Below are 106099 nucleotides of genomic sequence, written 5' to 3' on the forward strand. Positions count from 1 at the left end.
CCGCCGCCGTGCGCCGGGCCCTCAGTCACGCTCGCGCCGCTGGTTCCGTGCTCCTGCAGCGGCGGCAGCGGTGGCGGTGAAAAGACACTCTCGGCGGCGACAGGGAGCAGGAGAAGGAGGGGGCGCCACCGCCTCCGCTCCAATGAGGGGCGGAGAGGAAGCGGGGCGGGGGCGGGGCAGGCGCCGGGGGAGCACGGCCTCCCTAGCGAGGCCGGCACGTCAGTGCGCACGCGCGGGCAATTTCAAACCCTCACTACACACCGCCGCCTTGGTTACCGCGCCTGCGTACTGGGTGCACTTCTGTGCGGGTGGGGAGAGCTGTGCATCGGAAGGATACGCGACTGGGAGGAGCAGAAGGGCCGGCGGCAGTGGTGCTGTGGACCTTTGTAGTCTAGATTTAGCTGCGGTGAAAAGGTATCAGGGAGCCAGTGCGCTGCCTTTGGCCCGGCTGCGTCTGTCGGTCCTATCTGGGATCTCTGGTCTGGCCGAGACTTGAAGACTTGCGCGCTGTGATACGGTTCCCTTTCATGCGCCAGGCCAGGCTGCGCAGGCGCAGAAGCCAGAAGCTGCTACCGCTAGGTGGAAGTTTCCACGCAGTCGGGTGGGGATCTCGGATGCAGCCCGGGGCCGTGCCCTCCGCCAGTTCGCGTTACGTAAGGGCTCGGCCAGCTTCTCCGCGCTGCACCCACTGCTCCAGGAAAAGACAAAAATGACCCAAGTACCCTCCCGTCCCATCATTAGGGTTCCGTGTGTAGCCAGGCACGCTACAGTCACTCGTGTCCTCGCCCATCCACGTGCTCCCCAGCGTCTTCCCGGAGGAGACGGTCCTACGTGCTACGGCCTGGGCGGCACTGCGCCAGAGCAGGACCCGGGGGTGGCCTGGCAGTACCCTTCTTTTTGGGTCACCCTACTGGTTTTGTTTCCTTTTTGTTAAATGGTTTTGTGTGCATTACCCGAAATTCAGATTTCCAACTAGGCTCACTGGTGCGACTTCCAGAGTTAAACTTGGCAGTGCTGCCCATCAGAGAAACAGCTCGTGTACATAGGAGTGAGGCCTCGTGGCTTCGATTTTTTCAAGCTGGCACAGTGTTGGCAGGACTTTAATTAGAGAATCACCCAGCTGTCTGCTGTTTGAGATCCCAGTGTCCAGAGGATGCTGTGAGAGCCTGGTTTGACAATGGTATTATTTGGAAGGCAAGGCTAACCACACATTCTGTGAAGTCCAAAACAAACGCCAGAGTTCATATAAACCTGGACATGCCATGAAAGCCCAGAGAGTATGAAGGAACACCGTCGTCCCCACCCAACTCCCGAACCACATAGTGATCCCGCCCTTTCTGGCTAGAGCCCAATGAATGCACTCTCTGGCAACCAACTTCAAGAAACCAGAGCCAGTTCCCTAAAACTGTTTGCCTAGCTCCACAGCGCCGCAGCACGGGGCACCATTGCGCTTAAACATAACCTAAGTAAGGTCTTCTTAACAGCGCTGTATTTTAAATGCTCTCTTCCCCGTCTCTCCCCTGCCTCTGCCAGGTGAGTACATGTGCTAAGCGCTTGACACTTCAAACATGGTACCGACATGAAAGACCCTGTGTTGCATACAATGGTTTTTCAGCAAATGGTGTTAATATTTTAAAAAATGAATGTTTTGGTTCATATGTTTTTCAGTACTTATATATTGTACATGTAAAAATTATAACAAGGATTAGAATGTGTGCATTAAATAAACTACAGAAACTCACACAAAGTTCAGTCATTATTCTAGAACTCTGCTTCCATTGACTCAGGCCCTAATCCTAGTAGTCATACCAGGCTCCCCTCTCTCCATTACCTACACATCGTCTTGGCTCCACCTGCAAGAAACAGCCAAAACCCAACAGCTGTCCCCTTCATTCCCCCACTTACACCCTCTTCAAGCCACCACTTTTCCTAGCCTATTTTAAAACAGTGCCTCCTAGCTAGTTTCCCACATTCCATCCTTGCCCATTTTTGGCATTTTCTCAAAACAGCAGCTTGAGTGATACTTTTTTTAAAAGGTGTTACTCTAAAAATTCAGATTATTTCACTCTTGTGCAAACCTCTCCAGTGGCTTTCTTTCTTACTCAGCCTTACTATGACCTGCAAGTCCCTACCTTGTCTGGTCCTCCTTCTTCCACCCACCTCCTTTCCCAGCTCTTTCCCTAACCCAGGCAACATCAGCCACAGCACAGCTGATACACTCCCTCCCCAGAGTCTTCGCACTTACTGTCCCATGCTTGGGATACTCCTCCCTGAGACATCCACATGTCCCCCCGCCCACTGCCTCCACATCTCAGGTTTTGGTGAGGATTTCCAAGTGACTGTATTTAAACTACAAACCTAACTCTCAACACTCTCTACTTCCCTTCCTTGCTATATTCTTCTGTTAGCATTTATCTCCATTAGTTTCCTGGGGCCCTATGACAATATACCACAAATTGGGTGGCTTAAAACAACAGAAATTCACAGTTCTAGAGGCTAAAAATCTGAAATTGAGTTATTGGCAGGGCCACGCTGTCTCTAAGGGCTATAGAGGAGAATCTGTTCCTGCTTTCTCTTAGCTTCTGGTGTTGGGGCAATCCTTGGCATTCCTTGGTTTACAGGTTCATCACTCCAATCTCCATTCTCTGCCTCCTCCATCAGTGCATGCAATTCTCCCTGTGCCTGCATCTCCTCCTCTTGTATGAGAACACCAGTCATATTGGATTAGGACTCCCTAGTGGCCTCACCTTAACTCAACTACATCTGCAAAGTCCCTATTTCTAAATGAGGTTACATTCTGCCCTGGCTGGTGTGGCTCAGTGGATTGAGTGCAGGCCTGCAAACCAAAGGGTCACTCTGCTTGATTCTGTCAGGGCACATGCCTGGGTTGTTGGCCAGGTCAGGTCCCCAGGAGGGGGCGCGTGAGAGGCAACCACACATTGATATTTCTCTCCCTCTCTTTCTCCCTCCCTTCCCCTCTGTCTAAAATTAAATATTTAAAAAATCTTTAAAAATAGGGAGTAAAGGATAGAAAACTATACTTGAACAATGATTAAAATAAAATTTTAAAAAATCTTTAAATAAATGAGGTTACATTCTACTGGTACCCAAGTTGAGTACTCAACCATATCTTTTTAGAAAACACAATTCAACCCTTTTACACCATCTAATATAAATTTTATTTATCTTTTCTATCATCTGTGTCATCTCACTCCATTAGAATGTAAGCTCCAAAGCAAAGAATTTTTATTTGTCCTTTTCCTTGCTGTGGGTCAGCCTGAGGATGCATCCTCAGTGAACACTGGTAGAGTGACAAAGGGTCTGCTGGCTGATCCAGTGGGAATAAAAACAGGCACTTGCCTTGCCAGCTTCCAGATCTACTGCATGGATTGTCATTGTTTACATCTTTTCAACATTTTAAGCTTTTTTGCCTATGGTCTCATGTTCCATCTTTGCTGTTTGCCTGTAGCTGATCTTAGTTTGATTCATGAGCCACCAGTCAACTTCTTATAATTAGATCCAGCATTTTGTTATTTGTATATTTGGCCATAAATCTTTCTATGTAGATTAGAAGTGATATATTTCTTAACATACATCAAGAAGCACTACTGAGAGTAAAATTCAGTCCCTGAGACTCTAGGCAGGGGAGGTCTTTCTCATTGCTTACCTAGTTTCACAGATAAGCTCAGTGTAGGGTAAGTGGAGGCAGTCTGGCTTCCTCGCCCAGGTGTCTGGGTAACTAAGGGAAGCAGTGTTCCCATAGCCTTGAATGGGCCTGATAACCAGTGTCCTCATAGCCTTGAAACTGGGCCCAATAAACTGTTCCCATAACATGAAGCAGGCTCGCATGCACAGAATTACACTATGTTATATAATTTTCTGGCTGGGAGCCAACTTTGTTTGCTTCTACTGCTTTAAGCAGGTAGGAACTCCCTGCTGGGTGCCACCACCTGTGCCACGCTGGGGAGCAAGGGCCACAACTTGTGCCATGCGGAGACACGCAGGGCGGCACTCGGCTTGCGGCACGCGTCGCTCGCCCACCCCTGAAAAAAGGCATGTCAGACATCCCAATGGCTCTGCGAATATTCTTCCATCTGCCCAAATACCATGAACCTGTCAGGCCTTGAACGGGTGCATCACACCCAGCATTTCCCATTTTGGGCCCAAACCTACTCCTCTCTCTCCTGATATTACAGGAGGGGTAAGAGTAGAGATTACATTATGGTTTTAATGGTTTGTTCTCACAAAAAAAAAATGGTTTCCAAAGTGCAACCTGCCATGGATGGCCTGCACCAGAATTAGATATGCTGGTTAGTTAAAATGCAGATATCTGGGGCTCCCCTGATTTACAGGCGAACACACAACTCCATCCCACACCCGGCTGTCAGAACTCAGACTTGTGGCCCCACCCAATGAGGGAAGCTAGCAAATGTAGCTGAGTTGAGAGCTCAGACAGAAAGGAAATGGGTCTGACTAACACAGCACTGACTCTGCCGCAAAATGTTTTGGAGGTAAAATCATCAGGGCCCCGTAATTGATTCCACGTGGAGGAAGGGGTGAATCCTGAGAGCATCCAGGTTTCCACCAAAGAGCTTAGAGCAGCATACCCTGAATAGTCAACACAAGAGCCACTGCCTTAGCAAAGAAGACGGTAGGTGTATTTTAAAATCACCATAGAACACTTAGAATTTACTGCCTGTTTTACTGTGTGACCTGCACTCCATTTATAGGAGAAATGCTTCCATATATATATTTGCGAAGCTTACTATGCCTTAGCAGATGGAATTGTGGAGGGCATGGTTGAAGGTAGGGATCTTATTTACATAGATACAATGGTTTCATATAAATGAATATATACCTATGATGCAAGAAGACATTGTGAAACAGGAAAATTCTCATTTTTCAGTTCTCATTCTTATCTAGTGAAGACCCCTTCACCTCATGATTTTCCCTTGCACCCTAATGTTAACCTTTACAACAAGAAGCACTTACTGTTTACACACCAGCTCCTCAGCTGGCACTGCCATCCCAGACACCGCCTGCAGCTGGAGACATCCCTGGGCTGCTGTACCCACTCCCACTGTGGTCATTAGCAGGCATTTCAAACCTGGTTGCCAGAGCCCAAGGTGTTAAGTAAGCTATGGCTCTGTATAGGGAAGCAGATCTAGGTAAACAAACTGTGCCTGTCTGTCTCATGGAGTTTGCTAAAGTTTCCGTCTGTTGTAGGATTTGAATCAGGGCACATAGCCCATTCCCAAACTTAAATCTGTTTCTTTGGTTAAGAACAGAGACTTCAGAGCCAGTTTACGTTGCAATCACTCTGTCATTTCCTGACTGTGAGGTCTTGGGCAAGCTGATTAACCTCAGAGGCCTCAGTTTTCTTTTTTGTAGAAGGGGGATAATAGTTCTAATTTATGCTTAGCACTGAGTGAAGACCTGAGGGGCTTACTGCAGTGACCGGCACACACCACGAGTCCTACAGGTGTGTTTCTGATATTATTTCTCTGAGGTTCTTAATGAAGCTAAAATTCTCTTTGTATCTTTTGTCTCCTGCTTATCTCCTCCTCTAATTAGGAGGAGACACAGTGAGGGCACTGCTCCCTTCCTCCTGCTCTTGGTCAGGCTCCAGCTCCCATGTTGATGAAATTGAATTATCTTACTGCTCCCCAGGTCTAATGAGCTGATCAATTTTTCTATTTCTCTAACTATTCCCTACTCTCAGCTGAACCTCCCTGGGAGTGTCTTGCTCTGATGAGCACACCAGAACATGGAGAGGAGGCTGGAGGCATCTCTAGTTCTTATCTTGCTGAGCCATCACTCAAGTCATAAGCTTCTTTCTGTACCTGACATTTGACAACCAGAGACAAGAGCACACTCAAGATCCATACATATGTGTGTCTTTCATCACAGGCCAGGACTAGAGGTGAAAAACTGGAGGGTTCTGAGCCCATCAGACAAGGTGGAATTTACATTCTCAAACAGATCATTAGTGTGCTATGTGAAAGGTAACTAGGCAGGGGAAGAAGGGAGGCAGGAAGCCAGTTTGGGCCCAGGGCCATTCATAGGAAGAGACACAAGCACTGGTATGAGGGCGGGAAGAGGGTGAGGGTTGAGGGGGACCATGAGGCAGGTTCAGCCTGGAGTTTGAAGGTAGAGTCATCAGGATCAAATGAGGAGTGAGACAAAGGGAAGAAAAGGGGGTTCGTCCCAGGTTGGTGGCCTGAGAGACTGAAGGAAGTCTTCCTTTCCTCAGGTTGGAGCATGCTGGGGGGAGCGGGAAACAGTCCCTTTTGGAAACATTCGGTTTGAGACGTCCCTTCACATCCTGGAGAGATACCCAGGAGGCAGTTGGATGCACAAGTCCAGTGTTTGGAAGGCGAGTTGGTCTGGAAAGGCATGTCTGGAAGTGAACACTTTCCTGCTGGCAAGTAACCTACAGCTCTGGGTGAGCTCACCCAGTGGGCAGGGGGACAGCTAGAGCAGAGGAACAGGGGTGGGTGGGACCAGGACCAGGACCAGGAGGCTTGTCATTTGTGAATTAACTGCACAGCAATTTAAACGTGTTTAAATTTCTGAGTGGATTTAAGATGTGTGTTGTTATTTTTCAAGGCTCTATTCAATAAAATATTTGGGTAATTACTGCATTTGGGAAGCTGGCTCAAATCCACTGAGGCCTAAAAATAGTTAGTTTACAGACCTGTAGATTCTTTTCTCATGACAGCAAAGCCTACAAGTCCCAGTCAGGCAGCCTGGGAGGAGCAGGCCCCTTTAGAGGTGCCAACGGAGGCTGAACACAGAGACTCACTGGCAGAGACCTTTCCAGCGAATTCTGTGCAGCCAGAAAAACAGATGTAGGCGATGTCTGGGCTGCCACTAGTCCACCAATTGGTTATTTGTGGAGAAAAAGTGCTCATCATAATGTCGCCTTCCCTCAGAATCGAAAACCATGAAGGGACGATGGTTGGAGGTCCCTATCCTGTAAGGCAGCCACAGCAGAAACAAGATGGTGAGTGGGAAAAGCACAGGGCGACACCCCTGAAAATGCATGTGTGATTGAAGGAGTCCATTGCTGAGTTTCAATCTAGTAAATGATGCTACAGTGCTTCCTAACAGATCACACTAGTTGTGAAAAAAAGCATGGCTTTCACCACCAGCAAAGAAATCATGACAAGTACCAACGTTTAAGAAAAAAATACAGGAGAGGATGTTTTCAATTGTTGTTCTCCGTTTACTTACTTTCTTGAAGGGGAGGAGTGCTTAATTTCAGCCATTAAAGGCCTTAGTGCAGCTTAGAGAATATGGTCTCCATGGAGTTTGGGGGCCTAGCTTCTGATTTGGACTCCGGTTGACAACGACATTTTAAGAGTTTGTCACCCGAAGGGGGCAGGCTAGGTGGACAGATTCCCCTACACAAAGGGACTGAAGAAGGTCTGCTCCCGCCTGGGAGCTTTCCGGGCTACATTCACCTGTCCTCGCACATACGCTTTGGAGGTGGATGATGCCTGACGGTGGTGATGGAAAGAGTTTCAGGTCACCGGGATGGAAGCAGGACACCTATCTCTGTCCACCCCAAGGAGCAAAAGACAAATCCTTCAGAGCAGGCGCTAAACATTCTGGGTAAAGAAAGCCTGTGTGACTGACAACATGCACGATGGATGGGGTGTGAGCCACCTCACAGGGAAGCGAAGTGTGTGTTTGCCACCAATCATTCAGAAGTCACAGAGTCTCTAAGGGATAGAAAGAGTGGAGAAGACACACCTTTGGCACACACAGTTATTTGCATTGTGCCAAGGTTGTGTTGTTCATTTTGGGTGTCTGGCCACTGTAGGCTTACACACATGTGTTCCTGCAAAAGTGGCCCCCTACTGGGGTCAGGGAGAGTGCCAGCCCTGTCCATTCTTATATGACAGGGCTCAGCAAAGGCCTGGCTGAGAGCTGTGTCCTATATACAGTGTCATCTGAATAAAAGAATCGACATTCAAGATCTTCCCAGCCCGACCTCAATCTCCAGACTATCCTTACTTCCAACCGTTCATTGTTTGCTGAAGCCCCGACCTCAGATCTCTTTGCTTATGGCCCCGGAGCAAGCCACTGGCTTTCCTGTCTCTGACCTTTGGTTCAGAATTCACCAATTTTCTGGAAAGTTTTCCCAACATAGTCTTTGCCTCTCCCAATGTAGCACAAACCTTCCAGACCCAGGACCAATGAAAATCTTTGTAAAGCTTTCTTGGCCATGTCAACCTAAAGTGATAAAATTAGGAGGTAGTGTTAATATATGCAGAAACCAAAACTCTACCTCTGTATGGAAGGCAAGGAAAAAGCAAAGAAAGAGGGTGGCCACTCCATTCTGGGAACTAATGGACTTTATTAAAGGAAACTTACATACAAGGCACGTCTTGGATAGCTGCAAGGTGAAGTAGTTTCCCACGCCACTTGGCAGTTACCAGAGAATTACATCGAGGAAAGGGACAGTCATGGATACTAGTACCTGAATGCTACCAGGGGCAGGAATTACTTTACCTTCTCGTCTAGGTCAGGATAACAGCCTGTTTCAGGAACTGGCACACAGCAGGAGACAGTGCAGAGGCACTGATTTATGTCAGAAGGAACATCAGTTATGATCTCACAGTCTCTAAGGTGGCATTGTGGAAAGCAACCTTCTTTTTGCCTGGGTCTAGCTCCCAAGACAGACAGCAGTCATGTCATGGGACAGATCTTCTTCCACAGATAGAGATTTAGTCAGTGCAAAAATTGTCATATTGATTCTGAAAATGAGTGATGGGCTGCTCTCATTGTCTGGAATTAGGTAACTCTTTCTCTGCTTAAAATTTCATTAACTCAGTGTCCCAACTGGACTGCAGGCTGTAGCATAGCAGGAGTCTTACCCTTCTGAGCCCTTGACTGGCCCCTGCCCCCTGCCTGCAGGCAGGAGGCGCTCCATACCAGTGGGTGCCGCTTGCATTTGCCTGCCTGCTTCTCTGCTCCTTTGTCATCCACCAGGCAGGGCTGGGGAGGGTGGTCCTGGCACTGCAACAGGCAACCCCAGAATCAAGGGAGAATAAACGTGCCTAATAACAATTGGTACAGATCTTTAAAAGAATTATAGAAGCCCCAAACTAACATGAGACAGACACTGTTCACTTCTAAATGCTCCAGACAGCAAAAGGAAGAATCTGGGGCAGACACACATTTGAATCTGTAATATTTAAAGAATAACCACTCCATTCCAAGGGTGCCAGACTCTGAACCAGCTAACCTTCCAGGTGACCTCAACTTCGGGAACTAGAGAGAGAGCAAGAGAGAAAGGTTTTTCACACTGGTTTGAAAATGTAAGTACTTATTAAGTAAAAATTAAAAGATTGAAATGAGTCACTTAATTATATTAGTCATGTACTATTTATGAATTCAATATAATTGCTGACATCTGAGTGCCAAAACCTACAAAGAAAATGTCACTTAGAGTAAAAGAAGGTATTCAATTTATTTTGTCTTCATCTTTGGCTCAATCAAGTATTTCTAAAATTCATTTTCATTTCTTTTCAAATAGAGCATATGCTCTCTTATTAGATCACTACACTTTATCATAAAGTAAGAGAAAGTGATCTTGGCTCAGGCTTTTTATTTCTTATTTCTCCCAAAAGAAGCCAGCTCTTTTCAGGGCAACGTACTAGCATATTTTAGAGACACGGATCATAGTACGTTTTATACAGGACACACAGCTGCGGTGGGAGGGGTGGATCTTTGACTTTGTTCTTTTACCATGAATTTCTAAAAACGAGTTTGTGAAATTTGAAGTGTCATAGGACATATATGCATAAATGCTATAGTTTTATTATTTGCTAATAAAGGCTTAATTAGTGACAGACACATCTCTATTTCATGTCTAAACAATAAAACGACAAAGACAAATCATGGATGTGTTTCTCACATTATTTCGGGATGAGATAGAAAGTTTTGTTTCAAGAGCTTCTTATTTGCAAAGTAACTAAAGTGAACAGAGCATGCTGTGGAGGCAAAGGCATTTCCAGAATTCGAAATATTAAAATAGCTGTGAACCATCATTGGCAATACTGGCACATTATTTATAATTTGCTAGTTAAAGTTTTTAAAAACTAGACAAGTTTAAATTCAAATTGATACCACTTAAGACCCAGTCCCCTCATGTCTAACACATGACATATAAGTTCATGGGGGAAAATTTATGGTAAATGTAAGCCCAACACTGGAAAAATACCTCCTATATCCATGAATTTATTGAATGAGAGAATAATTTGAGGGACAAACATGTATACTGTTTTCACCTGGTAGATCATGAACAAAGGTTCAATGGGTTAGTATAATATTTTGAGAATAATGAACCAAAGTAAAGAGAACTATTCTTAGAACTTTTTGTCTGTGAGTCATGCTTAAAATTTCCTCGCCCATTTCTGAATATTAATTTTATATCCTGCTACTTTGCCCAATTCATTTATCACCTCTAGTAGTTTTTGGAGTCCTTGGGGTTTTCTATGTACAATATCATGTCATCTGCAAATAATGACAGTTTTATGTCTTCCTTTTAAATTTGGATACCTTTTATTTCTTCTTCTTGTCTGATGGCTGTGACTAGTATTTCCAGTACTATGACAAATAAGATTGGTAAAAGCAGATATCCCTGTCTTGTTTCTTGTCTTAAGGGAAACACTTGTAGTTTTTGCCTATTGAGCATGATGTTGGATATGGGTTTGTCACATATGGCCTTTATCATGTTGTGGTGTGATCTGTCTATTCCCACTTTGTTGAGAGTTTTTATCATCAGTGGATCCTGGATTTTATTAAATGCTTTTTCTGCATCTATTGATAGGACCATATAATTTTGATCTTTCATTTTGTTTATGTGACGTATCACATTTATTGCTTTGTGAATATTGTACCAACCTTGCAACCTGGGAATAAATCCCACTTGATCATGGTATATGACTGTTTTAAATGTATTCCTGGATCTGATTTGCCAATATTTTGTTGAGGATTTTAACATTGATGTTCATTAGGGGTATTGTCCTATAGTTTTCTTTTTTTGTAATGTTTCATATGGTTTTGGAATTAGGATAATGTTGGCCTCATAAAAAGATCTTGGAAGTTTTCCCTGCTCTTGAATTTTTTGGAATAGTTTGAGAAGGATGGGTATTAGTTCTTCTTTGTGAGTTTGGTAAAATTTGTCTGTGAAGCCATTCATTCCAGGACTTTTGTTTGTTGGAAATTTTTGATTAACACTTCGGTCTCCTTAGTTGTAATTGATCTACTCTGGTTTTCTACTTTTTCTTCATTAAGTTTTGGAAGATTGCATATTTCTGGGAATTTATCAATTTCTCCCAGGTTGTCCAATTTGTTAATATATGGTTATTCATAGTATTGTCTTACAATCCTTTGCATTTCTGTGGTGTCAGCTGTTACTTCTGCTCTTTCATTTCGGATTTTATTAATTGGGCCCTCTATCTTTTTTTCTTGATGAGTCTGGTTAGAGGTTTATCAAATCTTGTTTATCTTTTTGAAGAGCCACCTCTTGGTTTAATTGATATTTTGTATTTTTTTAGTCTCCATGTCATTTATTCCCACTTTGATATTTATTATTTTCTTCTTTCTACTTACTGTGGGTTTTTCTTTTTCTAGTTCATTTTGGGGTAGAGTTAGCTGTGGTATATTTACACAATGGAATACTGTGTGGCTGTAAAAAACAAGGAACTCTTACCTTTTGCCATAGCATGGATTGTCCTGGAGATTATGACACTAAGTGAAATAAGCCAGTCAAAGAAAGACAAATACCATATGATATCACATATATGTGGAATCTAATAAATAAAGTAAATTGACGAATAAAATAGAGACAAAGGCATGGAATATACAACAGGCTGACAGCTGTCAGAGGGGAGGGGGAGGAGGGACTGGATGAAAGAAGGTGAAAGGATTAGTCAAAGAACATACCTGCATGGCTCATGGACACAGACACAGTGTGGAGATGGCTGGAGTGAAGAGGGTGTGAGGACTGGGTGAAGGGAGACAAAGGATGGGGAAGTGGGGGCATTTCTAATAGTGTCACCAATAAAAATGCAGGTTAAAAAATAAACAAAAATAAATTATAGCCTTGCTGGGTAGCATAAAAAACAAATTTCTTTACCCAATCAAATATGCATATTTATTTCCACCATCTGCTTTTATAATTTACATTTAAATGTAATGCATTTTGGCCCTGGCTGGTGTGGCTCAGTGAATTGAGTGCTAACCTGTGAACTGTGAGGTCGCTGGTTCAATTCCCAGTCAGGGCACCTGCCTGGGTTGTGGGCCAGGTCCCTGGTTAGGGGCATGCACAAGGCAGCCAACTGATGTTTCTCAATGTTTCTCTCTCACATGGATGTTTCTCTCACTCTTTCTCCCTCCCTTCCCCTCTCTCTGGAAATAAATAAAATCCTTAAAAAAAATGTAATGCATTTTAATTAAACTTTGTATAAAATGTGAGTTAGAAAATCTAATTTATATTTTCAAATAATTGGTTATTTGGTCCAATATATTATTTTTCTAATTATTGAGATTATGACATACTAAATTCTTACAAACACTTGAATGTATTTCTAAAGTTTATAAGGCTGATATCCTGGACCAGAAAAATACCCTTTCAATTAATAGATTTTAAATTGGTGTGTTTATTGTCTGTATTACATATAATAAGAATTAATGTGAGTCTTCCTAAATGAAAAGAATGGCCTCTTCATTTATTCTAGAATTTTATGTCTCAAAGTAAAGAGTTATTAGTGACTTACCAGTGATTCTGCACATTCTTTTAAAGTTTATTGCTAGTATCTTTATCTTTTATTATAAATATTTACATGATTTTTATTTTATTTTGTTATTATTATTATTATTATTTTGCAGAGAGAGGTTTTATTTTTACTCTCCCAAGACAGGGAAAGGACTAGGTGCCAAGAAATGCACCAGCCCTGAGGGGTAAGGCTTTTGAGTTTTTATTGGATCAGAAAGGGGGACGGGTTATAGCTGGGTAGTCATGGCAATTAGTTGCAAATCAGGGTTTTCGGGCTGATAATGCAGGCTTCAGTTTGTTTTGCCCTTATCTTTGGGTTCTGGGTCCAGGTGCTCCAGTTTGGTATGTCCTGTTTGTGTAAGTTTTAGAACACCTGTACGGGGAATGCTTTTAGTAATCTTCCCAGTCCTGAGAATAGAGGCTCAGAGAAACAAAACTAATTATGCCTAACAGACTTAAGGAAAGAGAGCTAGGTAGCACTGGTAAAGAGGGCCTGAAAGGGGCTTATTTTCATGATTTTTTTAACTCAACTGGATATTGCTGCTTTGTCAGACAGATATTGATTTCTGTATATTAGATTGCGAACCAACCATTCAATTAAAGTAGTTTTAATAAGTTGACTCCCTTGAGTTTTCAGGTAGACCATCAAATTGCCAGTAAAGACAGATGTTTATTGTCTCCTACTTTGCAGGAAGTAGCTCCTGTTTCTCTCATCTTCTTTCACTATCTAAAATTTTCACATCAATGATGAATGGTACCAGTAATTGTGGGCATTTTCTTTTTCTTGATTTTAATGTGAGTGCCCATAGTTTTTCATTGCTAAATATACTTTAATGCAGGTTGGCAATAGGTTATTATATTATTAAGAAAATGACATTCTATTCCAGTTTTAGAAGCTTTTTTTAAAATTCAGAAGTGAATATTATCAAACACTTTTTTGTGGGTTTAATCTCCAAAATGTATAAATAACTTACATGACTTGACACCAGGAAGACAAACAACATGATTAAAAATGGGCAAACGATCTGAATAGATACTTCTCCAAAGAGGACATACAGAGGGCCCATAGACATAGGAAAAAATGCTCAGCATCACTAGCCATTAGAAAGGTGCAAATTGAAACCACAATGAGATACCACTTCACACATGTCAGAATGGCCATCGTTAATAAATCAACAAATGACAAATGCTGGCAAGGATGTGGAGCAAAGGGGACTCTAGTGCACTGTTGGTGGCAATGCAGACTGGTACAGCCACTGTGGAAAACATTTTTTAAAAAGTTTTAAAAAGTTAAATTGCAACTGCCTTTTGACCTAGCAATTACACTACTGGATATATACCCCAAGAATCTTAAAATACCAATTCAGAAGAATTTATGCACTCCCATGTTCATAGCAGCATTATTTACAATAGCCAAGTGTTGGAAACAGCCCAAGTATCCATCAGTAGATGAGTGAATTAAAAATCTGTGGTACATTTACACAATGGAATACTATGCAACAGGAGGAAAGAAGAAATTCCTACCATTTTACAACAGAATAGATGGAAGTGGAGATTATTAATGTGAAGTGAAATAAGCAAGTTGGCAAAAGGCAAATACAGTATCACCTCACTTATAGCTAGAACCTAATGAACAAAATAAACTAATAAGAAAAATAGAACCAGAGACAGGGAAACATGGAACAAACTGGTAGCTGTAGGAAGGGAGGAGGGCAGGGGAAATGGTAGAAGGAAGGGGAAGGGGTTAGTCAAAGAACATGTATGAATGACCCATGGACATGGAAAACAGAGAAGGGATTGACTACAGGCAAGAGGGGTAAGCTGGGTGTAAGAGAAGAAAAAGGAGAAAAATTGGAACAACTGTAATAGAATAAACAATAAAAATAAAGTAGAAAATAAATACAGAATAGCTTCATTTATATTAAATCATTCTTACATTTCAGTAATAAAATATATTCAGACATGGTGGGTTATCACTGAAACAGACTACTAGATAATACCTGAATGTTGTATAGAAGTGCTTGAATCTGTGAGACTCTCATATAGTTCAAATAGTGACACTTTTTTCTTAAAGATTTTATGGTGATGATTTGTAAAATCTGAGTGCAGCAACATTATTGAAGACAGAATTTTGAAAACTTAAGATTTCAAGAGCTCTCTTCTGGTTTTCTATTCTTATCACATCCATTTCAGTTATGTGCATCTTTCTAGCAAAGCATTGGTGTTTTCTAGTTTATACATATAGCATAAAATTGTCTATCAATTTCTTTTCTACCAATTTTTTTTGTATTTCTAAATTGTTTTTCCCTGTTTTTAAGCACTGTTGCTTGGTAACTGATGATTCATTAAAGTTATATATTGATTCTGAATTGTACGATCTAACAATACAAAATGACCTCCTGTTCTTTCAATTCTTTTTGTCTTGGATGTGAGACAGAATTCTTTCATAACAACCAAGCCACTATTAGTGCTATTAACATAAGGGACTTCCAGGAATTAGGGCTTATAGTTGTGGGAGGAGCAAGGGAGTAGAGGTCTGTAAGTAGAGGTAGAAGATCAGAGAAACACTCACCAGCTCTCCTGAAGCATCAGAGGAGGTAGACAAAAAGGGAGCAGCTCTAGCCTCTGAACTGGGACCACAAAGGGTGAACCTATGGCAGGGTCTAGATGAACTTCTGCCTCAAGGAAAATGCTGTCCCTGATTAATGACTACCTATGCAAGCTCACAACCAAGTGTCTGTGGTGGCCCAGGGATATAGTTGGTCAATAGGGCCAACAGTCATGAAGATGAGTTAGATCCAGAGCAAGAGAGAGTAAAGAGAAACAAGGGTTGACCAGTTGCTTCTGCATTTGTCTGTTATTACATCTGACCACAGTAACCTTCTAAGATCAGTGATTTGTACTTTTAAGGTTAATGTTTTCCACCTTCCAAATTTTGTGCATTTCTTCTTTGCTCAGCTCTAACCAGAACCACACAGAGGAGGGGATTCTAGAAATTGTAGTTCATAGCCTTCACCAAATTCATACAACTTAAGCCAACATATTACATTATATTTTGTCTAGTATTAATTTGTAATTGCTATTTTTATTTTTATATATTTTCCCAATATTTCTTAGGGCATACTTTGATACTTGTTTAATAGTTTTTATGATTTTAAAATAGTAAGTTCTCTAGATAACCACTATATGAATAGTAGAAGAATGTGTAACCAACATGTAAATATAGGAGAAATAAAATGATGCAAGTATCCAATTAATTCATAAGTTATGAAAAGAGAAAAAAAGGAAAACAACAAGCAAATAATAAGATGGTAGTTATAAATGCAACTATATCAGTAATTACATTAAATATAAATGGTCCAAATATTTCATGAAAAAGATTAATACTATTAGTCAAAGCTGTTAAAATCCAATGGAAATAACCTCGTGGCATAATGGCAGCCCATCTGACTCCAAAAAATCCAATGATGTGTAAGACTTCTGGTCAAGATGGAGATGTAAGTAAATATGGCTCGCCTCCTTACACAACCACATCACAATTACATGTAAACTAGACTACAACCATCACTCAGAACCATCAGAAATTGAGTTGAATGGAAGTCTAACAACTATGAAATTAAAGAAACCACATCTACCCAGAGTGGTAGGAAGGGTAGAGACATAGAGACATGAAATGAGCTGATTCCACATACATATGCAGTGGATAAAAATTCAGAAGGGATATCTCGAGAGTGAGGAGTGTCAGCCCCACACCAGGCCCCCAAGCCCAGGGTTCCAGTGCCAGGAAGATAAGTCCCCATAACTTCTGTCTGCAAATCCAGTAGGAAATGAGTTGGTGGAAGAAACTTCTGAAGTCCCAAGAAGTTTCTGATTTTGACACCATTTCACTGTCAGAATCAGATTCCTCCTCATCTAGCTCTGTTTTCTTTGTCCAAATGAACTTGAGAGAATCCCTGACAAGCCTCCAGGTTACAAAGGTGTGCACACCAATAGATATACCACTGTGTTGCAAAGATTTCAACCTTTCACCCACTTTTTCCCAAACATCAATGAAAAGCTTTCTGCCCTTTAGATAAATTACAACCCATGTTTACCTTCCTTCTCTTTTTTTTAAAGAAAAAGCTTCCTTTTCTTTATTTTTAATTGGCCAAAACAAATCACCTGATTACTTTTTTCAAGGCAAATCGTTTGTTCCCCCAAACTTGAGAATTAAATTACCATTTACCCAATTATAGGCGGTCGAGAAGAGAGAAACAACCTAGAAAAGAAAGACCTACTTCCCTGAAAATTCAACGCATCCACGACATGCCCGAGAAAGAGTACGGGGTCGTTGGCCCTTACCTGGGCTGTTAGCGCACAAATCCACCCGAAGTTGATGCATTGTCCATAGCGACGGCTCGTAGCCGCTGGTTCCAAGTGGTCTCGAACGGGGTCCCACCTCTGTGGTCCCGAATCGCTGCCCCACGTTGGGTGCCAGCTGTTGCATGTGGGTCACCGGCCAGCAGTGACCACGGAACGCTGCGGATGGCTCGCTGAAAAACACGCGAGAAACAAAACACACATGCACAGAGACAGACTAGTTTCTGTGGGGAAGTAGGGACAGAAATGGCCACCCCCCCTAGTGGGGAGGGCCCTGATTTACCGTCCATACATGCTTTTATTGGGCTCATTTTGCATAATAATTCAGGTAAAGTACAGTACTTATCAGGGGGAAGTAAGGAACTACAGAAAACAAGGAACTCTGCTGGTCTATTGAGTCAGGGTCAAAGAGCTGTAAGACTTTGAGGAACAAACTAACTTCCTCCTTGGACCCCTCTCATTCAACTGAGAGCATTCTAAACAAAGAAGGTTTCACAGTAATTTACATATTCTTTCTTAGGCCTGATCACCCAGGGAATCCGCCCCTTTTCAGCACAGAGCTATACCACCCTGTCATTGTTTCAGGCTTAGCACGGGAACTAAGGCAATAAGGAGATTTTCTCCCAGATGATGAGAACTCAGGCAATGTCAAAGCCGAGGAGCGAGGGTCCGTCACCCTCTTTTGCTGCAGCCCCCAAAGTCCTTCTTTTGGGGGGCCTCCCAAAGTGATCGTGCCTGCCTTAGGTCGTTTCCCCCTGTGGGGAATCTTACCCGTCTTTGCCTAACCGACCAAGCTTTTTGGGGTTCAGTTATGAATAAAGCAGCAGAAGCAGCATTCCTGCCAGGGAGACAAGCCCTTGTCTCCTTGCTGGCTTACGGTTCCAAGGGCGTTCCCTTAGCCTTAGCCTACTCGGGGGTTTCAGCTTCTGATACCAGTCAGGGTGGTTCCCAACAAAAGGATACACTAATTGAAAATAAAGAACAATTTACAGGGAATCAACAGTAGAGTGGATGTAGCTGAGAATCAGATCAAGATTTGGAACATAAGGGAGCAAAAAACAACCAATGGAATAACAAGAAGGAAAAAGAATCCCCCCGGCCCCCCCCCCAAAAAAAACAAGGATAGTATATATGGAGTTTCTGGGATAACTTCAAGTGTTCTGACACTCACATCCTAAGAGTGCCAGAAGAAGAGAAAGAGCAAGAAATTAGCAATCTATTAAGAAGAAAAACAATGAAAGAAAACTTCCCTAATTTGGTCAAGGAAATAAACCTGCAAGTCCAGGAAGCATAAAGTCCCAAACAAGAGGCATGCAAAGAGGCCCACTCCAAGACACATTATAATTAAAATGCCTAAGTTTAAAGATAAAGAGAGACACTTTTTTCCCCCTAGATTTTATTTACTTACTTTTTAGAGAGAGAGAAGGCAAGGAGAGAGGGAGAGAAACATTGATATGTAAGGGATATGTTGATTGGTTGCCTCTTGCATGCCCCCAAATGGGGACCTGGCCCACAACCTAGGCATGTGCCCTAACTGGAAATTGAACCAGCTACCTTTCAGTTCACAGGCTGGCACTCAGCCCACTGAACCACACCAGCCAGGGCAAAAGAGAGAACCTTAAAAGCTGCAAGACAAAAGAAGTTATTTACCTACAGGTAAGTTTCTGTAGGACCATCAACTGATTTCTCAAAAGAAACTTTGCAGGTTAGAAGAGATGGGCAAGAAATATTAAAAATCCTGAAAAGCGGATACCTACAGCCAGAGTTGCTCTATGCAGCAAAACTATCATTTAGAATTGAGGGGCAGATAACGATCTTCCCAGATAAGAAAAAACTAAAAGAGTTCATCATTACCAAACCATTATTATATGAAATGTTAACAGGATTTATTGAAGAAAAAGATCAAAACTATGAACAATAACATGGAAATAAATACATATCTATCAACAACTGAATCTAAAAAACAAACTAAGCAAACAGAAGAAAGGAGACAGAATCATGGATACAGAGTGCATTTTGGTGGTTGTCAGATGGGAGGGTGGTATGGGGAAATGGGTGAAGAGGTGAAGGGATTAAGAAGTACAAATCAGTAGTTACAGAATAGCCATGGGGGTGTAAAGTACAGTATAAGAAATGTAGTAGCCAAAGAACTTATACGCACGACCTATGGGCATGAACAATGGTGCGGAGATTGCCTGAGGGAGTGGGAGGTGCTGGGTGGAGATGGGCAAAAGCGGAAAAATTAGGACAACTGTAATAGCATAATCAATAAAATATAATTTAAAAATAAATAAAATCCAATTATGTGCTGTTTACAAGAGACAGCCTTTAGTTCAGGACACAGAAAGGTTGAATGTAAAAGGATGGAAAACCAAATTTGTATGTTACATAAGCTTTATCCAGGCATAAGTTACGGTGCTATGCACTATGAATTCAATGTTAATTGATCAACAATATATATTAAACAATGTCTTTAATAAACAATTAATTAATAATAAAGTTATGCATTGATTGGCTGATAAAAATGTAGTGACCAGAAGCTCATAGGAACCTAACTGCATTTCCTTTAGGGACAATGGTTCACTATTCACTAATTTTGGTGTTTGTGGAAGCTTTATAGAATATCATGAATATGAGTAAGAAAACTGACTGGATATAATGTCATAGAAATATGATGCGTATCATGCCATAGAGGGGGTCGTAGCCTTTCCACAGCATTCCCTGTCCATCCAGATTCCCAGGCTCGATCTTTGGAGCCCAAGGTGAAGAGATTCACACATTTACCTTTTTATCTCTTATTTGTTTGTCCTGATTGTCAATAGGCTTGGGCACATGGCAGCTCTCTAATTTATGCTTTGTTTAATTTTGTTTTTATAATCTACAATTGTCCCAAAGCCCAGGTTAGGCCCAAGGACATCTTTTGGCCTGTGCATTGTTTTGATACTTTTTAATTAGTTGTTCACATTTAAAAATCCAAAGGTTTCATACAAAATTTTGAGAGGATCAGGCATATAATTCTCTCTCACAACGCCTTGTGACCAGTCTCCCAGTATTTTGCCTTGTAAGTCTCTGAGCATCCACACAAATCAGTAGTGGACATCCACAAATGAGTGCAGATCTGTCCATCTGGTCATTCTATCTGGACAAAGTAGACAAGCAAACGAACTGCCTAATGTTCTGCACTTTGAGGAGATCTCCCTCCAGCCCAGTCTTCCTGGGACTTTCTGATTGGGTTGACACACTGAAACTGTTCTGGTTGGTTCCTCCATGTGGTGGAGAAACAACCATAAGGCAGGCAGGAGGGCTTTTACTCCCTAGTCAACCACACATAAGGAACTCCATAAAGAAAAGGAGACAATGCAGCAGGGACAAATGTCAGAGTCTGAAACACATGCTTATGCAACTTACGTGTGCCTCCTGTACCTGCTGGAGGCCAAGTATGTGGATGTAACATCCATCTGCTGACAAAATGCTGCTGTGCTCACCCAAAACTTCTTGGTCAGATAGCACCTAGTTCTGTTATGGAAAGTCTGGTCTCATGGACATTGATACTGTGGTCAGAAGTTTGGTATTTTTCAGGGCCAAGTAACAATCAAAATACTTTTATTCAAAATGGAAAAATATTGCTCTGCAGAAGAGAGGGCTTTACTGCAAAATTCTGGCTCTGTGCTACGGTTCTATTGTTGGGGCTTGCCAGAGATGCCACTCGAAGTATCATTTGATCTGCTCTGTCACAAGGCTCAAGTGACAGTGCAATTTGCATTGCAACCTACACTTGCTACAGAATCTTCTTTTGCTCTGAAACCCCACTGAAAACTGGTAGCCTTTCAGGTTATTCAGTAAATAGGTTGGAGAAGCACACTCAAATATGATCAATGTTGTCTCCAAAATCAGGAAGCCCCCTAAGTGTGGAACATCTTTTTATTTGTGGATGGAACAACACACAGCAACTTTTCTTTATCCTGGAAAAGAATATTCTGACATGTTCCAGACCACTAGATTCTCAGGAAGTTTATTCAGGTTGTGGTCCCATGAGTTGCCCTGTCATTTATCTCTCGTCCTCTGGCTGTCATGGGTCTTAGTAAGGCATGTATTATGGACTGAGTTGTGTTTGTCTTCCCACCCCAATTTCTGTATTGATGCTCTTACCCCCAATATGACTATATTTGGAGAGAGGGCCTCTAAAGATGTCATTAAGGGTGAGTAAGGTCATAAGGTGGGACCCTAATCCTATAGGACTAGTGTCCTTGTAAGAAGGGGAGGAGATATTAAAACTCTCTCCATGCAGTGCACAAAGAAAAGGCCGTATGAGGACACAGAAAGAAGGCAGCCAGCTACAAACCAGGAAAAGAAGTCTTGCCAGAAATGAACACTGCTGGCATTTTAAACTTGAACTTCTAACCTCTAAAACTGTGAAAAAATAAATTTCTGTTGTTTAACCCACCTAGTGTGGTATTTAGTTATGGCAGCACGAGCTAAGACAGCATCTAAGGTACTTGTTACCCCCTAATCATCAGATTCAATCTGAATAATACCAGGAATGTAGAGGGTCAGTGTAATATTTTGTAGGATATCAAAATAATCCAGTTCTCCACAGACTGAATTATGGCAGAGAAGAAAGGTACACGTAACTCGGAGGCAAGGTTCTGAAGGAATACGTTGGCCTTGACAAAGGAGAGCAGACTTGTTTGGGTGCTTACAAGTTAGAAAAGGAAGGAAGGAAGGGATGGAGGGGGGAGGGAGGGAAGGAGGGAAGGGAGGGAACATATTTGTTAGATTAATAGCTACATATTAAATGATCAAATGCCAGGATATATGTTGATATATTCCAGTAAAGATACCACATCTGGAAGAGCAGCTGCTACTGGAGTCACCATGTAGTTAAATGTATGGTGTCCATAGTTCCATTTCCTTCCGAGCAGGCCCAAGAAGTAAGTTACACAGTAATGCAATACTCTTTTGAGTTACCCCAAAAGGATAACCTGTTCAAAGCTTACTATAGAAATATTATAAAGTTACCTCTGCTGAATTTTTCAAGTCTTTGATGATCATACTAATTTCTCCAATCCACTCAGAGACATGGTATTTTGTGTGTTGGCTTATTGTCCTAGAGGAAGTGAAAAGTTCAAGGTACTTTCACTTGTTGCTTCCTACTATCAAAGCACAAGAGACCCAATGTGCCGAGTGTTTCAGTGTGTATTCCAATCACTACTGTCAGGCACTGGAAAAATAACAACAAAGTGGGTCCATGAGCCAACTGGACCCACTCTGGGATTTGGACTACACCCCATTTATTATTTGACCAACTTAATTCTTTACTTTGGTGAAACTTGGTGGCATCATTTTCACAAATTAGCATCAATTCAGAGTCAGTGTCTGGTAACTTGCCAAAATCTAAGATTTGCCCCTTCTCCACTGCATTTCCAGCCTACTAAATGGATACTGGTCCTTTTGGGGAAGGGTTCGGGGGTGATTTACAGAATGTGCTTGTAGCAAAGTATCAGAGTCTCCAGTTGTGCAATTATTTGTTTAATGATGGTACTCCCGTGGATATCCCTGGTTGGGTGATTCTCCTGGGAAGCTCTCCTCTGAGTAGTGGAAACATTTCAGGGCACTTCCATCTTAAACAGATAGCTTCTAAGGCCACCATGGAAGGGAAGAAAAAGAAGTGCATGTGCAAGTTTGTGATATGGCACAAGCCAGTACAGTTCACATCATTTCTTCCCATATTACATTGGCCTAAAGTAATCATGTGGCCATATGCAACAGGTTAGGAAATGTAGTTTCCAGATTCCAGGAGGAAAGTGAAGCAGTTTAATAAAGTTATGGCATTTCTCTGCCACCATCCACCCTCTAGTCACCAAATTGCTTTATCCACCCCCCTCCCCACATAATACAACTTGCTTACCCTCTTCCCAAGTGGGAGAACTCAAACGCATATCCAGTTGTTGTGTGGAAATCAGCCCAGGATCTCTGCATGGTTCAGGCCTCTCCATGAAAACAGCAGCTGTTCTGTTTGGTCTGGTCTTCTGTTATCTGACAGATAAGATCTGCCACCCCACTTTCCTGATCTCCAAAATACAGCAGTGGATCAGGACAGGAGACCTGCATGAAACTCTCCCATTTGGAGAAAGGAAGAACAAAAGTCTCATAGTCATCACTGGCCCATACGTGTACTTTACTCTTGCAGGACAGGTATGATGATATTTCCCTGCTCTGGATGCTGGGGAAACTCTGATTAGACCCTGCATTCACTCTCTGGGATCCTGTGGGCAAGCCCCCAGATTTCACCCTCTGGGGGCTCCTCCTTGCTCATTATTATCCACAGTCACACAACAGTGAACTTCGCATAGTGAGTTCTTGTTGGAACAGTACAGTTTTGGAAGCTCACGTCCTGTTTAGGAAACATTTGAGGACTCAAAGATTGTTTTGAAGGCCCAAACAATCAAAGAATATTTTGATCCAGACTCATGGTATTCTCCGTAGCACAGTCATCTCAGAAACTTAGACTTCTGATCTGTTTGCCTGCAGTCAGTTCCATGTACAAATAACCACATCCCAAGACCTTTCTCGGACATCATTTTGGAATTGCCAATGTTTCCTTGCTTCCTCACCCCTATGATTCTTTCTCAACATAATGGGAGCCTCTTTGAGGACACTGGGCTTGAGTGAAAAGTCTACCCACTTACACATTTACATGAGACATTTTCTTTTACTCAGAAAGTTCACCAGAACTTTGTCAGCTCAAATTCTTTATATTGCCCATATTTTACTGTTTGGAGACTAGAAGCAGTTACCTTATTACAACCCCACAAGGCCCTGAATTGTTGAACTCTCTATTACCTTTCATTTTCTGCTTACGAAACAGCCAATTATTTTTTGAGTTCATCTCTTCCTTGTTCTGCCTTTCCAAACAGAGCCAATTCCAGTTAAGACAAATTTCTAACACTCCATTTTCCAATGACCCCCCCTATGAGCACATGGTCATGAGGTCTGCGTTCCAAGTCTTCTCTGTAGGTGACTGTTTTGCCACAAGGTTTCTCACAGCATAACACAGATGTCCAGCCATCCAGCATCACGCTATGTTTCTTACCCACATTTTGCAAAGCTGCTGAGAAAATAGCCACACTTTATTTTTTGCCACAGCACCAACTGACTGCAAGGTACCAATTTCCATGGTATTAAACAAATCATTCTCATTGTTGCAAATGACCCCCATGTTTCAGTGGCTCAACAAAATATATGTTTATTTCTCATCCACCCAATGTTTAATGAGGATTTTCCAGTTAGCACAGTCTCTCAGGCAGTGAGTCAGAGATCCTGGAGACACCTTCCAATTTGGAATGCTTCACCCTCCAACATGTGGCTCCAGATTTGCCATAGAAGAGACAAGGAATGAGGTGTGCAAGATATTTATTTTAATGGGCTAGCCTGAAAGTGTCATATCAATACATCACATCTGTCCACATTTCAGCAGAATTAGTTTTATGAACACACCCAAGTACCAGGAATTGGTTAAACCATTATCCTTGGTGCCCAGAAAGATAATTAAATGGTTGACAATAGTTATAATTGTTTCTGCCAAAAGACCAATCTGAAATGTCACTTGATGTCTTTGCAGAATCCGGTATTTCCCCCTCCACTTATATGTGTCTTATACATAATTTTCATCACAGTACCCCCCCCCCCCACATTGCATTAAAAATTATTGTACTGACTTAGGTAAACATAAGTTTACATAAGTAAACACCTAGGTACATGATTGCTGGATTTTATGGTAAGAGTATGTTTAGTTTGTCAGAAACTGCCAAACTTTTCTTCCAAAAATAGCTGCACCATTTTGCATTCCCAGGAGCAATGAAGAGAATTCCTTCTGCTTCACATTCTCACCAGCATTTAATATGATCAGTGTTTTGAATTTTGACCCTTCTAATAGGTGCACCATGATATATCAGTGTTGCTTTAGTTTGCAGTTCCCTGACGATGTATGACATTGAGCATTCTTTTAAATGCTTGTCGCTCAGTTGGGTTGCCCCCTCCCCCCACCCCCTAAGCCTAATAGAGATATTTCCAATTCAAAGCAGAAAGAATTGGCTTATCGCTATGAGCCAATATTTCTAGACTGCTGGACCAAATATTTCTAGACTGATGGGCCAAACATTCCCTTAACATGTTTTCAAAAGTAATAGGGAACAACACTAATGCCAAGTAACATTTCCTTTTTTAGATGCTTTCAAATTAGCACAATCAGAACTAAAAACAATAGGGAGTGATTAATGCCCCCCACCCCCCACCCCAGGGAGACTTTGAGACCAGATTCTGTCACTTTGCATTGGGGCGAAGCACCCAATCCAGACTCTTGAATACTGTGCAAAGAGCTAGACACTAATTAATTTGAGATACTTCCACAATCCTGCCTCCCACGTGTATATTTTAGACTAGACAGGCTAGATTCTAAGAGAGAAAGGAAATTGTTATCTCATTGAGAGAAACGGCTTGTTTTAATTCAATGAAACTGAAGTGAAATTCATTGCCTGCACTACACTAGACTGCTCTGTCTCCATGATTGTGTAAGCCAATTCCTTGTAATGAATGTGTGTGTGTGTGTGTGTGTGTGTGTGTACCCCCTAATATATTAGATTGGATAACCTCCAATCCTAATATCCGATTGGCTATATGTATCCTGTTGGATTGGCTCTGTTTCTCTGGAGAATCCTTTTTACCAAACTGCAAATGAGGTCCTGCTTCCCGCCACCACCCTCAAGGCAAAAATTCCAGAGGCAAAGTTTCAGTGATAAAGGAAAGGAGTCTATTCAAAAGCATTGCAATTTAGGAATGGCAGCTTTCCACGTGCATTTAATCACTTAAGCTTATCAATTAAGGCTAAACACTTTTAACTCTTTAGTTAACAGCTTTAATCACTTAAACCTATCAATTAAGGCTGAACTCTTAACACCTGAGTTCTCCCATCTCCTTGTTAGTTTTGTCTTATTTCTGTAGGGTCCATTTACAAACTAAAACAACAAAAGACACAAAAGATACACAATTTTGGAAGAATGGCAGGCTTTTGCCTCAGAGGTCGTCCCCTATAGAACAATAACCCCAAGAAGAATAACCCTGCCACCTTCTGCCAGGCCAGCCTGACCCTAGGCGGCACCCAGAGTTTCTCCCCATCCAAAACACTGTCTGTTGGGAAACGCAGGCAGCTGCGGCTCGATCATCCAGGCATCCTCGAGGAAGAAGAGCTTGAGAGCCAGAGAGAGCCAGCGCCCGCCCACCTGCTGGAGAGCTCTCCTTCTATTTCAAATTGTCTTGCCCATATTCCATGTGCTCTGGAGGTATTCAGCTTCTCCGCCAATCCCATCCTAGAGCGTTGCCTCGGCAACCCCCCCCCCCCATGGCCCCTCCTAATTCTCCCCAGTGATCTGATCAGATCTCTCTGTATCACCCTGACAAAACCAGAAGGGGAATCACACAAGATTGTAAACACCAGGAGGTAGGGATCACGGGGCCACTGTAGATTTATTCTGCTACAGTAACACACCTTATTAAGTTATTAAATCTTGTACTTATATATAGAAAATTGTCACTTTGAGACCACAAGACAAGAAGGCGCTCATAGACTTAAAAAAGAATCGAAAGTCTTTGCAGTACACTGAGCTCCGTGCAGACAGCACCGGAGCAAGTGTGAACTGTGTGGGCACCGGGCAACTGTGCTGGGTAAGAAAAAGTAGTTAAACGTGGACAAAGGAGGTTCTAAGAAGCCAAGATGCTAAATGTCCTCACATGCTTTCTTTGTGCAGACTTGCCAGGAGGAGCACAAGGAGAAGCAGCTGTGTGCTTCCGTCAGCTTCTCAGCGTTTCCTAAGAAGTGCTCAGACAGGTGGAAGACCATGTCTGCTAAAGAGAAAGGAAAATGTGGAGACATGGCAAAGGCAGATAAGACCCATTATGAAAACAAAATGAAAACTTATATCTCTCCTAAAAGGGAGACAAAAGAGAAGTTCAAGGATCCCAATGCACCCAAGAGGCTGTGGGACCTTCCCCTTCAAAGGACAGAAGCTGGGACCACAAACCAGGCTCCCAAGCACAGAGCGCCAGTGCCAGGATCGGCAGACCACCTAGTACCCAGCAATGAAAGGCCACGTGGTTTGTCTCTGCTGGGCAGAGATGAGACCCACTGGAGATAAAGTCACTATTTTTTTCTTTTTCCTTCTTAATTCTTAAAGGGGCCAAAGCACAGGTTTTGTTCACAACCAATCACCTTGGGCCCAAGTGACGGGAGGGAGGCGTGGACTGCAGGGTGCAAGGAGAGCCTAGAGTGGGAGACACTAGGGAGAGAAATGGGGGAGCAGCTGTGGGCTTTTCTGTGCTGAGATGTACCTCGATTCTGCAACAGCCCTCATTCTTGAGAAGAGCAAGCCCCTCCCGGGAGAAAAGCAATTACCTTACCCTGTGGGATACTACTCTCTCCAACCTTTGCAATCCTGCTCTCCCCACCCTATATCTTTTTTCTTTCTTTCTGTTTTTTTTCTGGGTTTTATTTTATTTTATTTTATTTTATTTCTTTCTTTTCTCCCATCTTGAACCTTAATCCCTGCACAGGTGACAGCAACATATGCAGATTCAGGGAGTGTCAGAGATGGGCTGTAGGGTGCAGCCACACCATACACTTTCCCAGGAGATGGATTGGCTCTTGCCCGTGATGGGAGAGTCATAGAAACACCTCCCTCAAGCAGATTCAAAATCTAGGCTCTGGAGACCCCACCCATTAGCTTTCTGGGGGCCCCACCCTATGTAGTACAGGGAAAAAAATGCTGGGCAAACTCAGACTAGTGCCTTGGAGGCAGGACAACACACCTACCATCTTCTTTGAAGTCTGGAAGTCACCTGCCACAGGAGATCCAGAAGTCCCAACCACCCTCCCCGCACCCCACACCCCGGGATTCTGCCAGAAGCCCTCTCAGAAACAGCTGGGTCTGCAGCCAGTGTAAAATTGACAACCAGCCAGCAGGCAGAGACAGGCAAAGGCAGATTCTGTGGTGACAGGGGATGTTTTCTCACACACCTCTGGGCCCAATACTGATAAAACCCAGCTTGGCAGAGCTGCTGGGCCCACTATGGGTGCAGCCAAGCTGGGAGGAATCAGCCACAAACTGTGGATCACTTGTAGCTTTGAATAGGCTGCCGAGGGCTGGACGTGGACAGCATCTGACATTGTATTACAACAGCCTCAGACAACATCAGAGCCATATCCAAAGGGAGAGCACAGCAAGCAAGCACTAAACTCTGCTGAGATGAATTCCACCTTGTTCTTTTTCATTATTTTTGTTATTTTTTTCTTTTTCATAGTCTTTTTATTAGTTTTTCTTTTTCTTCTATTTTTATTACTTTCTTTTTTCTTTCATATCTCTTATTTTACTCTTACCATTTGATTACCTACCCCTAACCAGAAAAGACCCCAAATAGCCTCGGCAATCTTGAGAAAGAAAAACAAAGTTGGAGGGATCACAAAACCTGATATCAGACTATACTGCAAGGCCACTGTAATCAAAACAGTCTGGCACTGGCATAAGAACAGACACTGATCAATGGAACAGAACAGAGAGCCCAGAAATAAACCCATGTCTTTATGGTCAATTAATATTTGACAAAGGGGGCAAGAGCATGCAATGGAGTAAAGACAGTTTCTTCAATAATGGTGCTAGGAGAACTGGACTGGTACATGTAAAAAAATGAAACTAGATCACCATATGATACCATACACAAGAATAAACTCAAAGTGGATAAAAAACAAATGTAAATTGTGATACCATGAAAAACCTGGCAGAAAATATAGACAGAAAAATTTCAGATATCTTGCATAGCAATATTTTTGCCAATATATCTCCTAGGGAAAGGGAAACAAAGGAAAATCTAAACAAATGTGACTACATCAAATTAAAAAACTTCTTCACATCTAAAGAAACTTGTCAAAGTGAAAAGGAAACTGATTGTATGGGAGAATATATTTGTCAATGATACATCAGACAAGGGTTTAATCTCCAAAATATATAAAGAACTCATAGGACTTGACACCAGGAAGACAAATAATCCAATTAAAAATGGGCAAAGGACCTGAATAGACACTTCTCCAAGGAGGACATACAGATGACCCATAGATTTATGAAAAAATGTTCAACACCACTAGCCATCAGAAGATGCAAATTAAAACCACAATGAGTTATTATTTCATACCTGCCAAAGTGGCTATCATTAATAAATCAACAAACAACAAATGCTGGTGAGGATATGGAGAAAAGAGAACCTTAGTGTACTATTTGTGGGAATGCAGACTGGTACAGCCACTGTGGAAAACAGTATGGAATTTCCTCAAAAAACTAAAGATGGAACTGCTTTTTGACCCAGCAATTCCACTGCTGGGAATATAGCCTAAGAATCTTAAAACACCAATTCAAAAGGACCTATGTACCCCAGTGTTCACAGAAGCATTATTTAGAATAGCGAAGAGTTGGAAACAGCCTAAGTGACCATTAGTAGATGAATGAATTAAAAAACTGTGGTACATTTATACAATGGAATTCTGCACAGCAGAAAGAAAGAAGGGATTCCTACATTTTGTGACAGCATGGATGGAACTAGAGACTATTATGCTAAGTGAAATAAGCCAGTTGGTGAAAGGCAAATACCATATGATCTCACTTATAAGAGGAATCTAATGAACAAAATAAACTAATGAGCAAAATAGAACCAGAGGCATAGGATCACAGAACAGACTGACAGCTCTAAGATTCTCCCCTCTTACAGACTGAATGGAAGAAGGTGAAGGAATTAGTCAAAGAACATAAATGAAGGACCCATGGACATGGATGACAGTGAGGGGACCAATTATGGAAGTGGGGAGAGGACTGGATGGGGTGGGGGTGGGCAAAGGAGGAAAAAGTGAGACAACCATAATAGCATAAACAATAAAATAAAACTTTTTAAAAATTTGTGAAAACTTGATTCAAATGGGTTTTTTAAAGCTGAAAATCCTCTCTCTGACTCCCAACAGTAACTGCAAATCTCAGAACACAGGTGGCAGGCATGCCTCAGAGGTGGCTTTGATCCACAGTAACCCTGTCCCCTCCAGCCTGGCCAGGGGAGGGAGGCAGCCATTGGAGATGGTTTCCCCACATGAGCTGGCCCGTCAGGTATCCAGCCTCTCTGGCATTTCTCTTCTTGGAGCTGTAATGTCGAGGGATCCTTCCAACATGACAGGGGGTTCTAGAGATGGAATCAGTGGGAGAGAGTTGTCCAAACTGCAGTGCTTTAGAACCCAAAGCAGAAATCCCCTTGGGTGCAACAGAGATGGAAGTGGCTGGAGGAGTCTGAGGAAGGATGCATTGCGATGACGCCTGTGTATGCTGCCCATGGACAAGGGGACATGGAAGTGGAGGTGGTTTCTGCATCTCCAAGAGGCCCAACAGGGCCTGGAGTACACTGGTCAGTCTCTGAAGAGGTGTGGGCAGGGTTTGATCACCACAATGGCCTGGGGCAGAGGTTCAGACACCACTGGGGTTCCTAATCTTTGAACTGGGCCTTGTGTTTATTTTTGCCACGTTTCCCTATCAGCCCTCATTTTAGTGGTTGTTTCTTGCCTGTCATTGCACCTAGACAAGGAGTATTTCATCTGCCTTCTGCCCCAGCTCCTCTGACTGTGCTCGGCACACACAAAGTGCTCAGTAAATAGTGTTGGTTGCACTTCTGGCCCTGGAGAAGGGAGCACAGAGGCACAGTAAGCTTTCCTTCTTGTTGGATTTCAGCTTTGGCCAAGACAGTGGTGGGTGTGATTTTCCCTCAGGTAGAGGCAAAATGAGCAGACAGCACACAGTAGGTGACTGATGTCCTGGTCATGCCCAGTACCCTCTCTGAAGAGGAGCCTGTGATGCAGGTGCTTTGGGTGAGAGACAGGTAAAAGGTAAGGTGAGCAGCTCCTGCCAGGAAGAGGGCCAAATGCTGTTAGGTCAAGCAGGGAGAAGCCCAGGGTTCTGGGTCAGTAATGGAAAGGGACTGGCAGGCTCGTGGAAAATCACTTGGGGTTAAAACAAACAAGGCAGCTGGCGACTGTAAGAAGATGACAACTCATGGAACACCAGCTGACTTTGCCCCCTTGGTGCTAAGCCATGCTCTCTCTGTCCTGTGCCTTGTGCAACATTAAAGTGTAACCACAGGTTGAGGTTAGAAAGAAGGCCCCAGCAGGCAACAGAGAACCTGCACAGAAGCCTGGGGACATTGAAAGGGGGAAGGAGATGCTCTCTGGACCTTGGCAAAGGGGGCAGGGTGAGGGTCAGATGAACCAGGAGAACATAATGGGAAAGGGCTTTTGGCCACAGTAGAGTAACTTTGGCAGAGAAGGCCAGGTGTGGGGAAGAAGCAGGCTCATAGCAGCCTGCAGGCTCTGAGGGTGGCCCAGAAGAAAGCAGGGCTATGGGCAGGGTGGCCAGGGTCTCTATTTGTTGTGTAAAGGGCTGTTGGCTGGGTGCCTGGATGTAGCTGGTGTCCCCAGATTTACCGTCTGTACCGTCCGTCTGTACCACGGATGGCTATGGATGAGCACAGCAAGCCAGTGGCCATGGGTCCTGACCAGATAGAAAGGCTTGACCCAGGGTCCCTGAGAAAGGTTGCAGCCTCCAGCAGCAAGAGGGTCATTTCCCTGAGGGATAGCCTCTTGCCTGGGACTGGGAGTCACTGCCAGGGTCCCACGTTGTATCCTAGCTGAGATCTGATCACAGAGCAGAGGAGTGGCACATGTTTCAGAAGGGGAAAACAGACAGTGGGCCCTCCCCAAGGGCATAGAAGGAGGCAGGAGGGACCAGAAACCATTGAATCAGCTTAAGAGACAGGTTCTTAAGTCATGATTTATTTGTCAATCTCAGATTTCATCACAGCACAGCCCAAGGATACCCCCATCTCTTCCTTGGTGAAGCTTGTCAGAACTGAGTCAGCTCTTTGAGAATGAGGTCCAGTAACAGAGTGCAGAGGCAAACATTGGTGGGGTGCTGGTGGGGGTGGGGGTGCTGGTGGGGGTGGGGTGGCAAACTGGCCCAGGCAGGGGCTTTGACTTCTAGCAGCTGCTTCTGCCCGAGAAGGCCCCTGAGGGGACAGCCCCACAGGTCACTTTGTGCACCCACCAATTTGCTTCCAAGTAGTCAGGGTCCCAAGACCATTATGGGTCTGAAAACACAGAGGCCAGTCGTGTTTGGCAATACAGACCCGAATGACATTTAACCAAAGGAAGTCGCAGGCATAACACTTGTCCAGACTGCTTTCTTAAAAGCCACCCTGTCCCCCCAGGATCCAGTTCAGGATCCAGGCCCTCCGGGGACCTTGCCCCTCCCAGGCTTTCAACAAGGCTTGGAGCTTTTCTGCTGTGGTTTTGTTAGAGTTAGAAGCAAAGCAGGAATCTTTATTTTTTTAATTTAACAAGTGCGATTTGAGCCCTAAGCCCCAGATCCTCTTCCGGGTCTGTGGGTGGACTGGGGAGGACAGACCAGAGGGGGCTGCTGCTCTCCGACAGCCCAGAGCCCGGGGAAGCACTGTCCTGTGGGGTGCAGCGTGAGCCCAGAAGACTACGCCGTGTTCACCGCTAATCCTTGGCAGCCAGCCTCGCGGGCACTGATCAAACGGGTGACGGGAACCTCCGAGGCTAAAGTCAACTGATTACGACAGAGGCTAGCATGCTGTTCAGGCAATAACTTAGGAACATGCCCGAGTTTCGTGGCCATAAGATTTCTGTCTGTAGGAGGACTTGCCTGCAGAAAGTGGAAAGAACAGTTAACTCTCTGCGTGTTGAATGATGTAGTCTCCTGGCTGCTCTCATTTAGTTTTTATGTTAGTGAATCAATGTTCTATGTAAATAAGTAGCATGTAACTATTTACTATCTGAACAATGTAATGTATCAACAACAAGCCTCCTGGTTTTGTTGAATAAATGCCTGACAGCCTCATACACTGCCATCTTCATAGCACATTCTGGAAATGCTGTTCCGGTGGGCCAGAGTGATTTTGTGAGGAATTCTAAGGCATACAGTAGAAAATAAAAGAGAAACCTCTGTGGCTTGGAAAAGATACATCTTTATAGGGTGAGGCCATTTTTGGACTAGCTTTTTTAAAGTGAAAAATTAGGCTTAAAATTTCATTAATGAAGATTGTGTTATTAGTTTTTTCTCGTCAAACCAGTTTTCCTTGTGTCTGCAGAAACTCCACTGTGTGGAAACCTGTAGTTTTTAAACTATTTGAAATAAATGTAACAATATTTAATGCAGGGAAGTAAATAGCTTATGACCTGTGAGTATAAATGGGACGATGTTCGTATTTGGGGGACTAGCAATTGGAGAATGAATGTCTATAGACTTCAACATTCAAGGTGGGAGAGCTGCGAGAAAAGCGGACTGATGTAGAGACCCTGGGAACTGTTGTGTTACATAAACCATTAAATGTGTTATCATTTCTTGACCAGCCGCAAGTCTCTAGAAGAGCAGGACAGCCGTGCAGTAATAATTCCTGTGTGTGCATTCCATTCTCTGCAGTGCCAAGCCTTTGAAAAAGGAAAGATTTTTATTTATCCAAATTGAAAATTTATTTTCTTTTTTAAATACAGCACTTTAAGTCTAAATTATGTCTGGCCTGCCAACTTAAATGGGAATCTCTTATGGCATTATGGTCTCTATTTAGTGTTGTGATAAAATGTTTCCAAATCCCCGAATAACACATTTGTAGCTCAGTATGCCATGGGAGAAACACTGCTGAGCTTTGACAGTGAAGGAAAGCTTTCACTAACTGTAAGTGCAGAAAACATGAATGCTAGGAATATAATTTCTAAAATTTGCAATGGTGCACTTACTTGTTAAATTCACACTGTGAGTGGTCTTCAAAGAACAAGCCAAAAGTTAAATTCAAGCATTGTTTATAGTTAAAATTTCCCAAGTTCCAGCAGAAATTGACATAAAGTTACAAACTAGAGTTAAGAGATTAAGAAAATGTTATGGTGTTCTTGTGTATAAGTCGTAGACCAACAGTGTTTGCTGTTGATGATCAAACGGTGGTAAAAATGCAAGAGCATGCATTATTTGGCCTTTAATTAGCATTTAATATTTGACAATTCAATAAAAAGAAGAAAAGAGAAAAACTAAGGAAAAAGAGAAAGGTGGGAAGGAAGGAGGAGAGAGAAAGGGAAAGAGGAAGAAAAGAAGGGAAGGGAATTGCCACTTTCCCAAAGGGTCTTGTGTGTTACACTCCTGCCGGTGACGTATGTGTGACTGTTTCAGTTGCTTCACATCCTCACCAACACTTGGGTTTTGTAACTGGAACCATTCCATCACATGCGTGATGCTATGCTTATGGCTTTACTTTGCATTTTCCTAGTGACTAAAGATGGCAAACATCTTTTCATGTGCTTATTTGCCACAGGTATGCCTTTAGTGGAGTGTCTTCAGATCTTCGCTCATTTGAAAATATAACCTTCAACTTCCACTCCTACATAGTTTTCATATCCACCTCCCTCCCCGCTCTCTCCCACACTTCTCTAGTTCAGACCCTCACTTCCTCTGATCTAGACTCCCTGTCTCCCAGCGCCTTATCCTACCACCGCCCCTGCACCTTCCACAGCGCTGCCAGAGACGTCATTCCATGTCTAGACAGATAGGCTGGTGCGGTCATTCTCCTGCGCAGCCTTCAGCAGTGGGCCCTGAATGGAAGGTTCTTTCCATCCTCCACCAGTGCCACATGGCTGTCTTTTTTTTTTTTTTAAGATTTTATTTATTTATTTTTAGAGAGGGAAGGGAGGGAGGGAGGGAGGGAGAGAGAGAGAGAGAGAAGAGAGAGAGAAACATCACTGTGTGGTTGCTGGGGGTTATGGCCTGCAACCCAGGAATGTACCCTGTCTGGGAATCGAACCTGGGACACTTTGGTTCCCAGCCCGCGCTCAATCCACTGAGCTACGCCAGCCAGGGCCATGGCTGTCTTCTTTATGTGCCTTTCACCTGTCTGTTTTACCCTAGGCTCTCCCACTGCCTCTTTTGTTTCTTTTGTTTGTTCTTCATCAACACGATATTAAATGCAAAACCAGGAAGCTTCCTTGTTCTTTCACTCCTGTGGCCTTAGAGGGATGAGTGGCCTCTACCCAGGTTGTTATTTCCCAAGTGGATTTGTGGGCCCTGTCCTCTTAATTTTCTGTAATGTAAACAACATATTGTATTTTCCTTGTTTGTACAGCTATCGCCACACTAGATCACAGCTCTACTGAGGACAAGACTGTGTTTGGCCTTTTATTCCCCTTCTGTCTGGCCACTCCGGAGATGTACTGAGTGTCCCCTAACCCAGCTTTCTCCCTTGAGATAAGGCTATTCAGGAGTTAGTACCTGCCTGTTCTCTGTTAAGCTTCCCCATTCAGTGTGCAAGCACTGTCATCAGACCTCAGCGGGCTTCAGGAACTCCTTGTGCAGCTTCCCATCCCCCACCAACCACAACGCTGACACAGCAGTGTGGAAGACCCTCAGCTCTGAGCGCCGGTGGCTGCCTTAGGGCCCTGCGTGGAGCTCTCCATGGTGCTGAGAGAGTTGCTGTGTACAGAGCTGGGATTCCAGAGACGGGCCTTCCTCATTGTCCATTTTCTCCTGTTTGATTTACAACATCCTGGCCTCACTTTCCTCACAAATCTGCACTCCATGGCTCATCTCTGTATCCTTTTTTGAAATTAAAATTTAAAAAATACATAAAACCACATAGTATAACATAATCAGGCAGGAAAAATATTAATATTTGAAAAACAGATTTGATACATTTGCTTCAGATTTTTATATATTTCTTTTGCTTTAGATCATTAAAACAAACACACGACAGAAAAACAATACCCATCACTGAACGCTGAAGTCGCCTGCATTCACCTCCTCTGTTCCAGGCTCCTCCCGTCTTCAAAGAGAACCACACTCAGGAATTTATGTGCATCAAGTTCATCTTCTTACACTTTTACTTCACATCTCCATAGATAGCATTGTTTTGTTTCCCTTTCAAATGCAAACACTATTATTGTCCAATGACTTGTCCTGCTACTTGCTTCCTTCCTTCATTACAAAGACAGCAAAGGCCCTGGCTCAGTGGACTGAGTGCCGGCCTGTGAACCAAAGGGTCGTTGATTCGATTCTCAGTCAGGGCTCATGCCTGAGTTGCGGGCCAGGCCCCCAGTACATGGCATGCCAGAGGCAACCACACATTGATGTTTCTCTACCTCTCTTTTTCTCTCCCTTGCCCTCTCTCTAGAAACAAACAAATAAATAAAATCTAAAAAAAAAAAATACAACAAGGTCTAGCTGGAGCCTTGTTTCAAGGGTTCCCTTGAAGCAAACTTTTGATCGTTTGTGAAGAACCGGGAGTCGTCCAGGTGACAGAGGGGTTGGAGAGAGGGCTTTTCTGTGACTCCCATGACTCAAACACTGGACCTCCTGGGTGATCCTGTGTTTCTTGATTCTTGGTCTTTTGTTATATTTTCTAAGATAGCCTTGATTTTACCTTCTACCTCTTATACCAAATTCTTTTCCAACTTCCTAGATTCATTTCTCATAGATAATTTTGTATTGATAGCATCCTGTAGTTCTGTGAGTGTAATAACATGCATTTTTAAAAATTAGCTCTATTGCTGTATAATGGACAATGAGCTACATATATTTGAAGTGCATAATTGGATTCCTACAACCGTTAAAACTTCACACATAGCCGAGATAATGAACATTAACCCCAAATGTTTTCTCATGCCTTTTTGCAACCTCCCCTTCACACCAGCTTCAAGCAAGCACTCATCTGTACACAATATAGCGTGTACTTTGTATGGCTTCTTTTAGTCAGCATGATGATTTTTGAGATGCAGTCACATTGTTGCTGGGGTTTATGGTGCAGAGTAGTATTCCATTGTCTGGATATACCAGGATGTATTCAGTCATTTGTTGATGGATAATTGGATTGTTTCTGGTTTCTATTAAAAATAAACCTGCTGTAAACATTTCATGTGAAAGTCTTAGTACAAGCATATGCTTTCCTTCCTCTTGGGTGATTACCTAGGAGTGAAATGTTTGGATCATATAGTAAGTCTGTGTTCAAGTTTTTAGGAAAACATCAGTGCTTTCCAAAGTGGTCAAACCATTTCACATTCCCACTAGCAATATGGGAGTTCTAGAACCTCCACATCCTTGCCATGCCTTTGTAATTCTTTGAAAAAAAATATTTTTATTAAGAAACCACTGTCATTTGTGTCTTTTATTTTTCCTTTTGGAGCAGTTTCTCCAGAAGATTCCACTAATTTCCTGTCTGTGTGTGTGTTGTGCTGGCTACTTGAATTTGGGGGGAGGGGAGTGGGGAAGGAGGCTATGTACACTCAGTGTGCAGATTTTCCATGACCCTGACTTTACACCTGTGGTTGTCCTCCAGCTCAGGGTCATGTGAGTTCTGTGTCAGTCTGCACCCGGCGCCTGGACACCTGTTTCCCCAGTGAGTGCTGTGTAGTTTGAGGAGTGTCTCTGTAGCTTCTGGCTGGTAGCCCCTCTGCACACCTGCGCTTATTGCTTCTTCTCCAATCCTCCATGCACTTTGTATTGAAATGACCATGTGTTGTGGGCAGCCCCCCACAAGGAATTAATCATGAACGAAAAGCACAACCCAAAGTGCTGGTCATTCTCTTTAATTTTAATCATTCTAAGAGATGGGTAATGGTACCTCACTGTAATTTGATTGGCAGTTCTGATGACAAAGAGGTGAGCATCTTTGCATGTGCTTATTTGCCATTTGTATGTATTCTTTGGTGACATGTCTAAATCTTTTGCTTATTAAAATTGTCTTAAAATACTTTATCACTGAAATGTGAGTTCTTTACATATTTGGATATAAAACCTTAATCAGATGTGATGTTTGTAAATCTACATCATTAATCCAAACCTTTATTGCTGTTATATTCCAATGCACGACGTCCCATAGTTTGTCCACTCACCTTGCACAAAACATCTCAGGGAGAGACAATTGTTAAAAATATTTCCTGTTGCTTCTGGAATGGTTTTTTTCATAGGCATTCATTTTTTAAAACATGTAGTCTTTTCTAAGTATCCAGTTATTCTTGGTTGTCATTTCACACTAAAACAAAAAAACCAAGAACACCAGCAATGCCTGAATAGGAGCCTGCAACTTTGGGGTCCATTCTTTGGGCAGGCGACAAACCATCGTGCTGGAAGACCTTTAAAGACCGAAATATGAAGAACTATTCTTTTCTGGGATGCCAATATCTACATGCTGTGGTCCTCCCAATACCTCATTTCTTAAATTTATGAGGCCTCCGCTACCCCTTTCCCCACCCCCACACTGCTTTTCCCTGGGAATGGTTATATAGCTCATTTCTGGGCTTTATGCACTGTCTGCAGCAGCACGAATGGAGGGGACCCCGCTGCCCGCCCCGTGCACAGACTTCCCGTTGGATGTCACCGTGTGGTGCACACGCACTCCCCTCTGCCATCAGCCCTGGCATTTAGGATTTACCATCAGAGCAGGGCACAGCACGGGCACATTTACCATCTGAGCAGCACCTCTTGACTCCACTCCCACCTGTGCTGCGGTTTGATGCAATAACTCACTCTCATTCTCTCAATGGGGCCATTCCCTCCCACACCAGAGCTATGGCAAGAGGGGTCATGAGGAGAAGTAAAAACATATGTTCAATTGATCATATGTAACTGTGAACTTTTTAAGTGTACTCCTTAAAAAACATAAAAACTATTCCTAAATGTTGCTTTTTCTAAAAAAAAGGAAATGTCCTTTCCAAATCACTACAGTCAGTAAACAAAGGAAGCTTGCAAATGAAAACATAATATAGAACATTTCAGTGTAGTAATTAGTAAGATAATTTGAGCTAACTTATTAAATGGCAAAGTCTATTTATTATGTTGTTCAAGACAATTAAAACAAATAACATTTAGCTCTGACTGGTATGGCTCCGTTGGTTAGTGTTGACCTACACAGTGAAGGGTCACCAGTTTGATTTGGGGCACATGCCTGGGTTGTGGGTTTGGTCCCTGGTTGGGGAGCATTCTGGAGGCAGCTGATCGATGTTTTTTTCTCACATCAATGTTTCATTCCCTCTCTTCCTCCCTCCCTTCCCCTCTCTTTAAAAATAAAGTCTTTTAAAAAACAAAACAAGTTAACATTTAAAAACTTGGAATGAGAGGATAGGCAAAGAAATACCAGATGAATTTACCAACAAAAAATGCAGAGTGGCAATATGCTTATCAAAGTAGAATTCAAAGCAAGAAGCAGCGAGATTCTTATCTTGGTAATGGGTACAGAATGTAAGGTGGAAAGTTCTCCTAAAACATTAAAACATAAAGCAAACACAAGTAGAAATACAAGGAAAATTTGAAAGAACAATAAGCTTGCAGAGAATTTCAACAATGTAATTAGTATGTCTGAATAACAAAGAGCATAAACTATAAAAATGTTCTTGTTATTATAAAAAGCTTGAGGCTACACAGGAAAACTCTATATCCACAAAGGAAAACTCCACATAAATAATCTCTCTCCACACATGCTAAAATAAACCAAAAACCCCTTTAAATAAAATCTCCAAATGGCCGAAAAGTAAAAAGCATTACTTCAAACAGATATTAATTTCCTAAAAATACTTAGGTCAAAACAAACCTAAGAAGTACAGCTGGAGACCATCTGGGTTATAATGATAGAAACATTAGACTGAAGGAAATGCGGTCAGAATTACTTAGCCGAAAAACACAGCCTTACAAGCCGAAGAAACGCTTGCTGAGAAAATCAATGCATGAAGCATTCCTTCTAGGCAGTAATGAACATGTCTCCCCCGAATTACACAGTGAGAATAAGATAAAGCAGATAATAATAAATTAGGAAGTAAAGAGGAAATTACCATACTAAAAGCTGAGAGTAAAACAACAGAAAAGCCTGGGTATCTAATGAATAGCCCCCAGGATTAGAATGTCAACAAGGACGTCCCTACAGCTTGGCGTCTCCACTATGCCTGTTGGCAAACACGCTCATTTTCTGGTCTGCATTAAGTACATTTGAAAATCTCAAGAGAAATACAGAATATAAAAAAAAAGCAAAGAAATAAACCCAGTGGATAAGTAGAAAACAAACCAATAGCCATGTAAAAAAAATAAATAAAAGAACACTCAATAGTAATCTCAAAAAAAGGCATTCCTGTTAAAAGTCACACAAGAATCCTGATGATTACCTCTATTACTCCAAGGGTACCTCAATTTCTTGCTAATATAAGGAGCAAAAAAAAGGAACACTGCAAACGTTGCAATGTTCAAATGTTGCAAAACAAGAACTCGAGATATTTGCAAATGATATGACTGCGAAGCTAGAGAACTTAAGATTAACAAGAGTTGGAATTTATCAAGTAATTTCAGGACCATGGCTAGATATGACAAACATACGAACCTCAATAGCTTTAATTTATCCTAGTTATAAAAAGCATTGGGAGACACATTGTCATTCCCGGCAAACAAAATGTCAAACATCGAAAAATAATTTGAACAGAAACGCACAAGATTTATAGAAAGAACGTTACCCAGTTCCACCGAGACAGGTAAGAATATTTGATATTATGACATGTTAATGTAGGTGGGAAGTTTTCAGGGCTAAAAATGTTACTGTCTGAACTAGAGTGAAGAAGTGTCAGTGTAGTAGAGTAACAATGAAGACTACAATAAAAATGAGTGGACTTCTGACAATTTTTATTAATCTCCTTAGTATAATGAACACAACTGAAGACAATTTACTAAGCCATAAGGAAACAAAGGGTAGAGAGACAAGACAGAAGGGGATTTCTTCCCACATTAGTAACCCATCCACTGTGTGTGTGGGGAGAGCTGAAACCCTGCATCAGATCTTGGGTTAACCCGAACTTCTGTATACGTGGGCCATTCCCAACAGCAGCACTTCTGGGAGTAACATTCAACAGTGAGCTCCTCTGGCTCTCAGACACATCCTTCCGGCCAGGCACAGCGCCCGGAACTCAGGGAGGGGACCAAACCCATCAAGGCTGTCTAAGCCGTTGGAGTGTTCCTGAGATCCCATTTATTGCTTTAAGGCTTCAAGTAATTGTTTGGTCAGAAAAAGGGACAAAGTTCATTTAGTAGTAAAATGTCTCTGCAAAAACATCCCGTTTTCAGTTAAAATGAAGCACGACAGCACCCTGTGGAATTCTACATCCCCGAGGAACCCACGGAGAGCCAAGTTCCTGTGTGACAGTTCACGAGGGAGGTATCCTCCAGAAGGGTGGGGGAGCTGATGGGATGGTGCTGGGGGCCTGGAGAGCTGGGGGGCCGAGGGCCTGCTTCCAGCCCAAAGGCAGCAATGAGTATACCGACAGGACACCACCTCCGGTGTGCTGTGGAGGACTCCTGCAACCTAGTACTGTAGTGGATCGGAAGTGAACAGTCTCTTCAACTTCTCTTCCAGTTTCCATGTCTGCAAAGCTGGCAGCAACTGTGGAGGCAGCACTGTCCCAAGTGAAGAGGGAGGGGACCTTTACCATGAGGTTATTAGATTTTGACGGAGAGCCTAGAGTCAACAGCCTTCTCAATTGGAGATTTCTTTTACATATTAGGCCATGGGTAGTAAATTTTATCACTGCCATTTATCTTAGAGGACCTTCCAAGTGCATCTAAAGCAAGAAATTCTGCTTCAAGATATCATTTTGCAATGCTTGAGAGGTACTTAAAAAAGTGCCTTCAAATTTCCTAGTTCTACCTAGAAGTTAGAAGAAAGGGAAAAGGAGCACCTCCGATCAGAGAACAGTGATGGCTTATGGCGAGTGACCTGAGACTGGGGGCGGGGCACAGCAGGTAGCTGGAGCGGGTGCAGACTGCTGTGCTCTACTGGCCTGCTCCCACCCGCTGGCCTCCACAAAATCCCTTTTGTGGGCAACAGAACAGCTTGCTCCTTGTAAATGCCCCAGTGTCTGGCTCTGCCCTGCCCGTATCATCACCTGGTGGGCCAGGCTGGAGCAGGCCTTTTGTCCAGGCCTCACCTGGGCCTCCTGCATCTCCTTTCTCCATCCTGAAAACCTCTGCCTACACAGTACCCCACAGGGAGAGCCCCCATGTTTCCCCGAGTCCCTGACCACACTGTGGTACCCCAGACCTCTCTGACCCAGTGGAAGGGGAGGGACCTAGAAGACAGATCATGCCTCTGTGGCGGGAAGAGACAACATTGCCTTTCACCTTGAAAGAACTGTTCTAGGGGTAGTGGAAGGTTTTGATCCAGAGAGGTCTTCAAATACAGCATGTACATCCCGGTCTGGTGCGCACTTCACTGGACAGAACCAACAGAGGTAAGTCCAAAATCAGAGACATGATCGTCAGTAACTGCCCGGAGCTCCAGATCCCCGCCCTGGTATGCAGTAGAATACTTCAACCTGTATTTCAGTTTGATCAGTTAGTAGCTTACAAATTTACTAGGAAAACAATTCTTAGGGCCAATTTGAAAAAGATGCAGTAGCAGGAAAATCACAAAAAATTCATGTATACAATCCTTGGAGGAACATAATCAAAATGCTTCAAGTCAAAGATAATTCCACTGACAATGGACTTAAAATAAAAATGGAATTAGAATTTTTCTGAATTTCGGATAATTTTCAAATTTCTGAAGGTACCACCTACAATAAGAAAAAAATACATTAAAAAAGAAAATAATTTTGTGACTTAAACATGTAACAAAACACCAACAAAAGGAACAGTATTTTTTATCATACAGGCACAGAGAGTTTTAAAAAGTAGTCATAAAAACTTTGGCATTTCAGATACATAGGTTGATTTTGTCTATATCATGAATAACTAAATAATTAGTGATTATAAAGTGTGATTCACAAGAAGAGGCCCATATAATTCACCCCTAGTTGGCAAGAATAATTACTGACGTGTGATAAAGATGCGGAAGAGCATTCGGTGGAGCCATCTTCCCAGACTCAGGAAGTATGCAGACGAGGGGACAGGAGGGGAACCTGTAGGTGTGTCTTGACTATCTCCTGGTGACTCTGGCAGTTCTCTCCAGAGCCCAGGAGAGAACCACTGCCTCAGACCCAGGGTCTGTGGAAAGGGCACCCAACCAGCCGACTGTCAAACAGACCTGAGAAAATGCAACATGGGGTCATTCACAGTTGGACCCTGTACTCAGAACAAACAGGTATTTTCCATTTTGATATAAATTACATCAACAAAGGTATGCTCATTTGTTTTGGGATAAAAGCTATTTGGGAAGGGTGGAAACTAAGTGGATAGAGTGAAAATTTTAAATATTTTGACAAGATGAAGAAATAGAAAAATGGAATTTCCATAAGCACAAAAGAAGGTTAAACAGAATAAAAGCCATGACAGAAAATGATTAGCTACCTGTTCACATGGCAGCAATACCTGACAACAGCACACAAAGTGAGTGAACAAAGTCCTGTCGATCTTAGATCTTGGAGAGGCTTATTAACGCTATAATCCACAGACAGAGGACTATGAGAGACCACCGTGTTACTTTCAGAAGCTGTCTGTACACCCAAAAGGACATGCGATGAGAAAAGTCCTGAGAAGCTGGGCAGCGGACCTGCGGATCAGTCACAGCAACGACGGCCTTTTCCAGCGGAGTGACATGCTGCAGACAAGTGTGCCGTGGCAGATGCGGCCACAGACAACAGCAGTGCAAAGTATGTAAACGTGCGTAATACACATACTGACTCATTAGCCACCAAAAGTTTTTATCGGTCTGTGAACTGTATAATGTGTACTCCCCCCAAATCTTATGTTAAAAAAACCTACCCCAAGGTAATGGGTATTAGGAGGTGAGGATTTGGGAGGTGATCAGGTCCTGAGGCTGGAGTCACATGATGGGATTAGTGCCCTGATGAGAGGCCCAAAGAGCTCCTTGCTCCTGCCACGTAAGGACACAAGGAGAAGGTACTGTCTGCAACCCTGAAGAGGGGCTTACCGCACCTATTTTACGGTGCTTTCTGTTACAGCAGCCTGAATGGACTAAGACAGCCTGTTGTGGACCTAGGACAGGGGCCATGAGCAAGTTTCTAAGGGCTTCCCCATGAGTCAGCAGCACTGGGCACGGTGTCGGGAGAGGCAGGGGGTGAGCTCCTGGAAACTGCCCATTGAAAAGGGACACGTTAGCCTCAAAATAGCAAGAGAGGTAGCAAAGGACAACTTAAAATTCAAAAAAGCAGGACAGCTACACCCAAGCCGCACCTGCAGGGTATCAGAGGACCCGAGACAGCCATGCAGTGATGACGTACTTGCTGTACAGCAGGCTGGGTTCCCTGTGCTGCTGCAAAGAGCCTTTACTGCAGCAGAGCTTTCTCACCTAGTAAGGCTATGTTTGTCAAATATGTTAAATTTATCTCACAGAAATTATCTTATAGGAATAAAATATACTTTGCTATATGGCTAAGAGTAAAGTTTTCTCAATTATTTAATCACTGAGATCAGGAAATTATATTTAAAAATGTATAATTGTGGGTAGATGCATAAATATTTTAAAAAAGGGAATAAGCAGCATAATTTCTGTTATTTTTCTCACTCATTTTTTTTCTATGTCTAGAATCAAAAAGCTGTCACTTCTGTGACAAAGATCACAGCTGGATGTCAATTTTTTGTCTTCTTTTATTGTGGGGCCTGACCTAACGCCCCCTTGCCTTCTGGTTGACCCTGAAATGACCCCTAGCCAAGGACCACCCACTTCATCACATTCAGGTTATGCTAAATCTGAGATAATTCTTCAAGTTATTCTTCAAAGCGGTTCCTGTGTTTCTGGCTCACCAACAGCTTCCTGTTCCCAAATCTCTCTCCTGGAGGTCTTGCTCTGGTGGGGACAGGTCAGTGACAGCTGAATACACATTTGCAAGTGCTCACAAGTCCTGCTCTTTGTGTCTGACGCTGATGAATGGGGCTGTGAAACCAAGGCAGCGCTTCATAAACATATTCCTGTGTGTCCTTCTTCTTTAAATCATTGCACTATCCATCAGAGCGCCTTAAAGACACTTTGAATTCATTTTTTCAGTGACACTAAACTTAATGAATAGGTAAGCATGTGATCATTCTTTATTGCAACAGAGGCCCTTCTCAGAGGCTGTCCTCGCTGGCCGGGACCCAAGGTGCAGCTCTGGGACGTGACAAGTCCACGCCTGCACCTAGCAGCTGCAGAAGCGTATGCGGCCGCGGTCTGTCTGGTCCAGTGCATGAGTGTGCTGCCCAAGGCTGGCGGGGAGGAAACCCTGTGAAAAAAGGCCTCTTACAACTCCTTGAAATGCTGCCCTCCCACCAGAATTATCTGTTAGCACTCAGCACAGCTGACCCAGTGTGTCCAACTTGGGGCTCACTGATCAAGACAATTGTTTGTGAATTAAATACTTTGCGTCAGGCAGTCACAGACAAAAATCTTTTGTAAAAAAATGCTGCTCTGCTGCAGGATGAGCCCCATGGACTGTTTTCTCTTGGAATCAGTGTATCTGGTGGGCTAATTAGCTGGGTTCACTGGATTATTTAAAAAAAATATCTTTCATTTTGTCTTCAGCTTGTAAAACCAACATTTGTAAACGTACTTCCACTAAACTGAATTGATCCATTATTCGGCAATTAAAATTGGTTTTGCGCCATTCATTTAAACAACAAATAACAAAGAGCCCTTTCAATTCATGAATCTTTATGCAAAGAATATCTCAAAAAATGGAATTATGTGTTTTCTAATTTCAGATGTTTCATATTCAGATGTTGAGAGGGATTTTCCTGTTCCATTTTCATTTGAGGAAAGATCTTTACAAGTGGCCTTGCATGCTCTTGTTCTATCTTCCCCTGATCCAGTTTCTTAAAATATCAGCATCAACTGGTTTGTTTTCATTACTAGAAACTAGCCAATATTTGCTTCTTAAAATGTAACGTGACAAATGCCCAGGAGTAGCACCTTCTTCCCCCAGAGGCGATGGCAGCCACCAGGAGAAGGTGGTCAAGCAGGAGGAGGGGGAGAGCAGATTCTTGGGCAGGCAGGGACTCCTGCTGGGCTGAGATCAGCTGGCTGTGGTCGCATTGTTGATGCCTGAAATCTGGCTTCGGTTTTTATTTGTTTTCTAGGACTTTGTGATGTGTATATAGTCTGAAGTGCTGACACATTATTTCAGCCAAGCCTGCTTAGAGTATGAATCTTCCTGCTTCTAAGGAAGGCATCTGAATGTGAAGTGGGGAGTGCACAAACCCCAGGTCAGCACGGTGGGGGGTGCCTGTGTGAAAGGGCTCCGTGAGGGCTGATGCACTGGCCCTTCCCTTCAGCTGTGGGCCTTCTGGGCTGCCACTACTGGGCAGTCAGCATTCCTCCTTGTAAGTAGCACGTTGCCAGTTAGCCCTGCTTGACATTGAATTTGACCATTGAGTCCAGAGTCTAGCACAGAAACTCAAGGAGGATCAGAACAAGGTGAATAAAGTAAGCTGACGTGTATCTCATGATCACTTATAGCTGAGTTATTCTTCAGATATTTGTGTGGTTTTGAGCTTTTTAGCCAAAGCATGACATAAAGTGAGATTCTGCAATTCAAATTAGTATTAACATTTCAAAAATCTAACCTTAACACAGGTATAATAAGGTCAGAAAACAAATTTAAAATATTGAAAAGTGTTTTGAAACTTACTGGTGGTGCTCTTGTGCTCTGGGGAGTAAAACACAAAAGGTAAACAGAGCGAAAGCCCCGCCTTGAACAGACCAGCTGGCCAGGCCATAGCCACACCACTCAACCAGTTCTCCGAAGTAGTTGGCTGCACTTACGTATTCAAATAAGCCTCCTAGGAGAAAGCACAGACCCAGCGGTGCAGTGACTACAAAGGGATGCCCAGAAAACACCTGACTTAAGAGATAAGGGTGAATACCTACTTGGAGAGCATAAATTCAATTATGGGAAAATACAACTTTTACAGAACAGTAATCAATGAAGCACATCCAACATTTCTAGTTTTACTATTTCATATCACAATTTCTGGTAGTAACTATCTACCTGTACTAATATCTACCTATTTATCTGAATAGAAAATGTTACAGTTTTCATATGCTTCGATATATACCACTTCATTAGTTAATGTATCAAACTAAGAAATCTGAGCAAGGACAGAGAATATGCAAAAACAATCAATGAACTAGCTTAATAAAATGGATGTGTATAAAATTCTAGACCAAGAATTGAAGACAATGTTAATTTTCAAGGACAGATTCATTCAACCGTTCACTCACTCATTCATTTATTCACCACTCATCAAATCTGTACCAATCGTCAAGTCTACATTATAGGACCAACTATGGTAGAGGCACTTGGGTTGTACTGTGGATTAGATCCCCCCGCCCCCCACATCTGGAACATTAAATCTCAGTGTACTAAACAAGGACAGCACAGAGTACGGCAGAGGGTGTGGAGTCCTGTGGGGAGCAGAGCAGGGCGGGAGGGCCCAGAAGTTGAGCTGGGAGTAGAGGGAGGTCATGGTCACAAACAGTGCCTAGGAACAGCCCGGCCCCCCCTCCACAGATGAGGTTGATCTTAGACTTCCTGGGAGGGTCGGGCTACAGTTGTGGGGGTGGGAGCCCTCCAGGCAGGAAAAGCAAAGGCCCTGAGGCCAGAGGGCAGATTGTAAAAGATTTTTGTCATTTGTTCCTTAGGTTGCTATTCTCCTCATATAGTTTCCGGATAGGTAAGAAGGGTTCCAAACTAAGTATGGCTGCGTACTTCCCAGCTCCATTTGAGGTTTTAGTCTTACCTACTTGATTTCTTTTTTAGAAGCTCTACTGGTTTCTAACTTATATTTGCTTAGTCCTTTTTATAGTATATACTTTTTTTAACTTATAACTTCAATCCTTTTTTATTTTTTTAAACATCTAAGTATTCACTGTATAATCTGTCCTATTAACGCTAAGGCCTGAGATCTCTCACGTTTAATTGTGCTACAACTCACGGCACTGGATTTCTTCAACGGTCTGCAACCTTGAGTATGGCTCTTACTCCTTGGCACGTGGTCTGTGGGGCTCTCTTAGGCCTTAGTAGATGGCAGGTCCCTTTGGGGATCTGGGTGTGCCCTGGCCCATGTATGAGGCCACCACTCACCAGGATTGCATGGAGCGTAATTCATGGCTTGAGGTTTTCCTGACCCTCCAAGCGGTGTGAATTTGGGCTGCAAAGTAGCATGAGCGCAGCTGGTGGCCAGATTCCCACAGGTGTGCTCTGGATGCTAGGACTCGGACTTTGCCCTCTGAGGATGACTTCCTTCTCTGACACCACGCTGATGCATTTAAAAAGACCTTTTAAAAATTCAACCAGGGACTGCAAAGCATGGAGTAAAGAAATACAGGTGTGTAAATATTATCTGTAAAGCCAATTTCCAGATAATATGGACTAAGAAACTTGGTATATTGAAAGTGTGCCAAGAAATAGCTGAAAATAAGATGAAAAGGGCAGACAGGTTTTTATTGATGTTGAGCATCTACTGGTTCGCTTGCCTTTTTCTTGTTGATTTAATTTAACCCTTTATATGTTATGAGCAATAATAATAGCTCTCAACTAACTTAAGAAAGCAGATTTTATTATCTCCATTTCATGTATAAAAACTTGAGCCACCCCCCTCCCACATTTCATCCAACATTTTTAATTGTTTTCAGAGGGAGGGTCAGTCGAGGTATCTATCCTATAATACTTTTAAAAATGAAGTATAAGATACCCCTTGTAAACCATAAATTCTTCCTCATACTCTCTCTTTTCTGAGATAAGTAGAATTTCCTTTTTGGTTAATAAGCATTTAGTTAGCCAAACTTTATCATTTTAATAAAATAATAATCATAATGATTGCTATTAATAATAGTGACTCATATTAAAAACTATAGCTGAGTCCTGGCCAGTGTGGCTCGGTTGGTTTGAGCATTGTCCCATGTGCCACAACGCTGTAAGTTTAATTCTCAGTCAGGGCACACGCCTGGGTTGCGGGTTCAGTCCCTGATGCAGATGTGTCCGAGAGGCAACCAATCAATGTTTCTCATATTCATGTTTTTCTTCCTCCATCCCCCTCTCTCTAAAAAATCAATGAGCATGTCCTTGGGTGAGGATTAAAACCAAACAAACAAAATTACGGCTAATACATGTTACACTTTAGTTTAAAACAGCAAGGCATCATGCAATGCAATTTTAGAATTAATTCTCCATTTTCAGTACATACCCCTTGGAATTTTGTATCCAGTCTCCCCTGGCTGCCTGAGATTCCTTAGGATGTGGTCTGAGTGAATGTTGATCAGCATGCCTGCTGCCCACAGGGCAAAACCTGAAGGAAAAAAAAATACACAAGAGTATTGACTGAGAAACTACAGAATTTACAAACCCATGCTTGAATGAACAGTATCACTAATTCTTTATATTGTATTAATATGACACATAAGCCATAACTGATAGTAAAAACCAATATAATACATATTGTCCTTTATTTACAGGGATAATTACTGCTCTCAGATACACTCAATGAGGTTCTGTTTTTCTAATAATATTAATTATCTGATCTAGTCAAGATACTTTGACCTAATGGCACGATCTGTTTTTTAGAATGACTGGTATGATTCAGAAACATGACTTCGGTCATAACTACCATGTGAGGCACAGCCACCCCCTCCTTTCGGCAGAGGAGGAGAGGAGGCATCTCAGGGCGTGCTCCGTCCCGATGCACACAGGGCTTCGAGGGGTGCTGGTTCCCAGGAGCTAACCTCTGGTCCTTCTCTTCTCTCTTTATAACCCTGCTGGAGTATTTCCATGCACATCCACGGCTTTCCCCACCGCTGGTGTCCTGTCACCCATCAGTCAGCATTCCTAGGTCTGTTTGCCTGCCTCAGCTCCCAACAAAACCTTCCTCGGCCACTGCATGTTCTTCTAGACACTCCTAGCTTCCTGAAGGCTGTCCCTCCCATTCTGAAAGTCTTCAAGGGGTTGTCATCACTTACAGGAGACGTATCAGTATCACATCAATTAGTGCCAACAAGAAAAGGCAAAATGCCAAAATAGTGTTTTACAAAATAACTTGATTTTGATTAAAAAAAAAGAGTTGATTATTCTGAGATATTTAAAAAATGTAAAAGACAGATGCTGCTTTATGGTGGCATTTCATTCAACAGGAAAGAAATGTACATTTGGAGTAACATTATCAATTACTCAGCAGTCATCCTGATAGCATTGAGTAGTTTCTCCAGGAAGGAGGGTCACATGAAGCACCCTGGTCTCCGGTAAGGGTCTCAAGAGCTCCTCCTCCTGATTTTACCACTGTAGGCTGCCTTCCTTCTAAACAGGTCACACCACATTCTTTAATGTTTTATAAGGCACTTATCGAATCCATAAATTTATAGCTGATCCACCATCTTTTTTTGCATTTCAGTTGTCTCCTCTAAGTGATATGGTCCTCAATGTGAGGATCCAGAAAGAATGTTCTCAAAATTCCATGCTTACTTCATTCCTCTTCTGAGAGATAAGCTCCCTTTACAGCCTAGATTGGCAAGAAAACTAGTATTCGTGCTCATCTAAGCTAAACCTTTAATTCCATTTCTGGGGATCTTAAAATTTTTGTATAAAATCTTGTAGACTAACAAGTTCTGCTCTGGAAAACTTTTCGTTAACATACCATCATCATTATATGCTTAGCTCTTAAGTATTATAAATGTAATCAATTAATTATTCACATAATTTCATGTTTGTCTCCTTACAAAAACTATAAACTCTATGAAATAAACATAATGCAAAAAGAGTAACCTAGTTTGTTTCCCAATTGGCATTTTGTTTTCACTTTTGACTCCTTCTGTTCAACCGCAAAGAACCAAGAGGTTTATATACAATTTATTGGTGTCTTAAATTTTACACCAGCTTCCAAGCATCTGCAGGTGATTTGGTCTGTCTGTAGAGCTACTTTAAATGGCATTCACATGCACAGACCAAAATGATTCTTCTGTTTTATTGTTCATCAAAATTATTCAAACAGTTCATCACAGAAATGAGTCCTGTGAGAATCACAAACATTAAAACCCTGACCTTTTAGATTAAAAAATCCCTTTTCTCTTGTCCCTCCATCCACTTTCAGTGTGGTGAGCAGGTTTAAACCCCTGCTCCGCTACTTACTCAATTTAGATGAACCAGCTGCTTAACCCTCTGAGCCTCCCTTTCTCCTGTGAAAGGACCTAATCTCTCCCTCCTTAGGATATTGCGGAAACATAAGGCGTGTACGTGTGCAGCTCCTGGCTGATGGCCAGGCTGTTCTTTCCGCTGCTTCTGATGGGTGGGTGGGGCAGAAGAAAATCAGGTACATCGAGAAGATATTTGGGGGTAGTATACAGACAACATAATTTAGTCTAGTGTTTCATGGAGGCACTGATTTGTGGATCTAGAAAAGGGTCTTTTTTTTTTTTTTAAATTTATTTATTTATCTTTAGAGGGAATGGAGAGAGAAAGAGAAAGAGAGAAGCATTAATGTGCAATGTGCGGTTGCTAGGGGCCGTGGCCTGTAACCCAGGCATGTACCCTGACTGGGAATCGAACCTGCGACACTTTGGTTCGCAGCCCGAGCTCAGTCCACTGAGCTACGCCAGCCAGGGCTGAAAAGGGTCTTAAAAAACCTCCTCGTCCACCCTTCCTTTGAAAGTGAAGCAGCAGATCCCTCCTGGTAAGAATTCTCTGGGATGATAGGGCACTGCCCTGGGAATAAAACTTTAATTTATAGAAAAAGAACCATGACTGAGAAATGGAAGAGTACTCTGTCAACAACCAAGTACTATTAAATGTTCGTTTTTACTGCTATTATGAATTTATTCAGAGAAAAAGCCAAATGAAATATAAGGTAACTTTATGGAGTTCAGGGTAAAAGGCTGTGGGGTAGCTTAAAAATGTGAGGGATAATTTCATACCTCTTAGTATGCAGTCATAGGGGCAAGTTCCACCTTAATGTGCTAGAATTTCTAAATGCCAGGAGGATAAACTACATAAACATCTACAAGAATTGACTTAAAAAATGAGCCTACGATCATGTATGTTTACCACTCTTGCAAATATTTTTGATGGCTAATGTTTTATTTTCCTTTTTGCTCAGAACTTAAGCTATAATTAGAACTTGAAAAGGTACATTAATTTACAGTAATTGATAAAAATTTAAAAGTTCCAAAACTTCCCAAAGGTAAAAGTTTAACTTAGTATAATCGTAAATATCTAATTGCTTTGTTGGAAGATGACCCGGTCTGATTTTTTCCTCACGATCCAGAAGACACCGCAGGAGGTGCATGGCTGACTTAGACAACATGGCCAATCTGTGCCCGAGTCTCCACAAGTCTCCCAGCTGCTCAAGCTGCTGGAGCTTGTTGCTATCCTTAGGTTCGCCTCGAGAACAGGTATTTGTGCTTTCAGTGCCTGAGTGGGCGCAGGTGCGGTGGGAGAGCAGGACTCCATCCTCAGCACTCCAGTCCCAGTCCCCTGGCAGCTGGGTCACGGATCTTCACAGACTTTTTCCCCTTTCAAAAAGTGTGGGCTTTCTAACTGGAAATGACCGAAACAACACCGAGGTCATTCACCTGTTAGGAACCGGGGGTCAGTGACCCAGTCATCAGCATACTCTGCGTATTGGCTTAAGTATCTGCTTTGCACGTAGCCATTATAGGTACAGAACACGAACGCAATTACACATGAGTACAGTGGTGTAGGCTTCCCTCCTCGGATCAGGAATGGGAAAATCAAGGACCTTAGGAAACAAGAAACAGAAACAAATTAAAAACAACAATAATAAAGAATATATTCCTACAATTCTGTTTTAAGTTTCTGGGGGTTAAAATCTTGCTTCCTTGCACAAAAATCATTCTCAGTAACACTCATACTGTTTTAACCTCTATCTGTTAGAGGCACAATTTCTAGATTTAAAAAAAAATTAACCATGTTTCAATAACATACACCCTGGTGTACAAACTCAGGATTCTCATTATACGGAATGTGAAACAGACACATCAAATGAGAGAAAACAATGTTTCAAGAAACTCTCAAGATCTTCACTATCCTAAAACCCACAGCTCCTTCTAGTATGAGCAATACAATTTGGGGGACACCACTTTACCACCCATCACCGTCACAAACGGCTCTCAGTGACTAAGCACCTATAAGGCCTCACAGCTACCTGCACAGCAGACACTTCATACACACTCCACAGAGGATGAGATTGACTCTGAGCAGCTAAGTAATCTGGTCAAGGTCACAGGGTTAGTGAGTGGCCACATCTAAGCGTCAATCTGGTAATTCAAAGATTATGTTCTTCTGCTATATCACACTGGCTTAGGTGCATACTACTACAAGTTTAAAGAAGAAAAATAGAACAATAAATCACAAACTTATGAAGAAAAGAGGACGCACATGTTTCTAAATTACAGATGAATGAAGTGTTCATCTGTAAGTGACTTTGAGGACACATTCTGCAAAAGCAGCATTTCTCTCCAGGACATGAGAATGACGTAGGGTGGCTAAAGTTTGGCAGTTCTCCCAATTCAGTTTCAAGTCCAGGGCTGAATGCTGCATGCTGGTAAACATCTGCTGGCAGCTTTTAAAGGCGAAACCCAAACCTCTCTTGTGTTTCCCTCATGCCCCTTCCCTCCTCTGTCACAAATGTCCTGTGCTGTGTGGTGACCTGAGTCCAGATCAGCAAATGCAGTTTACCACCTGTTTTTGTACAGCATGTGAGTTAAGGATGGTTTTTACATTTTTTAAATAGTAGGGGCAAAAAAATCAAAAGACTATTTTATGACATATGACAATCATATGAAATTCAATTTTCAGTGTCCATAAATAAAGTGGTATTGGAACACGACCCGGTCACCTGTTTACATACTGCCTGCGGCTGCTCTGCAGCTGCCCCTGCAGACTTGAGTGCCTGCAACAGAGCCTGGAGCAGCAAATTCATCCCTTTGCATGGCTGCTCGGTGTGCTGCAAACCGCCATGATACCGTGTTTTGAGTGCCAGGCATATCCTTGTAGCACACATTTAATTAATTTTAGTATCACTGGTACCCATTGTGTCAAAACAAGTGAGCTAACTCCTCACGGCCTGACGGCACAGCGGAGTGTGAGAGTTACTGCAGGAGACGAAGCATTCTTTGGTCCGCAATGGCATGACAGCTGTGCCAAAAGAACACACCAGAGGTTGGCATTACCAGACCTCATTACGTGCTCATCACAGTATCCCCAACTCACAGGAAAGTAGAAAAATCGAGAATCTGCAACGGAATCTCATCACAGAATTTTTTTACACATGAAAGGTGAAAATGAGACCACAACCACAGGCAGCAAGAAGTGGTTCATCAGTCAGGCAAGCAAGGAAAGCCGCACGCCGGTGGGGCATTAATTAGCTGCAGCAGCAGGCACAGGAACACGTCCGGATGATACAACCTTGTTTGGCACAACCAGCCTTTCCGTGAGAGCAGCTACTGGACTTGGAGCGCCAGAAGCAACGCCAGTCAGTTAAAAAACAGGCCATGAGACCGAGCAAGCAGTCTTCCCTGGCTCGTTGGGTCCACGGATGTCACTGATACTGCTTAGTTGTTTATTCAAGGACTCAGTGCCAAGGCTGACGTGACTGAGAAATGAGGCTCAAAACAGTCTGCACGGAACAACTGAAGGTGAGAGTATTTCCAAAGAAGTTGAGAAAACACAAATTCTGTACAACCCAAAGTGGAACCTGCTAAGATGTGACAACTGATGGTAAAAATGTATGGAAGAGAAAAACAGACCCATTACAAATGTACAAAACTTGTAAAGGTGTAAGGTGTTTAATGCTGCTCCCTGTATCATATGGTACTTTCCAGAACACTCTATGGCATGTGACTGAACCAACAGGGTTAACAGAGAATTTGACACTCCCTCTAAACTTCACCCTACTTTGAACTCAGAACTGAAACAAAAACTCTGAATGAGAAAAATTGTCCTCATCCACTATTACTGCTTTGAAGGGCTTTGGAAATTAGCTTTTGCTGTGGACTCGATAGTGTTTCTTAGTGAATTCAACCCAAAATTATAAGGTAAAAAAACTCTTATGTGCAAAACTTATACTTTATTAAAGGCATTTCAATGGCAACTGACATTGTTTGAATCACAAGTCATGTCAAACAGCTTTATTTCCTGTTCAAGTTAAAAGGGGTAAGGTCTCCATTCTTACAGAAATTAGCAGTGGATATAATTTCTAAGCTCAAGCTACAGTTTTTTTCAACCATGATTTCCATATTTCAAAAGTCATTTAACTGTATAATTGGGAAGCTGCCACCTAATCTTTAATTGGAAGATATTAATCTAAAAAACAACGTGACACCTAAAAGGAAAATATCAAGAGAAGCATCTAATAGAACTTGATACATGTCTCTGGAGCAATGAATGAGCTCAATTAAAGTCATGAACTCATGGACTGACATCTGTATTTGGCAATGCCTATCTGTGTGAAAAGACATTCTCTGAGATAAAATCTCATTGCAGATCAGCACCAACAGGTGGACACTTACAACAGATTTAGGGAATAGGGAACACTAACTCTGAGATCTAGGGAATAGGGAACACTAACTCTGAAGCCCAATGAAGTAACCTGTCATCCCCCACCAAAAGAAGAATTCCATCCTTCTCGTTATAACTGAATGACAAAACTGCCCGAGATATTATATTTTGAATTTTGTCAATAAAAATTTTGTGACCGTTTGTTTTCTCTTTTGTTATAAATACCTATGCAACAGTCCCTGTTTTGCCTGTTGGCCCACAAAGCTTATAATATGCACTATCTGGCCACTTTCTTTAAAAAGTTTGCCCGTTCTCAGCCTAGAATAAAACAGCTATGTTCTGGAAACATCACTTTGACCTTCTTAGAAAAATACTCTTACTCAGGACCCTCCACTTGGGTTGCAGGCAGATGCTGCAGCCTGGGACCTATTGGTGCTTGTGGTGGGGACCATGCACCCAATGTGCATCAATGCCCTCAGCTACACAGAGTTGTACTGCCTTCTGCCCCAGCATACATCCTGGGGGGACCTAGAAAAGACATTCACGAAGAACCAGGAAAGAAGATTTATCTCTCTTTGCTCTCATGTAAATGCCATAAAAGTGAACATGAACTGAAATGGCTTTATAAAGGGTGACACAGGTGTTGTGTACTGCTCTCTAACCTCTGACTGTGAAGAGGATAGTGGTGACCCTGATGCCATAGTCAAGGTCAGGCGGAGAAAAGGCAGGCTCCAGCAACGTTGCCTATGCCTTCAGAGCTCCAGGAGGGAGAGAAGGTACTCCGCCCCATCCTGTCCCTCTCCAGGTGTGAGCACCCCAGGCAGACCAAGTACTCCTGGATCTGACGACACACGAGGCCAGGTCTTCGAGCAGACAGACATCCAGATGCAGCATGCCTTCCAGAGGGGAGCACTCTGCTTACTCTCTGTAGCTTTCAGATTGGTTTTTCTCCTTTTGTGTCACTACCTTTGATTTTACTGCTTTTCCTTGGAAGTCCAGCAGCTGTTATCAGAAAGGTTTTCCTTTGACTTGGGCCAATTAGGAGCCAGAATGGAGGTAGAGAGGGTGGCTTCTAGACATGGCTTTTATCTGAGACTTCAGGTAGACAGAGGGACAGCAGCAGCTCAAGGATCAAAGTGGATGCCAGGCAGCATCACATGGCGAGGAGTCACTTGGGGATGCAGGATCAGGCTTAGACAGTAAAAAAGGTGGCACACCTGCTGGACTAACATGCCTGTCACAATCCATGGTGCAGGCAGGGTCCAGGGTGTCTCAGTTACAGCGGGTCTGGATATTCACGAGCCTTTTCTCACAAGTTGTCTCATCTGCACTCACAGCCACCCTTTCATCTAGGAACTGTGGGAAATGTGCATTTCCCCTTTCAGAAAAGGAGTTAAGTCAGAAGCTGAAAGTCCCTTCACATGGAAACCATCTTTAAAAGTAACTATGAAGCACTTGGACTTGAAAGCAGTTTATTTGGGTAAAGTGTTATGCATCCATTTTCGTTGTTGACAGTGAGCTGAAGCCTACACGGTATCAGCCAGGTCCCAGGGAGCTACTCATCAGGCTGGGTGATGGATGGAAATCAACACTTGTCCTCCATCATGCTACAGTGTTCCCATTTTACTTTCCTTCTGTTCCAGGTAAACAAACAGATTTACTTTTCACCAAGTTATTTTTAATTACTCATGCAAACGTGCGCGTCTTTGTATCTGTAAGGAAATCGGGAATGTGGAACACGTTTGAGGAAGGGGTGAACCAAGAGCTTCCAGAAGCCTGGATCTCTGTGGAGCTTTGATGGCCAGGGCAGTCTGCTGCATGTCTCCTCTGGGGTGAGTTTACAAGGTTAGGCATGTCGAAAAAGTGCTTCTAGTAGTTCCTGATTACAATGGTTCCAATCATTCCTAACCCTACACTGCATGCCTTTTACGACACTTCAAAACTATTACTACTACCCTATTTAACAGATCAGGACCTGGAGGTTCTGAGGAACATGGGGGCGCTGGCATTGGAGACAGATGTGGCAGGCTTGAAGGCAAGGCCACCTTCCCAGGTAGTCACATCACACGGACCCGGTGAGAAGGAGAATGGGGGCAGAGCTGGCACTGTCTATCCACACCACGACATATTAAATAGTTGTTACAAGTCACTTTTATTAAGTGTCTCTGCTAAGCCAGAAAAATACTAACTATATTAAATGACAAAAGTGGGATTTTTATGTTTGTGTATCTTTACTGCTTAGAAAAAATAAAAAATTTATTAAGAACAATGAGAGACGGGAATGAGGTACACCCAAAACACTGTCATCGTTATCTTTCAGTAATGGAATTTTAGGTGTTTTTCATTTTCTTTTCTGAATTACTCTGCATTTTCTAAGTTTTCTACAGCAAGCATGTACCATAGGTTTGTTTCAACCATAGGTTTGTTTACACACAATACTGACCAAGCCTTTAAGTCAGGGCTGACCTATCACATTCGGAACAGACAAGGCGAGCAAGAGGGGGAACGGGATTCCCTGGGCTGAAGACCTGCAGTTGCTTAATGGAAGGGCTTAGAGAGACTGGCAAAATTAAGTAGTAGGCAAACACAGAGAATATTTGTGGGGACATCTGTGAATTTTAAGAGGAAAAAAGTATCCTATGAGCGCCCAGGAAGGACAACGAATCACTGAAAGAACGGAAGTCACCAAAGCTGGACTACGTGTCTGTTCTCACTGCAGAGTGATGCCTGGAGTTCTTGGCCTCCATCTCAGCCTCCTGGGCAGTACTGAGTGGTTTCTTTGCAAGGAACCAGGAGCAACACCTACATGAAACCACCTAGCTGGTTAACAAACACTGTGCCTGCCTTCTGGAGGTGATCTGCTTAAAGGGCAGAGACTTGAGGGAAAGCATTCCTTCCAGAGGTTGAATGCAGCCAACCACTTGGAATAACTAACTATTTCTTAAACATTTCAAGTCAGATTTCATAATCTCAGAAATAAGTTCAATGTCTGCTTAAGTCACAGAGTAAACTATAAGAATCATCTCTTTGAAATGTTTCCCCAACAAACTGGAATAATACCCCAGTTTTCTGCCAGAGAGAAAATAGGGCATTTATCCAGCAAATGAGTTAATTCTCAAAATAAAAGATGTAGGAGACTGTTCTGTGTGGTGTGGGCCCAGCTCCCACTGGGAGATGCACAGGACCCATGCCCATGGATAGGTTCTCCTGTGGGGAACCAGGCCTGCAATGTACCTAGGCTGCTATGAGTCTTGCTCTTGCTAAAAAACTCCCTCACCCTGAATTGAGGACATTTACTGCAAAGTAACTTCCTAAAATCCATGCTAAACCTTCCAAGGAACCACCTAAAGGGAACCTGTGCATAGTAAATGAGGACCATCATGTGCTGGGAAACCCAATAAAGGCCAGTCACAGCAAGGGCCAAGGCTTTTGCTCCCCTTGAGAGAAAACCCATGCTGTCCCTTTTCCTCCACCGGACTGAGTAGTCCTTGTGAATGTCTCATTTCATCCATAATGACATGGACACTGCGGGTTGGTGTCTGCATCAAAAAGAAACTGGACATCACCTTCCAGAACAACACAACACTGGACCCCCAAATTTGGGAAACAAGGAAATATCTAATTTGATGATTTGGGAATAATTTGGATAATAGGAGATGCAATCATGTGCTATTTTTAAATTTTCACAACTGAAAATAATTTTAATAAATGATTTTGACTTTTTACTCAACAATTTGAGATCATTGAAATGTACACTACTTCCTAGATTTAGGTCAGTTCCTTTTTCTCATCTTTCCTTCTATAAAACACTCTTTTGCAATGATGACCAAATTACACAGTTCCCAATAACGCTACATAGGTAAATAAGTATTTTGCATTTTCAAGGCAAGGTTAGGATCTCAACGGATATTTCACTGTCATTCTACACTTTTGCATACAAGTTTTTCCTTCCTCGGATTATTTGAATCCACAAAGCATGGGCCATGGATCAGTGTGCCCTTCACTCCCTCCAGGTCTCTGTTTTTTAACTTTATACTTGCCATATGACACATTTAAAAGTGAGCCTGGACCAGGCTCTCCCCAAGGGGCCATTAATAGAATTGAGCAGGAGAAACATGCATGTGAAGTAGGTGAGGTTCTCTGAGGCATCATAATGAGGAATCCCACCAGGTCATAGATCTGCTGAGCACACACTTCAGAGTAGCTGTGAGGAGGCCTCGTGGGCTTTTGAAAGTCTGCAGTCTGGCAGCCATTCAGTACTCTCCCTCTGTAGATCCCAACTGGTCATGGCAAAGACAGTGACAGAATGTGCTTAAGTGGGACATCGTTGCTTATCATGGATCAAAACGTTCGCACAGAGGTGCTTCCCTATCCACCAGGAACTGGTCAGTTGTGGGGCATTCTTTCCCACAACTGTCTCCTCTTCCCTTTCTAGTCAGGACTTTTCTTCCCTCCCCGGCTCTTCTGCCAAAAAGATCCCACATATTCTCTGCAGTTTGTCTCCCACTCCTTGACTCCTTAAGGACAACTGTCTTCTTATCCCTAATATTGTGTACAGTGCCAGGTACATGAATCAATCCTCAGTAAATGTTTTCTGGATGAATACATAAAGACGTCTAGGTCTCCCCTCTCCTTTAAGCAATACCCCTTCTACTGACTGTGAGAAGCCCCTCCATCTGGCTTCAGTCCTCCCCAACTCTCTCAAGAAGCTAAAGCTCACCTAGGGCAGGGCCTGGCCACCCTCCTCCGAGTTCAGCACCTGGGCCCTCACAGACATTTGCCGAACTCTGTCAAGTTGCCCCCACTTGGTCCTGGCCAGAGTCTCTCTTTGGAAAACACCACCTGGTTCATGCTTCTCCTGCCACCAGCCCGATTCCAGCTTCATTCTTACAGTCTCCACTCTTATTCAGGCCTGTAACACCTGCATTGTCCCATATAAACAAGGGACTCCATCAACTGTTTCCCAGTTTGGCCGTATGGTTTGTAACAAGTACTAAATGCAGCTGGTGCTTCTGTTCTCTTCTGAGTGCTCACCGACTTAGGTCAGATGACTGTTTAATAAATTAGTTGCTTGGGTAGAATGGAAAATGTTTCTTTTCTATTTGGAAATCTTCAATGTCCTCAAACTGGACAGGCTATGTGTACAGTAACACGTGTGACTTAAAAAATAAAAAACAACCCAGCAGTTCAAAAACTACACCTGACTGGGCAAATCCTCAAGGGCAGAGTTTCTAAAGCCACTTGTCTAGGCGCCAGGGGTTCTAGTCCCTGCAGTCTCTAGTCCAACGGCCTTGTGGGAAACTCCACAAGTGACTCTGGCCCTTTGGAAGGCTGCGTTCGTTCCTTCACTAGAGTAAGCCTAGAAAGGTTCTAACGTCATGCCTTAAGTTCAAAATCTTCTGTTCCAGGCTTTCAAGCAAAACTCTGTAAAGTGTTCTCTTCATTTCCAATGCCATTTCTTCAAAAGTTCTTGATTGGCACTCGAAGCTGGAAGCAGTGTGTGTGAAAGACACACAGAGTATGGATGTGGATCTGTCCACTTGTGTGGCAATCTAAAACAGTATTATTTATCATGTATTAAGCACTGAGATTTGCCAACACCTTGAAAGCATTTAATGGAGCCACCTTTAATGCCAGTCCCATGAGCTGGTATCGGCACTGTGGCTGGTTCATAGATGGGGAAACATGATGGAGTGAAGCTTAGTAGCTTATCTCAAGTCCCAAGTGATGGGGGTTAGGTAACACCTGGCAATACAACCCCAAAGCTTGCTTTTAGCCACTAGAGAAACAGACAGGTGGTCAGATACAGGTTCTGGTATATGTATGAGTAAATATATATAGACATGAGAGAGCTACTGATATTCAAACTGCATCCACAGATTTGGTGATGCTCAATCCCATTACTAAAAAATCCAGCATAATGACAGAAACTTTGCTTAATGAAATATTCTTGGAGTGTCAGGAGCATCGGTCTCAGAAATGCTTTGTTGAACATGGACTCTGCCTATTTTAAGTGCCTGCATAAAAGCAAGTGAGAACCCATTGAACCAGGCAGGACTCCTGTGTCCTAATAATCATACCAAAGAGAGGCTCACAGACAGACAAACACACACATGTGCAAGTATGCTTACTTCTTCCTACCTCTTTAGGCAGTAGGGGTGGTAAGGTGGCACCTGAAATCAGCAAGGTTCAGTAACCTGCCCACAGTCACAGAATAATTGAGACCAGCTCTCCTGATGCAGAGAGCTTTCTTTTTAACTATACAGCCTTCTGAAATCTGAATAAAAATTTTTAAATTTTTATTCCCAACTTTTATTCAGCCATTTGGCTTAACTGTAAAAACCAAAGCCTAAGAACTGGAGAGAGCCCAACTTATCAGAAGAACCTGAAAATCTCAGACACAGCCACTAAAAAATTCTTCTTAAGCCCCAGCTGGTGTGGCTCAGTGCAGGCCTAAGAACCAAAGGGTCGCCAGTTCCATTCCCAACCTAAAGCCCATGCCTGGGGTCTAGTGCTCAGCTGGGGACAGGGGGGCATGTGACAGGCAACCATACATCAGATGTTTCTCTCCCTCTCTTTCCCCCTCCCTTCCCCTCTCTAAAAGTAAATAAACAAAATATTAAAAAAAAAAACAAAATTCTTCTCAAAAGCCAAACAATTTGGGAATCATCTTTAAGATTTTATCTGTGTTTAAAAGTCATTGCTTGGAGCCCTGGCTGGCATAGCTCAGTGGATTGTGCGCAGACTGGGAACCAAAGTGTCCCAGGTTCGATTCCCAGCCAGGGTACATTCCTGGGTTGCAGGCCATAACCCCCAGCAACCGCACATTGATGTTTCTCTCTCTCTCCCTCTCCCTCCCTCTCTCTCTGTCTCCCTCCCTCCCTTCTCTCTCTAAAAATAAATAAATAAAATCTTAAAAAAATAAAAATAAATAAAAGTCATTGCTTGGAAAGCCACTCCCAGTCATTGGCACCATGCATAATGTGGAGGTGAAAGTCTCAGAAGTGACCAATTTCTGGCCATGGATATTGTGCAGGGGAATTCACAAAGTACTTTCAGAAAAGCAGCTTTCCAGGTGATCTCCTAGCCAGCAGAAAACCACCCCACTGGCAAGAACACCAAAAGGAAAAGGTAAAAAAGGAGTCAGACACATATTGTGTAGAAGTTTTACCTTTAGCCACTCTAGTCTTGAACAAAGTCCAGTATTATTGTATAGCTAATACTTTCTAGGCCGAAATTTTACAAAAAACTCTCTTCTATTACCCCCACCCTTTAAGTCCTCTCTGTCTTCCCTACTTTTCCAGACTAATTCTTATTTCTAAGCTAATTCCCCGCGCCAGGGGACGGGGGGGGGGGGGGGGGGGGGGGCGGGTAGGGGAAGGGCAGGATGTGTAGGGAGAGGACAACAGGAATGAGGAGTGGGGATCCCTCAGGGAAAGGATGCCAGTAAAGGGTCAGCAGGGAGTGGGTGCCTGGGGGGTGGGGGCGGGCGGAGGAGAGCGCAGAGTAGAGGCGCCAAGGATGAATGGGTGGGAAGGGGCTAGCAAGGAGGGAAGGAACTCTCTTAGCGGCAGCCAGAGGCGCAGGGAAACAGCAGCAAGCCGAGGGGACGCAGGCAAAGGGAGCCGGGCCGGGGGCGCAGAGAGGGGCGCGGGACCGCGGCTCCTTACCGTTGCACATAGTGGACGATGAACATAGCCAGGAGGATGCGGTTGGGCCACCTGCGTAAGCGCTCGGCAGGTGTGCCAGCGCACAAAAAGAGCGGCACGGCCAACGAGGGCAGCTCCTGCAACGCCCAGGCGGTGGGCGCAGCCAGTCTCCAGGCTGAGTGCTGCGACGCGTAGCGCCCATAAGGCGAGCCCACCAGCTTGAGCAGCACGAAGATCAGGATGCCTAGGGCACACTCCAAGTAGGAGAGCGCGTCCAGCAGGGACGGCTCCGCCAGCTCCATTGCGGAAGACTGCAGGCACGCCCCATCGCCCGGCGGCTGTGACGCCCCATACAGTGAGAGGGCGCGAGGCGGGGTTCCCAAAGTCAGGCGAGGGCAGCCGGCGCCCAAGCACTGATCGGTTCTTTTGGAGCGGTTCCGAGGCCGCACGTACACCCCTCGGACGAGTCGGACCAGTCACTAGCGCCCGCGTCTTACGCCGGCGGCGCGGCGGGAGGCGGGTCTGCAATTCTTCCACTTCACCCAGGCAGCGGAACTCCGCCCCCGAGCCTGCCGCGCCCTCCCCATTCTGCGCATGCGCGATCGCGGGTTGTCCCCGGAGTTGCCTGAAGTCGCGCGGGAAACCCTGGCAGTCCACGCGGAGACGCCTCTGCGGCTGCTTTCTGTTGCCACTTGCCCACTCAGGTGGTCAGCGGATCTCGTTGGTCGCTGTTTTCTGGGAGTACCGGCCGCCGCGCTTTTGACTTACCTCTTGCAGGTCCTTACAGGTCCAGGTGGAGGCGCGGACTTACGGGGTCCTCGAGCGGCAGCACGGAAGTGCGCGCAGCCGAAGGTGGCGGCTCGGTGGTTGCGGACGGCGTGTGCAACCGCGTGGACCATGGGACGGCGAGCGCGGGCCCGGCGGCTCCAGCAGCCGCAACACCGGCGGCCGGAGGACTCGGAGAACGGAGCCGAGGGCTGCGGGAAGCGTAATGACACGGTAGGAGCTGGAGCAAGGGCGGGCCGGCTCTCCGAGAGGGCCTCCCAGAACCCGAGACCTGCGGGGCGGGGAGGGACAGCACCCTGAGTCCTGAGCAGATTCCCCTTTTGTTTCTCAGGGCTGGGAAGGCGGGTACCCCGAGATCGTCAAGGAGAACAAGCTCTTTGAGCAGTACTACCAGGAGCTCAAGATTGTACCGGAGGGCGAGTGGGATCAGTTCATGGAAGCGCTCAGGGAGCCCCTCCCGGCCACTTTAAGAATTACTGGTTATAAAAGGTAAGAGGCCTTGCATGTATTTTCTCTCGAGTTGAGAGTAACGAGGGTGTTTTGCCTGAGAGGTGTTACAGTGCTACAGAACCTCTACAGGTCAGCGGTGTGCATCCTAGAGCCTGGAAATATACAGGAGGGAGCACAGGGTCCAGTGGAATAGGTCAGTGGGAAGCTAAAATAAAGGAAAACGCTGTCTGAGAAAGGGTGGGTGGGTCTTCGAGAACGCCTATCCTTTGGAACACATGAAAATTTGTGACATTATCGAGTTTTGGTAAAGCTTCTGGTTCTTTCCTTTTGTACATTTGTAGTTATAGCTTCCCAAGATGAGTTGCAAGTAAAAATGGAACTGTAGGAATATTTAGAAGGGAAGGAATGCAGTAATGTTGCATTAGTTTATCATCCTTTAGTGATTAAACAGGATTGTTTAAGCTTTGAAAGAAGAGTGAAAAGGCAGTGATTAAAGAATGTTTTCTCTCCATATAAGTATGGTTTTGTTTTAAATCACTTAAAATCTTAAATTCGCAAAAAGATAAGCTATTAGTAGCCTTTGAGGTTGTTTTGAAACTTGCTTATTTTTTCTAATAGCCATGCAAAAGAAATTTTACATTGCTTAAAGAACAAGTATTTCAAGGAATTGGAGAACCTGGAGGTGGATGGTCAGAAAGTTGAAGTTCCACAACCCCTGAGTTGGTAGGTACAAGGCATCATGTTGTTGGATGTGTCTTTGGGATTTTAATTTTTTGTCACTTGAGTGTACCCCTTAGTAATGCATCTGTTATTAGCACAAAAGAACCTGAATGTACTTCTGAGACATCTTCATGTTTTTTACCCAATGATTACTTTACACTGGTGTGCAAGTTTTCATGTATGGTTTGCAGCTCTCTTTGTCTGAGTCATTGAGTTCAATTAATGTTGCCCAGTGAATTCAACCCCTTTGCTACCATTTCCATTTAAGCCCCCTGTTTTCTGACGTCAAAACTTGCTGAGTGGCTTCCCTACTTTCAGAAAAATGACTTAGCCTGGCAAATGTGCAACAGACTGCTCCAGCTGATTTTGTGTTTACTGTCTCTGGTACCCCAGCACACTTCTGCCCTACTTACTAAGCATCCCCCTTTTTTTAACCTGTTCTGTAGGTTACTTGTTTCATGGCCCAGTTCAACTCTTAGTTGTCTATAAAGATGATCCCTTATGTCGACAACCTAATTTTTAGTCTTGTCTTAAAAATGCCTTGAGTATTCAAGCACAAACCATAGAGCCAAACCCTGGGGAGTCATTAAAATAAATTGTTATAGATCTACATTTTAGACTGTCAACTTTGAGGCAGTTAAAATTCTCACAAAACCAAAAAATTTTTTTAAATGATTGCTATAAAAAGATGAACGTAACTGACATTTGACAACTTTTGGAGGTTTGACTATTCAAGTGAATGATGTTACTTTTCCTTTTTAGATATCCTCCAGGGTCAGGTTTTCGTTCATTTGAGCTGTAGGTACGCTTGCTTTTCTTTCTTTCATTGCCATTTGGAATTTCAGTGTCCACATCACAGATGTGCATAGCATACGAATTTCTAATGAAGGATGAATGGCCACTGCTAAAGTCAGTATACAGCTGAGGTTGATTGGAGAATAAAAGTGAATCACTGTCTAATAATCATAGCCAACCATTCTCTTCACATTATTGTTTGCTTTAATTTTCTGAACGCAGCAACTGAAGTGTGTGAACAACATATTGTATAAGATTAGAGTCCCTAATACTTAGTCTTTTTCATTACTAGTGATAACTGCATGACAGTTTCACTGTATAAATGTTTATTTAATAAAATTTCACTGGTCAGGTGTTGGGATACCCTACATCTCAGCAAGTAAAGCAGAAACTTACCAAGATGTCTGATGGTTTTCTGTATTGCTCATAATGCAGAAATATATAATCTTTTTAACCTTTTGGTACATAGTGGAATAAAGTATACGTTAGTTTGTGGGAACCCTGCTGTCAGGAATTTTAAATACTAGTCTTATATCTTGTGCGGATTTCATTTTTTTTCTTTTCAGTCTCAGGACTATAAGAAATTTTTCTAAAGAGTTTTCTATGAAAGTCATTTTGACAGTTGTAGAGAACACCCCATTAGCATTCTTTTTGTTCTTTTTAATGTGTGGATTGAAGATGATTTTCCCATGGATGTTGTATATACTTAGATTTTTTTCCCCTTAAGAATTTTTGAGGTGTAAAGGTGACAGTGGTGCTTTAAATTGATCCTCAGAGTCAAAACAGACTTTAGAGTCTCGTGAACTAAATTTGAATTATGTAACTAAAAAATATAGTTCTTTGTGACTATTTTGTTGAGTTTAATTAATATTTGTTGGCTCAAAAAAGTTGTTTCTAAAGCTGTATTGGAAATATTTTTTTATTTAACAGCCTGTTTTTGTGCTTAATTATTTGAACATTTTAAAATACACTCTTTCATAAGATTAACAGCTTTTACAACCATCATTACTTAGAGTAGAATTTTGGTCTTATAATAAATATACATTTTTTCCTATTAAGAAATTCATAAGGCACACAAGGAAATATTTACTCAAGTTATAGCTAAACTGCGTATTTATATTTGAAAATCTGCAGTGATGTGCAGAGTTCAAATTCATGGTGTTGGTGATTTGGTGCGGCGGTAACACATCTGTCATTGATCGCAGAGATTCCAGCCTTGCCAGAAGTTACACAGAAGTAGCATTTAGGTATTCAACTTGGTGAAGGCGGCAAGGGGGTGGCAGATTTTGTGGAATAGTACGCAGCTAAAGCCAAATTTGAATGTTTCCCTACCATTTCATCTCTAATGAGACCAAAGGGAATAATTAAAATTAAAGTCTTTTTTAAAAATTGCCTGATAAGTAGGATTGTATTTTGATTTTATATTTTTGAAGTGGGTTGAGTGTTAAAGAAGGAAACGGGCAAAGAACCAAAGTGCTGGGGGCATTTGGAGGGTGGCTGTGAACAGATTTAGCCAGTTTAATTTTTAACTTCTTTCTTTGGTAGAGAGAACTCTTAGTATCCTAATGCCTGAGGTTGTTTCTGTCAAATAATCGCTCAATGTTTCAAAGCAGTCAAATACATTCTTTTTCAGACTTTCTGATTCCATTTTCATGGCTGTTACCTGAGCTGCATTTGACGCATGGAAACATCGTGACCTTGTATTGTTAAATTGAGCTCATTATTGCACCTGAGACTTAATAAAAGTACTAAAATGGAAATAAAATTTTATCACTGAATGCCATGTTATGCTTAGGATGGCATTGGGTGAAGTGAACATGGTACAGTCAGTGTGTCATCAGTGTTCTGACTTATGCAGTTGGTCATCAGTGGAAAGGTGCAAGCAGAGTTAAAAAATAACAATTCCTGATCATTGATGTTATCATTTATAGAAAGTTCAAGTATACATATTTATGGAGATGTTTCATTCTTAACTCTGAATAAATAACAAGCTGGGAGTTCAAATTAATGCATTGGTAATTTCCAAGGATTTTAGATATGTAAAGCATTTCAGTACATTATTAGACTGGCTTGCTTTAGAAATAGGGAAAAGTATAGTAACAAAATTGTAATAAATTGTTTGCCAAATATTTTGATATCTGCCTTAGTACATTATTTTGATTTCTGTGTGATATGCACTTCTTTAAATTTAAGAAATTTGTTAGGTCTTTTTTTCTGATGACATTTGTACTGTTAACTCAACATACATAGTGAAGAGCAGAGAACTCTCCACTTTTTCATCAGATCTTAAACATTCGTCGTCATGGTTTCACTGTGCTGTCACATGCACGTGTCTCCTGTGACCCCCAAGGTTCCTCAGTTTCTGCTGGGCCATGATCCAGTTAGAACCATGTGTCCGTGTCCTGGGGGACATCATGCAGTGTTGGCGGAGTGTGCTGGAGAGGGTTACTAATGAACGGGAGAAAAAAATGGGGTGTTTTGTTGGCTCTATGATCTGGATAAGCAAGAAGTTGTTCAGGGAGCGCTTTAATGTATACAGTCCATAAATGTTTTGCTTTCTTTTTGGTCAGGTATCCTGAAGAACTTGCCTGGCATACAAATTTGAGCCGAAAAATCTTGAGAAAATCTCCACAACTGGAAAAGTTTCACCAGTTTCTGGTTAGCGAAACGGAATCTGTGAGTAGAGTTCTTTAGACGAATTTATGTAGAGGATAAATTTAAGACAAGTTTTGTTAAAGCTTTAAATACACATTAGTGTCATAGTTATATTTTTAACCATGCTTGTCACTGGGAACAATCAAGTGGGCAAAGCATGTAAGAAAGACTCATTTAACTGTATATTCCACCTGTAATTCGTAATTATATAGCTATTATCTTGTTTGGTTGTACTAACCATGAACTTGAAGAGCGATATTATCACAGCTGTCAGTTTGATTGTGTCTTGCTAGATTGTGTCTTGGGTTCGGGTGGCTGCGGAACGGAGGTGCACACGGCATTCTGCCAGACAGCATGCTATTCGGGAGGCAGCCACTCAGCCCCCTCCCTCCTCTTTCTTAGGTGCACACGCCGGGTGCTTGTACCGAGAAAGTCTCATGTTTTTATGGCTGTGTTACTTATTTTACTAACACTGAGACTTTTAAACTCACTTGTTATCATTTCTGTTTCTTTCTTGTTCCTGTCTATACTCCACCTTTGCTGTAACAAACATGCATACATAACAACAGTAATCAAAAAACAACCTAAATGGGACAGCTTTGGTTCTTGAATGACACTATCTTCACCCTCTTGGTTTCCATGCCATCCCAGATTCCTGATTACAGAGAACATTTATCATTATGGTCACTGAACTTTTTACCTTTAGCATCCAACTTTTCCTAACAAAATAGCTATTTTTCTCACTCAATACCTGATTAAATAAATGCTCATAAGCTTTGGATATTGTAAGCTTTGCTGTTCTGTTTTTATTCTTCTGGAATTCTTAATAGTCTCACATTTTCAATCAGGAGTTCTCCCTCCCTGTTTTCTAATCTAGCCAAGGAGACATCTATGTGTCAACAGACAATATTATTTCTTTTTTCCCCCTTCTGTATCTCTCAACAGAGTTAACAAGAGTTAACAGGTTTTCATGGTTTTTCCCCCAAAACCACAACCAATGCCGAAAAACCCTTCACCTTCACCCAGTTCTAACCTTGCCTTATCTCACAGCTGTTTCCTACCATTGTGGCTTGGTGCTCACTTAGGTAACCTGGTAAACTGGGCTCCTGTTTGCCTGGCTTTCCACCCCACCTCCTACTATTAGGAATATACAGAACTGAGTGCCACCTTGTTTATGATTCTGTACTTGGGTCTGTATTAAGAAGGGTTCTCTGAGTCAACTTCCATTGAGAAGCAAGGTCAGATGAAGATCAACAAACACCAAAGAGCAAGTTACACCTTGTTACAAGCAGAGGGTTTGTGGGGAATGGAGTGATAACAGGTGGATAGGTTGTAAAGAGCCAGATTTTGGCAGCTTAGGAAGGTGGAGGTTATGGGAATTTAATGTCGGTAGCATGCATTATAGGGAAACAGTCCAGTTTTTGATCAGAAGTGAGCAGGATGAGATCCTCTCTGGATTATTTAAAGGTGGCTGTCAAACCTCTTTAGGATGTGTTTAGGAAACAAGACTAATTGCCAGGATGTCTGTAGTCAAGGGCCACTCTAATTAGAGTTTCCCACTCTAATGCTTTAATTGAAAACTAGGCTGAAAGCAGAAGGCAGGCTTATCAGAATCACAAAGCTTGGAGTTAGTGTGTCTAGTGAGTTGGTCAAGATTCAGGCTTCACAGACTCATTGCTGGCCTGAAACCCGTAAGATGAAGATTAGCAGGTATGAACGTACAGGTCTGTGTTTAGATTCTGACAGGCAGGTGCATAAGAGGAGTGATGGTTGTTCAAGTGCAAAAGACCCTTGTTGAAATGGGGCGGAAGCCTGCTGGTGGCCAGCGTTTGGTAGCCAGCTCCCTCCTTTGTAGGCATTCATTCCTCAGGCTGTTAAGATAGAGTTGTGATTGAGGCAGGTGCTGGATTTCATCAAGAAACTTTTTGTTTGAGCAAAATATAACCAAAGACACTGAAATAGAGAACAGGCTGACAGTGACCAGGGGGGAGAGGGGAGGGAATTTCAGGGGAAAAGGGGAAGGGTTCACAGGAACAAGTATAAAGGACACATGGACAAAAACTAGGGTGGGGGTGGAAATGGGAGGGAAATGTGGAGGGCTGGGACGGTGGGCTGGGATGGGAGTAAAAGACAGAAAAGTGTACTTGAACAACAATTAAAATTAAATTAAATTTTTAAAAAAGGTAAAAAAAAGAAAAAAGAAACTTTTATTTGAATCTGAACAGCTGTACATCTTAACAGATGCCCTGGCCCACTAGTGAAGATCCTGAGGACAATTTAGTGAAGAATTTTAGATAGTTTATCTTGGAGAAGGAAAGAGGGGAGGAGTGGTTGATGTGTGCATCTTTGTCAGAGGCAGTTCTCAGGAATAGAAAGCAGACATGGACTGTACCTGAAAATGGGAACTGGGAAAGAGAAGTTCCAGTTTTAGCTGAGAGGGAAAAGCTTACCGACTGTGAGTTTGTCCTGTGCTCCCTTTGATTGCTCCTGTTGCGGAGGGTATTTAAGTGGCATTGTCTGCCTTTGAGACATGCTCATCCAGCTTCTGGATGTTCTGAGGGTGGGGAGTAGGGGCTATGCCATCTTACAACCCTTTTATGAAATTTTAAAATTCAGTGTTTTTCTAACAGTGGGTTTTGGTGTGAATGCTCATCCTCACTTAGCCCTCAAGTAGCAAGCATTTATCCAGTAGTATGAAAATCTGTCCTATAATGTTTGGGTGATAGTCCCAACTCTTGTTCTGTGTACGATTGATTATATGATATTTTTCTGTTGCATTTGAAATTTTCTGCCTTTTCAGTGTTATCCTTGACATTTTGTTAATTTTTTTTTCCAAGGGAAATATCAGTCGGCAAGAAGCTGTTAGTATGATTCCACCATTGTTGCTTAACGCTCAGCCTCACCATAAGGTATTGTGTATTGGACAGAACACTGTGGTGGGCAGGGTGCTGCCTGTGTGTGTTGTGCTCTGTTTTGGTGAGACCTTTTTTCCTTAATATAATGAATTTTTGTTTTCTGTCACTTTGGATAAAGTAGAAAGGGATATATTTCCTTCTGGTTTCTTTTTTGCATTTTTGTCCTATTTAATTTTTATAAATCACTTAACTATTTTCTTTCCTCTTAGTTTGTTTCTTAAATTGTTTACTTACTATACAGATTATCTTCAGTGGTCTCAATTGACTAAATCAGATTGAAAATTACAGTGAACATGTACTGAGAGGTGGTTATATGCCAACCATTGTTCTGCATTGTCTTCATGAATTAATTCATTTTGTTGTCCCCACATCTGTGGGGGAGTAGATGCTGCCACTGTCCCCAGATGAGGAAAGGAGACAAGGAAAAGTTCAAGTAACTGGCCCAAGGTCACAGGACTGGTCAGTCATTGGCCAAGCTGTGAGATTTGAGTCCAGGTAGCTCTCTCCTGAGCAGAATGTTACAGTGCTCTCGCATTTAGTATCTGTACTCATTCGTCCCTAAGTGTATTGCCCTACTGTTTCCGGTGCCATCTATTCCTGTTCCCTGTGGAGAGAGTGTCTTTATCACTGTGATTTGGGGGCATTCTATATTATGAGCTCCCCATCACTTAAATATGTCTAGATTCATTCTGTAAGGAAATATATTTAGGTTTTTGAATAGAAATAAAAAATACTAGAAGGACTTGAACTTTTAAATTAATGTAGATTGTTTGATTTCTTAAAAGTCTCAAACATTTTCTTGCTTCTTAATAGATCTTAGATATGTGCGCAGCACCTGGGTCAAAGACTACACAATTAATTGAAATGCTGCATGCCGACATGAATGTCCCTTTTCCAGGTATGCTTTGGACTGGGGGTTTGGGGGTAGAAATGCTACTTTGGTGGGTTGTAGCCAGGAAACGATTAGAACATTGCCTGAAGCCTCCCTGAAAAGAGAATAGGGCATTTTCACACCACCATCATTGATTAGTTTTCCAACCAGCCTTTAGTTTGGAATTATGTTAAGAGCTGCTGTCCAACTATCCACGTTCATATCCCACCACCACATTTATGAAGTGATTTAGGTGACATTGCTAGCCATCACAGATGAAATGAGCCATCCGTTCTGAACTGGAGGATGTGATAGGAGATTGCAAAGTGCTCAGAAAATGGGAGCTATTATAGTATCACTGATGTTCCTTTATAGGGATTTTATAAAGATAGGAAAATACTGTTCATAGCGTTTGTTAGTTTTACTGTACCCTTATCTCCTTTACTTCCTTTAAGAGAGAGTGATACTGACCATAAAATGTTCCTAGGCATAGTTACCATTTTGCTGGAGATGAGAGAGGAAGCAGAGTGAGAGCAGGTGGCACCCAGGGAAGTTTCCACTGGGTTCTTAACTGTGGTTCAGCTCAGAACCTCCCAGGGAATCTTCAGGGGCATTGGACCCCACCCCAGGAGTCTGACTCACAGAGCCTAGGATGTGGTCCAGCATGAATGCAGCATTTTAAACATTTGTTGGGTGATTCTGTTGTTTTCTATACCTTTCTGCCTTCATCCTCCTTTTTTAGTTAATAGTTACTAACAGGAAAGACATTTTTTGCATAATAATTGATACAAAGTGAATAATTGTTGAACAAATGAATCCTGAAGTTTCAGAATTTTTAGTGACCATGAAATCATGCTGAGCCACTAGGTCTCTTTTTTTTTTTGGACCACTTAAATGTCATCCTAGCCAGTCTCACACTCAGAAGGTTGGTGGAGCCTCACTTCTCACAGGCCAGCCTGCAGGTCATGTATTTCAGGAGGTTACTTGTGCTGCATGTCACCCCACACTACAATTTTATGTTCCCAGAGGGATTCGTCATCGCAAACGACGTGGACAACAAGCGCTGCTATCTGCTTGTTCATCAGGCCAAAAGGTTGAGCAGTCCCTGCATCATGGTGGTCAACCACGATGCATCCAGCATACCAAGACTCACGATCGATGTGAACGGAAGGAAAGAGGTTCTCTTCTACGATCGTATCTTATGTGATGTCCCTTGCAGGTATTTATATTATCAAGAGGCCAGAAAGCCCAGAATCCACTAGGGAAATAAATCACATACAGACTAAAATGAAGGTGCACATGAACACACAATGGTACATATGATTCTGGTGTAAACTGATGTGAAGAGAGAATTGTGACCTAAGGTAGAAGATCGGCACAGAATTTTAGTGGTGCAGCAGACTGAGCATGTGGAACACAGATAAAGAAAGGAGTGGTCCTGCTAGTCTAAAAAGAGATTAAGAAAATACTTGAGAGGAAAGAAGCATCGTAAACTCACACATTTCAGGATGTGATCACTTGGCATGAGTTGCTCATCCAAGGGTTTTATGCTTGTACTTCAGTGAGTATGTAAAACAGTCATCAGATAATCACATCAGGTTTCTATTTTGAGTCTTACATTGTTTAGCACAGTGTAGGAGTTCAGACTTTAGAGAAATTCATTTTAGAGTTTACCTTTAAGAGAATTTCATGACACAACTGAATGAGTTTTTCCAAAAAGATGTGACTCAAACTAAAGATGGTCATTAAGTTACCAGAGGTGGTGACATAGGTAATGGTCACAAGGGTTTATTTAATACCTTTTGAACTCATGAATTTGGTGAGACTAGAATACAAAAACTTCCATGAAGTCTTGTTAGCACTGAACAGTGCTTAACTATGATACATCCATATTAAATTCATCGTGTTTAAACAAGTGGCAGATTTACCGCCAGGAGCAGAACTCAGTTTGTAGCCAGTAGTACTGAATATGGCTGAGTTTTTAAATACCCGGAAAAATTCCCTTTTAAAGTAAAATTTAAAATCGATCATGAAGTACATTCCTTTTTTTCTGGGTTACAATTTTCTAATTTTCCTATGGATCAGCTATTTTCCTACCCTTGATCTTTTTTGATCAGAAGTGTCACTTGTTTCTTGTTTCCATATTGTGAGAATGAAGTGACTTTATGAGCACTAAGTTGTAAGCTGAAAAAAAAAATCCCTAAAATTATGGCAGAATTTTAAGCCACCACCATACAAGTGAGGGACGTCATTTGATAGCCATTACATGTCATAGGACATTTCCATCTTGCAGACCCTATGTCTCAAGGACATGTGATGAAACCACAAGAATTAAACTTTACAGAGAAAGCAGCAGATGCAGGAATTAATAAAGAAAAACTGGGTGGATAAAATTAGACATGGACAGAAAGATTAATGAATCAAGTCTGTTATAAAATTTGTGAAATAATTTTCATTGAATAAAGTAGGAAATCAGAAATGTTTAACTGATACATGGAAAAATCTTGGTAAGGAAACTAAATTAATTTGCTGTGGAAAGTCCTTCATGAGTGTAAGTTTACATATTCATGTAATTCTGATGAAAATACCACTCTTGACTCACCAAATTTCTAAGTAGCAAGACCAAAATATTCTATGTGTATTCCTGCTTCTGTCCCAGAACTGAAAATAAATTTTGCTAGTATGTCTGTCAAATGGAAGCAAATTATTATCTCTGTAAGTGTTGAAAGAGGTTTTTATTTTCTTACTGAATTGAAAATTGAAGTATAATTAAAGAACTTAATGTACTAGAATGTCCTCAAATAGGAAGGTGATTGTAGTTTGTAAGAATTTAGATTGTTTTTTAGTTGGTGTGTATGATAATAATAAAAGCTGTTTTATAATTTAGCTTGAACGTGACATATTTATTAAACTCTGATTCTACCTGTAGAAAGTTTTAAGTTTTTAAATATCTTTCTTTTCAGTGGAGATGGCACTATGAGAAAAAACATTGATGTTTGGAAAAAGTGGACCACCCTAAATAGCTTGCAGCTGCATGGGTAGGTAAATCTTTGTAGCTGACAGCACTGTTTGACAAGTAGGTTGGTCAACTGGGTGCCCAGGTCTTTGACCGACTCTTAAGCAAGCATCAGTGAGGGCCACCTTCATGGGAGCTTGCTCAAGCGTCAGATGTAGTTGCTTTTAAAACTGAAGATTGTACACATATTAGATACATATTGATTTAAAATGCCTTTTGTAAGAATTTCCAGTTGCTTCAAACATTTTTTTATGAAATGACCATTTACCTTACTGCCTTACCTGTCTTTTTCCTGTTTTGTTCTTTTGTGTTGAATTATTTTGTTCAGTATTTTGACCTCAGAAATACATTTTTACTGTCTTTTAAAAATTTTTTGAGAATTCTTAAAAGGGAAAAGAATCTTGCCTAAGAGATAATCTCTGTCGTGTCTAATGTATTACAGTTGTTTTCGGTGCCTATGGGTTTTCTTAAGTACCTGTTCTGTACAGTTTCGATTGTATGATCTGTAGAGCTTTGTATTTTTTTTATTTTAAATTAAAATTATGTATTCTTAAAAGAGCAGTGCATGATTAAGTGTAAGTGTATTAATGAATATTCACCATTAATAACTTCACGAGATTTTATTTCTCTGTTAAATACCACTGTTTTTGTGAAACAGGCATTAGGATTGGACTATATTAAGGGATACAAGATGTTCATGGAAAGAAAACTCAAGTATTTGTATAAGTATGGAGGCTTTTCAGTAGTGAAATTTGATGTTGAATTCAGTTAATCAGTTTATGCTTTCTTGATGAGATGCTGGGAAAGGTACACAGAACATTTAAACAAGTTTTATAGAACTCTGGGTGCTTTTTTATTTACATGACACATCTTTTGTAGGTTACACATCTTTTGTAGGTTTTTCCTAACTTCACTTAGAACCGTAAGGGTGTTTTGTTTTGTTTTATGGGAATTATGTATTTTACTTAGAGTTGCTTAAGTCTGTCCTAAAAACCTGTGATATGTACATGACACAGTGGGTGCTTCTGAAGTGTGTGCTGTCTGGCCATGCTAGGTCTCCGACTGAGTGTGTCCAACCCTTAGCTTACAGCTGCGGATTGCCACGCGGGGTGCCGAGCAGCTGGTGGAGGGCGGTAGGATGGTGTATTCCACATGTTCCCTGAACCCCATTGAAGATGAAGCAGTCATAGCATCTCTACTGGAAAAAAGTGAAGGTAAGCATGCTGGATTAGTCTTTTAATGAAAGTATGTACCTTTCAGAATCTTCATTGCTGCAGTGCAGTGATTTTCAGCTGTTGTGCTTGACTAATTTAGTTGCGGGCACTGACCCTTTTTCCCTTAGATTGTCCAAAACATGAAAACAGTCGACACAACGATAGTCATCTGGTAAGAATGAATTAAAATTATACCTTTTTTGGTCAGAGAGGCAAAAAATGTAATTTTTGGTGTGGCACACAATTTTAGTAATTAATTTATGTGGGTCATGAGATGAAGAAGGTTGAAATTTGCTCCTTTAGATTTTTTGCCTGGGTACTTGCTTATATTATTAGCCTGCAAACCCTAAAATGAGATATCTTTAATGAAAAACAAGCTAATGTAATGAATCTGTTGTTCTTTCGTGAACTGTAACCTTTCTGCCCACTTTGTTTATCAAGTGTGAACAATTAGATCCTATGACAATTTTTTAAATGTAAATGTGGTAAAACAAACATAACTTAATGTTTACCGTTTAACAGTATTTAAATACACAGTTCAGTAGTAGTAAGTACATTCACATTGTTGTGTAGCCAGTCTCCAGAGTTCTTCCTTTTGAAAACTGAATTCTGAACCCGTTAAATGACTCCCCGTTGTCCCCTCCCCCTGCTGTGTTCCCTGTCTCTGTGAGTTTGACCGGTCTAGGTGTCCCTTGTGAGTGGAACCACAGCACTTGTCTTTTTGCGACTGGCTTACCTCACTTAGCATAATGTCTTCAGGGTTTACCCATGTTGCAGCAGGTGTCAGTCTCCTTCCTTTTCCAGGCTGAGTGATACTCCTCTGTAGACCACGTCACGTTTATCCAGCCATCCGTCGATGGACACTTGGGTTGCTTCTTCATTATAATGCCGCCACCACCGTGGTGGGCAGTCACTTTGAAGCCCTGCTTTCAGTTCTTTGGTGTGACGTGATCATTCTGTTTCAGGGCCTGCCGTGCTGTTTTCCACAGTGGCTGCACCATTTTACAGTTCCACCAGCAGTGCACAGGGTTCCAGCCATCTGTGTCCTTGCCAGTACTTGTTATTTCCTGTGTTTCTGAGGGTATCCATTCTAGAGGGCGTGAGATCTTACAGCGCTGTTCAATGAAATGTTTTGAAACAGCAATTTCCATAATATTTTGATGTAAAGTTATTTTTTTCATGTTTTCACTGAAATGATAACCTTTCCCATCATAGTTGCCTTAAAACAAATCATGAGAAGTTTCGAACTTCAGAGTAGAACACCACCAAATTTACTACGTCAGTGTTTGTGAAGTAAGTTAAGACAAGTGTGCATTTCCTGAGGTGGTGTCCGCACCATCTGGGCTTCCAGGGGCTTTCTCAGTGGCTGGCTGGGCTGTACTGTGTAGTCAGCCCTCGTCGTTGTCCTTTAGGTCTGAATTTGATGGATTTGTTTTATTTTTTCTGTACTCATGGCGGTCTACAGAAAGAGTGCTTTCTGGATGATGTTTTTTGTGTGGTCATATGTTCACAGTTTTGGTGGTACTTTGTCTCAGAAGGCATGTGAAAAGGAGGATTATGGGTGATGTAACTGAATAGTAAATGAACTGGACGTCCCACTGGGTGATGATTTCCCAGTAGGCAGCTGGGTTTCCAGTCTAGATTTTGCTTTCACAGCCACCATTCTGCATGTGGGTGTTTGAGACCTCACTGTAGACTCCTCATCTCAGTGCTCCAGCGCAGGCTCCCTTGCAGACATGGCTTCACGGGAGCTCAGACTCTTGCCGAGCTTTGTGCTTGACAGTTGCTGGCGACTGTGACTGGATGGGGTGTGATCCCCACCTGAAAGCACCCGGAGACCTAGCTGGAGGAATGGCAGCTGAAAATGAAGATTCAGTCTGCAGACCCTAGGCCGTGGTTGGCAGCTTCTGATCCAGATGCTGGCAGGAAGGCACGCTGAGCAGTGTTTGAGAAAACCAGGTTCTGGAGACACTGTTATTTGGTGTTCACTTTTGAAAGTAAGATGGCTCATACACTAGTGGAGGTCAGTTTTTGCCAAAGGTGTCTCGCTGCTAGATCCCCCCTTGTGGAGTCTCTTACTTTGTTGTTGTGATTGTCTCTGGGGTTTCATGGCTTCTGTGGGGTTTTGTTGGTGTTTCCCCTTCTCTGAGGCTGTCAGACTTGTATCTGGGATCTGAGTGGTGGTTCGTGTGAAGGGTTTCCTGGCCCATCCCACAGCTTTGGGTAATACTGCTGCTGTAGATGTGTTGTTTTTAAAACCAGACTGTTGTCCTGATGGGCAGTTCTAGAAACTAACTTGGGCCTAAGACTGAATGTTTTAAAACCTCCATAGTTTGCTTTAAAATGTTGCTTTTTAGTTCTGGGATGTTTGTTAGCCATAAAGGCATGGAAAAGACTGGCATGTGTCTAAAAAGCAGGGGCCGACTTCTGAGTTCTCGCCCGGAGTTGCCTTCGAGGTGAGTTTGGTCATGGAGTCAGACTTGGCTCATCCCAGGACTCTGCAGCTCTTCCTCCTCCAGGAGCTGGAGTGAGCTCCAGTTAACACCATAACGTTCACTTGGTTTAGGTGTACAGTTTAGTGATTTTTTTTTGTAGACTTACCAAACTCTGCATAGCCCTAACCACAGTCCAGTTTTAGACCAAGCGGAACCCTTCCGCCCTTTGGCTGGTATTCCCTGTTCCCACCCTCACCTGGGAACCAGGAATGTGCCTTCTCTCTGTCTATCTGTGTGGTTCTTCCCTCCTCAGACATTTCTAGTGTGTAGAGTAACACAGTATGTGATCTTTTGCATCTTCTTTCTTTCGTGGGCATGTTGTGGAAAAAGATTTTTACTTTATTTTAATTTTTGGTACATAGGTGCTTTGGAGCTGGCTGATGTGTCTTCTGAACTGCCAGGCCTGAAGTGGATGCCTGGACTCACACAGTGGAAGGTAAAATTTCTGTGAGCACCCTGGCTCAAAAGAGCTGGCACAGCGTACCTGGCTGTTGTGACGGTTTTAAAGCATCCACATTTGGGTAACTTGAATAATACTGCATTTGGTTATGAAGTTTAAAATCAGTGTCACAATTGTACTTATTAAATGGTATGATCATACAAATATTTTTCTCTGGCAGTGAAAAACTTTTTCCTGCCTTTGTTGTCCAATTAGACATCAGCTTTGCTTATTCTCTTCTATATAAGTACAACTTTGCTTTATTTTTTTTATTGTCTGGGACTCAATCTCCATTTCTAATATAAAAGAATTAATTATTTTTTTAGTTTTAAACCGGAAACACTCTGAGGTGCTTTTTTTAATTCCCAAATGGAAAATGCTTTATAAAATAACCCTCCTGTTTTATGGAATTTTTATCTTTGCAAATAGTCTTCCTCTCTTTGGAGAGAAACGAGAATCGCCATTTACCGTGTTTGAGACCTTTACACTGGCACCCTGTGATCTTTCTTATTAGTGCTGGTGATTTAGAACCTTCTCCTCTTGCTTGGTAGGTAATGACGAAAGATGGACAGTGGTTTGCAGAGTGGGATGAGGTTCCTCACAGCAGACATACCCAGATTCGGCCAACCATGTTCCCGCCAAAGGACCCAGAGAAGTTACAGGCGATGCGTCTGGAGCGGTGGTGAGTTTCTGGAACTGTCAGAGTTAGGGGATGGTGGGGAGGTTGGGCCCTTGGGCACTCCTGCGAGGCCTGGGCTGTGCCCATGGCTGACGTCGCGTATGTGAGCTTTTCAGCACATGAGAACTTCTTACCTGTTAGCTGCTGGCATCAAGCCTTTGTGAATAATGAAGGTGGTTAGACCTTACGTTAATACATTGGATACTGCATTAACTTTCTAAACATCACACATTGGCCATTTCCTGAATTGAGAGCTGTGTGAATACTTACAAGACATGACTTCATTGTCACAGGTTGACTTTGTAGTATTTATTTTAATATTTAATACTAAAAGAATGTATTTTGGATCACTTAAAATGTGAGAATTGTGTTTTTTTTAGTCTTAGAATATTACCACATCATCAAAATACTGGAGGGTTCTTTGTGGCAGTATTAGTGAAAAAGTCTTCAATGCCATGGAATAAGCGTCAACCAAAGGTAAACATCTTCTAAAATACCACAGCATACCATGTGATCTCTTTGTACGTTAAAAGCAGAAGCTGACAGAGGTCAGTGGAAGTTGTTTGGGGGTTGGAGGGTGGTTGAGCCTGATGGTATGTGTAGGGATTCATTTAAATTTGAGTTTTCCAAACAAAAAGCAATTTCTTAGATGATCGGAAAAGGTAGACTTTGGAGAATGCATTTCTTCTACATCTCATACCTAGTTCATTAATAAGAATTGGAAGAACAGGAAGACTGTTCTGTGGCTCAAAATTAAAACCTGCCCTGAGTCACCCCACCCCACATTGGCTCTGAACTCCAGTTCTCTGTGGGTTGGTTCAGTTTAGCCTATTTCAGGTTGGTGGAACTCGGCTAATGTCAAACCTGTCTTCACCTTGGCCGTGAGGGACAGTTGCAGAATTTGTCCAAACCTAGCTGGAAGGAAATGAATAAATAAGCCCTGATCTGTTGTAGTGAATCTAAACTCCCTCCTGGGTTGCTCGGTAGGGGCAGCCGTGGAGCAGAGCGGTTGGGGAATGAGGGCTGCCTTTCGAAACTCAGCACAAAACTGTGCTCTAATGCGTGCTGTCCTCCTCATCAACGTGGCGTTGTTTTGTTAGTGTGTGCATCAGCCTTCCGTAAGCATAGAACATGGCCTGGAGTCACAGTCTGAAGGTCTGTGTTTCTTTCAGATGCATGCTTAAAAAAAATTAGGACAAATAATGCTTCGACTTTGGAGAAATAGTAAGTAAACATTTTCTGGGATATGGCTAATCCAGACATACATATGAGTGTACAGCCTCAAACTAGCCCAGGACTGACACTGGCTTTTCTGGGCAGTCACTGTGGTCTTGGTGTTAGGCTGGAGAGTGCTTCGCTTAGAGAGCTAAGACACATGGTATTCTTGACTCAGTCGATCCTGACTCCCTGATCGGGAGCAGAGCTGTGGCTGCTCAGAGCACGGCTAACAAATGGAGCCCCAGACACGGGTGATTTGAGGGTTTTTGCAGCCATATTTAGAAGGTAAAAAAAAGAAAAGTAAAACTTTTTTTTTAATCCCTGTATACTTAAAATGTTGTTTCCATGTAATCAAAATAAGTTATTGGAGTATTGTATATGCTTTCATACTGTTTTTAAAAAATAGTGTCAATTTTACACTCTAGGATATACCTTTACCTACCTAGTCACCTTTGCAGGGGTCAGAAAGCCCATGGCTGGTGGCTGCTGTACCGTATGGTGCAGATTGAGAGCCAGTTACATACCAGCATACTCCAGATTCACTTGGCTTTGGGGTTATGTTGATACTTTGTCACATAACCACCCATGTAAGTGAGTTTTGAACTTTTCCTTAAGTTTGCCTCCTTTGAGGTGGCGTCATGCTTTTTACAACAACTACGTGTTATTTAAATATTACTGCTCCACTTTTCTATTGTTATATCAGTTTGTTACTCATTTCGTTGAGCAAGTATATCTTGGTTGCCTGTTCTGCTAGGCCCATCCTGAGATTCTTCATCCTCAGGATGCCGGAATCTGGTGGAGGTGAAGGCACGTAGACTCTGATCAGAATTTGAGTCAGCGAAAGCCACACTGACACAGTGCAGCTGGTATTTGGGGGAAGGCAAGATTAGGTGATTGTGATGGAGCGAAGAACACTTCCTGGAGAAAGGGACATTGGAGGTGGAGTCTGGAAAAGAGGACAGCGTTTCAGGAGGTAGAGAAGGGGGTAGGAAGAGACATTCCATCGCTGGCCTTGTCAAGAGGTTTTAGATGGTGGTGTTTGTTTTTTGCTACTCTCTACATTTAAATAAACTGTATTCTGTAGGAGGCAGTGTTGGATAATGTTAACAGCTTCAGCATTTCACCAGCTCATCCCCTTGACAGCTTCGTGAGCTGGGGACATGCCTAACTTCTCTGTGCTCAAGGGTCCAATTTGTAAACTCACTTCCTAGGGACTGGGCATTATTACTTTTACCAGTCTTGGAAGTTCATTAGAGAGGACATGTAGTTTTAAATAATTTTTATATAAGGTTTTATGTCATAGAAAATATATAAAATTTTGCTTGTCAAAACCTCATTTGTACCATTGCCCCAGTTTATTATTCAACTGGTATTTCCTTGAGCCCTGGAGGCACAGTCTTCTGATTTCCACAGCAGTTTCTCTAGGTGCCGTGGAACTGTGTTACTATCCTTTCGTACATTGTGCTTATTCCCGTACTTGCCTTTTCAGCCCTCCTTACAATTTTAGGGATGGTGTTGACTCACTTGCATGCCTCATTGTGCAAGAGTGGATGCCAGTAGCATTCAAAGACAGGCTGGCATTGTCCGCCAGCTCTCTATGCCTTGTATAGGGTTACAGTAGAATTGATTTTAACTTCAAAGAAAGTGTCCCTGAATTCTGTATATAATAGCAAGAATACTTAAAATACTGGTTTTGAAAGACTCTATTGTCTTTTATATATTAAATGCTATAGAAAATTAGTTAAGATTGATTTCGTGAGCTCAGTGTTCTCAGTTTTGTTTTGTTTTGTTTTTGTAGCAGTGCAAAGCAGGTTATGCTTTGAGTGTAAGTGGACTTGTTATTCCCTCTGACAGCTGCAGGGGGAGTCTGCAAAGCCGAGAGACCCTGTGCAGTCCAGCCCTGCAGGTCCCACGGGAGAGAAAGCTGCAAGTCCCTCAGAGCTAGAAAGGAAGCTGGTTCCTGGAATTGGTGACGCAGAAATAATAGAAAGGAATGAGGATTTAGAGAAAAATGGAAATAAGAAAGATGGTGTGTGTGGGTAAGAAACATAGTTATGTCTTGAGCATAACGACATTCCCAGTGTCTTCCCAGCGGTGTAGATGGGCTGGGACCCCAGAGCCTTTCCTGTGGTGGTTTTCCATCAGGCAGTGTGAAAACACCTTTGGCTGGCAGAGTGCTTGGTTCAGTGTTGCGGTGCGAGTGCTGCTGTCTGTTGTCTGGAGAGAGAGATTTAAGGCCTGAAGAGGCTACATGTATAAAAAACCCCGTGATGCCCAGAGTTGGGGTGAGGGGTGAGTGGGCAGGGAAGAGTGTGCTGTTGGTAATTAGCAATATTCCTCAGATTCCAGACTGACTGATTCCATCCCAATTCCTTCTTAGTCCTCCTCCATCGAAGAAAATGAAGTTATTTGGGTTTAAAGAAGATCCATTTGTGTTTATTCCTGAAGACGACCCTTTATTTCCACCTATCCAGTAAGGACTAATTCAACCTTTTTTAATTCTTTAAAGGAACTTCCTGTAGGGTTATAAAAGCATAACTGGTCACATTTAACCATAGTTTTTTATTTAGCTCTGTATAGCATTTTTCCTCTTTAATTGCATGTTAGAGCTGGGTGAAACTTTAGAGTGTGTTTTCTGAACCCTTCAATTTAAAGTGAGCAGTAATCAGACAAAATAAACTGCACAAAGATAAAGACATTGGTAAAGAGATGGAACAGCTCTAGACTCTGGTCCTGAATATAACTTACTTAGTTGAGTTACAAGATAAATGGACAGAACTGTGTTACTCAGTTCTGCTTTAGGAAATGAGAAATGAGGGGTCTGGGTGGGACCTTAATTGGGAATCCCCAGGCAGAACAGAGAGTCCAGTCTCATGTTCTCTTCCTTATTCATTAAATCTTTGTATGAATTCATCAGAGTGGGCACTTAACATTGTCTTGCGGATAACTAGCCCTTTGAATACGTTTGTAAAACCCCCTAAGGCGGTGTTCTCAAGTCCTTGTCCATGGAGTCGCCATTGAGGGAGAGAAATTGCCCATGTTAGTGTAGGGCCTTGTTCTGGTTGTGCCTTCAATAAATACTGCTGGAGGTTTCATGTGAAATAGACTGAGCTTAGAGTTTGAGTGCCCTTAAACCACACTGAGTTTGAGAAATGCAGTTCTGTAGGAAAGAATAGGGTGCTTAAAGACAGTCTGTTCAGTTTTGAACTATATGTACTCTTATAAACACCTTGGTCCTATTTATAGGAAATTTTATGCTCTAGATCCTTCATTCCCAAGGATGAATTTATTAACTCGAACTACAGAAGGGAAGAAAAGACAACTCTACATGGTTTCCAAGGAGCTGAGAAACGTGCTGCTGAACAACAGTGAGCGGATGAAGGTATAGGTCATAGATGGGGACTAATGCATAATAGAGGGCCCCTGCTCAGGTTTCCCTGGAAGAAACAGATCCTGGCGCTGGCTCTTGTGTGTCTAGTGTGGGCCAAGGCGAGGTCCCTGAGCCTGCTGTGTGCTGTCAGAGTCCTTAGCAGGCCCATGCTGTGTGGCCTGTGTCCCTTCTGTTCTACTGTCCCTCACACTGTTTGTATCATAGGAGGAAGGTGCTATGGGTTTGGAGATGTTGGGTACTGCTTCTGCGGCTTGGTGTTATTTGTCATTCCCATTTTCTATACAGTTTTCCTATTTTAAGGCCCTGTTTTCATTTGCTTTACTGTTTTCCCAGCTTGTTTTTCCTTTTGCATGTTTACCTAGAGGTCCATGAGGTCAAAGTATTTTCTAGAACATTATCTCCATAGTGGGTGTCCACAGTGGTTTCCAGGGCGACAGCATCCTTGCTCCTGACGGTCTGTGGAATGTGCTGGCGTATTCTTGTATTTGCGAAGATTGCTGGTTTCGTGTTGTTAGTCAGTATAAGCCACATCAACCAAAGCCATTTGAAAAGAGGAGCCCATCAGTTGGGCTTTGAGAACTGCTGTTCACCCCAGTTTTCGTCAGATGACTTTTCAAAGGTTTTCCATTTCTCTTTTCCTTCTTTTCATCAGTTACAGCTCAGCCTCCTCAAAGTAGAAGGGATTATTTTAAGTGCTTATCCTGGCTTTATTTTTTCCCTTATAGGTTATTAACACCGGGATAAAAGTCTGGTGTCGAAATAACAGCGGAGAAGAGTTTGACTGTGCTTTCCGGTTAGCACAGGAGGTAATTTGGGGAATGGACTTGGATAGCACTGGCCGCAAGTAAGTGGGAAGTAGCTGGGCACAAGTAGGAGCTTCTAAGCCAGCCCGACAGGTCTGGACAACTCAGAGCTGGACTGGCACCTACCAGCCCTTCGACCCTCACCGTTGTTGAGCTCTCTGAGGCTGGTTTTCTGCTCGGGGAGTATTTGCTTACAGATTATTACGGTTTCCAGGTGAGGTGCTGCACCTGCCTGGGACCTGTGGTTGGGGGAGGGCTTGACATGGGGATTGGAAAAGCCCTGAGGGCAGGGCTCTCACTTTACTATTCGTAACTGTGACCTTTCTTTGTTCCCACAGGGAATCTATACATTGTATCCATTTATTAATTCAAGAATTATCAGTGTATCATTGGAAGATGTTAAAATTCTATTAACCCAGGAAAATCCGTTTTTCAGAAAACTTAGTAGTGAGACTTACAGCCAAGCCAAGGACCTGGGTAAGCAGTTTGACTTGCATAGAGGCATAACTAGTTCTCACAGACATTACAGCTGTTCCCTCTTATGGGATCTTTCTCAATCTTATGTTCAGTACATTCTGGCTTTCTTTCATTGACTGTCAGTTTCCAGAGGGTTTTGTGGAGACATAAGATATATCTCAGTGTTTTGAGAGTCAGATGCACTCCTGGGGTTGCCCTACTACCCAGACCCTGGTAGAGACCCTGTATCTCCCACCTGCCACCAGTGGTCAGCAGGTGTTAGGACCTGGCCAGCCAGCCAGCCAGAGCTCCATTTCCCCTGCCCACCACTGAGCAGCCAGCCAGGGAAGGGACTTCTGTGGAAGTAAAGAGAGCGAGGGGCTTGAGTTTGCTTGCGTGATGAGGTGCAGGACACCAGCTAGCACAGGTTATTGGGTGGTTTGGCATTTTGATCAATGCTGTTAAAGCAGAATATGCAGCCTTGCCAGCAGTTGTGACGGTTTTGCTAGCCAGCCAAGAGAGATTCTCATCAACATAGATTCTTGGTCATATTGTTGATTTTATATTTCATAAATCTCCACTTCATTCTAGTGATGTTTTTAAGGATAAAAATAATTGTATTAAGAATGCTGGTTTTTTGACTTCTGGTCAAGAGGGTAGCATAGGCAGACAGAGCTTGCTTCCTTGCACAACCACATCAAAACTAAAACTAAAGTACAGAACAGCCATCACTCAGAACCATCAGAAATCAAGTTGAATGGAAGTCTGACAGCTACAGAACAAAAGAAACCACAATCATTGAGACTGGTAGGAGGCTTGCAGATGCAGAACAGGCTGGTCCTTCACCCACATGTGGTGGATAAAAATTTGGGAGGGTTATCTCAGGAGTCCCAGTCCCACGCTAGGCCCCACAGCCCAAGGTTCCAGTGCCAGGAAGATAAGTCTCCAAAACTTCTGGCGGCAAAAACCAGCCAGGATTGTGAGTGGAAGAAAGTTCAGGAGTCCCAAGCAGTTCCTCTTAAAGAACCCACACACGGACTCATCTACTCAGACTCACATGCTCTGAGCTGCAGCACCAGGATAGCAGCTCAAAAGGCACCAGTGGCATACAGGGAGGAACTGAAGTATCTAGTATCGAGGCAAGCAGAGGCTGTTGTCTCTTTTCTAAACCGTCCCCTGACAGATCGGCAAGCTGGTGCCATATCTGAGACTATCAGCCTGGCTAACACTGTTTGACCTACCTTGGAGTTCCCCAGAGACTCTGTCCCACACAACTTACAGGCCTGTCCCTCAACAGCTACTGCATGGATAGGGAGTTGAGAATACTGCTTTAGAGATGTTTGAAGAGGCAGTTTGACAAACGTATTTAAAGGGCTGGTTATCCACAAGACAATGTTAAATGCCCACTCTGATGAATACATGCAAAGATTTAGTGAATAAGGAAGAGAACATGAGACTGGACTCTCTGTTCTGCCTGGAGATTCCCAATTAAGGTCCCACCCGGACCCCTCATTTCTTGTTTCCTAAACGACTGAAGATGTTTTTCCACATGAACAACTGGTCTTGGGTCATGCTTCACAACTTCTTAAATCCTTTCAAATGAGCAACATTTTGCCTTAGTGAGATCTAGGCACTGCACTGGTTCACAGCTTGGCTTGCTTGGTAATTTATAAGCCCAGCACAAGCAGCAGCCATCTCAGATTGCCTTATATCTCAGGAAGGGTGGCCGCAGGCAAAACAGGTTAGGGCTGACCTTGGCCTGCATCACCCAGGAAACCCCAGGGTCAGTGCAACCAGTAGACAACCACAGACGGTGTTGAAGCACCACCAGTTTGCTCTTGCATAGCAGATCCTCCACGGAGGGTAGAGGTTGGTGGTAAATAGCCAATACTTGCAGCTGACTGGCCTGGGTAAGTCCCTCCCATTGACCTGCCGACAGCAACCAAGGTTCAACTACAAGAGGAGGGTGTACTCGGTCCACACAAAATACCTAGTTTGGGTGATAGGGGCGGCTATGCCCTCTGGGGAACACCTATTACATTAGGCCACACTACCAAGACATGGAATTAAAGCAGCTCTACCTAATACATAGAAACAGAGAAACTGCCAAAATGAGACAAGAGTGTGGCCCAAATGAAAAGATCAAAACTCCAGGGAAAAAGCTAAATGAAATGGAGATAAGCAATCTATCAGATGCTGAATTGGAAACACTGGTTATAAGGATGCTCAAGGAACTTAGTAAGGACCTCAGCAGCATAAAAAGATCCAGTCAGAAACAAAGGGTACACTAACTGAAATAATTTATAGGGAATCAACAGTGGAGTAGATGAAGCCAAGGTTCAAAAAGTGATTTGGAACATAAGGAAGCAAAACAATCAGAACAAGGAAAAAAAGCCAAAAAATGAGGACAGTATAAGCAGCCTCTAGGACAACCTCCAGAGGTCCAACATGTGCATCACAGGGGTGCCCGAAGGAGAAGAAAAAGAGCAAGACATTGGAAATCTGTTTGAAAAAATAATGAAAGAAAACTTCTATAATTTGGTGAAAGGTCCTAAACACAGAGTCCTAAACCAGATGGATGCAAAGAGGCCCACGCCAAGACACATCATAATTAAAAGTTCAAAGGTTAAAGATAAAGAGGATCTTAAAAGCAGCAAGAGAAAAGAAGTTAGTTACATATAGGGGAATCCCCATAACTCTGCTGATTTCTCAAACTTTGCAGACTAGAAGGGATTGGTGAGAAATACTCGAAGTCATGAAAAGCAGGGACCTACAGCCAAGACTGCTCTACCCAACAAAGCTGTCATTTAGAATTGAAGGGCAGATAAAAAGCTCCCCAGACAAAAAACTAAAGTTCATTGTCAAAATACCATTATTACATGAAATGGTAAAGGAATTTACTTTTTAAAAAAGATCAGCTCTGGCTGATGTAGCTCAGATTGAGCATGGGCCTGTGAAGCAAAGGGTTGCAGGTCGATTCCTAGTTAGGGCATATGCCTGGGTTGCTGGCCAGGTCTCCAGTTGGGGGCATCTGTGAGAGGGAACCACACATTGATGCTTCTCTCCCTCTCCCTAAAAATCAAATCTTTTTTAAAAAAAGACCAAAGCTATAAACAATAAAATGGCAAAAAGTAAAAATCTATCAACAATTGAATCTAAAAAACAAACTAGACAAGACCAGAGACAGAATCATGGATACAGAGAGCATTTTGTTGGCCAGATGGGAGGTAGGTATCAGGGAATTAGTGAAGAGGTGAGGGGATTAAGAAGTACAGAAGACAGTTGCAGAATAGCCGTGGGGATGTAAAGATCAGGATAGGAAATGGAGTTGGCGAAGAGCTTACACACATGACCCGTGGATATGAACACTGGTGGGGGGGTTGCCTCGGGGAGTGAGGAGTGCTGGGTGGAGGCGGGCAAAGGGGAAAAATCAGGACTAGTAGCATCAACAAAATAATAGTTTTAAAAACTTTATTACTAACTTTTTATTGAATTTATTCGGGTGATGTTGGTTAATAAAATTACGTAGGTTTTCAGGTGTACAGTTCTGTAATCATCTGTGTATTGTGCGTTCACAGCTGCAAGTCCAGTCTCCCTCCGTTACCATTAATCTCTTTACCCCCTCCCCCACCCCTTTTTTCTCTAGTGATCACCATACTGTTGCCTATGGCGGGGGGGGGGGGGGGTGTTTGTTTTTCTTTTAATTTTTATTTAATTGTTCAAGTACAGTTTTCTGTCTTTTACTCCCATCCCAGCCAAACCCCGCCCCCCCCCCCCCCCGGGAGTTTTTTAAATTTGCTTAATCTCTTTACCTTCATTCTTACCAGTTTTTACATCATTGTTTGATATTTGTGGCTCAATTTGATGAGGACTAAACAAATTAGTTATTGTGGTTGTTTAATCGTGTGTCTTATGTCTAAAGCCGGAGGCCTAAGGAACGTAACACATACTGTTTTAACCTGCACGTAGATGATTGTGGTATAATTTTAGACATTTTTTATGTGCTGTTTATGGGAGTTTGGAGAATTAACCAGAAGCTAGTGCCCACCTCCCTGTGCTGAGAGAGACTTGTTGAGTGGCTTTGCCAAATCCCTGATGGTCCTACTCGGTCCTCTTCCACGTAGTCCTGAACCACGCACGCTGTCCTGATGGCCCTCCCTGCTTGGTGCTTGCCTGGCTGGTGGCTTCATGGTTTTAGAAAGGTCTTTCTCCATCAAGATCCTTGAATCCAAGAGTGTAGATTATGTGTTGCTCTCTCGCCACAATTCTGGGCAAATAAATTTGCTCAACAGAGGTGTTCCCTGACCAGAAAGCTTGGCCAATGCTTATCTGTTTTTCTTCTAGCCAAGGGGAGCGTCGTCCTGAAGTATGAGCCGGACCCTACGTAAGTGAGGGCGCTCTTGCCATTGGGCCTCAGTGTTCTTGTGGGGTGGGGGTGGGGGCCATGGTGCCTTTAGAAATCTTTTATTTTATTAACTCTCCTTGAAAACAGTGATGGGGAATTTAGAACTGAAATACCAGTCTTGTGTATCACCATGAAGATATTTTTTAGTAGAACATTCAGCTCAGGCCAAATGTATTTTTATTAAGAGTATAAAATGCATAGTGTGTGTTTTGTGTGCTTTAGAATCTAATGCTAATGTCTGTCTTAAACAGAATAAATGTAAAGATTGAACAGTTAAGAGAGGTTGAGCTCTGTCTCGCTTTGTTGGTTCACTGTGCGGATTACCAGTTAGGCATCAGGCAGTCTTCTAGGGTTGGGTATGAGGGTCCCTGTGGCTCACACTGACAGCCACCAACTGACCAGCCCTGCTTTCGTGTAACCACCAGTGTCCGACAGGAATACTGCCAGGAGTAGGTTACAGATTGTCAGTACTTTGCAGAAATGGGACAGAGAACTCAGCTGGGTGCCCACAGTGCCTCAGCTGGTGCATGGCAGAATCAGCATTTGCTCCCAGGAGTCCGGTCTTTGTAAAATTGCTTTCTGGGAGGAGGAAGTAAAATGCAATAGTACAGACTACAGAAGAATTTGCGGAAGGGTTTAGGTGGAGCCATGGCAGGTTGTCTGGGAAGGTAGCATTAAACCTGAGTTTGAAAGGTGAGAAGGAAGCTGAGAAGCACAGGCTTGGGGCAGGAAGAGCTGGAAGGCGGTCTGTGGAGCTTGGCGGAGGGCAGGCTAGGCACCCTGTACGGTCTGACAGGCCCACGCAGCTTCAGATTTCACACGGTCTCTGAGTGCTGTGGAGAGCAGTCTGTGTTTGTGTGTGTGGGGGGGGGAAGGGGTGTGCGGCAAGAGGAAGACGGCAGGGAAGCGAGGGCAGTGTGGTGTACGGGGTCTCTCTGGGGTGTGTTGGAGTAGATCCGACGAGATGGATTATGGTCAGGGAAGGGACAGGAGCACTCAGTGTTGGCTTTTGGGTGTTTGCGTTGAGCACTTGTCATCTAAAGAGGGAAGTGAGGGAAGCACGAACATAGGAATTTGAAGTGCTGGAATGGACATCAAATAGACTTGAGTAATTATAGGTGGAGAAGAGGGGTCTGTAGGACCCTGCCCTGGAATGTGTCAGCTCTGGAGGAGCAGTGAGTGGGAGCTGCGGGGGAGGTGGCAGATGAAGCAGGAGAGAATACTGCCGAAGCCAGGGGAAGGGGGCTGTGGGAACTCAGCTGGGAGGAAAGAGGGTGTTTCTGGTGAAGGCTCTTGGCATTGGCTGGGTGATGGTGGCGGAGTGGGCGGGGCAGCTGGGACAGCACAGTGGAGAGTTCATTTCGAGATGTTTACTGTGAAGCACAGTGCATGGGGCTTCCTAGGGCGAGTGGATGGGTCAAGAGAAGCTTTAAAGTGGAAGGTGCTGGGGTGTGCTTCCTGCAGACGGGAAAACAAGGAAGGACTGCCAGTGTGCGGGGAACGTGAGGGTTTTTACAAAACCATGGGGGCAGTGACCTAGAAATGGTAATTTGAAAATCATGGTACTATGTGGCTCACATAGAAAACCTTAGGATATTTTGTGCTAGTTTCTAATAGTTGAAAGTGGAAGTTGAGAAACTCGTGTTTTTGTCTCATTTTTTTATCAATTTACTGTCCATGCTTTACCCTAGGGAAAATGAAAAGGTGCTGATGTGTTTCCTTCTTTTTAATGTTTATTTCTCTTAGTTCAGGCCCTTCTCCTTTTCTGTTTGTTTTTTAAAGATATAATTGAGCCCCCCGCCCTTCTGTGTTTGTTCTTTCTCAGCCTGTGTCACTGATTTCTGGCAACAAGTAGGTTTGGGACATACACTTAATTATATGGAGCCTTTAGGAGCCTAAAAAGTACACCAGAGTCACTTCTGAAGGGAATTGTGTGATACGTGTAGTAAGTAATGTTCGTAGTACTTGATAAGCGGTGCACGAGTGATGGAAACAGTCACTGCCCTCTCAGTTCAGGAAAGAGCTGATGCTGCCTGGCGAGCAGAGGGCGCATCTGTGAGGGATTGCGCAGGCTGGGGGAGACGGGAGAGCTCTGGACCTAGGCAACGCTGCCTGCGGGGAACGGGCGCTGTTCCCTAGGGAGTCGTACTGTTACGTGGGTGTGGAACCAAGAAGAGTTAGGTCACTCGGACCAAATTATGTGAAGCACTGAGTCTCAAAACTCATGGACCGTCCATCCTGGGTCGCAGTGCTGGTTCCCCAGTCTGCTGGCGCTGTTTCTTTGGGTGAAGTTATCCAGCCTCAGGGAGCCTCCGTTTGTTCCTCTGCGAAAATGGAGGGCGACGTGTGAGGGGCCGTGCAGTAAGGGGATGGAGATGTCTGGGGGTGGGTAGGATGAAGTTTCACAGATAGGTCTTCAAATTTGAGGAGAGTAAGTATGTATAGAATTGTGACAGTGAAAACGTGAAATCTGCAGATTTGGGGGCATTCACTCCACTGTGAGCATTTAGAAGGAAAAACTGGCCAAGCTGAGGGTGTTGATAATATTCAGGGCACGAAGGAGGAAGCTGATCTTCCTTTGAGAACACCCTTCATAGGATCACAGACTGACGTGCCTCCCAGTGGTTCAGTGGTATAATTTTGGGAGAGTTTGCATATTAATACCTCTTTAGAGGCAATTATGAGGACTTCTAATATTTACACAAAGCCATTTTGTTTGTAGGAAACCAGATACCCTGCAGTGTCCCATTGTGTTATGTGGGTGGCGGGGAAAGGCCTCAATTCGAACTTTTGTGCCCAAGAACGAAAGGCTGCATTATCTCAGGATGATGGGGCTGGAGGTGTTGGCAGAAAAGAGGAAAGAGAGGACTGCCGGGACAAATGAGAGTGATGAGAGCGCAGCCAGCTTGGGACCGCCAGAAGACGAGGTGAACGCTGACCAGGGGGCAGAACAGACTGCCGGTCCAGATGCCGCCAGCACAGGCAGTGACTCGGCCAGGGCCCCACTGCCCGGCAAGGAGACCCAGGGAGACTCTGGGGCCGGCAGTACTGCAGGGGCCGCCACCTCGGTGTCTACAAGTGAATCCAGAAATGACCTGTAAGGTATGTGTTTTTAAAGACTGGCCACTGACGGAATGATGGGAGCATCTATGAATGATCTCAGTACTGATTTCGTACGAGCTTACGAAAAGTATTTTTTTAGTTTGTTAGAAGTTGCTCATTTTACTTTGCTCTTTGGCAAAGCTGAGTCCAGTGTGCCTGTTGCAGGTAGTAGACTTTCACAGTCAAAGTCTTAACCTCCCTCAAGAAATACAGCTAGCTGCCCTTGCAGAAGTTTTCACATCCCTTTTGTTATACCTGTATTGCTCTTCAAGTCCACTGTTTCTTTTAATTATTTATAGAGTCTTTATCTCCTGATGAGACATTGGAAAAGTCTACCCTGAGCTTTAATAATTGTATTAAGTTGCACAATAGCAGTGCAGCATTAATATGCAGCAGAGTAAATATCTGAGGTCTCAGATGATTTCTGTGCCTTTGTAATAAAGGGTAAAATAAATTTTGTCAGAGTAAAAGCTGTATCATGAATTGTGATACTCATTATGAGGGTTTTATGTGCTTTTATTGAATGGAATGCTTTGCAATTTTAATTTTAAATGGTGTTTGGGATCCTTGAAACATTCAAATAAATAATTATTAATGATAAACATATACGTGTGTTTGACTTTATCCTTCATGAAGCAGAAGGAACAGACTTATTTTGGGTTGAGTGGAAATGTTAGAATTACAGCATCCGTACCTTTGCCAGTAGAAGGGGTGTTAATGGGAAGACTGCCCTTGAGTAACGTGAGTGGTTCTGTGTGGAAGTTCATGAAGGTCTTCCCTGTGTGGTTGACCTTGTGTCCTCTAGGCAGGGGTCCCTGTCCACCTTTTGTCTTGGGCCACGCTGGAAGAATTGTCGTCTTGGGCCACACTTGTGGCCCTTTCATGCCACATTGTGACATGAAATCACAGAAAAAACCTCCTGATGTTTTAATCTACGATTTTGTGTTGGGCTGCATTCATACCCACCCTGGGCTGCATGTGGCCTGTGGGCCGCAGGGTGGATACCCCTGCTAGAGGGTGGTATCAGTGCAGCAGCTAAGCTATAGTGAGACCGATATGGGCAGATCAGGGGTCGCTTAGCAATTTGAACGGACTCCCTCGGGCACTGTTGGAGAACCTGCAGGTGATGTTAATCAGGCCCAAGCTGCACGACCATTTCAGTTTATCACTTACTGATTCGGTTCCTGCTGTGTGCCAGCCAGGGTTCTGGGGAGCTGATCGACACAGACCATTTCAAACTTTCGAAAAAGAAGAATCTAGTATGGTGGACCTTCATGTCTCTTTCACTTTCTTTCATACTTATTAACAGAATTATGTTTTATTAAATTCTGCTCCTTATTTCTCCACACCATCCACCTATTTGTACTGTTTTATAGTGTATTGTATCTAATAAACATTTCAAAAGATAATGACAAAAAAAATAACCTGGCACCTTTATGCCAAATAACAGTTCCTTAATATTAAATAGCTTACATGAAATATCTATACCACAGGAGGCAAACACAAGGCCCGCGGGCTGAATCTGGCCCTCCACCTCATTTTATCCGGCCCGGCATCTTGTTTCTACCCTGCAGCAGCGCCAAGCTCCTTGCTCCTATTTAAGGAGTAGTTACATTTACAGTCCTAAAATTACATTCTGCCCTTTGAAGGCAACTGCCAGGCTCATGTGGCCCCTGGTGAATATGAGTTTGACACCCCTGATCTATCCACTGAAAATTATGAAACGTGGATGAAAATGTTGAGGACAATTAGATGGAAAAGTACTCTGTGCTCATAAGCTGGAAGAATTAATATTAAAATGTCCGTGCTACCCAATGTGTGATCCACAGAGTCAACGCAATACCAATAAAAATTCCAGGGGGCAGTTTTCAAAGAAATAGAAAAAAGAACCTTAAAAACCACAGATTCCTAATAGCCAAAGTAATCCTGAAAAGAGAATAAAGCTAGAGGCATCCTATTTCCTGGCTCAAACTGTGTTTTCTTAGAAAGCTGTGGTGAACAGAGCAGTGTGCTGCTGGCATAAAACCAGCACAGACCAGTGGTAGAGAACAGCTCGCTCAGGCACCCACCTGTGCCTGTATGGTCAGGTGGCGACAAGTGAGCCAGGAATATACGATGGGAAAAGGAGAGTCTCTTCAATGGTGTTGGGAAAGCTGGACAGCCACGTGCAAAAGAATAAAATAGTCTCTGACTTAACAGCGTATTCAGAAAAACTCAAAATGGATTAAAGACTTATGTGTAAGACCTGATATCAGACTAGAAGGAAACATAGTGGGTAAGCTCCTTGGCAATGACTTTTCTGGATTTCACACACATGAGCAAAAATAAGTGGGGCTCTGTGAGGTTCAAAAGCTGCTCCGCAGAGGGTGGGAGGAATGGGGACATGTGCTATAGTGTCCACACTAAAAATTAAAAGCTGCTTAGCAAAGGAAACCAACAAAATGAAAGGGCAACTTGGGGGAAAATATTTGCAAACCACACACCGTATTTTTGGACTATAGGATGCACCTTCCCATCCCCACCCCCCAAATCTGGGAGGAATAATGGTTGGTAATGCTGCTGTTGAGTCCTGTTTACATTTACATTGGCGAAATATTATTTATGTTTTAAATATTTTTTAAAAGATTTTATTTATTTACTTCTTTTAGAGAGGGAAGGGAGGAAGAAAGAGAGAAACATCAATGTGCGGTTGCTGGGGGTCATGACCTGCAACCCAGACATGTACCCTAACTGGGAATCGAACCTGCGACACTTTGGTTCACAGCCCGTGCTCAATCCACTGAGCTACGCCAGCCAGGGCTCATGTTTTAAATATTTTACCACATTTTTTTGCTTCAAAATTTTTCTATTTTCCTCTAAAACCTCGGTGTGTCTTATGGTCCGAAAAATACGGTATCTGATAAGGGGCTGATACCCAATATAATGCAGGGAGCTCATACAATACAGGGAAAAGCAAAACAAAACAGTTAAAAATGAGCAGAGGATCTGAATAGGTATTTTTCCAAAGAAGACAGATAGCCAACAGATACAACATGGAAAGATACTCAACATCAGTGATCAGGGAAAAGCAAATCAAAACCACAATAAGATACCACCTCACACCTGACCAAACAGCTACCACCAATAAACAAAGGTTGGTGAGTTGTGGGAGAAGAGAACCCTGGTGCACCGTTGGTGGGATTGTAAATTAGTGCAGCACAGAAGGACCTTGAGGGTGTTAATGCTAAGTGATATAGGCCAGAGTACTGCGTGGTATCACATGTAGAATCTAAAAAAAAAAAAAGTCCTTAGTTCAAGTTTCTCCAGGGCATCTTTAAAATGGGATCTCTTGCCTTACTCCTTGAAGATCCTATTTTGTATGGCTGGGCTGGAGTGTACACCCCATGTGGTTCTGATGTGTATCCAGGTTGTGGGACCTTTGATTTAAATAACTGGATCATCTGTAATGGCAAATTATAACCCTCGGTGCTCATTTTCTAGTAAGGTTGGCTAATGTTTGTTGGGTTGAGGTGCCTTACAAACGTCATTTTGTAGTTCTAATCTAACTGTAGCCATGGTCAGATTGTCAAGACCAAATGCCTCAGAGCAGAGCCAGGATTCAAATCCAGGAATGTCCACACTGCACCCTAATTACCGTGGGCTCATTTGGACAACAAAATACCCTTGTGTATTCAGACAGATCTCATCCCCACTTGATACATCAGCAAACCAGGCCTAGATAACAACAGACATCTAACAGGACATCTGGCATTGCAAAGGATATTGAATTAAGTGATTTACTTATATTGACTCCTATCAGTCAGGGTCTGATCAGGAGAAACCACACAACAATTTGAACAGGGAAAATTGAACAGGATACTAGTTTAAGTGGGGTTGGAATAGCAAGGGGTTGGCCAGTAAAAACGTAGAGAATGCTGAAGGATGTAGGCACAACAGATAGAAAACCAGCCATGACCCCAGGGTCGCAGTAGAGCCCCTCGGGAGGAACTTGCCACCCCCAATCCTGGGAAGTGTTGGGGTGGGTCTGACTACCACTCAGTGAATGATAGGGGTGTTGCTGTGGTGCTGCATGGGCTGGACTTGCCGGAAACCCACCTTCCAGGGTGCTGGGGGGATGTTTTTATGGAGCAGTACCTCAGCAGAGGCACTGCTATGAGAGCATCAGAGGGCACGGTGGGTGGCCGCTGGCCCCTGGGTGCCGCTAGCTGGAGTGCCACAAGAGCCCAGCCCCGGGAAGCCACATAGAGTGAAGTAGCCTGGGGAATGGGCACCAAGCACCAAGAAGGAAAACCACGTCTTCCCGCGACGACTCTCTAGTCACTCCACCCACGTACGCATAGCATGGTGCCAGCGGGCAAGAGATTGTCCAAGGGCCCAGATCCGTTTTGGCAGAGAGGGTAATGACAGATGAGTGTGGACCCATGAGACAGTAAATTGATAACTGACAGGTGACTCTTTTAACCCAATGGAGGGGAGCCATTACTATCCACACTTAAAGACAAAAACGAAGCAAACAGGAAGTAAGTAGACATCACAGAGGAAGTGACGAGGCCAGGATTCCCTTGTTCAGAAGTCCTGGCCCACAGGAGCAGAGCCTGGAGTTCATGGTGCGTGGGAGGCTCTGCCTGGGGGACACCGTCCCTCCATCCGGCACTTGCAGTGCAGCAGCTGCTTTTCAGTGACTCATTCTCACGATTTTAGCAGCTTTTCCAAATTTCAGGAAACGAGTAAGACTCCAGAGGAACAAATGCGGTATTTGAGTGTATGTTTTCTTGCTTCTTTTAAAATTAACAGTATTTAAAGCCTCTAAGCTTTCTTTCTTTTTTTTTTTTTTTCAAATGTACACTTAGGAACTTTTCTTACAGTGAGGGTAATCAGGAGGGCCTGTGTGGATTGAGCTATGGATTGAATCCATACACCGCACTTCACAGTTTCCCAGCCCCTAGTAAGTCTGCACTAACGGTGTTTTAACAGACAAAAACAGAAGGAAGGGGAGTATAGAAGCAGCATGATTTGACGGCTGGAAGGCCAGTGGACAGGTGGTAAGGATAGAACCAGGAGAGCAAAACCCTAAGCCAGTGGTGAGAACAGCCGACAAGCAGCGCATTGTGCTCCACAGAATTCTTACAAGTGCAGCCCCCGGCTGAATCAGGATTGTTGAAGTGGTCTGAGAAGCAGCTAAATCCCAGGTTTCCCTCATCCGAGCTGCCAGACCAGGGGCACTGAGCACGGTGGAATGTTTGGATGCCACACAGGTGGTTAACTTGTTTAAGGTGGGTTAGGACTGCCCACACCCTGCCCTTTCCTCGGCTCCTGGAATGCTTGAGGCAGCCAGACCTTGGTCTCCAGAAGGAGTTCATTAGAAGACACTTCGCTGGGGAACCTGTGCAGGTCCAGAAAAAAAGATCTAAATAAAGCTCACGGCCTCAGGGCTCCCAAGAAATGGCCCACTCACACCCGCCTCAGAGATAGATGATGGTGCTGCCAACCTGCCTTGCAGTCCTGGCTTAAGAGAAGAAAAGCTAGGGTTGCCAGGCGTCTCAAAGCAGCCTCAGGCATTGAAGACAGGGATCAGCGCAAACAGGAAAAAGCAGCGAGGAGGAAGCACAGGCTGCAGAGGGAAGAAACTTGAAAATCCCTTTTATTAAACATAAGCTAGATGACAATGGTGTGTAGCTAAGCCTGATGAGACAGTTTTTAAAAACCAAAAAGAAAAAAAAAGTTCCAAACATGAACAATTACACGGCAAGTTCTTTTCTACAATTTTAGTCAACATCTTGACAAGGGGCCTCTGCTCCGAAATGAAGCTATTGGGCAAGAAAAGACAGCTCTGGTTGAAGAAGGGCTTCCCGCCCAATTGCAGGCCATCTCTGAAGCAGACCCACCGACCAGTTACCTCATGGTGGGTGAGCGATAAGGGAGACATTTTTCACCTAAAACCCTCTGCTTCCTTTGGACTTTGAAATACCTATTGAGAAAATGAATAAAATAAATTTTCTGAAAAAGTATGGCAAATATACATCACTTGGGCCTAGCAAGTCCACTTCCTAGAGTTGCTGAGGTATATAATGTGTGTCTACAACATCTTTTGGTGCAACACTGCTTATCTAGCAGAGCACTAGGAAGACCCTCGGTGTCCACCCAGGAAATTGTTGACAGGCCCCTTCAGCCTCTGTACCCAGGTTCTACAGCAGCACAGAAAAAATTGTGTATTTGCTCAGGGTGAGGATAACCCAGAGAGCCTGAAAGACCTAATAGCACCACATTTTAAGAGCCTTCAGTCCTACATGGCGTACCTCTTGAATCCGGAGTGTCTGTCAATCTTGGAGGAGAGATTTGGAAGCTGAGACCAGGCCACAAGTGTTATCAACAGCACACTGGCTCCGGAGCTTCTCAAGTCGAGGCTCCTTCCATCACCGCGCAGTCTTAATTACCACAGTTTCGTGATAAGACGACATCTGCAGGCAAATCTTCCTCCCCGTTGTTCATCTTCAGAATATTCACAGATACTCTCGGTCCTTTGATTTTCCCCCTATATGTTAGAATTCAGGTCAAGTTCGTGAAAACCTTGCTGTAATTCTGAAGGGAACGACACGAAATCTGGAGATCTATTTGGAAAGGATTTATATTTCCACGCAATTAGGTTGCCTTATTCATGAACACAGGATATCCATCCATGTGTTTGGTCTTTCTTTAATGTCTCTGTGGGTGCAGGATTTCTGTGTATGGGTTTTACAAATGATTTCTTGGGTGTGTTCCAAAGTAACTTACGGATTTTTTTCTGTTACACATTTTTAGATACTAACTTTTGTATGTCAGTTTCATATATCCAGCCCCTTTACTGAACACCTATTTTTTCCTAATGATTATAGACCTTAGTGTTATCTCAGTAGATAATAATACCATCTGCAAAAAAAGACAAATTTCCCTCATTTTCTATCCTATCTTTTCCTTACATATGATGTCAAAAAGCATAGAGGTGTGAGACAATCTTGTATTGTTGCTGATCTTAAAGCGATGCTCACAATGTTTCACCATTCGAATGATTTGTTTTGTTATTTTCAGGTGTCCTTTGTCAGTTAAGAACGTTACTGTTATCTTATTGCAATAAGAAAAGTTTTATTTTTCATCAGGAATGGTTCATTTTATCAGAGCTATTTCACATCTACTTAGATGACTTTCTCTTTCAACACAATGACAATGTTCAGATTTTCTAATATTAAATCTTCCTTACATTCCTAGGCAGTTCCTAGGTGTTGATTATTGTCATTTTTACAGTCTGGCATCCAGTTTGGTAATATTTCATCTTCATAAGTAATATGGGCCTGCAGTTTGGTTTTCTGGTACTCCTGGTTTAGTTTGGGTTTCAAGGCTATTCCTACCGCCACAAAAGGAGCAAAGGCTAGGTCTCGAATAAATTACTTTTCTGTGTCCACTGGCTGACCTACTCAAGTTAACCTGGCCATCTCCATAAGCAAGATGGGAAGGAGTTCAGAAAGAAGCAAGAGGGATCTTTTATAAGATATTAAAATATAAACACCTGTTTCATAGAGTCCTATTTCAGTGCTTTTCAACCCTGGCTGAAAATTAGAATCACATGGAGAACTTTAAAAAAAAGTGCTTATGAGAGTCACTCGCAGGCCAATTAAATTCGAATCTCCAGGGTGGGCCCAGCCATTGTATTTATTAAAAGCCCCCTGAGTGCATCTAATCTGCAGCCAGGATTTAAAAAACTGGCACATAAGAATCTAAATTTTTTTTCCCATGAAGCAGTCTCACAGATCTTCATCTTATTAATGGACCGGACTGTCAATTTATCAACCAGTGAGTATTTGCCAACTGCTGACTTATTCCTATGTGGTCACCCTAGTGCTGATCACAGCAAAAACAACACACACGCTCAACAATATATAGTCAAATGAACTGTGGCTCATTTATTCAGTGAAATGTAAGCAGCCACCAAAAAACAAGTTCAATAAAGACGTTAGTGATCTAGAGCTTAAGCAGATGACATAACAGTAGGTGCTGATTATAACATTTCATAAAATACTGTCTTTAGATAGAGAACGAAGTTGCATAGGTAAGCAGCAACCTGGTTGCAGGAGCAGCAACCATGTTTACTGCTTTGTGTTGAAAGTAGAAAGTGTTTTAATTTGCCTTTATGGTTTCCGCCCTAGCCTGTTTGAAATGCATAGGAATTGCTTATGCAAAAATATGCAAAATATAATAAGAGACTTAAATAGTAGCTTATTTTATTCAAGGCACTTTTCTTACAAAAAGAACCACATTTGCTCATTTTATCTCTAGTGTCAGGGAGCAGGATTTTCGTTGGATTTGCACAGATATCAGGAACTGAATTCAGTCAAACCAGCGTGAAAGGAGGACCTGGAAATTCAGGGGGAGCCCTTCTCTGGGCTCCTGCCTCTGTCTCTCTGAGGACCTGCCCCTCCTGCCTGAGTCTCCCCAAAGTTCAGTCTGCCCAAGTGCATAGTTTCCCAGGCAGGGCCTCACACATAAGTCATGACCACATGATCTTTGGAATCCAACGTGGTCCCTCGAGGCAAGTTGCTAAGCCTCCCTAAGATTTAGTTTGTCATTTGTAAGTGGGGACCTAGTAGAAAGACTTTAAATACTTGAGAATAAAATCTCTAGCAAAGTACCTATTGCATCAAAATGTTTGGCAAGTGTTCACTATAAAATGTGTTATTAATCACTGAAGACGTGCAGTTAAGCCTGAGCATTTCCCAGTGGGAAGAGGGGAAAGTGGATACTCTGGGGGGCCACAACAGGAGGGACCGACACTGTCTGCCCAGGAGAGCCAGCACGGAGGGAGGCTGAAGCTCAGTGGAGAGGGGGCAGCTGGAAGTATGGCTCCTGGAAATGAAGCGGAAGAGCTGGGGGTGGGTGGGAGGAGCAGGACCCAAAGCCCTTCCTGGGCATGAGGCTGCGAAGGGCAGTGGCCACCCCTATGCCTTTGCCATCACTGGTCTGTCACCACAAGCCTGGACTTTGTGGCCGGAGGAGATATGGAGGATGGACTCAGACATAAACCGGGAGAGGCATAACCTCCTCATAAGCTTGATGTCCCATGAGTTACAGGCTCTGCCCGCTATCCTGTGGGGGTTATAAGGGGCATGTCCTTTAGGGGATGGGAATCTTGGGAGGTCACCTCAAATTCTGCCTACCACAGCTTCCTGTGTATATTAGCAAGTCTCACTGCATCAGATGTAACCTGCAATAACCAGGGGTTGCCCACTGAGTTCTCCACTTGGCTTGTAGAACCTCCTGGGAAAGATTTTACTGCAGGAGAGAAAAGGGATAAAAATGAGTCTTTACCCTTCTGAAAGGCCCAGCCGGCATTGAAGACCTCAGGAGCAACATTTGCAAGACACGGGTGACCTGAAGGGCCAGTGCGAGCCGCTCCATCACCCTGGGAAAGAGAGCCCCTCGTGGTTTCCAATTAGCTGCGCTTGCTGGCTTAATAGTCTGGCTCCAGCTGTTGCCTAGACTTGAAAGAAAAAAAAAAACTGGGTCAAACAAATGATTTCGAGAATCCGGAGTAGTTAGTATTTCTGCTGATCATTGTGTCTGTGCTCTGGCCACTGTCCGTGCTAGGAGGATGGCCGGACAGTGGTCTTCACCCAGGCTGCTCGCTGGAACCCCCGGAGACCCTGAAGAAGCCTCAGCGCCTGGGCCCCCCACCCACTGAGACCCTCCGAGTCTCTCGGCTGGGCCCCCGGGTGTTCTCAGAGCTGCTCAGGGGATTCAAATGGGTGGCCAGAGTGGAGAACCACTAGGCTGGATAATCATTTGGGGAACAACTTCTAATAAGATAAAAATTAGGATGCAAGCCGATTTCATTGCAGGGATATTTAGCTTATTAGAGCAAGAAGTGGAGCCCTGCGGGGGGGTGGGAGCGCAGCCTGGAGAGAAATTGGTTCCCTGCAAACGGGAGGAAGTGGCTTGTTGCGGCACATTCACAGTTATTCCCAAAGTTGTTCCGCGAGGATTTACGGAGCTCCCCCGGCGCAGGCTGTGGAGACACAGCCAGTTGTGCCCCAGATTGACGGGGCCTGGTGGAGCTGAGGCCACCCTGGGGATGCGCAGTAGCAACATGATGTGTCCGTAAAGCTGCTAAGATTCTGGCTTTTTTTTTTTTTCTCCTTAACTGAAGCACAACGGCGTTCAACTCTGTGTCTTACACTTCTGAGGTGAGAAAATCAGATCACGGTGTGTTAAGAGAAAGCACATCTCTTCTTCGCTTAGAAATTTATGAATGAAATGGTAGAGCAACTTGCAGTTGCTTTAAAATAATCTGGAGTGTGTGTGTGTGTGTGTGAGAGAGAGAGAAAGAGAGTGTGTTGGGAAAGAGTCTGTGTTTCTTATTGGAGTGAGGTGATGGCTGTGTGAGCAGGGTTCACTGTACCATTCTCCCCACTTTTGTATGTTTGAAGTATTTTATAATAAAAATTTAAAATTGAATCTATGAATCAAGAGACAAGGGAAAACTGTTGTTTTGATAATGTATCAAAAATTTAAAAAGGAAAAAGCTGAGTTCAAAGCGGGGCAGAGGATTGCTGCTGTACAAGAAGACCCTCAGCCATGCTGAGCTCTAACTGCTGGGCATTATTACTTGACACAAATATGAAGTCCACGTTGGGCTGGGAGCCCTGCCCCCACCTCGGAGCTGCCACGACCCAGTGGCTCTTGACACAGGGATCGCCCCTTCAGCTGTGGGCCTCCCCTCCAACAACTGCTCATGGGACGGAGGGTGAGAGTCTGGTCCTCTTTGCACCCCCAGTGCTCGGCATGTCCTCTGGCACAGAGAAGTGTCTGAAAAATCAATGGATATTGATAGAACTGAAAGGAACCAATACAAGAATTCAATTTTTTTCTTCTCCTAGTAGGTCTGATCAGGTCCTTGTGGAAAACCCTTCCAGTTTGGGGATCCCCATTTCTGGAGGATGTAAACATACCCGAGGGGGTCAAAATATTGAGGAAAATAGGTCTTAGCCTTGGAGCAAAGACAAACAGCACAAGTGCCGAAGTCTGTGACGGTCTGGACGAGGACAGTGACTGCCTGTTTCTCCACAGGGCACCCAGCAGAAGACAAATGGGATTGGAAATCGGGGCGAGCCTTGTGGGAGGCATACTAAAAATCTTTGCCGAGAGGTGAACTCCACAGGGCGGAGCGTGCCTCACCACGCTGGGTGGTACATTGTGAAAGGAATGAAGGCAGGGAGAGAGAGGAGGAGGGAGGGGAGAAGGTGGGCTTGTGGTAGGTGGGCTCCCCTGCACATGCGCCCAGCACCCTTTCACTGGGCGGCCAGGTGCCACGTGGAAATGGCTGTGAGTGTGGAGGAGACCTGCGTGTCCTGGGCTCCTGCCCCATCATCCAGCTCTGTGACTTTGAATGAATCATTTCCAGAATGTCATTTCCTTGTCTACAGATGAGGAGGGAGGGATAAGAAAGCTTTGAAATTCTGTGTCTTGGTGGATGATATTCTCTCCCGTAATTACAGAAGTTTATAGTTGTCATATTTTTGTTTTCATGACATCTTTTTGGTGTTAGCTATGATTTGTTTGATGCAAAGTCCCTGCTATAATAGGCAACTCCCAGTGATGTTGTACTATCTGTTATCCCCACTGTTCCTTTAGGCAAGTGCTGCCTGCTTTTCAAAGCACGTCTAGGAGTGCACTGCAGCAAATTCAGGTCTTGTGTGTGCCTGTCTCTCCTGGTCACCTGGGTGACAGAGCTTCAGTTACATCAGGGTCAGTTTGAGGGTTCTCTGCTGTGAGTAATGCCCCACGGCAGGGGTTCCGAAGGTACACAGCAATGTAGGGGCTGGGGGGAAAATGTCAAGGTTACAAGGCCCTCCAAGTTGCCTCCTGTCCCTTGGATGCTGTGATGGGGAAGTGGGGCACTGAGTGGACTCAGCTTAAAGCATTTCAAATGTCTGCAAGTACTTCTCAAACCACCATACCTGTTACAAAAGAGATCGAGCCATGTGGCTCCAAGAGATCCAATCCAAGAGATCAAGTCACACATGTCCTGGAAGCTGCTGGAATGTCAGCATGTGCTTATCCTCAGAAGAAAGGCAAGATCCAGCAAAAACAAAGTTATCTTCCACAGAACAGGAAGATCTCCCTCAGCCATAGTGCCTGCCAGTCCCAGCACAAGGAGGGGCCTTGCCCAGCAGCTGGTGTTCATCACCAGAGTGAGGTTAATGGATGTCTCGGATTTGGGTGGAAACAGGTGGTGCGGTGGGTCAGTCAGTGAGGGAAGGACTGTGGCTCA

The 106099-nt window shown here is 43.2% G+C and overlaps 2 protein-coding genes across 2 annotated transcripts; one reads left to right on the plus strand and one right to left on the minus strand.

The window, feature by feature from the left end:
- Nucleotides 1-40914: 40914 nt before the first annotated feature.
- SRD5A1 (steroid 5 alpha-reductase 1) lies at nt 40915-63948 on the minus strand. Its single transcript, XM_028521484.2, has 5 exons — nt 63413-63948; nt 52796-52962; nt 49426-49527; nt 46869-47019; nt 40915-42860 (listed from the first exon to the last, which is right to left on the minus strand). The coding sequence occupies exons 1-5, from the start codon at nt 63691-63693 to the stop codon at nt 42794-42796; spliced, it is 768 nt and encodes a 255-aa protein (XP_028377285.1). The 5' UTR covers nt 63694-63948; the 3' UTR covers nt 40915-42793.
- A 17-nt stretch (nt 63949-63965) lies between these two features.
- On the plus strand, nt 63966-94403 carry NSUN2 (NOP2/Sun RNA methyltransferase 2). Its single transcript, XM_028519700.2, has 19 exons — nt 63966-64390; nt 64509-64666; nt 65246-65350; nt 68713-68818; nt 71635-71706; nt 72526-72610; nt 73610-73802; nt 75547-75621; nt 76683-76813; nt 79671-79744; nt 80299-80429; nt 80807-80903; nt 83499-83683; nt 84025-84117; nt 84891-85026; nt 85761-85841; nt 86177-86315; nt 90639-90678; nt 93422-94403. The coding sequence occupies exons 1-19, from the start codon at nt 63986-63988 to the stop codon at nt 93798-93800; spliced, it is 2685 nt and encodes an 894-aa protein (XP_028375501.2). The 5' UTR covers nt 63966-63985; the 3' UTR covers nt 93801-94403.
- The last annotated feature ends 11696 nt before the right edge of the window (nt 94404-106099 follow it).

The sequence above is a fragment of the Phyllostomus discolor genome, chromosome 3 (assembly GCF_004126475.2).
Source record: "Phyllostomus discolor isolate MPI-MPIP mPhyDis1 chromosome 3, mPhyDis1.pri.v3, whole genome shotgun sequence".
NCBI classification, from domain to species: domain Eukaryota; kingdom Metazoa; phylum Chordata; class Mammalia; order Chiroptera; family Phyllostomidae; genus Phyllostomus; species Phyllostomus discolor.

What these genes read in the sequence shown, in the direction of transcription:
- SRD5A1 (XM_028521484.2), bottom strand. Translation starts at nt 63,693, where the DNA reads ATGGAGCTGGCGGAGCCGTCCCTGCTGGACGCGCTCTCCTACTTGGAG. An exon ending in ATCGTCCACTATGTGCAACG is followed by an intron (nt 52,963 to 63,412) that starts GTAAGGAGCCGC and finishes TTGTTTCCTAAG; the next exon opens with GTCCTTGATTTTCCCATTCC. An exon ending in AGAGCACAAGAGCACCACCA is followed by an intron (nt 42,861 to 46,868) that starts GTAAGTTTCAAA and finishes TTCTTATTGTAG; the next exon opens with GTGGTACCTTCAGAAATTTG.
- NSUN2 (XM_028519700.2), top strand. Translation starts at nt 63,986, where the DNA reads ATGCGCGATCGCGGGTTGTCCCCGGAGTTGCCTGAAGTCGCGCGGGAA. An exon ending in AGAATTACTGGTTATAAAAG is followed by an intron (nt 64,667 to 65,245) that starts GTAAGAGGCCTT and finishes TTTTTCTAATAG; the next exon opens with CCATGCAAAAGAAATTTTAC. An exon ending in GGAATAAGCGTCAACCAAAG is followed by an intron (nt 80,904 to 83,498) that starts GTAAACATCTTC and finishes TCCCTCTGACAG; the next exon opens with CTGCAGGGGGAGTCTGCAAA.